This window comes from Pagrus major, chromosome 14 (assembly GCF_040436345.1).
Source record: "Pagrus major chromosome 14, Pma_NU_1.0".
NCBI lineage: Eukaryota > Metazoa > Chordata > Actinopteri > Spariformes > Sparidae > Pagrus > Pagrus major.
In genome coordinates, this window is record NC_133228.1 from 14,616,512 (window position 1) to 14,727,414 (window position 110,903).

The window sequence follows — 110,903 nt, forward strand, 5'->3', positions numbered from 1 at the left end:
AGTATTGGACAGACAAAATGTTTTATCTGATGATGGCGCGACACAAAAATGAATGTGGAGACGTATGTTCGGACATTCCACTCAATCAATTCTATCAAATCAATTGTTTCAACAGTCTACAAGACACAAGACAATAAAACCAAATATGTTAGCCCACTCTGTTAGTGGTGATAGAGCGCTGAGGGTATTTTCGTGAGCATCAACCTGGTTCCCTCGCCAAAAAGCCTGTTGGTTTTCACATTGGATTCTGGATTTTTTCAGAGAATAAGCTCCGTGGTGAAGTTTATGATTCTTACAGCATGATCTTCACAGATGAAACCACTTTTGTGACTTTTGAAGCGTAAATGAAATCGCCAGAAGTAAAAAGCTAACGTTAGGCTATAACAACAACTGTATAACAAAACTTCAACGTCACCACCATTTACCTTCCTTCTACACTATACTACACACAATTATAATAGCTTGTAACTAAAGTCGGCCTGTAAAGACAGATAGTGAGAAAATGAGTCTCCGTGTTCGGTGTGATGACGGTTAATGTCCCCGACAACTTGTTTAGCCTCATTTAGCCACTCGTTAGCAACCGGTTTCTATAAGACACGTTGAAGTGTTCAAACTTCAGGAGCGGGGTACTGATGATCAAAACATGAAAATCTCTTAAGCTTCTGTTAATCAGAGGCCTTATTTCAGGCATCTAACCAAAACCCATTCAAAATACCACTGACTTTGAGATGAGTAAACTGCGAGTGCACAAATGCTAATCCTAATTAATTATTGTGTTATAATGAATATAATGTTGGCAGCTAATATTCTTGCTAACCACTGATATGAACACATTTGTAGCTGTGATACGTACCATGCTGACATTTCTGCAGTACTTATATCATGGTCACATCACATGTTTATGACCTGGCTTTGATATCAGGAGGGTGAGGGGATGGTGGTGGAGTCAGGCAAGACACTAAAACCAGTGTCAGGACAAATCGAGCCATGTTTGTGGCAACAAAACAGACATTTAAAGCCGAAACATGATCTTTTTCTAACCCTACCAAGTGGGTTCTGTGCCTAAACCTAACCAGAGCATAGGCACAGCACTGTCACAACATAAAATTAAAAACTGACCCTAAAGAAACGTAACGTTTCAACATGTCTGTGGTTTGCAGAAATGTACATTGCACATGTTTTTTGTACTGATTGAGGGTCTGTGGACTTCCTGAAGCACTGTGTAAAGGGTAAAGTTAAGGGAGTCAGTAGGGTTTATCCTCTCAGCATCACAAATGTATGTTCATGTTTGCCATCCTCGGAGCTATGCTGCTAGCATGGCTAAAAAACCTGTTAACCTGAGTCCTTGTTTTTGCAACCTCTGAGTGATGAAATTCAGCTTCAACAGGAGCCTGCCTGGCGTTTTTTTGGAAACGATCTCCGCTCACAGTGTGACCTGTGGACGTCCCATTGTGACAACAGAGTGCTGAGTTACACAAATTTTTCCTCAGCATCTCACTAAAACCCATCACAACGAGACGTCTCCTCTCTCCGAGTCCACTTAATGAGAGTGTAGCGTCAGCGTTCTGGCTGCAATTACAGTGCTCAGGACTCTTTAATGATATGTTAATGGCTTGGCTGTATTACCTCTCAGCTGCCCAAACAACATTAAATACCCTGCGGCTGATTAATCCGGCATCCACAAAAACACCCAATTAGAGGGAAAATGTTTGAATCGAGTTCTGCCAACAACTTAAGAGCAAAACAGACATGCAATAAAAGAGACGCCCACAGATATTTTCCACAAAATGAAGTAAATATAGAGATGATAGCCGGAGCTTGTGGATCAATTTGTTCATGTTCAACACTGGAAAACAGAAGACTGTTTGTGATATTTTAAGATGGTGTTCTGCTGCAGCATGACTTCAGAGAAGTTAGGGTTACTTTGCTCAAGGGCACAGTGCCAAAACGCACAGCTGTTGAGGAGTCATGAGGGTCAAAGCGGTGACCTCTCGGTTACATAACGCTCTGTCTAAGCAGCAGGCCGCCCTGCCTACTCACTGCTGCATCAAAGTGAGACACGCAGAGGCTGTTCAGACCTCTCACTCGCACTCATTAAATCATTTTTGTTGTTGTACTTAAAGCCACGGAGAGGATCTCAACATGATCAAATTATCAAAACTTAAAAGAAAACATCATCAAAGCAACAATGTCCTCTACGTTTTCTGAAAAGAAATGACCTGAAATTCAAGGCATCCACTTAAAGAACAACACATCCTTCACTCCTCGCCGCTGCCGTTGTGTCAGACACGATTAATCGCCGACACGTTTCCGACAACTCCCAGCGCAACATCACTCCCGTCGCCGCGTGGTTGCTGTCGACGCAGAAGTCGCAGGGAAATAGCGATTATTAATGTGCAGCATCTGAAGTCGAGCTCACGAGGCGGGGGGAATTCATTTTGTACGCCGAGCAGTGACAAAGCACCGTGGAGTCCGCAGAGAGGAGATCCCAACCCGTCCTGAAAACACACAGGGTACGAACAAGCAAGCGGAGCAGGGAGATGAAGAGGAGAAACAATCGTCAGGTGGTGATAAGCACATTTTGTCCTGTGCTGAGCTCGATCAGAGCTCCGAGCCGCTCACACTTGGGTACACCGCTCGGGTATTTTATGTTCCAGTATGTACAGATGGGCGATAAATGAAAGGAAAAACCAACAAGAAGTGTCTCCGCGAGAGCTTCAAAGTCTCTCAAACTTTGGTGGAGGAATAAAACATCATTCTGCCACAAGATATTCGATGCTGGAGAAACAGTGTGGGTCCAATATCTCCATCTCGCTGCGGCTGAGATCTGGTAACTGCAAAGGCCGTGAGTCACACAGGGCTGGATCACACAGTTGCTTAGTCTTCTCTTTCAGAAACCTCGGTAGTATCTTCAGTAACCACCTCAACTTCTACCACCGTATCTGAAACCGACCGGCTGCACCGGTGACGATTAAGGTGTCATATTAAAGATGGAGAATCATTTGTATCTTGTTTTTGTAAATAATTTAGATCGTGTGGTAGAGATGTCGATGTTCTTTGTTTCAGAAAAGCCACAGTAAATCTACTTTGACTCAAAAACACTAAAACATGAAAACTTTCAGGGTTTTTTTTTCAGACACTGCCTCTAAAACGCAGCACACTATGGAGCGTTCAAGACCAAAAACTAAGCGGTGTTTCCATTCTGGACTACGACTCGGCCCCGGGGAAGTTAGTGTGTGGTACTGTTATAAAACACACGTTTATTCAGGAAAACACTCGTTAAAATTATAGTGGTACAACTACATTTTGACTAGAAATCCCTTTTACAAGATCGTGAGTCAGGACTCGGGTCATATTCCACTTTAACGATGCAAATTCCCCAACAAATTTTTACGAGTAATCGAATTAGCAGCAGTCATAGACACACAGTGAACCTGGGGCTTTTAAGGGAAGTTGCCAGCCTTGTTCACCCAACCTCAGATTCACATCATTTTCATAATCATTTAACCGTTCAGTGACCCGTAAAGACCTCGGAATAGGAGCGTGGTCACCCTGACGGAGATTTCGTCACTCACCTCACCTGTATACATACAGTATGCATGAATCTGGAGGCTGCAGTCAACAGTGACTTTGTAGAATCAAGTTTCATATGAAAAAACATACAATAAACTCAGAAGACAGTACTTATCACGCTTCTTAATTACAGGATGTTTCAGTTAATTAGCCTGTGTTTAGTCTCTGTTGTGGAGCTGTCAATCACACCTAATGATCATCATCAGCCGCGTTTGCCCAGTTTTCCTGGGAATGTTGATTTTCAACTGTGAAAATACTTCTAATATCATCAACATCTTCGCATCTCAAAAGATGTGGCAGCCCAGAACATTTCCAATTGTGGTCTTCCTGCATTTGTGTCAATGAAAGACTTGAGTAAAGGTAGTAGTTGTAGTGTATTATTGGTAGTTGTAGCAGGAGTACCAGAGGTAATAGTCCTAGCACTGATAAAAGTGACAATTTAAATGCAATCATGTCTTGGACTAATAATATTACAACCTGTATGGCTCTTGCGACTTGTAATAGTGCTAACAATCATCATTTTCTCCGCCATGAAAGCCTCTTTCACAGTGTCAGGCAGGTCTGTGCTTTTAGCTCCATCTCGTCTGTCTGTTATCACCTCTCATCAGCAGGGAAGGAGAACGAGGTTGGAAGGGGGGGTGGGGGGGGGTTGCTCATCCGAGGCAAAGAGGAGAGCCAAAAGGAGGCAGCATCCTTATCAAAGGCCTGGGTGCTGAGCCTCGGATAAAAATAGAAACGGAGGGAGATTGGCATCGATTTCTGCAGGCGTTGACGGCCCGATTGACAGCAGCACCGCGGCGTCGGGCTGTTGAGCCATCGAGGGAATCCGCCAGACTGCCTATGATGAGATGAGATGGGAAGATAACTTCTGACAAGCCCTCCACCCGCCACCCATCTCTAATCACCCCCGTCTGCACACACACACACACACACACACACACAAACATGCACACACACAGAGAAAAAGTAATTACCACATGCAAGCACGCGCACACACCCAGAGACACACACACACACACACTTGCTTGCCCCCTGAGCAAGTAATGGGACTTTGGCTGGCTGAGCATCCACCTGTCCGGCGTCTCCTGCCAAGCCAAAGCTCATGTGCTCGCACACATACAAAATACCTCTGGATGTCCCTCCACAGCCACCAGCCGCCGTCCTGAAGGGTTAGCTCACTGAATTATCCCCCGTCAGTAAATAGAGCCTAATATCCATGAGACGTCCCACACGGGGGTGTCAGTGACCTTTATTTTACTGCTGTAAATGAACTCCACTAAGTGATTACTGTTATTACACTGTCTGCTTTACTGCACTTGGATGTTATTCATCTCCCCGAGGTGTTAGCAGTAATTCAGTCAAGCACGCCGGACAGGCTAATATCAGTATGTCTGAGGCGTCTATATGAAAACAAGCTGTCTTAGGTTATCTTACTGCCAGCATCTTTGAGGGAATAGTCGGGGAATTTAGGAAATACTGTCTTGATGGAAAGATGGTTCACTTAGATTAGAATAAAAAGACTGGAGAGAGTTAGCTTAGCATCATGCTCAACGATAAACGTGTTTCCATTGTTTCGTATGTACAAAAAGTGCGAAAACATCTATTTTGCCATTCACAATCAGACAGGTGGATCTGTTTCCCCACCACTTCCAGTCTTTGTGCTAAGCTAAGCTAAGCTAAGCTAAGCGTCCAGCTTCTGGAACAGACAAATACAACAGTGGTATAAACCTTGAGTCAAAGGCAACACACACACCTTCTGTTTTATATCTTTCTGTGGTGCAAGGAATCAAATCCCCTCAAAGATTGAATCCTAATCACAACAGTACCTTCTTGCACACACGTTTCAGCTCTGCATTGACAGATTTATTTAAAAAGGTCGATGCTTCTGTCACAAAGATGTATCTTGTGAAAGTGTGTTCAAGATTGTACTCTGTTTTGCTGGAATGGTATCAATCTCATCTAACTCTAGGCAAGAGAGCGGATGAGCTTTATTCCCAAAATGTCAAACTTTTTCTCTAACGTGAGATGCATACTCCGATGTGAAGGATTTTACAGTCAACTCAGGGAACCAGCAACTTCCCATCTAAGTCAACTAACTACAACAACTGTCTAAAGGTCCGGTGGGTACGATTAAGGTGGGATTTAGGGGGATCTATAGGCAGGAATTATATTATATATATCTTTGTGTTTTCGTTACCTTAGAGTGAGCCTTTTATATCTGCAGAGGAAGCAGGTCCTCTTTGGCGGAGTCCGCCATGTTGAACTGCCGTGTTTTCTACGTCGGATACACCAAACACTGACTCTAGAGAGGGGCGTTTCACATTTTTAGTGGCCACTGTAGGGGAGGGCAAGATGCTTGATGCCACTAAATCCTGTTATTCTAAGTAAATAGTCCATAGTTCTGACGACAAACGTCTTTCCACGGAAATTCTACGGAAACTGTGGGCCTGCAAGATAAAGTGTTTTATATCCCCACAGACTTAAAATGCTATTTGAGAAATACTGATACCCTCAACGTACCCTCAGCATAGCAAAAACCCCAAATCCCCAGAAGAAACACCGAGGACCTGGCCTCAGTGTCTTCAGTGTTAGCTACAGACGGCCCTGTTCACACTTTCCAATAAACTACAACCTCTTAGGAACACAAGTTTTTCTTTTGCTCTGCTTTATTTTGGACATATATATTTACTAATTACACATTAATTTCACAAAATGACTATAATGTAGTATATCTGGTAATATTCAAGCAGTAACGTATACTTTAAAGGTGCAACATATAAGAATTTTAGCTCAAAATGTTCAAAAAAATAATAATAGTTTTCATGTTATATCAAAGACGTCTGTGCATTGTGTTGCAGATATCTACTGAAGTTAGCATGCTAACCAGCTAGCCTCAGCCCATCCTGTCTCATTATACCGCTCAAGAGGGGATAGCATAGTCACTGTTGAATCCACTAGCTGCACAGCTAACTGAGCTAACAGCAGCTACAGTTATCAGCAGTTAGCGGTTACTCTGGTGATACGCTGCCCCCTATTTGTTTGGAGTATGAATTCGACAGGTGGCAAATTCCTACATATTGCACCTTTAACCAGACATTTTACAGGTTATAGATCTTTTTATAGACTCCACTGGAGGCCAGGATATCAACATCAACAACTACAAATGTGTTGTGTTAAAAACTCAAGGATGGAGATCGAGTGGAGATGAAAATGTCATATTCATGAGTGGGACATTTGTCACGCATCGTCCTCTCTCACCCCCCTTTCTCTGTCGATCGTGAAATTATCCAATAAAGCCAAAATAATCATCATTAAAAGCCCAAAGTTTGACTTTTACTCATAATTAGGTGATTTGCAGCAATCTGCCACAAGGACTCTGTCAATCTGTCAGTGTGATCCTCCTCCTGTTAGAACCGCCTCAGAGACAATTACTCTGGGCTCCTCCTAATTAGAAACTCATTGAAATTTATGAGTGCCTGTTATGAATTATTGAGCTCTGTTTCCTGGGAGGGATGCCATTAGGGAAGTTCAAGCAAGTGATTTTCTTGCAGGTCCCTTCACCGGTGTTTTTGTCCATATTAGGCGGGGATATGACAAGGTATGTGTCTCCCTCTGGTGGTGGACAGGAGACACTGGACATTTGAAGTAGTGACAGCAGAAGATGCAGTTAAAGGTGACATCTGTCAGGCTGCGTGACAAAAAACGAACACCGAAACTAAAAGAGAGAAGCTGTTTTCATAGTCTATTATGATTTTTAAATGCGCTTCTACAATAGAAGAGATGCTCTCCACTCTCACCTGCCATCCCAGCTTCTTCAGAGCTGAGACAGTGAGAGGTGACAGCACACTCTCCTGCAGCCGAGAAACGGATGGTGCAGCTTTATTGGAAGTGTCGTCAGTCTCTCCATCATCGTCCTCACAGCTGTCTCCTACAGTGCAGTTGTTTCCTCGCTTCAAGTCTACTGTTCTTTTTTGCTTTGCAGTGATTTTTCTCTCCTGTTACCTTTTGTACAATTAATTTTATCTTGACGTGCCAGTGAGGTTTGCTTACATGTAAGTGTGGACAGGATGGTGTCAGACATGGGGAATCGTCCTGATGTAACAAAGAACACATCAGGATGCAGAGCAAAGTGAATTTCTTCGATAACCCTGGGAGGATCCTCAAAAAGCCTTCGTGAAAAAAGTAATTGTGGAATGATGACTCAACAGTTGAGGGTTTAATAATGGTTATAGTGCAGCACTGGGTTTGGTCTTTTTGGTATAGATCAAGTCATTATGTCTCTGACAGAGTACAAATGCAGATATTTGTAGGCAAGAGGAAAGAAGACAGAATGACTGTCATGTTATAGTCATTTATTTATGTCACTAAAGGTCAATCTCTTCTTTCTTGTAGTTGTCATAGAGCCTGGAAACGAATTTCACTGGACAAATGGACAGCCAACGCAACTGCACCAATGTGAGCAGTAATACAGCACCTGAATTTCTTCCTTACCCATTTCTGTGCAAAACTATCTACCACCATATTAAAATCCAGGGCTCTGGCCATATCGCTAGTTGCAGCTATCTAAAAAAGGTTTTCCTTTTTGGGACTCTTAACATTTTCCGCCCTTCACTTAGGTGATTCCTGCAGTTTGTGGCACAAAAAGAAATGCTGGTGATAATCCAAAACCCAACATGTTTATTATATGAGGTTATATGGACAGACCTCAAATTTATATATCGATTAGGCCTTTTAAAATAAAGAGTGCTGAGTCAATATTCAATTTAAGTGATGCAAACACAGCTTTGAACTGTTCAAACCTATTCTGTCCCATATATCAGAGTACAGGCTCCACACTGAAACCATCACTCTGAAGATGTTTTCGCTTCTCTCGTCTTTCTGTGAGTTCGCATATGTGACTTCAGGTTGCCTGCCAACTTAAATCTTTTGTCGCAGACGACACACTTAAAATTTTTTTCTCCGGCGTGAATAACTTTGTGTCTCCCAAACTCCGAGGGGTAACGGAAAGACTTCCCACACTGGTCGCAGGTAAATGGACGCTCAACTGTGTGAAGTCCTTGATGGACTTTAAGTCTATGCAGCGTGACGTATCTTTTCCCACACTCCTTACACTGATACGGTCTTTCACCCGTGTGCATCCGTGTGTGGATGAGAAAAGCACTCGAGCTGGGGAAGGCTTTTCCACATTCACTGCACAGGAACGGTTTGTCCCCTTTGTGCAATCTCATGTGGTGCGTCAGCGTGGACGCCTGGTCGAATTTCTTACCGCAGATCTTACAGCCGTATCGGCGTTCCCCAGTGTGAACTCGCATGTGAGTTTTCAGCACTTTCGGACACGGGAGCCCTTTGCCGCAATAGGAGCAAATGTACGGCTTCACTGTAGCGTGAGCTTGGTGGTGCTGCTCCAGACGACGCTTCGTCTGGAAAGTCTTGTCGCATTTGTCGCAGCGGTAAACCTGCTCGATTGCTGCGTGTTCAGATTTTTGATGGTGTCTTAACATCATTGGTTTTCTAAAACTCTTGCCACACTCGGGACAGGTCAGGTTTTCAGCTGTGCTGGAACGCAAGTTCGGCTTTAACGCTCCAGCGCTACGGCTCCCCTGGACTGTGGTGCTGTCCGCTGCAGGCTCCTCCAAGATTTCGTCCGAGAGCGTCACTTGTGTCTCGTAAACATCTGGTGGAGAACAACAGGTGCTTTGAGGGACTGAGTCACTGGCATGATTGTTTGTAGTTAGCACTTAACGTTACATTACATCTGACAAATTGTTAAAGAAACCTGGGATTTGTATTTACCACAGGAATGTTGCTTTAAATAGCTTCTCAGCTAAATCTATGCAATATTCATTGAACGTAATATGTGAGATATCTCGTAAATGAGGGATGCTCACGAGTGTCATCCGCCGCACCACCTTCTTCATAAAATGAGGAGGAAGTGAGAGGTGACAGCCTACTCTCCTCCAGCTGCGGGTGTGATGGAGTAGGTTCAATGGAACTGTTGTCAGTCTCTTCATCGCTGCTGTTATCACCGCTTCCATCTCTTGCGTGATCAGCGTGGTCTTCTGATGCCACCGACGTCTGTCTAGATGCAAGTGTGGACAGGATAGTGTCCGACATGAAGGAGAATTCACCTGAAATAGGAAATATTCATGTTAGAGGTCGGAATTTCATGTCAAGAGTGGTGCCGATTGCTGTAAATACTTTTTTTTTTAAAAACTAATCAAAATTTTTGCAGCTACTAAATTTAAGATTTAGTCATCCGTAATTATAACAGATTAGATCAGAAGTAGGTTTCGGTGAAAAGATTAAAGGTGCCCTGTGGAGTTTTCTTGTGAAACAAAGGTTATGTTTACATTCAGCATTACTCAACAAAACACACCGTGTGCATTCCAGATCCCTTTCCTACCTCAAAAAACATTTGCAAAGATGATTTTAAAAGCACAATATGTAATTCCTTCCACTTAGTCACATTCTCCGACGTCCTTCCTCACTTTCTGATGCATTATCTGGTGTTCCCCTGGAAGTTATAGCAACATAGTGTCATACAGTGACCTCTTCCCTGCTTTTGCTCACTTGCTGTTGCATATCTCGGCATGAATAGGTATCTCTTCACCCACGTACTTGAGTGCACGAGACAAGCAAAACTTGGCCACAGGCTACTAGAGGTCAGAAACTCCACAGGGAACGTTTAAATTATGCAGAATTCAGACAAAATCAGTAAGAAGGAGTTTCTCTTCGCATTAACACCACAGCCCTATACAGAGTGCCAAATGTAAACAGGCCTTTACTTTGAGTCAGCTTTTGTCGATACTTTTGATGATGCAGAATCTTCCTCAGGTCATCACGATCAGGGACAAACTCCTCAAACTGGAAGTCGAAGGAGGTCAGGTCAACCATGGTGGATATCTGGAAAGGTGGAAAAGAGCAATGTACAATAACTTAAACATCACTCTTTGAAAATAGTGTAATGCAGTACTGTGTGGACCCGTACAAGATTAATCCATAGTCCTTTTTCGCAAACTGCTTTAACAGTTTTACTTTAAATCAACAAATAACACTATTAGTGCAATTAAAATACTTTTTAAATAGTGCATGAGCTCTGAATAATAAAACCGTCCCAAGGTGACTATACATAACTCAATGCAACTTACTTTTAAGAAACTTGGTACTGGGAAGAGCTCTTCCAGTCGGAGGAAGAACTCCCACACCAGGATCTGCAGCACTGTATCATAACGGGTTCCATACAGCTCTGGGAACACCTCCTTGGACAGGAAAAATAGAAGAAATACATCCTTAGAAAAGAAAATACAGTAAACACGTGAAGCAGATAAGAAATAGTTTCAATAGAGATCACAAAAATGGAACAGAACTCACCTTGAGAAATTTATCCTTCTCACATCTGTCATTGAGTAATGTCTGAACCAGCTCCACAAATGCGGACCTTGATGTCTCCACATCTCCATCTTGATCCTGCCATGAAGCCCAGGAGAGGTTTAATTTTCAGAACCAAATCAAACCCTGTGGTATATTAACTTTGCATCTCTGTCTGACAGTAAAAACATATTCTATTCAAACATTTCCTACCTCTTCCCCATTGCACTTTATTGAACTATTCTGGAAAAGGCTGATTTGTTCCTGGATCGCATCCGAGTCAACAGGATCCACCTTCCCAAGAAATTCCAAAATCATCTGAAAAACACAAAATTTGAATTATGTTCAGTAATAACCGATGCACCTTTGCGCCATGTGAGGATACAAAGTACAGTAAAATGCTAATACTTATGTTTAAGTAGGATCATGAATACATTATGTTACACTTTTGTGTTTCTTGGCTGAAATTATGACTCACTTTTCTCCACAGATATACATAAACCAAGACATTTTCTTCCATTTACTCACCCGAGCTCTCAGTCCCAGGATGAGCTGAGCCCTCTGCTTATAGTTCATAAGCTCTGGGACCATCTCTGTCACTAATGTGATGAATTCAACCAGTTTGCCATACTGGTCGACATTTCGCTCCTGGACCACCTGCCACATACAGGCTGACATCAGCCTCAGTGGAGGGACCATGAGGTGTACGGATGACATAGGGAGATAAGGATCTGGCAGGAGGTGCAAGCAAGGAGAAGTAAGAAAAAAAAAACTTCAGTTACAACAGTACATTTATAATCTAATGTCTGCTATACACACTCAGTGGCAGCTTTTACTGACATTCAACAGTGTATTGATTATAAACAACTAGCAACAAGACATCTCAATGTCAAGCACTATATGACCTGTAAGTAGCCTTTAAATGACCAACAGGACAGGCTGGTTGGTTGGAAACAGCCTGCTAAGGTGTTAGCTAACATTTTGAGAGCCTGTAGCAGAAATAGTGAAAATACCAGCTATTTACTAAGTAATGTTATAAAGCTATTCACATTAATGTCATATAAGAGAAAGCACCCAGAGTCAAATACAGACCTCGATATCTAGCCATGCTAGGAGCGCAGATAGTTAGCTAGCTTAAGTACTGCAGCCGTACGTCGCTAACGTTATTTGCAGCGTTTAAAGATCCCTCCTAACAGTTCGTTTTATTGTTGGAGAGAGTACTAATGCATTGGTAGATAAAATGTTATACTTTTCCCAGTGCAGACATTGTTTGAGGAAAGTGTAGCCTAGCTAGCTAGTCTTAAAAAAAACAGGAACAGCAACAAGGGTGACACTTTCTGTAAACAGCCTTCAAAATAAAAGTGCCCTCTTAACAAAATTTTAATTAGGCATGTATCACATGTCAAAATTCTCCTCCTGGCCTGTGCCAACTGTCTTTACCATACGGTAATTTGTGCTGTCTTTTCAAATGTGACCACCACATTAATGTTGTTTGTATTTTTAAACGTTAGTCAACTTGCTCTATTTTTATTCTGAAGGCGTGAGACGATTAACGGAAGTCCTGGTTGCTGTGGAAATGCAGATGTTGCCAGTTCCAAAATTAAATTTTAGCTCAAAAAGCTCAGATCAAAGTGTAAACAAGTATTATTTCTGTCTTTCTGCAAGACAGTAACATTTAAAAGGTGTGTTGAACTCACAGTAGCCCTACTTTAATATATGGGACATAAAGAACATGAATAATAGCCTATTTGTGTTGCATGACAGTACAAATACCATGAATTGTCTCATCTGTGTCATATTAAAACCTATTCATTTCCTTAATGCAAGTAAAAATATGTTTTTATTCTTTGGTACACACATTCATTGGGGTCATAGAGGCTACAGTGTAAACCCTGTGGACATATGGTCATCTTAAGTAACATTTGACTTAATATTTCAATACAATCACTGATTTTTACCCTCTTAACTAGAGCCGGACCAATATATTGAGCAGGCCAAGGGACAGAGGGGTTGTTTAGTTTAATGTTACTCGACCAAGCCTCTGAAAACAACAGAACCAAAAGAGACAGTTTGTCTGTCATGGGTGGGTGAAACAATGGGGTTCATCCCCACAGAGTAAAAAAAAATAACACCTACTGCGTGCATGTCAGCTAATAAATGACAAGAAATTGATGTACATTCAATAGTTTGTCCACCAGCGAGTAGAGACAAGTTTATTTCCGCTGTAAAATGTCCTGCCCAGTACACTTCATGGTCACAATTACCAACACAAACACATTAAGGGACCGTATCCTTAAATTTAAGGAACCTTATCAAAAATGTTCAGACATTTCAAATTGCACAATTTATCATGATAGATTCGTTTTAACTCACACATAGAACAGTACAGTACACATGCCAACAACCTGTCTTTAAAAACAATATGTTAGACATTTTTATGGACTCGGAGATGTATTTTCATGTTGGATTTCTGAGAAAACGTCTTGTGACATGTCAAACACTTGTGGGGTTTCTCTCCTGTGTGCGTCCTCGTGTGTTTCTTCAGTCCTGAGCTACAGTGGAACGATTTGTCACATTCAGAGCACGAGTACGGCCTCTCTCCTGTGTGGAATCTCCGATGTATAGTCAACTGTACAGCCGTGGCGAAACCCTTATCACAGGAATCACACTGGTAAGGCCGCTCCCCTGTGTGAGTCCGTGAATGCACCAGCAAGGCCCCGGAGCTACAAAAGGACATTCCACATGTGCTGCACAGGTAAGGTTTCTCTTTCATATGCATCCTGAGGTGCACAGTGCGCGGATATAACTGTGTGAATGTCTTGTCGCAGAAAGTACAGGCGTACGGGCGCTCACCCGTGTGAATGCGTACATGGGACTTCAAGACTGCATTTGTCAGGAACCTCTTGTCGCAGTACGAGCAGGCGAACGGCCTCTCTCCGCTGTGGCGCCGCAGATGAACTGTAAGCAAAGCCTGAGAACTAAATCTCTTGTCACAAAGGCTGCAAGCAAAAGACAGGACTTTGGGTTTAGAGTGAGTAAGGAAATGTTGATTCAGGTCTTTTTGACTTTTGTAAGACTTGTCGCACTGATTGCACTTGAATGGCCGTACAGAAGAGTGAACGACGTGATGTTTTTTCAGGGAGGAGGGAGATGCAAAAGTCTTGCCGCACTCCAGGCAGGTGTTTTCAGTGGGTCTTTGGGGGTTGTCCCTTAATTGAAGAGAGATGTTGCTCTTTTCTGAAGCCTCCTTGTTTCTACCAAGATCCAGATGTTCCTTCATTCCTTCCAATGAGCTTTGCGAACATCTGGGTGGCTGGAAGGCGGATCCACCAGCTGTTTCTGCCAACAGGAGATAGAAGAGAATAAGTGAGGAATTCACTCAACAGAATCAACGTGCCGAGTGAAGACATTGTTCCAGTTTGACTTCACAGCCAAGCGCACAGCCTGAGTGAATGAGAAGCCAAGTAACCAAGCTTTAAACACGGAACAATTTAAAGTTATTCGTACACGATAAATTGTTAATTTAAAATTACCAGCAATGCAACACTTCACCTTTGCCACCTGCAGCAGCGGCTTCTTCAGAGTGTGGAGAAGAAGTGAGAGGTGACAACCCGTATTCATGCGGCCGAGAGTTTGGATTAGTTTCGATAGAACTGTCGTCTGTGTCTTCATCGTCCTCACAAACGTATTCTACGCTGCAGCCGTCTTCTTGCTTCAGAGTCTTCTGTTCCGACGTTATCTGACTGATTTTTTGATGGTCTTCAGATGCCATCGAAGTCTGTTTAGATGCAAGCGTAGAGAGGATAGTGTCCAAGGTGTTGGTAGATTCACCTGAGAAACACATAAGATTCATTTTAGAGGTCAAATTCCATGTAAAAGACTTCATTTATGTCTTCCATCAACGTGGATTTTCACCCACTTATTATTTAACTTTGAAACAGAACATGTTTTACCCGCATTCCTCATTGAACTGAGCACAATTGGCAAAAGCACATTTCAATACATACATCAGTTACAAAGTTTTCAAGTTGCACCACACCTTGACTGTAACTGGGAGAAATAAGATGCCAAATGCTGACAGATTTTTACTTTTCGTCATCTTTTGCTGCTCCTGTTGGCGCTGGAAAATCCTCTTCAGATCTTCAGGGTTGAACACAAACTGCTCAAACTCATGGTCAAGGGAAGAAATGTCAAACATGGAGGAAACCTGGAAAAGAAGAGTAGGTGGATTTTAAACACAAGATAGCTAATTACCTAGAAATAATCCGTAAGCCAGCATTTGGGGATCAAGTGGATGTTGCCTACCTGTGAAAAACTTGGTACTGGGAGGAACTCTTCCAGTCGGCTGAAGAATTCCCACACAAGGATCTGCAGCGCTGTATCAAAACGGGCTCCATACTGCACTGAGAAGACCTCCTTTGACAGGGAAAACATAAATCACAAAATAAACTTATCATTTTACAGGCAAACGCACAAGATAGATTCGAAAACAACAACATATGTTGGTGTAAAACTCACCTTGAAATATTTCTTTTTCTCAGATTCGTCTGTCAGTAATATTTGAACCAGCTCCATAAAAGCTGACTTTGAAAACTCCACCGCTCCATCTTGATCCTGTCATGAAGCCCAGGAGAAGTTTGTTTACCAAATCCTCAGTTTTCATTTCAAATGTCTCTCTTATTTAAAAATAGCTCAATAATTTCATTTAAATGTCATTGTTTCTGTCATGTAATAAGGATATAGAAATTATCTCTTTCTCTTGTAGATAGCCAGACACACAGATGACATCCCGCCATCAACACTGCCCACCTCTTCATGAATGTTGTTTGTTGTCCACTCTTGGAAACTGTTGAGGTGATCCTCGATAGCTTTTAAGTCAACTGTATCCATCCTCTTTAAGTCTTCAAGGATGAGCTGAAAAACACAAAGTGAAATCTTTATACCTAAATTTCAAAATAAGCGTTTTGACCAGCGAGACAAAAATTATCCAAGTGGTCTTCGTGATCACATTCACTTACCCGAGCTCTCAGTCCCAGGATCAACTGAGTCTTCTGTTTGTAGTTCAGAAGCTCTGGGACAATCTCTGTCACCATTGTGATAAATTCAGCCAGTTTGTCATAGTGGTCTACATTTTGCTCCTGGACCACCTGCCACATACAGGCTGACATCAGCCTCAGTGGAGGAACCAGCAGGGGCAGGGATGATAGAGGGAGGTGAGGCTCTACAATAACAGTATATGCAAGCAGTAAAACAAAATTATACTTATTTGATATACTGTCTAAAAACTATAAAGAGTGCACAACAATCATGACCATTAAGTCTATTAAATGTCAGAAAATCAGGACATACACACATTGTAATTTTCTATAGCCTTCACATTGCTTGTTTTGTCCGCCCTGCCGCTACAAACAAAGATATTTGATTTACAGTGATATAAAACTGAGAGAAGAAGCAAATCCTCATATCTGAGAGGACTGAACCAAAGAATAATTAGTGTTTTTACTGCATTAATGACTTAAATGATGATCAAAATACAGCAGTTTCACGCGGGTTTCCAATCCTGTATCTTCCTGACCAACAGGGGGCGCTTTAGTGCGACAACCCCGCGCAGCTACACTCTGAACTTAGCAGTAGCAAAGAAGAAGAATGATTTTTAGCAGTATATTTCGACTAAATTGAGCTCTACTGAGACCGAGCAGAACTACTAAAAACTGTTTAACATTACTAAATGTTAACTATGATCTCTCTCACAAACGTAGTTACAAGCATAACGTTACCCGGTGTAAATACAGACCTGCAGGACTTGTTGCCATTTCGAGAGCGCGTTAGTTAGCTTAGCTTAGCTTAGCTTAGCTAACCGTTACAGCCAGTTTTTTAGCGAGTAGTAGAGTTGAGAGCTTGTCAGTCAACCTGTACGCTTTATTTATAAAGCTGCCTATACATCCTTCCCAAATGCTCTGCGGATATTGCCGTCCAGGGCCATTAGTTTGCGTTTTAATGGGGGGGAAAAAATAGTCGTTAGCTAGCACTTCCGGTTCCCAGTTTTCAAAATAAGAGGTCAATTCAGTGAGCTCACCACAAGGTAACAGCTTGTTTTGTTGTCTTGAAAAGCATGGAGAGTGAGGGATTGCTTACATTTTGTCACACACAACAACTTTTGTATTTGTACGTGCATGTGTGTGTGTATACACACAGAAAGAATGGGTGACAAGTTAAAGAATAAAAGGAAATACCATGTCAAGATGACTCTTGATTGCTGCTGAGGAAAATTGCACACAACTGATCTGGATTTTATGTCAAATAGATGTATTTTATACACTCATTATATAACACTCAGACGCGCTGCATAACCAGGGCTTACTTGTAATAGAGTATTTAAAAATGGCAGTATTCCTAATTTGCTTGCTTTAAGTAAAATATCTGAATACTACTTTCACCCAATATAGATATCTGTACACATAAACCACTGCTTGGACTGGTCACACCTTTGCAACATAGATAATTGTGCCATCTAGTGTTGTAAAATCTGAATTGCTGGGTTGTTTCAGTCTTCATCAGCCAACCAGGAAAAAGTGTTTACCCGTGATCTGGACTGAGGATAAAAATAAAACATAGTTTACTGCGTTGCGTCATTGGATTATAAATTCAACTGAACATTATCTGTAGATATCACAAGCACTCAGGTCTATTAATAATTATTATTAGACACACAAAGAAAACCCCACACGTTTAATGGACTGTCTCTCCCTTCTTATTTGAAGCTGAAGCGAAGAGCAACCAAAACTTGTTTTTTTCTCCAGAAGCCATTAAACATAGGATGGAAGACAGTCAATGATGACAACTAAACAATGATTATTATGTTAATACATCATATATCACACCATATGCAGTCCTTTTACTTTCACTGAAAGATAAAACAAAACTATTAGTCAAAAAAGAACGTGTTGCTGCAATTATTGTACAGCATTTTTAAACAAAAGTTTACCACTAGAGTTTGTCAAAGGCAAGTTTTATTGGAGATCTATTCAGTTTGCCTGGGACTTGTTCAAATGACCACCTCTGAGTCCTGGGGATTCACTACAATCAGAACCTATCAACATCATTAACAATTAATGATGACTACGGCCGCAGTCACAAACATCCTCGGGCGGTTTCAACATTTCAGAGGCTCAAGGATGTGAAGCGACATCTGAGACATCCCACAAATGTGAGGAAATGTATATAAAATGTGAGAAACCCTACAAAAGTGCATCAGTAAAAAAAAAAAAACACAGCCCCTCCACAATTATATAGTTTGTCTCAGAACAACAACAACCCATTTCACTCTCTCTCTTTTAATCTGGCCGTCTCTCGTTCTCATTTACAGAAAATCCTCCCTGTAAATCTTGGCTTAATATATGTTTGTATGCTTGACGTGCCGGAACAAGTCCCATCCATGACACCCAACAGACACCACAGGACACCCCCAGATCTCCTGTGTCCATGCTTTAATGGCTCACAGCGATCCTCAGTGTGGCCACCCTGGTTCAGACTTGTTTCGGCACGTCCCACAGATACTTGATCAGATCAGGATCTGTGAAATTTGAAGGCAAGGATAACGCCTCGAGCTCTTTGACATGTCCCTCAGGTCATTCCTGAGGAGTTTTGTGGTGTGACAGGGAGCGATGTCCTGCCATTGCCATTGAGGGATGTACTTGGTACTCGACCCAAGGTTTTGTAGGCAGAACATTGCACTCTAAAGGAGATGAACAATGTTCTTCACTACCTGTTAGTCCTTTCATAAGGTTCTGTGTCCAGGATTTAGTGGCACCTACTGGTGAGGTTGCACATTGCAACCAACTGGACACCCCTTGTCTCATCCTTTTCTCAGGTTGCCACTAAAAATGTGAAAAGGCCGTCCCCAGAGACAGTGTTCAGTTTGTCTGTTACGGGCCACTGTAAAAACATGGCAGTAAAAAAAGGCGGCCGCATGCGCTATTTTTTGTGGACTCGGAGATGTATTTTCATGTTGGATTTCTCAGCAAACGTCTTGTGACATGTTAAACACTTGAAAGGTTTCTCTCCCGTGTGTGTCCGAATGTGTTTCTTCAGTCCTGAGCCACAGTGGAACGATTTGGCGCACTCGGAGCAAGAGTACGGCCTCTCTCCTGTGTGGAATCTCCGATGTCTTCTCATTCTTTCACACGTGGTGTAACGATTTCCACAGACGTCACACTGATAAGGCCGCTCCCCTGTGTGAGTCCTTGAATGCACCAGCAAGGCCCCTGAGCTTGGATAGGACATACCACATGTGCTGCACAGGTATGGTTTCTCTTTCTTATGCACCCTGAGGTGCACAGTGTATGTATACGACTGTATGAATGTCTTGTTGCAAAAAGTACAGGTATACGGGCGCTCACCAGTGTGAATGCGCTCGTGGGACCTCAAAACAGAACTCGTCATGAACCTCTTGTCGCAGTACTTGCAGGCATACGGCCTCTCTCCGCTGTGACTTCGCATATGATTTTTGACTATAGTCGGAGAACTAAATTTCTTATCACAAATGTTGCAAGCGTAGGGCATGAGTTTAATGTTAGAGTGAACACGGTAATGTCGCTTCAGGTCATTTCGCCTTTTAAATGGCCTTTGGCACTGAGTGCACTTGAATAGCCGTACAGAAGAGTGAGCATCATGATGTTTTTTCAGAAGGGAGGAATGAGATGCAGGAGTCTTTTCACTTTCCAGCTCCGTCTTTATGATGACATCGGCTCTGCCTCCTGACAACGACTGGTTCATGCTCTCTCCTGATGCCTCCTTGTTCCTACTCAGATCCAGATGTTCCTTCGCTCCTTCCACTGAGCTTAGCAGGCACCTTTGAGGCCGGAGGGCGGCTTCACCAGCTGTTTCTGCAAACAGGAAACAACAGAATAAGTGAATGCACTCAAGTGAAGATTTTGTCCCAGTACGACTTCACAGACAAGCGCATGCCTGAATCCTGCCTGAGTGAATCAGATGCAGAGTAACCGAGCTCACCACTAGATTGAGAATATCGGAACATTTTTTCCAGTTGACTCAGATATCGTGTGAAATACAAGGGATACTCACCATCATCACCTGCAGCATCAGCATCATCGTAACATGAAGAGGACGTGAGAGGTGACAGCCCGTATTCGTTCAGCCGAGAGTCTGGATTCGCTTCAGTGGAACTGTCGTCGGTCTCTTCATCATCCTCGCAAGTGTATTCACCGCTACAGCCGTCTTCATGCTTCATAGTCTTCTGTCCCAACTTGATCTGAATGATTTTTTGATCAACATGATCTTCAGATGCCCCCAAAGTCTGTTTAGAAGCAAGCGTGGAAAGGATGGTGTCCGACATTAAGGTGAATTCACCTGAGAAACAGAAGATTCATGTTAGAGGTGATATTCTATGTTAAAGGCAGTAAAGTGGGGCTGGTTGTCAAGCAGGACTACAATTTATTACAAGTTGGATAGAAGGGATTGGCAAAACCAAATTTGATCAGTGAAAAAAGTGTTTCAGTGCACTGTTACTGCGAGAAATACATTTGAAAAGAATCTCACTTTTAGCCAGCTTATTCCGCTCCTGTTGGTGCTGGAAGATCCTCTTCAGGTCTTCAGGTTCGTAGACGAACTGCTCAAACTCATGGTCAAGGGAAGAAATGTCAAACATGGAGGAAACCTGGAAAAGCAGGCAGAATTTAAACACAAGACGTATCATAAATTTGCAAAAGACTCTGAACTCTGGCTTCTTCTTTCATGATCATTCTTTACTGCGCTGGTCTACCTTTAATGCAGTGATGCTGAAGAAAAAGTCATTTTAGCCCCCGTTCTGTGATAGCAGCCATTACTACACAGTGGGAAAAACGGCAATAGCTAATTACCTAGAAATAATTCGTAAGCCAGCATTTGGGGATCAAGTGGATTCTGCCTACCTGTGAAAAACTTGGTACTGGGAGGAACTCTTCCAGTCGGCTGAAGAATTCCCACACGAGGATCTGCAGCGCTGTATCAAAACGGGCTCCATACTGCACTGAGAAGACCTCCTTTGACGGGAAAAATATAAAATATGTAAATTATTTTACAGACAGACACACAAGGTCAATGCATATATTAATGGCAACCCTTGTGTTGGGGTAAAACTCACCTTGAAATATTTGTTTTTCTCAGATTCGTCTGTCAGCAATGTTTGAACCAGCTCCATGAAAGCTGACTTTGAAAACTCCACCTCCTCATCTTGATCCTGTCATGAAGCCCAGGAGAAGTTTGTTTACATGCACCAATCTTCAGTTTTTATTTTAAATGTCTCTAATACTTGAAATAAACAATATAAGAATTTCTGCAACTACATCCTGACATTAACAATACCCACCTCCTCACGCACGTCATTTGTTGTCCACTCTTGGAAACTGTCAAGATGATCCTGTATGCTTTTATAGTCCACCTTATCTTTCCTCTTTAAGTCTTCAAGAATGAGCTGAAAAACACAAAGTGAACCCTTTATGCTGTTGACTACCTTCTCTCCACGGATAAAATATCGCAAAAAGAGTGCCCACATTCACTCACCCGAGCTCTCAGTCCAAGGATCAGCTGAATCTTCTGTTTGTAGTTCATAAGCTCTGGGACATTGTCCGTCACCATCGCGACAAATTCTGCCAGTTTGTCATAGTGGTCCACGTTTCGCTCCTTGGCCACCTGCCACATACAGGCCGACATCAGCCTCAGCGGAGGAACCACGAGGTGGAGGGACGATCGAGGGATACGAACATCTAACAGGAGACGGCAGTGAAACGAATAAAAATCAAGTTATGAATTGCACAACAAAGAGTCCGAAAGCGTAGCATCAAGAGTGCACAACGATATATTCATCACGCAGTAGCTTCTTTGACAGTCACGTTGCAAAGGACCATGGGTTATAATAACTATATGTTGTAGGGCTGCAATTAGTATAAGACAAGAAGCTTGTCAAGTAGTGCGTGCTGTATAATTTTATTGAATTATATTATACAGGATTAACTGATGGCGTTTGGTCTCTGGTTGACTCTCAAAAGCAGAAGGTGGTAGTAATTATGAATCTTCCATACCAACAGGGGGCGCTGTGTGCTTGAGGGGGGCTAGTGTGTAATAACAACCCTGCTCCAGCCAAGAAGAACTATGAACCAACTACAACATTGAGGGGAAGAACATTATTACTTATTTTGAATTCAAAGAAAAGAAACTATGTACTATAGTCAACCTTTATATTTTATTAGGGAAATTTCACATCCATAAATGTAAATTTCAAAATTCTTCACCATCATTTAAATTGTTTTTGACTGAAGTTGATTATTATTTTAAGTCTCTTAAGTTAATTACAAATAAGAAATGTATATCAATAATGAATATTCACTCAGAAATTTTTAACCAATAATCTGTCACAACAATTATAATTACAATTCTCATGGGATTACGAGTTCTGTCACCAAGAAATTTCTTTCTTTTTTTTTTTTTTTATTGTTAATTTGATTGTTTGCCTCTTATGTTTAACTCTTGTTATGCTATCATATGTATAACTGTATTGTTACTACTGTACGGAAATGTGAGCTGGAATGACTGAATTATTTGTTATTGTTGCATCTTTCAATAAAGTTGAAAAAAACCAAAAACAAACTATGAACCAACTATCATTACTAAATGTATAATATTATCTCTCTACGCACCCTGTGAGGACTTTGATTCCTCCTGGTTGGAGATATCCTGTGATACCCTGGGCACTTTAATGCGTCCCGCTCCGTCATCCTTGAATTGATAAAGAAAAGTGTTGTTATAAATAGTTTCTGCTATGTAATAAATTATCTGCTGTAGCTCCAAGACACACACACCAAACAAAAACAAACGGAAATTATGTCGTGATGCATCTTTGTTACCACTTCCGGTCTTTCTTGCTTACTTCGTTTTGCATGTCACGACTTTGGAAAGAGTTGTTACCAAGTTACTTTACAGTTTGGTCGCTGGTCATTTTATGACAATAAGTAAGAGGGAACACGTGTGCTGCAAGGACACATGAAACAATGTAGGTATAATAGAGGGAACGGAAGTTAAAGAGAGTAACTTAGGCTGTCTAGCTGTGTACTTTAATTACTGTCACGCACCTCAAAGTCGAAACTGTCCGTCTCTCGGTGTCTGGTGAACTGGGCCAGCCACCCCAGCTCCAGCAGGATCGGTGGGGCCACACCGCCCAGGACGCTGCACTTCATGTTGCTCCTTTTTTTCGCCTTCACGAAACGATCCCGGATGTTTTTCCACAGTCTCCGACAAAACGCCTCCTCCTCTCCTAGGTTGTCGGCTATCTCCCTCCACGAGTTTGCGATCATTTCGTTGTCCTTGTGCTCTTTCATCGATGAGTCGTACAGATGTTTGTGCAGGCGGACCTGCGCGGCGACTCTTCTCTGCGCCGAGTCCATGTTGAAGCTACGCTGCGCGCGCTGAAAATCGGGAGTGCGTCGCGGACACTCGCGGAGCCCTCGCGCTGGACGCGTGATTGGACGCAGGAGACGTAAAAGACTTAATTTCTGCTATGCTCACTCTCGCGCCAGGCCACAGCATACAGGAACCACTCACACAGGAGCGTATATATAACGTATATATGTCTATAAACAGAATTAACTCAGTAGTAACGAATGCGGCCCGCGGGAAGGCGGATCTGTTCGCTCCGACCACGCCCCCATCCGGCACGCCATCCATGCTGCGTTCAGGCTAAGTGGGAACTTTGAGTGCTTACCAGTGTCCGAGTAGTACCGGTGTAGTGCCGAGAAGAGACTGCTTGCCGAAAAACGACTGCCCCCGATGGGAACGCGCATCAGTTCAGAGGAAGTGGGCGTAGGTCTACTACGGGTCAGCTGGCAGACGCAGCACCGAGAGAAATGTTTTTTTTTACTGTGCAGTCCTATATTAGTAAGTGCTATCAGAGGTGGGTAATAACGATTTACATTTACTTCATTACATTTACTTAAGTAACTTTTTGGATAACTTGTACTTTTAAGAGCATAATTATGAATACAATAATGCAGTATATATAGAACTGTAGGCTAACTGTAACGGATTGCCTTTGCATTCTGCATAACATTCTCTGTGTTTGCCAGGTGCACGTACAGTGAATTTGGTCAATATCACTCCTTGCAATAAGGACTTACAGGGTGCAGTCACTTTCCGGCAGGCCCTGCCGAAAAGTGACTGCACCCTGTAACTCTGGATTGGGAGGGGTTACATTCTCTGTCTTTTCAGCATTAATAGTAGAGGAAACCAGGTGCATGTACAGTGAATTTGGTCAATATCACTCCTTGCAATAAGGACTTACAGGGTGCAGTCACTTTTTGGCAGGGCCTGCCGAAAAGTGACTGCACCCTGTAACTCTGGATTGGGAGGGGTTACATTCTCTGTCTTTTCAGCATTAATAGTAGAGGAAGCCAGGTACATGTACAGTGAATTTGGTCAATATCACTCCTTGCAATCCAGAGTTACAGGGTGCAGTCACTTTTTGGCAGGCCCTGCCGAAAAGTGACTGCACCCTGTAACTCTGGATTGGGAGGGGTTACATTCTCTGTCTTTTCAGCATTAATAGTAGAGGAAACCAGGTGCATGTACAGTGAATTTGGTCAATATCACTCCTTGCAATCCAGAGTTACAGGGTGCAGTCACTTTTCGGCAGGCCCTGCCGAAAAGTGACTGCACCCTGTAACTCTGGATTGGGAGGGGTTACATTCTCTGTCTTTTCAGCATTAATAGTAGAGGAAACCAGGTGCATGTACAGTGAATGTGGTCAATATCACTCCTTGCAATAAGGACTTACAGGGTGCAGTCACTTTTCGGCAGGCCCTGCCGAAAAGTGACTGCACCCTGTAACTCTGGATTGGAAGGTGTTACATTCTCTGTCTTTTCAGCATTAATAGTAGAGGAAACCAGGTGCATGTACAGTGAATTTGGTCAATATCACTCCTTGCAATCCAGAGTTACAGGGTGCAGTCACTTTTTGGCAGGGCCTGCCGAAAAGTGACTGCACCCTGTAACTCTGGATTGGGAGGGGTTACATTCTCTGTCTTTTCAGCATTAATAGTAGAGGAAACCAGGTGCATGTACAGTGAATTTGGTCAATATCACTCCTTGCAATAAGGACTTACAGGGTGCAGTCACTTTCCGGCAGGCCCTGCCGAAAAGTGACTGCACCCTGTAACTCTGGATTGGGAGGGGTTACATTCTCTGTCTTTTCAGCATTAATAGTAGAGGAAACCAGGTGCATGTACAGTGAATTTGGTCAATATCACTCCTTGCAATAAGGACTTACAGGGTGCAGTCACTTTTCGGCAGGCCCTGCCGAAAAGTGACTGCACCCTGTAACTCTGGATTGGGAGGGGTTACATTCTCTGTCTTTTCAGCATTAATAGTAGAGGAAACCAGGTGCATGTACAGTGAATTTGGTCAATATCACTCCTTGCAATAAGGACTTACAGGGTGCAGTCACTTTCCGGCAGGCCCTGCCGAAAAGTGACTGCACCCTGTAACTCTGGATTGGGAGGGGTTACATTCTCTGTCTTTTCAGCATTAATAGTAGAGGAAACCAGGTGCATGTACAGTGAATTTGGTCAATATCACTCCTTGCAATAAGGACTTACAGGGTGCAGTCACTTTTCGGCAGGCCCTGCCGAAAAGTGACTGCACCCTGTAACTCTGGATTGGGAGGGGTTACATTCTCTGTCTTTTCAGCATTAATAGTAGAGGAAACCAGGTGCATGTACAGTGAATTTGGTCAATATCACTCCTTGCAATAAGGACTTACAGGGTGCAGTCACTTTTTGGCAGGGCCTGCCGAAAAGTGACTGCACCCTGTAACTCTGGATTGGGAGGGGTTACATTCTCTGTCTTTTCAGCATTAATAGTAGAGGAAACCAGGTGCATGTACAGTGAATGTGGTCAATATCACTCCTTGCAATAAGGACTTACAGGGTGCAGTCACTTTTCGGCAGGCCCTGCCGAAAAGTGACTGCACCCTGTAACTCTGGATTGGAAGGTGTTACATTCTCTGTCTTTTCAGCATTAATAGTAGAGGAAACCAGGTGCATGTACAGTGAATTTGGTCAATATCACTCCTTGCAATCCAGAGTTACAGGGTGCAGTCACTTTTTGGCAGGGCCTGCCGAAAAGTGACTGCACCCTGTAACTCTGGATTGGGAGGGGTTACATTCTCTGTCTTTTCAGCATTAATAGTAGAGGAAACCAGGTACATGTACAGTGAATTTGGTCAATATCACTCCTTGCAATCCAGAGTTACAGGGTGCAGTCACTTTTTGGCAGGCCCTGCCGAAAAGTGACTGCACCCTGTAACTCTGGATTGGGAGGGGTTACATTCTCTGTCTTTTCAGCATTAATAGTAGAGGAAACCAGGTGCATGTACAGTGAATTTGGTCAATATCACTCCTTGCAATCCAGAGTTACAGGGTGCAGTCACTTTTCGGCAGGCCCTGCCGAAAAGTGACTGCACCCTGTAACTCTGGATTGGGAGGGGTTACATTCTCTGTCTTTTCAGCATTAATAGTAGAGGAAACCAGGTGCATGTACAGTGAATTTGGTCAATATCACTCCTTGCAATAAGGACTTACAGGGTGCAGTCACTTTCCGGCAGGCCCTGCCGAAAAGTGACTGCACCCTGTAACTCTGGATTGGGAGGTGTTACATTCTCTGTCTTTTCAGCATTAATAGTAGAGGAAACCAGGTGCATGTACAGTGAATTTGGTCAATATCACTCCTTGCAATAAGGACTTACAGGGTGCAGTCACTTTTCGGCAGGCCCTGCCGAAAAGTGACTGCACCCTGTAACTCTGGATTGGGAGGGGTTACATTCTCTGTCTTTTCAGCATTAATAGTAGAGGAAACCAGGTGCATGTACAGTGAATTTGGTCAATATCACTCCTTGCAATAAGGACTTACAGGGTGCAGTCACTTTCCGGCAGGCCCTGCCGAAAAGTGACTGCACCCTGTAACTCTGGATTGGGAGGGGTTACATTCTCTGTCTTTTCAGCATTAATAGTAGAGGAAACCAGGTGCATGTACAGTGAATTTGGTCAATATCACTCCTTGCAATAAGGACTTACAGGGTGCAGTCACTTTTCGGCAGGCCCTGCCGAAAAGTGACTGCACCCTGTAACTCTGGATTGGGAGGGGTTACATTCTCTGTCTTTTCAGCATTAATAGTAGAGGAAACCAGGTGCATGTACAGTGAATTTGGTCAATATCACTCCTTGCAATAAGGACTTACAGGGTGCAGTCACTTTTTGGCAGGGCCTGCCGAAAAGTGACTGCACCCTGTAACTCTGGATTGGGAGGGGTTACATTCTCTGTCTTTTCAGCATTAATAGTAGAGGAAACCAGGTGCATGTACAGTGAATGTGGTCAATATCACTCCTTGCAATAAGGACTTACAGGGTGCAGTCACTTTTCGGCAGGCCCTGCCGAAAAGTGACTGCACCCTGTAACTCTGGATTGGAAGGTGTTACATTCTCTGTCTTTTCAGCATTAATAGTAGAGGAAACCAGGTGCATGTACAGTGAATTTGGTCAATATCACTCCTTGCAATCCAGAGTTACAGGGTGCAGTCACTTTTTGGCAGGGCCTGCCGAAAAGTGACTGCACCCTGTAACTCTGGATTGGGAGGGGTTACATTCTCTGTCTTTTCAGCATTAATAGTAGAGGAAACCAGGTACATGTACAGTGAATTTGGTCAATATCACTCCTTGCAATCCAGAGTTACAGGGTGCAGTCACTTTTTGGCAGGCCCTGCCGAAAAGTGACTGCACCCTGTAACTCTGGATTGGGAGGTGTTACATTCTCTGTCTTTTCAGCATTAATAGTAGAGGAAACCAGGTGCATGTACAGTGAATTTGGTCAATATCACTCCTTGCAATCCAGAGTTACAGGGCACAGTGACACAGTGATATTGACCAAATTCACTGTACATGCACCTGGCAAACACAGAGAATGTTATGCAGAATGTAAAGGCAATCCGTTACAGTTAGCCTACAGTTCTATATATACTGCATTATTGTATTCATAATTATGCTCTTAAAAGTACAAGTTATCCAAAAAGTTACTTAAGTAAATGTAATGAAGTAAATGTAAATCGTTATTACCCACCTCTGATAGCACTTACTAATTTCTCAGTATGTGTTATATGATTGCTATCTAATGTGACGTGAAACACTCCTGCATTCTTTTCTGCATTGATTTCCTAATCCTCGTTATAAAATCACTGAAACAGGGATATTGAATTATGACTTTATTTATAGATCAAAGCGGTGTAAAATCACATTGCAACAACGATAACAACAACAACAACAACAATAAAAGTGGCAAGGTAAAGCATCTACCCTCATCAATTGTTGACAACTAGCCCACATTATGGAAACATCAGGTTACTTTTTTTATCTGCGCCGTTCTTTTTCCGTAGCCTCTTCACTTGGGCTACAGGACTGCACAGTAAAAAAAACATCTCTCTCGGTGCTGCGTCTGCCAGCTGACCCGTAGTAGACCTACACCCACCTCCTCTGAACTGATGCGCGTTCCCGTCGGGGGCAGTCGTTTTTCGGCAGGCAGTCTCTTCTCGGCACTACACCGGCTTTCAGCGTCCAAACTCCTGACATGACACACATGACCCTGAGGTCACTGCAAAGAAATGACATCCTCCTCATTTTGATAACTTCATATAAGTTTATGAATAAACAATGTATGCCATTAAATATACACAAACATGGGGAAATATAAGTAATGTACATAAGCCACTTTCTGTGGTATATGCACTTAATACTTTTACTCATTTACATTTATCTGACAGCTCTAGTTTCATGTTAGGTTAGGGTTTTCACCATGGCCAACCCACAAGACATGATCTATTAAAGGATACGTTGACTGAAACATGAAAATTCATGTCACTGTCTACTCACCCTCATGCCGATGCAAAGTTGGGTGACATTTTGTAGTCCGCAAAGCATTTCTGGAGCTTCACAGACAAACAGCGTTGCAGCATGCTCCTTTAAAACACAGAGAAGTAGATGGGGACTTCTTTTAAAATGTAGAAAAACAACTGAAAGAAAAAAACAAATGGCTCTGTTCATCTTTCCGACGTAATCCAAGTCTCTGCAATCCCTGAGATCCCAAAATAATCTGAGATTTAGATTATTATTTACACTTTTTTAAAATCTGAAATCTTCACTGTATAGATGCTTAGATGTAAGAATTTGCACATAGGGTAAAAATACTGTCCTTTCAAATCATTTAGGGTTTACAGAGACTTGGATTACGGTGGACGAGATTTATTTAACCACTATATGTTTGCTTTTTAAAACAAATCCCCATCTACTTCAGTTGTTTCGGTGAATGCTGCTGCGCTGTTTTGCTGTGGAGCTCCACAAATGTTTTGCGGACTACGAAACAGACCAGACTTTCCATCAGCATGAGGCCGAAGAGCTGATGAGTGAATTTTCGATTTCATAATTTCCTTTTAAATCTACAGCAACATAAAACATAGCTGAAGGCTCGATCTCCTCCAGCTACAACATGAATGAATCAACAACCCTAATCCAATAATATTACTTTTTTTCTACTTTATTGATAAATAAACGACCCTAACCCTCTTGATTTGTAGTTTTGTGCTTATGTATTTGCACTTGAGTTAAATTAATGTAATGCAGTAAAATATTTTCACCACAGTGTACAAATCCACAGTCAACCTGCTAAATAAGAGGACAACGGCGCCATCTAGTGTCGTGAAAGCTGCACTGCCCGGTTGATCCGGTCTTCGTCAGCCAACCAGGAAAGAGGGCTTGACGTGATCTGGACTGAGGCGGATGGGACCAGAAACCTTTGTTCTGTCTCTGCTCCCGATGCGAGAATAAAAAAAAAAACTAAAAAAAAAACAAGAGCCCGTTAATGCCTCCTTCAGCACTGCGCTCGCACTGTGAGGGGCTGGCGACCGCCGATGGATGCTTTATTAATCAGAAAATAGCGGTGTTTATTTTATTCTGCTTTCTCGATCGGTTCCCTGATCGCTACAGCCCGAGGGGGAGACATCTGGACGGTGCTTTTTTCTCTGTCAGCTGCTAAATGGAAATAAAATTCGGGACTGAAAGCGGAAGCAGTCGAGGTGCGTGTAATGAAAAAATTCAGTTTTCCTTTCAGTATCGATCAGAAGGATTATTGTATGTTTTCCCTGCAGCTTGCTGTGTAGCCACACTGTCACATATTCAATAAGGCTGCTCGGTTGTAAATGCGAGTTTGTTTTGAGTTTGATGGATGCTGCTGGCTGTCAGTGCACCTGAGAGCAGCACCGTCGGTGTCGTCTCAGCCCGGCACTTTGTCTCCGCAAATCAAGTTGAGCGTGTCCGTGTCAGGTGGATGTTGTTGCTGATAAATCATGCCGTGTGTAGGTAAAGTGTTCAGGTTGAATGCCACTGAAGTGAGTCAATTCGGGAGCATTTGTTCCAACTACACCAGCCTGTGTCTCCGCAGTCAGACCTTTCAACCTGAGCCCACACACACATCAGAAAATCTAGAGATTAATAGTCAGAATAATGACAATCTGATGCACAATACATTATAAAAAAAAGCAGATCCACATGTCCACTTCCAAATCTGAAAGCTTATTATCACGTTAGTCAGGTTAAAATCCTCTGTCGCAATTTTATTTTGCAGTATAATAATATATTGTGATATTGTACACAGTTCTGAGGTTTGTGGAAGACTTTTTATTTTTTTATTTTTTTAAATGCAGTTTTATATCATTTTGGACCAATGATGTCACCATATGTGTGTGCAAAAAGTTGGAAAAGCAGATAATAAACACCCAATAAGCTTCATGGTAACACATGCTAAGTAAGTCCACTGGTGCTTTGGTCCTCTCAACACTGACTCGACATTGTTTTGGTCCCAGAATGGCTCAGCTGCTGCGCCTAAACCTTCTAACTGTCAGGAAAACCAGGGCTCTGCAATAGACTTTTTTACACTGGTTTCACTAGTGCGCCTAACTTTTTCATTTAGGTGCCCCAGGGCTAGGGTTAGGGTTAAAACCGTAGCTGCTGGAAGCTAGTAAGCTCAGTTGACCGTGCTGCTGGCGAGCAATCCTATTGGCTAACTTTGCTCTGACAGAGAGCTCAGAGCGCTGGTGTTGTTTACTTTTGGACTATGGTAGCTGTGGCTCGCTGGTTAGCATGCTAACTTCAACAGATCTCTGCAACCCAATACATTCATGCCTTTGACATAACGTCAACACTTATTTCTTCACATTCTGTTGATGCTTGTAGTTCATTTTTAATGTTTTAAACACAAATCTTACATATTGCGTCTTTAAAAATCACAGCACATGCAGCAAAAGATTGAAATAATCTCAACTGTTTAAGAAGTTAATGTTAGAAAACAGATCAAATCAACCTCAACTCTTAATGGGCTATTGTAAAAAGCATTCATTAGTATAAAAGGTTACAATTTAATCAACAGAAAATATGTCAGTAGGCTGATATTTGTTCAAATGTAACTGTATACACACTCAACTGGTATATGTTAAAAAATATTATTACATTTTTTAATCAGGCCTGCTGAATATCCGGCACACCGACGCGACCAATGAAAATGTTGAGTCACACTTTAGAGAATTTTGCGTGCATGTGTGACTAAAATAGTCACAGGAGCCCTGGAAGAGCCCTGGTATGTTTCTGGATAATGTCTGACAAAACAGTCACGCCACAAGGTCTTTATAGGGCTTTTGAGCTTATCTCACAGTCTTCCTCACACAGATGGCGTTTCATGTATGAGCAGTGTGAGAAATGGTTAATGCACACCGTAAATTAACCCGGGGATCATGTCTGGTTTTTGTTTGCCTGCCTTTTCCCTGACAAAAGCTTGTCATCACACTAATGCAAAAAACTACGCTGAAATCCAATATTTGCAGTCCTGCGTATTGATTTGCATTAATTGCCTCTCAAAGGTCAAATTCAACCAGACATATTCAAAGGAATGCTATAAATTGTGCTGCCTAATCAATAGAAAATATGTTAATGTATATCATCATATTCCCAGACTCTAAAGGGAAAAGACAATGATATCTCAACCACAGAGATGTGTGCAGGTGTTTCATGTTACCTGTCTTCAGCTGTTAACTCCTGCTCTTGTTTTCTATCAGCTTGTATGTGATTTGAAATAAAGTTGGCTGCTGATCCTCAGTAATTCTCTCTACACATCAGGATGGATTAAAAAAACCCAAAACTTTTTAATTGTCACGTACATGAAATAATAAAACATTTTTTTGTCTTCAGGTAATGATCTTCCAGTCCGCTATCTGCGCCTCCTGGCCCCGCCCTTGCAGCTCTTATCAGCTGCAGTGTGGCAAGTAGTGCAGCAGGGACTTGTGGACCACTATGGGATGCTGGAGGAGTTTGTTACCATGGTGACGGAGCTGGTCCCAGAGCTGATGAGCTACAGTCAGAGGGCTCAGCTCATCCTGGGACTCAGGGCCCGGGTGAGTAATAATCGCTGCTTGAGGTCACGATTCAGCTTTTAGGTGTCTGTTAAGTTAAAGAGGCAACATTTGAAATCAATAAACAATCTTTTGAGCTGTGAATTCAGTGTTTCATTTTCAGTGCTGTTTTTATGTTTGTGATGTAAGTGTTGTCTCTCACTTACATCTTTATTTATTTCATTTCTTCCCCTGTAAATCAGGTGGGCAGAGTAGCAACCGGTCAGACATTGAAGAAAAAGTTAAAACGTCATTTCATTTACATCCCGGCGTTAGACAGAAAGGCTTATCCTCCAGGGCTGTTTAAATGTGACGCGATATGATTGATTGTATGTGTGTTTACATTCAGCTGGTTCTGGAGATGTGTCGAGGCGAGCACCCAGCGGACATGCAGACCATTCAGCCACATCTGGACAGAATTAAAGCTCCCGTCAGCACTGCCAAGGATCACCATGTAAGCAACCTTGTCACCGTGTTTCTCTCTGGAGGGAAGTTTACTACTTTGTCTAATAATGATTGATTGAGTCACAAGACGGTCGGGTTGTTTACAGTTGTTTACAGTTGTTTACAGTGTATAGAGTCAAGAATACACAGTTGTTTTTTTCTTCAATAAAAGAGATAATACAGAGGTTATTATACTGTAGCCTACCATAAATTGTGGACTGCAAAACAGCTGCAGGTGTGATCAAGTGACCGGTTTTCTTTCCCTTGATTTAGCATTTTGTGTTCACATTGTGTCTGTGTGTAACAGGTGACCATCAACCAGGTGGAGGAGTCTGAGGTGAACTTTGTGGAGCTGGTGCATTCTTTACTGGAGGATCCATCTGAAAGAAAATACTTCTTCCAGGTGAGATGGCTCTCTACCTTTCTTTGAGCTCAGCGGGGTCCATATAATATTTCATAATGCAACGAAAATAAGTTGTTTTGGATGAAAATTTTCTAAATATTATGAATACTACCATAGGCACTGTTTATACTTGGTATTAACACGCGTCTTGAGTGATCCAATAACGAGTGGACAGCTCTAAGCGCAGGTATGAATGAACCCTACACACAATGAGGACACATTCAGAGTTGCATGTGACAAAGTTCTTTTAGCAGTTGTGCCCTGGGCCACATTTAAGGACTGCCTACTCAAGTGCCTTCCTCTACAGACTGTCTGATGTCCACGTGGTTCACTGTAATGCAAATAATGTGTTTGGCCTCTCTTACCTGCCAAGATAAGCAGCAGATGTTTGTGAACACACCGTCTGTTTGAACTGATTTCACAACTCAACTAGTGACTGCAATATCCCCAGACTCCCTTAGAAAAACCCAGCAATTTTGTTGAGCCGTTGAAAGAGGAGAAACTTGAATCTCTTTGCAAAACAGCCATGGCATATTCCAAATCATTTGAGCCTTTTTGTAAACTTGGCAGTTATTGCAATACTTTAAATTGTTTCTTTCCGTGTAAAAAAAACATTGTGTTAGTTTGTCGAAGCATCGCTATATCCTACCAGCCTGTCAGCCACTCCATGTCTAAAGTGTATCTAACCTGCTCATATTCATGGCAGTTGTTTGAATGCACTGTTTCAACTGATTTTACCAGTTACACTAAATTGTGAATGAAGACAACTTTTTATTGACGGTAAATAGACCAGACTCCCTTTAAAAATCATGCAATTTTGTAAGTTGTTGAGTTCAGAGGAACTTTATAAACTTGGTGAAATGCTGTCTAGGACAAATTCTTAATTATTTGGGCCTTCTTGTGCCAATAAATCTTATACATTAAGTTACTTCTTTCTTTGTGTTAAAAGCCCCATTTGTCCGAGCGATGTATGTGTTTATTTATTTATAAAGTGGGGAAGTGATATCTGATCACAAGAGGTCAGTCGAGGCGCATGTGGAGACACTCTAATGCCATTACATTTTATATCTGTTTGAATCCATCAGCACTCAGACTGACCTGACTGCATCATTTACTCTATTATATACTGTACCATCAGTACAAAACGGCACAGGACACTTCAGTATCCAAAAAGATTTCCCTGATCTGATTAGCTCTCCATGTGAAGCCAGTTTTCATGATGTGATTGTGGTCGGGTGTTCTCTGTCTGACACAGAGGGGCTGATATTTGATTACAGAACAAAGTGCAAAAACATTATTTTGAGTAATTGGTGTAGTTATGATTCTAACAGGAATGACTGCAACCGAACAGGCCTGTCGCTCTTAACCATTATATCTTTCACTAGAGATGGTGGTTTAATCGAATGCAGGTGTGACAGAATTACAGCCGCAGTAACAAACATCCTCAGGCAGTTGGACCATTTCCGAAGTTCAATGTTTTGAAGCGTCTGTGCCAAGCACACCATCTGAGACACATACTAGTACATCTCTTAATCTGTCTGTCTGTCTGTCTCTCTCTCTCTCTCATTTGCAGGAAATCTTCCCTGTATACTTTGGCTCAAAGTACGAGGCAGCGCTTGAGATGCTGGTGTGGGAGTTCATATCAAGACTGGAGGAGCTGCTGCCAGTTCCAGACTTCACACAGGTGCCATGTTTCTTTGAACTCTAGCCTTGGCAGAGTAGGGATTTCTGGCACAGCATCACCTGCTCCCAGGGTGCACAGAGAAAAGAAGAAGACTGAAGAGGTCGAAACTTTAGCAACACTTACAGTATAGAGATCAACTCTGGCTTGTGGCGTTCAGCAGGTTCACGAAGGTGAAAACGCGTTGGTCTGACAATAGAAGTGTTTCCATCAACGTCAAGTATCGCATGAGAAAAGATTGATGGAAACTTCAAATAAACGTCGTGAATTTCACAAAAACGTTTTAATGCTCGCTTGAGGTGGTTTACTCCTCCTAGAAAGAGTTAATATGCTTAAATAAGAGATAGAAACACCTTTTCAAGATAAGTTTGTACATAATGACCGTTTAACTCACATAGTGCTCAGCTGTTTCCACTCAAAGATAAGAAGAGGAAGAAGCTGTTTCAGCTGTTAGCGTCTTCCCAGATATTGCCCTATAATCCCATTCGATGAATCCTATGTAGATAGCCTAGGCAACTGGCTTTATGTCATCAACATCTCTGATACACTCATATTGCTGACCCTGTGAGCTTTCTCTGCTGCTGCTATCAAGGCATTCTCAAATGACCATGGCCACACTGCTGCACACATCCATGCTTATGTAACAGGTCATATTCTTTCCTTATTTTGTTACCTGCTCACTGCAGTGTTGATGTGAACTGAACCTGCCTCCTGGGGAGGTTAACAGGCCCTGTGGGAGGTCTGATCTACTTGTTTTGCCTCTACCTTGTATCTCACCATCAGCGTAGACCAAATGCAACGCAGACAAGTGTATCGCCGGGAGATAGCTGTGGCGTTATTCCAGAGTGATTCACTTTTTTCTGGCTGATTTTGGACCATAGTCCAGCTCATTGCAGGGGCTCATCTGTCTGTACTACTGACCCAGGGGCAGATATGGAGGAGGGTTAACTGGGCACAGGTGCAACACGGTGTCCCAGTGGGCTGCTTCCTCCTCCCTTTCTTTTCTGTACCAAGCTGTGCAGAAAAACAAAATAATGAAATCAGATTATCACATAGTTTAAAAATAAAAATGCTCATTAGGACAGAAAGATTTCATTTTCTTACGCAGCTGTAGTTTCATTCTTGTGGGTCGGCGAGCCTGCATGACGTTCCTCAAATTTAGTGGCAATAACACAGAGTAATGAGCATGACCCCTCATCAAATTAACTTATTTGTCCTTTGTATTCACTCACTAAAGCCAGTAACTGGATCTCTCTTCTCAGTTGGCAGCTTTGCTCGGAGACGCTCCGTCATTCCTGGACGACTGTTTACAATCATTTTTCCCTCCAGAGGACATGAAGGCTGTACTTGAACACCACAGAAACCTCGGACATTTTGAGGAGAAAGGTACAGTAGACCTATGGGCAAATATTTTGGCATTTATAGCATTTTTATTTAGTCTTTTACCCTTAATTTCCCTTTTTTTCAAATTAAAGATTGATTGATTGATAGATTATTTATTGTAGGTTATTTCATCACACAGAACAGGCAGACAATGAAGCTCTTTGTGTACAACGTTTCAAAGAGAGAGACACATTTTTGTCTTTACAGTTCACTTAATTTAAGTACTAATTAACTAGATAGGCCAGTGTTAAGCATCTTCTTTCTCATTTGCAGATCCTCGATTATTACCAATGGATGACTGCATCCTCTCCTCCCTGTCTCTACCTCCTGGCACTAAACCCGTCATGAACACCACCTCCTGCTCACCTGCTCTCAATGAATCAAACCCTCCAGAGTACAAAGGATGCCTCGACGATCCCTTCAGCGCGAGCAGCCTGGAGAGGGCGAGTAGGAGGAGCTCAGAGACAGCGAGACAAAGACCGAAGGAGGCGAGAGACTCTTGGCAGCTGCAGGTTAGAGGTGGGAACATTTCTCAGGAGAGGAAAGCACCAAGCGCAATTAGTGCACGGCCATGTGATGAAACCATAGACCTCACTGCGTCTAATGAGACTGCGGACACAGATTCAACAGCTGATGACAACAGCCAAAGCGTGATTGGAGGGCGGGTTCTCAGGAAGAGGAAGCTGAGCGGAGGTGTGGACGTTCCCTCTAAACAGCCTGCGGAGGCCACAGCTTTCTTGTAAGATCACAACAAATGTCTCACTCATGGTTCCATTTGCATTTGAGCCATATTAGCAGCGAGGTTTTTGATACTTCGCTGTCAGTCTTTTGGTTCAGCACCTCAGTCTTGATGGATTTGCACAAAGTTTTCTATAGATATTCATTGTTCCGAGGCAATTAAACCTAACCTGTGTTGGGTTAACTCTAGAGCTACCACGAGGCTAACATTTCTGGTTTTGACTGAAATGTCTTGATAGCTGTTTGATGGACTGTCATCAAATTTGTACCCACATTCACATCCCTTCAAGATGAGTTGTTGATTGATGACGTTGGTGGTCATCAGATCAGGTCAGGTCAGGTTTTGGGGGAAACGGTAACAATCAGTAAGTGATTGGGCTACGTAAAAGGTGTGTGAGCCTATCTGTCAGTTTTATTCATTGTGTGTTTTTCCACCATCGCAGGGATTCATCAGCGGATGGTGAGAATTCAGGTGAATCTCCTCTAATCTCGATATGGGGAGAATATACAGGTTTGTACAGTTCACTTATGGATCAGTTGATACTATATCAGTCAAAGCTTTTTCTAAAAACTCTTTAATAACTCTTCTGGTTTATTTCAGACTCTCAGGAACGTTCTTTCCCAGCTGTAACGGACACAAAAGTTCCCTGGTCGGACGAGGAGACACTCAATCTGCTCGACATCTGGGGGAAGGACTCGATGCAGCGGGCTTTGAAGGGCTGCTTGAAGAACCGTCACATATTCACGCAGATCGCACAGAAGATGGCAGAGAGAGGCTACATGAGAACAGTGGAACAATGCCAGACCAGGATCAAACGACTGAAGAAATGCTTTCGCCAGAATATCAGGTGGGTATAAAATGATGTCCTTTCTGCTTGTTTTTCTGTCCAATCACTGCAATCTGTCTGATAACTAGTATTTCCCTCAGACCGATGATGTCATAGCTGTAGAGAAAAAAGGAATTGAAACAAAATACCTGTTTCCTTTTCCCGGTCCGACACCAGAGGGAACTCCAGGATGGAGTGTAAATTCTACGAGCAGCTGCAGCGAGTACTCGGCTCCTCGGCTTCCTCGGCCCTTCCCGAGATCACCTACGATGTTGAAGAGATCATCGATGAGGACGAGTCCCAAGACGGAGACGAGGACTTGCAGTTTGTCGGCCAAACGAGCCGACTGGAAATCGGTACAATGTCGCATTTTTGTACTTCAATAAAATACTTCTGCATCGGAGGTGTTAGATGTTTGAGAAATTGGTGTCGTATATCAAAATAAACCAAACAATGTTTTCATATTTTTATTTAAGGAACTAAAAGTGTTCCATGGACAGACTTTGAGACGTTGGCCCTCATCAACACCTGGGGGGAAGACAAGCTGCACCATGAGCTGAGAGGCGTGCACAGAACCGGACACATTTTCTCCACCATATCCAACAAGATGGCCGCCCAGGGCTTCTCCCGAACACCAGAGCAGTGCCAAACGAGGCTGAAAAGGGTGAAATCGAGTTTCAGGCAATGCTACGAAAACAAGTACGTGTGCTTACAGCGAGAAAAAGGTTAATGGAAGAGTTCAGGATGGTGTGTATTTACAGTATCCGTCTGCTGTCTTCTTACTAGCATGAAGGGACTGGAGCAAGTTGAGTGCAAGTTTTACAATGAACTGGGAAGAATTCTAGTGAAGGACTTCCCCTCAGTGTCGCAGCTGGATGAACCACCAGGAGAGCCTGAAGACAACGACTTCACCTCCTTCTCCCATCAGGATATGGGTACCCTGACACCTAATCATTGTCTAAACATCACATGGAAATATATATAACAAACCTATGTTTACAGTCACACTCAAGATATAGGTGGAGCCCTTAATGAAAAACTGGTTTTAGACAGATTCGGTGTTTATAAGGAAATGTGAATTTAACACAAATAACACAGCTTCAGATTCCACAGAATGCACTCCTTTGGACCTGTATTTTGAGGTTTTTCCCTCAAGGAGGCGCTATAACACCCAAAGTGATCAATAAATAGATGATGCTATAATTAGCGCAGTAAAGTTGACAAATGAAATGTTCTCTTTTCTATTTGTATCTCTTCAGAGCCTGCTGTGGGCGTTCTGGAAGAGAGGAAGAAAGTCCCCTGGTCGGACAAAGAGACCATCATCCTTCTGGAGATCTGGGGAGACCCGCAGGTAGGAGTTGCAGGCTTTTAAACTCTGTGTGGGAGTCAATGCAGTACTGAGTTCCCTCGCCAGACAGCTTAATGACCATTCACACCTGGGCTCACCTAGCCTTAGCAACCCAAATGAAGGCCGGTTGGATCAACGACCCACAAGAGGCCCTAACGACTCTGAAACTCAGAGCTCACACGTGTCCTTTAACAACTCTTAGTTAAGTTAGAACTGAGGAAGCCTCTTCAAGAAACTGAAACAAGTCCAGCTGCCTTCGATACAGCACTTAGACTTACCATGACCTGAATGAAAGAGCCTTCATCAACATGTTCAGATTAGTTAAAGAGGAATATCTCATATGGAGGCATGACATCATCATTAGTCTGATTGTTTAAAGACATTGCAAATATATACACTGTTTATTTTTACTAAGGATTTCTCCTGCATTTAGGTCCAGCACGGTATGAGACGTTACCCACACAACGGTCACATTTTCACTGAAATATCAGAAAAGCTCAGCGCCAACGGCTTCTCCCGCAGCCCAGATCAGTGCCACACCAGGATCAAACGGCTGAAAGCCAGCTATCGGCAGTGTCAGGAAAACATGAGGTAGAGGCCGCTCATGAATATTTAGTTTGTATACTGTGATGTTGGCAGGATGTGTGTGTGTGATAATACCGGTGCCTTTACTGTCTTTAGCTCCTCCGGGACCGACAGAGTCGACTTTAAATTCTACGACCTGCTGGAACAAATCCTGGACAAGCAGCCGTCAACATCCTCCACTGTGGTGACGGACTCCATCGAGATATCGGAAGACTCTAATGGCGAATCGGTGCCTGAAACAGGTAAATGTCACCTTAACTCACTGATAGAAGGGCAACATTAATCTAGAATACACAATTTACTGATTGGAGTTACAATCATACACGAGTGTTGCATTCAAACCAAAACCAATATAGACAGTGACAGGTGCTGTGTTTTTCTGCTGTTAGATGGAGAAGTCGGCATGTTGACAGAAAAAACAGGACCAAGCTCATGGTCAGATGAGGAGACCTTTGCGCTTATCGAGATCTGGGGCGACGAAGACGTCCAGAGGTCGCTGAGGGGTTTCGTCCACAACGGACACGTTTACGCAGAGATTTCGGAAAGAATGCAAGACCTCGGCTACTCGAAAACCTCGGAGCAGTGCCGCTGGAAGGTCAAGTCGCTGAGGAACAACTTTCGACAGTGCTACGACAAGAAGAAGTGAGATCAAGCTTCCCATCAGTCTGTCCGTTATTTGTTTGTGTGATGGTGATGTTTCATCTACGTCTTTTCACACCTTCTAGATGTGGAAGAAGAGTAGACTATAGATTCTACAAGCAGCTGGAACAAATACTTGGACACGAGGCAGTTTCTATTGATGAGTATGATGAAAAAGACGAACAAGCAGACCCAGATCCAGGTACGGTCATTTTTTTATCCGTTCACACAGCGGTAAAAGAAATACATTCAGCAGTCTTTACAGCGACTTCATCCATCTGAAGTAGGTGCAGAGGGTGTGAACACAGCATGGACGGAGCAGGAGACAGTCGCTCTCGTCGAGGTGTGGGCGGCAGACGACATGCAGCACAGCCTGAAAACCTGCATCCGCAACAGCCACATATTCGCCGAGATATCGGAGAAAATGGCCTCCATTGGATACCTGAGGACGTCGGAGCAGTGCCACAACCGGATCAAAAGGTTGAAGAAGACTTACAGGCGTTACTGCAACAACCGGAGGTAAATAACATGGTTGAGTAATGAATTTGTAAACTTTTCCACCCCGGCAGTTTCCCAGCATGCGTTTTGATTTTCATTTTCCAGAAGTGGAGGGCGGCCCGCGGCGTACCGATACTTCGACCTCCTGGCTCCGGTGCTCGGTGATAACTCTGTGTACGCTGATGTTGACATTAGTGCTTCAGAGGCCACCGTGCAACCTCTCATGGGCAATGATCCTGACATGTGTAGGTTTGAATATGTTGATATAATCGTACACAGTGTTGTTGTAAATTCCAAAGATTTACAACAAAATAATAAATCTGTTGCTCCTCCACTCAGACGAGCAGCCCTCAGCCAGCCACCTCCTGGCCGAAATGAGCAGAAAGATGCCCTGGTCGGACCAGGAGACTCGCACCCTGCTGGAGGTCTGGGGTGAAGACAGCGTCCAGCTCAACCTGAGGGGCTGCCTGAAGAACCGCCACGTGTTTGAGTACATCTCTGAGAAGATGAACGACCAAGGGTTCATAAGGACCACGGAGCAGTGCTACTCCCGCATCAAGCGCCTTAAATACGGCTTCCTCCATGAAAAGTCAGTGATGACGAAACTATGACTCTTTTTCTCCTAAACGCATGTTGTTTGGCATTTGAATGGGGCTACAGGCTACACATTCAAATGTGGGGATCTGTCTGGAGGTAACTTGTCCAATGTTCTTTCTTCTCCTTTGAATTCAGGGAGGATTTCAAATTTTTCAGCGAGATGGATGAAATCTTCAGGAAGGAGCTGAAAGCGGACAAATCCGTCCCGGACACGTCGGTTACCGATGAGTCAGATGACTACACACTAGTGCCTGCTCAAAACAAAGGTGAGCTTCACCTTACAAATCTAGGTTATTTTCTTTTTTAAAAGTGAAGAGACACTATTGGAGTTATGTAATCATATGACATTCATTATGTAATCTAAGATGTCCTCTCTACTAGTTGCCTCAGGTACGCAGTGGATGGCTGACAGCTCTAAGCAGACCTGGGGCGACGGGGAGACAGAGGCCCTCCTGGCCATATGGGGGAGCGAGGAGATCCAGGAGAACTTAAAGAGCTGCACCAAGAACAGACACATCTACATCCAGATCTCTGAGGTTATGGCCAGCCAGGGCTACCTGCGCACTCCTGAACAGTGTCAGACCAGGATCAAGAGGCTGAGGGCCAACTTCCGACACTTCCTCGAGGGCAGAAAGTAAATACCTCTGTTTATTTGAAGGGAATGATCGAGCAACAAGGCTCTTAAAACAAGCTCTGATATTCTGTTTCCTGTTTCCAGAGGAGAGAAACAAGAATGCAAGTATTTTGACCAGTTGGTGCAGATATTTGGCAGCAAGTATGTGATAAACTCTGACCCCCTGGCCGACGATGTAGCCGATGGCGTAGGTAAGAAGTCACACTCACTGTCGCACTGTTAGCTTCATCAATTGGATAATGCCTGATTTATAATAGATTCTCGTATTCTTGCTTTTGGTTTCTTTCAAGACAACAAACAATATATATTTTGTTAATTACTGAGCCTTAGAGATGCTGTGCGGTGGATTTCGTAACTTTTGGATAGAGCCAGACTAGCTGTTTTCCCTCTGTGTCTAGTTTTTATGTTAAGCTAAGCTAAACACATTAATCGCACATTTAACAGATTTAACAGATGTCCTTTATCTGATTCAGAGACCTGAAACTGTCCATCATCTCAGAGTGAAGTCACGAGGACGCAGCAGCTGCAGACTGACGGAGGAACAAACAAGGACAAATTAATGAAACTGTTACACTAGCGGCGCAGTAATTTACAGCTGACAGAAGAGGACCTCTCCAGGCTCGCTCAACTCTTTGCCTCTGTATATACTTCAAATACTTCTACATTCTTCATATACACAGACCGACTGGAGGCTGTAGTGTGTGTGTGTGTGTGTGTACGTGTGTGTGTGTGTGTGTATGTGTGTGTTTCATCCCTCCACCAGAGTGTCTTTGTCATTATTTACAATAGAGCCATGAGACTAAAACCAGGACACTCAGGGCCCGAGGGACAAACACGGATCTCTGATCTTGACCTGGTGGGAGTCGCACAAAATGCTGTTCTCCTCCAAAAAATATGTTGGTTTTTTTTAACGTGTATTTAATTATTTTGTACTTGAACTAAAACAGAGTGATTCAAAGCACATGCAAAAAGAAATACACACAAGGCCTCTAACTGTAACCACAGCACACATTTGCTTTTTCGTCTTAACTCTCGCTTGTTAAAAGTGTCCGGTTTTGCGCTTGCGTGAGATGTTTGAAATCTGAGGTGTGAACGATCCACTCAAAAAGTTTATTCTTATTTTTTACACTGAATGATTGAATCTTGTCCAGAATTTTTATTTATTTAATTTATTGTTTACATGTGTATTTAACAATTTGCTTTAATATTTTAAAAGCACATTTTTTTCTCCCACAAAGATGTTGAGGTCACATCCATTAAAAGAAACTTGAAATGTGCGATTCAGAATTAATTTAGTTTGTTGTGTTTATTTATTTACTTACTTGCCTGAAAAGTGTTCAAGACTGTGAAGTGTACACTGAAGCCACGATAAAGACCACAGAAGCAGACCAATGTGCCATATGATCATCCTGGCATGACAGTTGAGACGTGCAAATCTGCAAGAAAATCCTAAAAATTATGAAAAAAATAAAAATATTGAATCTCTGAGGTAATATAAGAAGTGAGGTAAAACCGAAGCAATACAGCAACTGGCACAATCCATTGAAAAGTGTCCCATCTGCTTCCTTACAGTCATGGTGCTCTGACAGAACAGTAGTGAGCATCTCATACAGTGCTGGAAAGTAACTCAGTACATTCACTACAAGTGAACTTCCGAGGTACTTGGACCAACATTTTGTTACTTTGTATTAAATATATTTCTTCTCCACTGCAAATATAGTTTTTACACCACCAGGCTACATTTATCTGACAGTTGGTGCATTACAGGTTATGACTTTACATTCAGAAAAAATACAAAAACAGTGACATATTATTGTGCAATAAAAGAAAAGTGCATAAATTATTCAAAATGACCCCGATCTCGACCAAAACGGTCAAAAAGCTGCTTACACATTGATTCTGGAGACTATCATTTACAACTTCTGCTAAACAGAAGCAACTGATGCCAAAATTGTAGGATAATACAGTTTAAAGTCATGAAAACGGCAAACTGACTCTATAATATCTAATATCTACCTTGACTTTGCTAACATTAGCCACTAGAAGCTACAGATACCACCGGGCCAAGTGAGGCTGTAGCAACAAATGACCGAATGACGGTAATGACTGAATTTTCATTCTTGGGTGAACTGTTCCTTTAAGCCCAATAGTCACTTTCTTTTAGCTCTGTTTTTGGTCTCCACCAACTCCTGAGCTGCGACACGCTCCACTGTGTTCAGTAGCTAATCACTAATTCTGTCCATCTGCTGTTTGGTACTGAGCAGGTAGCGTACGGTGGATATTTCAAGCTACTTTCATTGACAACAGTTGCCCTCTGTGGCTGAAAGCGTCACTATGACTATAGCTGTTTTAAATAGGAATCTGAGAAACTTGAAAATGTGACAAGTGTGGAGAAAGTATGCACAAACTAAGGTGCGTTGTCAAGATAAATCTCCTCACTTACCGGCAGTAACAGACACACTATCTCTGTCTTTCACCCTCACAGACCGGATGGTTTACTGCTGTTTACAATAACTACAGTCAGCCAGAGGATCCTGCCCTGCCTGTATTACATTAGTTGAAGTGTGATGAGGGGAAATCAAACAGTGACTGCTCGGAAACGGCCCCTAAACACACCAGGGTTTCCACTCACGAGGCCATGTTTGTTTGACAGTGTTATTCATTTTGTTGAAGTCCCCCATAATCATTCTGATACTGTACCAGGCACTGAAGGGGCTTTTCATCACATTTATGGCTTCATGGTCTCAGCGCAGAGAGGCAGAGCTGAGCTGGAAAAACAAGAGGAACGTCCTGTCTGTGCAGCGAGTCTCGATGGGAATGGTAGTGTCTCTTTGTCTTCCCACCACTTTGAAATTTGATAGTACAGACAGAGGATGAAGACTTATGGTCGTGCACTGATCCGCCTACCTGCACAGCAAATCAGAGTGATTTCTCTCACCGACAAGCCGATTCTACGTGCTCAATCGGCCAAAAAGCCACCGACAAGAACCGTCTAGTCCGGTGGAAATGGTTGGGAACACACCGACTAGAGCCACCGACACTCACTGACGGCCCTGATAATGTCCAACGGGCTGAAGTCCGCCCGGTGTGTCGGGGCATTTACATGCTCACAATGACAATCTTAGCATGCCGATGTTTGTAAGATAATGTTTAGCGTGATCACCATTTAAGTTTGCTGTGTTAGCATGCTAACATTTGCTGATTAGTACAGCGGAGGCCGACAGTCATTAGTTTTGCGTGTATTTCATCATAAACACAAACAACATTGGTAAAATCAAACACTTCACTTGATACCGAAACCGTCCTCTGCTGTCTATACCATCCGATAGCCAACTTTATCGTGGCACGAGAGAAAAGGCCAGGGGGTCACCAAAGTCATGAGGGTTCATCCTCTGGGAACCGTGAATGTCTGTACAACATCTCATTGAGGTCCAATCCAACAGTAGTTAAGATATTCCTGCAGCTTCCTCAGCTCTTCCTTTTACTTCTAAGACTACACTGTCATCCCTGCCGCTCTCTTTTTCTTCATCGTCGTTCCCGTTTTCTTCCTCCGTTTGGTTATTGTTGTTCTTTCTGAAGAACACCACTGGAACTGTTTCCTCTCCTCCACACGCTTTGTATAAGCAACCGCGCAGGTCATAAAATAGCTTTCCACAGGTCTGAAAACAGGAGGAAAACATTGTTGTCGGATGCTGTCTTAAATGCATTAAGTTCATATTTGACAGTGAATGTAATTTCTGTCTAATTCTACCAACATGTCATTGTACTTATGAAATAACAACATATGGATACACGACCAATGCATACAGCAAACAGATGACAACGGGAGCATCAGCAATGACCATCTGAATAAATTAGAAAACAATGGATGATAGAACACACTAACAAAAAATAAAATGCAACATCATTAGAGAAAGGGCATTGTTATTTTAAAAAAATACCAATTTTCAAGCACCATTTAAAGAAAAAACACACATTTCACCAGTACTGTCAGATAATAAGGCTCGAGAAAGAAAGGACATTCTCCTTCCCCACGTCTTTAATGAAAGATCCAACGAGTGAAATGATCTGCCTAATTATAATGTCACACTTCTTACCCAAGCTATCATGACGGCCCGGAACGCGGAGCTGCGTTTTTCTACAAGGGATAAGACTGTAGAGAGACAAGGCTGCACACACACAAACAAACAGGATGTGTTAATAATACATGGTTTTCATCTTTGTGTGGGTTTTTGTCAATCACTGACACTTAAATAGTTATCTGAGCGTTTAACATTAATAAAAAAGAATATTGGCTGTCTCACTCACTGCTGGTTTATAAGGCTGGGGAATATACTGATTATATTATCGTGATATGAGACTATATGTCTTCTTAGATCATGGATTTTGTTATATTGTGATATAAGTGTTGTCTTTTCCTGGTTTTAAAGGTGCTATTTGTAAGAAAAGTTTATTTTTAACTCGTCAAAAGATGAAGTCGAATGAATTAAAGGACGGGTGGGCCGCCATCCCAAAGCTTGTTGGGAATGAGCAATCAACTTTTCTTAAAAATTACACCTTTAAATGTTGTATTTCAGTAAAGTGATGTAATCTTTTGAACTTACCAGACTGTTGTAGTTGTTCTAATACTTGTTTTTACCTACTTAGCCCTTATATCCACACCCTTATATTAGTAAAGCACCACACAGACTTATCCCCGACCACAAATACACCAGATTGCCCTCGTGTTTCAGCCGGGACGCCACAAAATCCTACAAGAATAAACCTCACTATCATATCAACATGGACAGAACACAACACAGTGGCGATGGCTGGGTATTAAAGCTGAAATCAAATGTCTTGATCAGATTCATAATCTCACTTACATAACAAAACAACATAGTTACTGGTTTTTGTTGTGGTGTATTTGCAATATGTTGTTTATTGTATTTTAACTAATCCGTCTAGTGTTTAATTTTATTTTACTTACACCTTTACACCTTCTTAAGAAAGGTGCTATAGAAACAATTGTGGTAACCATACTTAGGTGGGGGGTCGGGGGTGGCAGTGTAGATAACTAATTATGTTTTTACGTTAACAGATTTTTTTAGAAACAAATACATTTTTACCTTTCATGACAGCTATAACTTCTCACTAAACTTATATGAAATTACAAATATTGCTGCGATGAATGAATGCACCTACATTTATAGCTAAACATTCTATATTTAATCAATAACCCATGTTTTTATACATAAATAAACATTATTATTATTCTACTACTGCTTCATTTCTACCAGATTTGCTTTCCAGATTCATAATCCAGATGACACATTTTTAATTTGCACTGTTACCGCCACAATCACATGGTTGTAATTTTCCTGTTGATTAGTTGCCAGTCATTATGAGAGCTGATCTCATCCAATTGGAGTGAGTAAGAGGCATCATTTCACTGGTTACTCTTTTTTTTTTGATTGATTTGAAGATTTCTTTCGAGCACACTGGGACCTCCATACATTCAGAGACATGTAACTCTTTATGAGCGTCCTTATATGGTCAAATATGGCTCTCCAGGCTGTCACTACCAAGACAAAAGGAAACTGTTGTCATTGTTTTATACTGTAAAGTACAGAATACATAATGTCATGATCGTTAAATATGCATGCAAAAAATCTGGCACCTGAAGTGACATTCTGTCTGTCTGCAATAGTAATAAGTGAAAAGCTTGTGAAGTTTTACCTCCTTGCTGTTCATGCATCCAAAGCTCTGGCTGTTCCGAAAGTGTCCTGATGCTGTTAAGATGAGCAACAGCAAACACCAGATCTGAAAAGGCAACAGAGAGTATGGAAACTTGACTCTTTATTAAGATCAGAGGTGGTGCAAAGTAACTAAGTACATTTAATTAGAAGTGCAGGACTGTATTGGGGTGTTTGTACTCAAATGTGTGCTATACATTAAAGTTTAATTCTCCCTGATGACATTTATTTCTCTGAGATGGACATTGTTTATTACTTTTAACTACATAGAAGCAGCAGAGTTATTAGAATGTAAGCACATTGAATTAATAATTACTAGACTGATAAAGATAGGAAAATGCAAAGCAAATATAAATACCTACCGCATATATAATCACTGTTAATGTTCCAGTCCACGGGCAGTATTTGGGCTTCCTGAAAAATGTTTTTTTGTTGTCACCATTCTCATCCACAGACTTAAAAACATGTGGCACCACCACTTCTTCACAATTCTGGTTCTCCGTCTGCTTCAGGGGGAAAATGACCAGAGATTGACCCTGGACAGATGTTTTGTCGTGACAACAGAGAAGAGGAGGAAGCAGGCTCTCTTCACTCTCAAGACTCCGCCTCTGTATGTATGGAGGAAAAATGATGCCAAGGGAAAGCTCTTGTCCTAAAAAAGGTCATCGAGACACTTCCTATACTCAGTTCAGCTTAAGTGCTAAAAGATGTACAAAAGTGGTAGTCTCATTAAAAAAAATACCCATGTGAGAAAACGATGGTGATAATGGTTCAAAGAAACCAGCGCTGAGCGTCTGTGTAGATAGAACAACAGCTTCATGTGTCAAAGTCCAAACATTTGGTAGATCTCCACCTCTCCACCCTCTTTGTGTCTCTTTTACAACATTACACTTCTTCCTCTTTTGCTCCTGACATTCAAAAGTCATAATTATTTCAGCCACTAGAGGGCTATGTCACTTAAATCTAATCATATTTTACTTTTGGCCTGTTTTTTGTATTTTAAATACACAAAAAATCAAAAAACACACTGTGTCAAATGTGAAATAACGTGAAAAATCTTCTTTTTTTTAAAGTCAACATTAAAATACTTTTTAATTGAAAATGTCACATTCAAGTTGAATACTGTAATTAAATTAAATTAAATTAAATTAGATAGATTAATGTCATAGACCATAGTCACATGGTGGCCATTTTCCTCTGACATCCCTCTCAGGGTGGGATGCTCAAATGTTAAACTGCTGTGTTTCAGGTTGCAATTTCTATGAATGCAGGAAATACGATTTTTTTTTTATAATTTACCTACTTCGTGATTGATTAGCAACTGAAAAGATGATGGATAGTGAAAATCTGGGGGGACATCGAGCCGTACTTACTACCTTTTAATACATGTGGTGGTTGAATGCTTACATTAGCTAGTGGGTTTTAAAATAAGTTGTTTTACCTTAAAATGCAGCGTAATGTCCTTCCAGATTTTCCCTACCCATGGTCCTTTCTCTTGCTGATCAAGTGGGAACCCGATAGAATAGAAACAACTGAAGGAATAATGTCTACGGAAACCCTAAAAGGCCATGCATTCATACATTTTATTTCTTCTGTTTTCCTGTGATAACGAGTTAATTTCATTTGTTTTCTCGAGATCTTGACTTATTATCTCAAAATAACAACTGCTGACCAGCTATGTAGTTAATGACGAGATCTCAAATTAATTATATCGTTATCTCAGGAAAACAAAGTTTCGTTATCTCAAGATCTCGAGAAAATTATCCCGTTATCTCGGGAAACCGGCAGTTGTTATTTCGAGATAATACCTCGAGATCTCGAGAAAACAAATGAAATTAACTCGTTATCACGGGAAAACGGAGGAAATAAAATGCATGAATGCATGGCCCTTTAGGGCTTCTGTAAATGTCAACAACATTGGCCATAGATAATAAATCCAACCTTACCTTTTAATGTTAAGTTAAACTGCCTTGTTGTTTCGATGCTGCATAATTTTTTAAATTGAGATTTCACAAAAGTCATGAGTTAAGTTTAACCAATCATGTCTCAGCTCATCTAATGTATTACATTTTTATTATATGCTGATATTATCCAAGGAACAATCACACTGTACCTGTACATGTTGGAGGTTGTTGCTTATTTTTGGTGTAAGGTCTTGTGCTAAAAAAATGTAATTTGCAGAATCAGCAGCAAAGAATTTTAATTTTAATGTTAACATTTCTTGGTGCAAGCTATATTTTCAAACAAATTATGCTTTTAAAAAGTGGTGGAGACATGTCCCAATATAGCGTCCCCAGGGTAAATGAACAATGAGATCAAGTACAACAATTTACTTATTGACCTACAGAATGAATAACAATGTTTGTTCACAATAACTCACAGCCCTCACATTTTTCTTCATCAAAACATCAACATTAGTCACGTTTGCCCACTTGGTGGCGCCAGTGGATAAACAGTTACTCCACAGTGACTATGATGGTCGTGCTTTAAGTCCTAATTTTAGAAAGAGACACTCACACCAAAATGATTGAATACTTTTAAGAAAAGCTGTTCTCTCTGGAGGTTGTGAACTCTCTCCTTAGGCTGTACATCAGATCCTGTTGTCCATTTGCTATAATGCGTCAATATGCAAGCAGGGAAACTGCAGCAGTGTCACTGACATAAACACACTCCATGTAAAACACACACATATAGAGCACTTAAATAGACGGACACAGAGTCACACACATACACAGCTCTCAAAAGCTAGGACAGTAATTATGTGTCTAAATCTGACAGAGCGTCCAACCGCCAATGTCTGGCTGCCTGCCAGTGTGTGTGTGTGTGTGTGTGTGTGTGTGTGTGTGTGTGTGTGTGTGTGCGTGTGTGTGTGCGTGTGTGTGTGTGACATTGGTGAAGACAGAGACAGGCTGGCTGGAATCTGTTGAGGGAAGGGTTAGCAAGGGTGTTGCTGCACTCAAGAACTCACACACAGGAAGGCCGAGCAGTGCCACATCACCCACCTCACCACTCAGTCCACTTTAGACACGCAAATACTGTATATCATATCACGCGATGATAAGGTCGAGATTCTCTTATACAGTTAATGTAACTCCGGTTATGTTGACTCTTTTGCTTGTATGTTTTGCTAAAATTATTAAATGAAGGGCTGTTAAATGAAGAAATTACAAAAAACAAGAAAGAAAATATGATTTAGCAAATAATGCTGCCAGCTAACATTGACTAAGGTTAAGTTGATGATGTTGTTGTGTTGCAATTTACACAAGAGCAATTTTAAGATGTTTGTATATGATTGTGTATAGTTCTACTTCACTACATTTTTCACGAAAAACTGTACTTTTTACTTTCCGTTGTAGGTTGCAGTCTTGCTTAACTGGATGCAAGACGTGATCGGAGGTGGAAGACGTACCCAGATCCTGTACTTAAACTAACTACAAGTAACTTTCAACTGGTTACGAAAGAGTCTCAGTTTAACGCTGATGCGTCTCTGTGACCTACATAAGCAAACGAGACCATCAGCGAGAAGACTGGCTGTTTCTATAAAGTCATTATAGTCATTCTTAAGGCCTGTAACCGGATCAGATTCCAGCTTATCCGGTTTGACAAAGTCATAAAGTTGTGTGAGGATGAATTGAGGAGTCTCGCGGCCTGAGGAAATAAGCTGCTCTGTAGTCTGGTGGTACATTTCGGGGCTTAAACATAGTTTTCTTTGTTCAACTTTTGTCCACAGGGGGCGCCAGAATCAACACAATTGAAAGTTTCTTTGTAGCGGCTTTAAGTAAAGGTAGCAAAACACAAGGTAGAGATACTCTGTGGTGCATTTATATTTTTATGCGTGTACAAAAGTAAACGTAGTTATTATGCAAATCGGCACATTTCAGAATAATATAGATTCAATTATTTGACTGTAGTTATCAATGCATTGATGTGTTTATCACTTTCAGGTTGAAGCTGATAGACGGTTTGACTGCTCTATAGTTTATATGCTGGGTTAGCTTTTGAATTTCCCCCCTGGGATCAATAATGTTTTGTCTTCTGTATTATCTGAATAGTATCTGAATTATTACATCTTAATCATTTGTTGATTACATTTTGTATTACTAAACTTAATCTTCAAATTAACTTAAATAAATGTAGTGGAGTAAAAAGTACAATATTTGCCTCTAAATTGTGGTGGAGTAGCTTATAGTTGCAGAAAATGGAAATACACCTCAAAACTGCCCTCAAAGGGTAACTCCACCAATTTTACACATTAAAGTGTGTTTACAGGTCTCTGTGAGACTACTGCATATGTGAAAAACGTATAGCAGTATAAAGCCTTCTGTGGCTCCAGAGGAAGCTGCAGGTATCTGATAAATTGCCTCCAGGGATGTCACTCAGTGGCTGGATTGCATTGTGGGTAATGTACTGCAGTTGCCAGGTTTTAAAAAAGGAAGGGTTAGGGATAGGATGTATGGAATAAAAAAGGCTATATCTCTGGTCCAACAGTGTTACAGGAGTGCAACGCAGACCAGTGGACCGCTTTTCAAAACCTGGCACCTACATTACTGACGATGCAACTTAGCCACTGAGGGACATCGCTGGAGGCAATTTATCGGACCTGCAGCCTCCTCTGGAGCCACAAAAGGCTTTGTACCACTTTTTACTTTAAGTTACCCTTTAAGTACAGGGCTTAGGTCATTTCGCTCAGTTGCTTTCCACCACCTGAGATGACGTCGACACTTTCTGAGCTCCAGACCGAAACATTTCCCAATGATTTTCTCATCTAGTTTTAGATATATACGTACAAATTAACGGAATAAACCACACAAATTTTCATAAGAAGACAGAACATTAGTTCACCGAGCTTTCTGGAGGGAGGAACACCCTTCTTTCTTGAGATATTCCCTCATTAGGTGTTGGAGATGGAAGACTCATCTCTCCCTTAGGTCTTGCAAATCTCCCATAGGAGTTCAATTAGGTTGATATCTGATCAATGACCCTTTAATTGCCTGTGGATGGGGGTTGTCACATGTCACAGAGCATGGTGGGATGTTAATGTCACATGTATTGGTTATACTTCCTGACTCCTTTATTCTCCTCTTTCTCTGAGTTAATGACTGAATTCTGAAGCTTATAACAGAGGGAGGCATGGCGGGGTTGTGTAACATACCACTGAGTCATTCCTCTAGCCTGAGGGCAGACATTTTCACCCGGCTTCATTACTGCAACAGGCAGGCTCACGTTCTATCTATGTGTGTGTGTGTGTGTGTGTGTGTGTGTGTGTGTGTGTGTGTGTGTGTGTGTGTGGACTCATCCTGCTATGTTCTCAAACATGCAGCTTCATGCTCTTCCCTCTACTGCAGGCAGAACATGACGGAAAGGAAGGAGAGGAAGGGCAGTGAGGAGGAAAGTCAGCGAACAACGTCATGAGGAGAATGATAGTGTGTATGCATTGAGTGTGTGTCTGTGTGTGTGTGTGTGTCTGTGTGTCTGTGTGTGTGTGTAGGGAGCCTCCCTCCCTTGGGGTTGTGTATGGGCTTGTTACAGCAACATTCCTCCACTCAGCTGCTTCTGAGCAGCACATTCCAGAAAGAGAGGGATAGAAAGAGAAAAGAGAGTGAGTTAAAGGTGGGAGAGAAGAAGAGTGGGAGATAAAAGGGGGAGAAAGAAAAGCGAGGGAGTAAGGGAAGGAGACAGAGAGCAGGGAAGGGAGGAGAGGAGGCAAAGGGGACAATAGGAGGGACAGTAGAGGATGGACGGGGCGGGTTGTTATGGTGAAAAGGGGAATATTAATAAGACGTGTAATTGATCCCTGTGGTGTTCAGTGGACCTCCCTGTCTTCTCCACAGAGAGGTCAAAGGTCAGGGTCAGATACAGTACAGAGAAACCAGAACCAGCGCTGAGAAAAGGAAGTGACAGAAAGATGGGGGTGGAAGGCCGCTCTCAAAATATTATTCCCCATACAGCCATAACACACATACACACACACAGACTAAAGTGGACTACTCTTTGGTGTGTGTTCATCTCTTCAGTCTGCTTGACCTGTTTCCACTGAACTGTGGAAGAAAAGAAACAAACCTCCACCACGAACACAGACACGCATAATGATTCTGCCACATGATTACACCCCTCTGTACAGGCACAGCCGATACACAGCGAACATGAAATGAAGATGGAGCTCGTTTGGGGTAATCGGTTAATGAAAGCGGAAAATATCAACTAAAAAATATAACTAGATGTGTGTTTTATTACAGGAGACGGAAAAAGCAACTTAAAATGCATAACTTTTGTGTATCAAACTTGAATAATAAACACTTAAACCTCACATGATCTTCATGTGGAAGTTCATAACACTTTTATTTTTACAGGTCTGTTAATGTCTTGAGAAGTTGGTGGTAATAACCAAGCAAATATTTGACATTTCTTTGAAATTATCCCTTAATTACCAAGATTATTCCCTCAACGTGCTGCAACAAATCACTTACTAGTTTCGTGGAAATGAATTCAAGCTTAACTGCTTTAAAAAAAAAGGCAGAATATTATTATTAAATAGTGTTGGGGTAATTTTCAATAAAGTTTTAGGTAATTATTGTGATATTTTGGGGGGTAATTTTAAGGAAATAATATAATACTTGGTATACCACTTACCATGAAATATGCAGACATGTAAAATGATGTGTTCCCAGAAGTCAATATAAAAAAAACTTATAACTTATGTAATATAATTGGATGGGCAATTTATATAATATACATGTAAAGTCAATGTTTTAGGTATAATTATTCTGCATAAATAACAATATTAAACAATATTTTCAGGCAAATTTTTGTTTTTTTATGTCTGTTAATGTGAGAGTCGACCGAGTATCTTTGAGGTTTGGACTGTAGGTCAGATAAAAACAGACATTTGAATATATATAAACTTAATTTATACATTGCTTTGAAACAGGATTCAAACATGGATAGAGGCAATAAAACAAGCAATGAAAAAAATAAGTGGCATAAAAACTCATAAATGATAAATGGTAAAGGAGATAAGACATGTTGGCAATAAGACGATGTGCTAGATTTAATAAAGAGCTTTTGTGAAAAGATGTATGTCACCTTGGATTTTGGGAAATTGTGATGGACATTTGTACGACATTTAATAGTCCGAATAATTTATCTGTTAGTTGAGAAAATAAACAAATGAATGGATGATATGAAAATGATGGTTAAAGTTAGTTGCAGCCATAATGTACTGAACACAAACAAGCCTACATCCCATTCAGGACATAGTTAAGGGCTTGTTGACAGACTGCATGATGCATTTTATTTTGAAAGAGAGGAGAGGAGAGGAGAGGAGAGGAGAGGAGAGGAGAGGAGAGGAGAGGAGAGGAGAGGAGAGGAGAGGAGAGGAGAGGAGGGACAAAAAAGAGAAAAACAATGACATATGCAGGACTCCGTTATCAGACATGACAATCAACTGTGTCTCTCATGTCTACTAAATAAAGAAGAGGCCCACAGCAGAGAAAGAAGGGGGGAAAGAAAGCAGAGATAACATTAAATATTTACTGAGGATAACAAGCAAATAAGTTTAAAGACTGGAGCAACAAAAAGCAGTTTGTGTGTGAGCGCTTGTTGGCTCGTTGACAGCGTCCCTTCTCCTTCTCCCTCTGCCTCATGCTGAATAGACGGGCTTGTTTGTTGTCTCTGGTAGAACGAAAGGAAAACAAAGTCACTCGATTCCCCTTCTCTCCGTGTGTGTGCTTATCGGAAGACAGTTAATCATGCATAAGTGTCTATTGAGTCCCCCGCCAACTCTCTCCAGAATACCAATTTACCATTTGTTCTTTCCCTCCCTTCCTTTACCCTCTATCTCTGTCTCACCAGATTGTCTGCTACATTAAATTTAAATGAACTGGGTGCTAAAAAGAGCATTATTTAACAAAATTGTGTAACACTCATTTAATCTAACCAGTCCTACTAGCAGCACTAATGCTGTTTCTAGCATGACTGCAGCCTTACATATGTGTTAAGTGGAGATGTTTCATGGTAAATTTGCTTGTTTCTATTCCTGGTTGCATCCTAATCCAGATTATGTATCCGACCCATTAATCTGTTGGCTGTTAGCTGCTTCTTCACTCTGGGTTTCACATAATCCACCTCTCTTCTATCTATCTATCTATCTATCTATCTATCTATCTATCTATCTATCTATCTATCTATCTATCTATCTATCTATCTATCTATCTATCTAGATTAAAATCTGGTGGTATGACTGCATGACGGGATTATTACAACTATTCAGTCTGATTTTAAACCATAGAGAAGATTACTGTAACCTGTTCTCTCCTGTATCCCCTCATATGTGCACACAGTGGACATGCATGTTGGTAGATAGTAGAAAAGGTCACTGGCCTCCATAAGGGATTGTATATGTGTGAGAGCCACAACCATGAAAACAGTTGGAGGGAATTAGACAGCACGCCACCTGGACCTCTTACATAACAGAAATATGAATGCATCAATGATTTAACTGAAAGGGACCACCATTATTTAGCCTGCTCGGCCCAAGCATATCTCAAACTCACAGACATTTATTTCGAAATATTGTCCATATACTATGCTAAATGATAGGTACATTTGTATAAATGATGCAGAAATATCTAGAATCTTAGCCATAAACATATATCATATTTCACTTAAATATTTGAGGAAATATAATGGGATGTGTCACACTGTAGTAGATGCAACTCTCAAACTCATTTGCTGACAAAACATGCAGCAAGATGCAGTCCAGTCCAGTGAGAGGATGGCGGACCCCCCTATTATGAAACCATAAATAATTTCCAAAAGAAGGTCTTGTTTCATGAAAATCTTATATCTTATCTAATATCTTATGTCTTATTTAAGCAATTATTATACAGACAAATTAATCTAGAATACCTGTAGAATAGAGATTACTGTTCATATTCATGTAGAAACACGTAGCCTTATTAAATGGAAATATCCATGTAAATAAAGAATCAATAAACATTCACAAAAGACAACAGAAATGGCACTTTTTTGTTAGGCCTACCACTTGTGTCATCATGTAGTCATTTTATTTTAAAGCTTGATACATTGACACAATGTAGCGCTAACTGGAGGGTACATGCACATTTTATTTTTAAATTTAAATTAATGTATTGGATTAGTAAAGGTGGAATATTGTTTTTATCTATGTGCAGCTGATTATGTAAAAACATTAAATATACATATAAACACAACACATAACAACAAGACTGAAGGTATACATGCTCAAGTTATACAGTAAAATTCAAAAAATGTAAGAAAAACACCTGTAGAAAGAGATTACTGTTAATATTAATGTACAGAAATATCTAATTAAATGATAATATACATTTTTTTAAAAATAATATGGTGTGATAAACAATTTACACTTAAATCACAGCCTTAAATGTGACTGAATCATAAACTACATTGTATTTTTTTTACAGCAAGTTGGTCATTCATGATGATACCAGTGATGATGACTGACCGCGTCAAAACGACGGACACACATTCAATCCAATCAGAGCTGGCTTTTTGGTAGAGCGACATACACGTTAGCCAATAAGATTCCAGCATCTTGTTTCAACTGTCCAATCACAGGCAGCTATGTCGTGGAAGGGGAGGGCCGTTCTGTCCCTTGGCTTAGCCCAGTCCGGATGTTCCCCAGTAGCGAATAACGAGCAGCAGTGTGTGAATGTGGCAACCGAGGTAGACAGGGAGGGGTAGATAGACTGACCAGACTAGGCTTTTTTTTGTCTTTTGTCTTTATTTTTATTTTCTTACAGAACCAAGTGTTTACAGTCTATGTTTCGCCCCGGTGGTGAACTTGTTTGTAGCGCAGAAAACCCGGCCGCCGCTGCTTTTCTTTGGGACTAACCGTTATCGTTGTGAAAACAGCCCAGAAGAAAGAAGGAAAGGGAGAAACAACATGGGGCGATAATAAAAAAAAAAGAAAAGAAGGTGTTGTGAACCGACGATGACTCTCTGGGAGGATCCGTGAAGCTTATTTATTTTTATTTATTCCCCCCTCTTCCCTATCCCTTGTGTCCTTTTTTTGGTTGTTTTATTTCTACATTTTCTACCCTCCTTGCTACTTTGGGAGGTTGTTATTTTTTTTTTTTTTTTAAAACAAAAAGGAAAAGGCAACGGGATACGTTACGAAGATGGACCAAGCCGGCATCCTGAGAAAGTTTATCCAGGGGGTGAAGGCCATGAGCGAGGGGGACGAGGAGAGGGGAGAGGACAACTTCGGCAGCGACTTTATGGTGGGTCAGAAATTTACCTAGCCTCCTTTGCCCTCACATCTGTCTCTTCCCCTTCATAATTTCCACCTTTCCCTCCGTACTGACCCTCCATATTCCCACCCCCTCCCTCCCCGTCTCCTGCTTCCCTGTATCCCCCAGGAGGTGAGGCAGGGGCGGCCACACTGCCCTCTTCCTTTTCCTCCCATTTCCAGGCTTTACATGGCGGCCTAGCATTGTCTCCCAAACCAGCAGAAACACCACCGTGCTCCTGCTTCTTTACAATTAAGAGAGACAACAACAAAACAAGACACATTCACGTCACTTTTCCAGCCTTCGGCTATTTTGTCTTACATGGCGTTGCTGGGATAGCTTAGCTTGTAGGTAAAGGCTGGGCTAAAGTGCAGTGTTATGGTGGCTCACTGTCTGTTAACCATGCCTGATTGTGAGGATACAGTGCTATGATTCATTGTCCTCTCTGATACTCAGTAAGCAGTGAATACCCACCAATGGAAATGAGCTTAATTGTGTGTATTATCTCACGTGATTTACATAGTGTTGTTATAGTCTACTGCTAAAAATCTCTATGAAATATTTATAGGATGACTGTAGTTACCTATTTACTAAAAGTCTAGGGGAGGATATGTATTGTAGTGGATGATAAATCCACCCGAAGACAGTAAAACCAATACCTTTATTTGCAAATTACAGTTTTCTAACAAAACTCAGGGTTTTCACTCCCTTATTGATGTAAATAGGGTGGACAAAATAATAGAGATAAAGCCCAACCCGTACTGATCAATATTAGGGAGTAAGAAATTCTGATCAATATCTAGACCGATATGCACACAGTTTTTGGGGTGATCAGTTGTGACAAAGATATGTTACGGAGGCAGGATATTCAACAATTTAACAATAAACTTAACTGTCCAAAATGACACCAGGTAACAACGCCTCGAGCACCTTTTTTTCTGCATCATAATCTCTTTAAATAAAGCTGCCATTAACAACGCATATGGGAGAACACGTAGATTGATAGCAATATATCTGGGATCGGCCAAGTTATAAAGCGGTTTGTCTCAAATTAGAGACAGTATAATGCAGGGACATTCAACAGAACCACAAACTACAGCATTCATAATTATTTTTAGTTTAAACTATATTATGTGTACCTAATAAACGGGCAACTGAGTGTAGATCTTGACCGGTTTTACAGTATTTTGATTCTTCCATGTGGAACGGGTCTTGTGAGTTGTAAAAAAGACATTTATTGTCCAAGTAACATATTTTAATAAGATATTTTGTTTGCCATATGATAACCGCCGCCCTGTAGTCTTAAGTTTGCCCACACTGCATCACTGGATGTTATTGTGTTGCAACTCTGGACTCAAAATAGGACATGGCCCAGGCTTGTGAAATAGCTGAAATAGCCACAACAGGAATGGCACTTCTTTAATAACACTTGTGTCATTATGTGGTCATTTTAGTTTAATAGCTGTGATTAAGATGCATTGAGAAATGCAGCGCTAACTGGAGGATACATACACATTTCATTTGTAAGTTTAATTTAATGTAATGTATGAGCAAAGCCACTTAAATGATCCAGAAGAAATGGGCGTCTGTTACAGTTTGACTTGTTGTAGCAGCAGAAGCTTGGTTTGGGTTTCCTTTATGATTCACATTATGTTTCAGGGAAGTTAAGTGTTTTGTTTAATTGTACAGAGGCTAATCAGCATCAGAGCGGTTAACTTTTTCTCCTTTTGCCCACAGTTACAAACACACACACACTTCTGTCTCCTTACTTCCCTACTTCATGCAAGCTGCTTGCTGGAGCTTGCAACATTCTTTCTGGCCCATTTCATAACATTTTGTCCTGGCTTTAAAGCTGCAGCTTTATCAACTCCTGGGCACACTTTGGATAAAAGCTACATAATTTGAAAGGCCTCCCTCACTGAAATAACAAATTCTGAATTAAGGACAACTCGGTGTATGTGTCCACCTGTGTGTTGACGACTTGGCCTGTCCTGTCCTTCGAGTGTGTGTTTCAGAAAACAAGGAGGCAGCGGATATTGCGCAAAATCCAGACTAGAAGGGGCGTTGGGCCGTGTTAGAAGCATTTAGGAAGTGCTTTATGGATGAGAGAGCCAAAGGAGCTGGGACTAGTATTTTTTGGGCTTAATAACAGGCCATTCATTTCATAATGCACCTGATCAGAAATAAAATGTCAGACTTATTGTCAAGTATAATTTCTACGTTTTTAAAACATTTTGTTATGAGCTTCTGTTCCTCTTAACCTTAGATTCTCTACGTAGAGTAGACTAAATATAGGTTCTTCTTTTAGCACCACCACACTTCTCATTCATAACTTTACACACGTCCACGCCTTGTTAAACTGCCTACTACAACCACTGTCCACTGCTGATTCATATTGGTAGGATCTGTAGGCGAGGTGGTCTCAAAAGCTTGTTGTTGAGGTAAAAGAGTGTTCCTTTTATCAATTTTCCTGATGAACCATCCCTCCAGAAATGCAGAAATCCCCTTTTCAAACTTTCAGGACACTACTTCTTGCTCGTTGTGCATGAATTCTTGATTCTTTAAGTGTTTCCTTTCAAATCAACTTAATTGGCGTGAAAGACAATTACTTGTCTCTACTGCGGAATAAATTTCCTGTTACCCTTTTGGCTATCATGCTTCTCTCCAGACAGTAACTTGACTATTAACCAGCCCACATAAACGTCAGAGTTCTTGTATTTGATGTCTTAAACCCAGTTACTCACAATAATCATGCAAACTTGCTGAATATCTGCTTTGTGGCATTCATGTAAATGGGGCTTCAAGCTAAATTTACTGGCAACATCCAGACAGTGAATTAAGAGTTTCATCTAAATTATTCAGCAGACACACCAGCTTGCAGACCAGAAAACTTGTTCAGATTGAGCACAGGTGGGCTGCGTGCCAGTGTACCCACCGAGCACAATTAAGACTCATCAGCCACAGCTAACGTAAGTAAATGCTTCAGCTGGTTGCTGCTGGTCTTCAGTCACACCGGTTCCGAGCCTCTCGTGAAGCTTTCAGTTGCTGGAGTCAAACCACAAGCGCATGGGGTGTGCTCCTTTGCACTCTGAGTCACCAGGACACCCTGACATAACCCCCACTTTAACTGCCTATTGTTGTTTATATATAGAATGTGTTTCATAAGCATAATTACAGTGCTCTGGCAGGGCAACGAGTCAGCGATTATATGCTTTGTTTAGTTCTCCTTTTCAGCTTTTTGATGGAACGGGAGAATTAAACATTTTTTTACCACATGTGAGAAATGTCTCGATCTTGTCAGGTCTGAACCCATCAGAAAAAATTTAGGGGGCCCCTTTTAGCTGTCAGAATAAGTAAAAGGCATTGATAATTTGAGGAATTTCATTTAGTGCCATTCGTATGGAAACACAACAACAACAACTGATCTAATTACATGGCATAAGCTGGTGCATATGGTATGAGTGCATCAAGGCCTTCCATGAACTGCAAGGAGACAGACCAAACAGCCCCCAGTCTGTAGTTAAAGGTGTAAATTGAGAGCATTTTTTATCATAATCCCTGTGCTATAGTAATCTGAGAGCTAGATTACATGCTGCTATAAACTCCTACAAACACATAGAGTTATAGCCAGTATATGCATGTAATTTATCTCCGCCTTCATATATGAAAGAGTATGTTTAAAAATTGAACTTAACAGCTTTGCATGTTGGTGGATCAAAACAGCAGTGAGAACTCAGTAAAAATGCACACAGTATGATCATTTTAACCAATCTGGTCTGTTGATGGCTTAATTCAGAGGGATACAAATGGGTTGAAAGGTAAAATATGTACTGTGGGGTCCTTGGATCTGTCATATGATGCAGGATCTGCAAATTTGGGGCATCTGTGCAGTCACTGGTTCCACAAAAAACAAACAATGGCAATCTTACTTGTTTCACAAGGGTGGTTATCAACTGGCTCTGTCAACCCACGACTTTCCAAACCAGCTATTAGAGCGCTTATGTAAGAGAGCCAGGGTTTTTTAACAAATAGCCAGTTACAGAGGCAACATTATAGACACATCCGGAGAAGATTTCAAAGAAGACAAAACATTTGGGTAAAATGTGATCATCTTAGTGTCAGATGTTATATGATTGATTAGATAGAAAGAAACAGTATAAACACAAAACTAGAATATGAAGACCAGAAAAATAAGTCAATTATATCAGTAAAAGGAAGAACAAAAGGGTTGCATTTACCTAAATTTATTGTTTATCAATATAAAAGAACCCATGGTTCATAACCAAACAAAGAATATGATAAAATTTGAACCTAATACTTGAAAAATGCTCGATTCTCATCATAATCTGGTGTTTGATCTACACAGTCACTCATGTTAACCACAAACATTTAAATTTATGAAATAAAACAATCCTGTCGCCATATTGGTTTGTTTTCTCAAAATTAGCAAGAATTTAATCATCAAAATCAAAACATACAATAGTGTTAGATAAGAACAGCGTGTAAAATAAAGTGACAATTTACTTTGATTGTTGTGGATATTAAAGAATTCTGGTAACTTTATTTCTTGCAATTGAAAGTAACAATATAGATTTGATGATTAAAGTTTCAAGATCTGGCTAGCAACTAGACTCCTTTCCCAAAAAAAAAAACACATTTAAGAGCACACAGTGACATCCTTAGAGTCCTGCATCATGACTGACTACAAACCACCCAGCAAGACACTGGCAACTGTTAGAAAAGAAATCAGCTGAAGGGATAGCTTCTTTCATATTCGATCCTACAGAGTGCGATGGTGTGAATTTGCTTGCGTGAAGTTCGTCAAGTTGAGCTAGAGGTAGAAGCTCAGCGTGGGCGTTATTTCCTGCCATAAACGAATTGTCTGATCTTGACAGTTACGTTCAAATTAACTGGACGAGGTGCAAATATTTGCTGTCATCATTTTTTGGTTTTGAACAGACCTTTCTAAAGTTAAACTGCTGACTCACAAATCTGGCATTGCATTGTATGGGCGGAGCACTGACTGTCTGCTGTCTTGGACCGAGACAGTATTTGGCACTTTAGTTCTGATGTGTCACTTCCTGTGGGCAGAGAACAGTGTCTGTGTTCGACAAAGACTTTCATTTGGGCAAAGAGAGAGAAGAGCACAGAGTTTGTAGAGAGACGCTCTGCTTTTATGCAGACTCACCCCGATCTGATTAAGACTTCTGATTTTTACATATAAAGCTTATACTTTGATAGTATTGGGGTGACAGTTGCACTCGTAGTAAATTGAGCAAGGTGTTGAGTTTAGCTCAAGGTCAGGTTGATTGAACACACAGCTGTTGATGGACATACAAGCTTCAGAGATTGATCTTATGACCTCTGTGTAATGAGAAACCTTCTGTAACTACTGTGCTAGGTTCACCACACAGCTTGGTGGAAACATTACAGAAGACTTAAACCCAAATTGCCTCATAGTGTTGTACACATGTGAATTTAACTTATGTACAATCTAACTTGTTGGAACTGGGAACAAATTTCTTTAAACACATTGCAATTTTGGCGTCTGTTCACATGCCAGGTGCCCCAATACGGCAAATGAACAGACGTCTGTATACGAACAGATGCCTGGATATATTTCGGATCATGTATGAGATAGGACGAGACACTTAAGGTGTGTTTTATAGAGGTGTAAAAAGCATTTCACAGGTTCAGCAAATTTAGCTACGAAGTATTTTGAGCTGGAAAATTAGGGGAGGTGTAAAAGGAGCACGGTGTGAAGACAGGAAATAAACCACACGGCTGGAAACAAGAAGAAAGATCTGTGTGATCAGTTACATCACCTGTGTCATCACACCAACTTTCATACCGTTTCCGTACCTGCTTTTGGGAACACCGGACTCAGCATTGTAGTCTAGACAGGGTTTAGACATGGGAGATCAGCCTCTGTGTGTGTGATGTGTGTGTCTGTGCGAGTGTGCTCCTGCCCCACCTTTGCAAGCAGATAACTCCCAAGCTGCACATCAAAGAAAGCGAAAAAGTGCAAACACACATGCTTCTCTAAACATGTGTCCTGTCGGGCAGACATAAAACACTCACAGGGGAGGCAAGCAAATGAGATGCGACAATGCCTAACATGCTAGTGTGTGTGTGTGTGTATTTGTGTTCTTGTGAGGTTGTGTTTGTTTGCAGTAACAATTTCCACTGACACCAGGGGCTTTCCCTTCTCCTTTCTGAGTTTCGTGTGTGTCTATGTGTGCATGTTTAGTGCCTGCACACACACATCCGAGCCTGCAGCACACGATCTGGAAGCCTTTATGCCCCATGTATTACAAGCCCACACACACACACACATACACACACACACACACACACACACACACACTAACACCTCACTGGTCACGGATGCAAGGACCCCATTTGTGCCTAACAGCATGGCAGGCTGGTGCCAGCACATAGTGTGTTTTCAAGAGGAGGTTGGACTTGTCAGAAATTGTTCTGAGCTGTCTCAGATTAACTCGGCTAAGACAGTCACACTGACTGAAGGGCAGGGAAATTGTGACCAGATAAATTATGTGCATAATTGTAAAAATGATGAAAGGACAGTCCAGGTTTTAAGACAGAGTATATTGATGTGCACAGAGTGAGGTGTATTTTCTGAACAACCAGTGCTGCCACATTGTTAAAATGTGTTTTAAAAAAGATTAAAGCTTTCCTCTCTGGTGATCAGTGTGGAAGTGAGCACTTTATGTTATCTCTCAATACATAAAATAATGCACCACCTCTTCTCTTTTTTACAACTCACCATCAGTCAGTCAGTGTGTTGAAGAATAGCCCGAGGGGCTCAGAGAAGCTCAGCCCAGATCATTTATTCGGCAGGCTCTGAAGTCTAGGGCTTTAGGTTTCAGGAAATGTATCTAAGAAAATGATGCACCTAATCATTTGAGCATCAACAGAGGGGAGTGATTCGTACAGTTTGTCCTTTTTTGTGTTGTCATTGGACTAAACTACTGACACATACTGGCTGTTGGGCTTGCTGCGGTAGTTGGTATTACTGATGTTACACAGTGTTGGGCAAACACGATTACATTACCTGCCCCAACTGCCATTTTGCTTTTTTTTTCTCTTTCAAAAATCAAAACCTTGTTGGACGGCGGACGGTATAAAGGACGCTTTATATTCCTATAAAGAAGAGCTGACCGACAAGACAATGGATTTGTGGTCAAAGCAAAAAGGATCTGTTCATCTAAGAGCTTAACAGAGGTTGCTCCTACTGGCTCCATTACTCTCTGAAATATCTCAAACTGATCCCCTGTTAAAAAAAACAACGAAAATGACTGTTTTTTGTAGACAAATACTCGAACCCTGGGCCGCTGTAGCGAAGACAAGGCCTCTGTACAAGGGAAGCCTGCTCTACCAACTGAGCTAGTGGGCGCCAAGAATTTTGGCAAGTACTTTACTCACTCACAAACACATTGTACTTCCGATGACTATCTCGTGATAACCACCAACATGTGTTTCAGAGGCTGAATGCTTTTAATTTTAACTTAAAGCTGAAGTTGCATTGGGAGTATCTTAATACAGTGCGTCTACTATACAGAAAGTGTCTTTTCTGGTAAAATGTCCGTGTCCAGTGTTGTTAGATGTTTATTAACTGGTGGGGAAAATTTCTCACCGTGGCGATCCTACTAACCATTTTCTCAATGAAATGCAGGGATCATGTGTCGTTTTTTATAGTGATTTTGTTGTCCTGTTTTCAATCTAAGATGCACATATTCCAAAGAAAAAAATCTGAGTGGTTGACTTTGGTATTAAAGTGTTGAACTAATATGTCAACAACCACTAAAAATAAGTGATAGACAGAAGCTGATAGCTGGTAAAATCTGCCTTGATGGTTTCCTTCTCCGCCATCTTCCATCGCCGGCCAAAAAATGAGAAGCCTGATGTGTGTTTGTGCGGCTGTGTGCTTTTATTAGCCTGTTTGTGTTCGTGGGTGCAGGGGGGTACACGGCAGGGGTCGGCTGCTGTTTTTGCAAGTGTGTGTGGCAACCACTGTGCACCCGTCTCATGTTACTGTAACAAGACTTCCCAATTTCTTTTAGTGTCACAGGCCTCCTTCTTTCTCACCCGCCCCCTCCCACGGCTTAACCCAGAAACCAGCCTCCTGCCCCTAAGCCGGGTATTTCTCAGAAGAGACGCAACATAATATTTCCGCTCTGAAGTTACTATGTGTGACTGTGTGTGTGTGTGTGTGTGTGTGTGTGTGTGTGTGTGTGTGTGTGTGTAGACTTCAAATGATGAAAGCTAGTTGACATACCAACAAGGCTGAATAACTTTATTGATCAAGATAAGGAGACCACACACTCAAACACTCAGGAAATTATGCAGTAATGCCCCTGTGTGTGTAATGTGTGACTTAGGTGAAAGGAAATGGCTACATGGAGGAGTCATCTTGGCCTTGGCGGCTCACACACGCATAAACACACACACACACAAACCTGTTAGCAGCATCCACCCGGCTGAAGTGTCCTTGAGGTGGACAGGACACCTGTAGTGTATTAAATTATTATATCAGTAAACAAACACAAAAATGTCATATTAGGGGTCGAGTTAGAGTGTATAACACCACATAGGTCACCAGTTTGACCCTACATACGAGCTGTGAATATCTGAGCAGGGAAGTTATTAGTTTTCAGACACACACACTAAACACACAATGAGCTCCTGTCCCGGGTGATTGGGATTATATGCAGTTTTTGTCCACATCTGCTTCCTGCAGCAGGCCTCCATCCAGAGCGGGAAATTACCACCAGGCAAATACCGGTAAATGTTAACTATGTTTGCTTAGAACAGCAGCGAAGTCAATAATTTTAACTGAAATTCAAACATATCAAAGTTCTTCAGCCATGTGTCTGGGCTGCAGAAATGAGCCCGACTCGCAGTGCTTTTGGTAACAATTTCTCATTGATGATGCCCATAGATTTTGGAACTTATGCAGTAGATTCAAGAGGGTGTTTATTATTTGAAGCTTATTTCAATGATGCAAATGATAGAGAGGAAAGAGGGGAAGTCATGCTGTGAAAATGATGTCATTTGGGTCTTCACAGGGAGAGTCACATTGTGGTCAGCCGCAGAATAGCACTACCGAGGTTGAGGGCCTCAAGGACACCTCTCAAACCTGAGTGAAACTAATAGCTCAGTATACAGTAATTGTGTCATTGTATCTTCTTTCCTTCTCGCACATTTTTTAAAAAATCTTCACGAGCTCTTCTTTTCTGACTGCCTAGTCCCTTAGATCGACCAGTGCATTGTAATTGTTTTTAGGGTCTATTAATGTAATTGTGTCATGCTAGTTTAAATATCATACAATGTAATATACTGTTTTGTTTTCTTACTTTGAAAGATAATGCCATCTGAAAAAAGTCAAATTTCATCAACTAATCAATGGTCAGTTTGTCATCTAAAAATGTGGCGTGCGGGGTGGAAGTTTCGACTCTATTGTCACAGATAAATGAGCAAACCTCAACAGATATAAGACTGAAGACTGTCGTCTGGTTATGGTCTATTTTTGTCCACATCTCAGAGTTCGACTCAACTCTCATCTGTTTCTTCTTACTATCCCCCAATCTCTTTCCCCACTACATCCTTTCCCCTGCTTTTATTTTTCTCTATCCGCTTTGTTTTGTCTGCTGTAAAAGGGCAAACACTGACTCACTGTTAAAGGAAGCTGTATGAGCAGCTTCTTCTGTGCGTGTCAGCATACTGTACGGTTCTATTTACTATACATGCAAGGCTGAGATTTTTTTGGTGACAAAGGAAGTGGGAACCCAGAAGTGATGGTGGTTTAAAACGGCTGGTTGAAGCGGGTGCTCTCAGCCCAGGCCAGGTGTTTCCTGGGGTCAGCGGGACCGCATCGGCCACCACATACACAAAAAGATGCGTGTGCAGCCACAAAAACATAGACGCAGACTTTATACATATTTTTTCTGTTTGTGTTAGGTTGTAGTTGAATTAAAAAAGATCTTTCTAGGATTCCAGCGCGTCATTGTTGATTATGAGGTCGTTTTAGTTTCTTTCGGGGATTCCTATTTTTAACATCACATTCTGCTTTTCAGTCATAATATGATGAACTACTTGCATAACAGAATAATTGTGTTAGGTGGTTTAAGAGTGACAGATAGACAAAGAGAAGCCTGATAGCTAATAACGGGAAAGCACGTTCTGCTTTGTGCCAGTGAATGATGCGCTGTTACACCCCTACATGTGTGTAGTGAGTGAGTGTTCATGCCACTCATGCTATCAGTGCTCCACTGACCTATATTAGCCAGTAGCCATAAAGTGGAAATGACTGCACAATGCATGAGTGTGTACATGTTTGCATGAGCGTATACAGCCTGGCGACTGATGCTAATCGTCGGACATTATCTTTGTCAGGATCTTGAGCTAATGAGAAGGTGACACACACACACACGCACACACACCAGTCCGGACCCCTGACTCATGCTAGTGGTCAGGGTGGGGTTTCATACCATTTCCTTAGTGATCAGGCTTCATTAGCTAGCTCTTATAAACTAACAGGATACACCTGACATGCTGATGGGTTCCCTGAAAAACACTGATATTTTTTCTCAACGAAACAATCAATGAAGAAGTACGGCATTTTGAGAATTATGCTTATTTTCTTTCTTGTAGAGGGTAAGATGAAAAGATCACGTCTGCACGGGTTGGGCATCGTTAAAAAAAAATTGTTACCAATATTGATGCTTTGACTTCAATAACTGTTCCTGAACGATATTTATTTCGGTACCAATATTATGGAATCTGTTTTAACACTAAACCCCCCTCTCTGGGTGTAATCTAGTGTTTTTCCTGCATGCCTCGAGACAGCCAATCACCAGCACTGTTAGGTCTTGGCACAACAAACATGCTGCATGCTTATTGGCTCACTGACGCTGATGAAATTTACTCCTTAGGTATTGAAATTTGGTACTACTGAGACATTTTTAGATACTAGATGGTATTGAGGCAATTCGATCGGTGCCATAAATATATCACAGTTGGACACTCAGCCCTACATGTCTGTACAGTAAATATGAAGCTAATGCCAGTAGCTGCTTAGCACATCTCGCTTGTTTGATTTTTACAAAAAGAAGTACAAAAACGTCAATCCTAGTTGTACGGGTGGTCAACTGCCAGACTATTTTCTGCCAACTTCCTGGAGTCTCTGTTGGTTTAGTCTTTATGCTAAACTAAGCCAATTGGCAAGTTGCCCTCGCCAAAATATTAAGGGCATAGACATGAAAGTGGTATCAATCTTCTCATTCAACTATTGGGAAGAAGGCGAATAAGTACTGTAAACAACATTTTTCAATGAATTCCTGTTATTGTGCTGTTTATATCATAACCCCTTCAATTCACAATTTCACAGTTCTTCATTCAGATAATCAATAATGCATTCAAAATGTTTGGTGCAGTCACAATTTTCTTTAGAACAAAATATGACTTTGCACCTTTTTTTTTTTTTGCTGATTTGGGACTCTAATGCCACACAGAGAGAAATGAAGGAGGCGAGAACATCAATCAGGCTTATTGAATCGAGAATCAGAAGCAAAGCGACACACTCCCACAGACCCTTTTAGTCGCTGTGCTGTAGCAGCGCATCTTTTCTCCCCGCATGCTCGCAGCGCGGGACATGGATTTCTCTGAGAGCATTGTACGAGATGACCTATTTTAGCTTGCGTGTGTCTGCATGGAAGGTGACCGTCAGTACAGCCTCTCTGCCACTAGCTCTCGACACCCATCACACTTCCTGGCCACACACACATAAACCTTTTTTCCCCCACCACTTCTGCAGGAAGAGCATATTTTCTGCCAATCACTTCTTGCTGCTGAGTTCAAGAAAGAGAATGTGTTTCTCTCTGTGTGTGTGTTTGTGTGTGTGAATTATTTAGCGTGCCAGGGAAGTACAGCGATGCTGACTTATTCAGCCAGGAGACAGAAAGTAGGTTAGACCCACTAACAAGTACATCTTTCTCTACCCATGTCTACCTCTCCGGTGCTTTTTCTACCTCTGCTGGCATTTTTAATCTCTTGTCTTCTGCCTTTCTAATCTTTTTCATTGTCTCTCCATCTGTCTCTCTCTCCCTCTGCCCAGTAACTGCCCTGGCATCGTCGAGTCATTTTAGGCCAAGTTAAGTCATTGTGAAGAAATGTGTCTGGGAGCGCACATGACTCGGTCGCACCCTGAAGGGGGTCTGTGAAGTCGGCACTGGGCTTTTCGGGGGCAACGCCCTGTGTGTGTGTGTGTGTTTGTGTGGCAGTGGAAGTCGAGCGTTCACAGGAAACTGGCCAGCTCAGTCATGCTGCTTTGCTCTCCTGACTGATAGGAAGTAAGAAACCAAAGGGAATAGAGAGGTAGAAAGTGTGTGGAAGGAGTGGGAGCAATAATTATTTGTGCATGCAATTCTGAGGGCAAAAGACAGTTAAAAGCGCTGGAGTGTGGTACTGTAAAGTGGCATTTGTAATACATCAACAATAGATTAAACCCAGTGTAATCAATAAAACTAGTGTGGGTAGATGACCGAGCTTGGTGCATGAAAACACTACAACTAAATCTGTCCGGAAAGTTGAAACTAGTTGACCCTTTGACAGAAGTTCAAGTGAGCATCATCTACTAACAGTTGTTCATGTTGAGTATCAAAAACATGGCATTCCTGAAATGTTAGCCCATGTTTTGTAGACAGATGTTTTAGCATACTGCTGGTGTTTGCACCCGTACTTAAAATTATCATTTTACAACCATTACAACTACCACTGTTGCCATCTTTCATGAAATTAAGCTTTTGACTGTTTCTTCCTCTCTGCCATGACTCTTTCTTATTGTAAGTTTCCAGTTTAATGTCATTGTTTTGCAATTGCACTACTGACAGACAAATATGTTTGCATTGATAAAATGTATTGATAAGTTTAGAGGCACACGATTCTGAAGGATCGGACCATTTGGAACCGGTTCTCTTCTCGATTCCCATCCTGTGCTTCACACATTTTGCAGACGTGACCACAACAGTGCTGCGTAGGTGGTTTCAGTGAGTTCTTGTCTTCAAATGTGTGAAAACCAAAGAAAACCTTCTGAGAGTTTTCTAGTGTTGTAGTCACTTCCCTTTCCTGTGAAGAGGAGTGTTTCCTGTGATGTTCGGTACCTGAACTTCTGCGTGTAACATACTTCGAAAGTTACAAATGAAGGGGATTCAAAAAACAAATGACCTGGGCTTGTATTTTTATAATTAGTTGTTTTAAAAAGTACAAATTTACTCCACCCTTTCTTTAAAGCCAGCTTAGCTGAAGCAGTTTTGATAACTAATACATATGAAGGAAAAGTGAAGGACATTAAAAAATAGTTTATTGAAGACCTTTTTAAAATAATTTGTTTAGCGGTTAAGCTGTAAATTCATAATTTTAAGCAAAAATGCAAAACTTTTTTCCAGGACTAAAAGTAACTACTTTTTTCATTGTAATGCAATTTCATTGGTTGAAAATATTTTTAAAAATCCCTGTCAAAATTTTCCGGTGCTTAAGGTCATGTATTTAAATAGCTTGTTTTATGCGACAAACTATCTCAAAGTCAAAGATATTCAGTTTATTGTCACACATGATGAAGAAAAATATCAAAACTACGTATCTATAAAGCTACAACAACCAAATATTTGGTAGTTTTGCTTGTAAAAATGACTTAAATGTTGAATTACCATGAAAATGATTTATCCACTTGTCTTTCTTTTTGAGATATCGATACACTACTGACTGTTGTGTATCAAATAAGAATTGAATAGAGGAGTATACACTCGAGCAGTGATAGAAACAAGCATGTTTACTTTTCTTTGCCCTCTTTTCCTCCTCCATTAAGGACAGAAGCTAGTGCGAAGCGACAGAGTGTGTAAAAGGAGCGTGTGAATGAACGACAGAAACAAGGAATAAAAGAACCCATTAGCTTAGTTACCAAGAGCCTCTTAAAAGCCTTGGCTCTCCCTCTTTCCTGAACTCCCCCTTTCTCTCTCCCTCTCCCCCCTGTTCACCTCCCCTTTTGCTTTTTTCCCCTCTTTCTCCAAACACCCACATCTCCTCTCTTCCTCCTCTTTTTCTTGTTTTCTCTTTACACTGCACCTCTCCCGTTGGTTTGTTTAGTAGAGCAGGCGAGGACTCTCTCCCTCTGCTTTCTTGCTTTTGCATCCTCCAGGCTCAACCCAGCATTTGTGAGAGTGCACACACATGCTTGTATGTGTCTTTGTGTGTGTGTGTCTTTGTGTGTTTTACGTAACAGGGGAAGTAAGAGTAATTAGAAACAGGGTCTGTCTCTGGAACAATGGAAAGTAAAGAGAAAAAGGGGCGACACAGACAGTAGCTCGGTCTCCATCCAAGATTTTTCTTATTTGTAACGAGGTATCAAACTATAAAAACTGAAATTTTGAATACAATGACAGCTTGTATTGTATTTTTATCAGCCTGTTGAGTGATTGAATTTGACTATAAATGTTAGGTCAAGAGTGTTTATGGACATTTTTAACTGCTGTCTGTAAAACATCTGTTCACTACAGCCTCTCAGAAGTGTTACATCCACATTTCTACTATTACAGTGTATGACAGACCACTTGACCTAATTCAGCCTCAGCGAGGGAAACATACACCCAATCCACATTTAATTATTCAGTGCTTTAAATGGAATGCTTAAAATGTTTGCACACAGCTCACTTGGATGGAAATTGATAGTTCGAAAATAGTACGACAGCGTAGCCTTTAAAATTTACTCTAACCACAGGGTTGTACTGCTGCACTTATCTTTTGTCGGCTGATTTAATATGCATTTTTATGCTGTACAAATGTAAGTATCAAACACACCAAGATTTTCACAATTTTAGTTTTTAAGCAGTCATTGCACTCCATATCTGTTGTTAATTTGGACAGTTATGCTTCTTATATAAGGAAAACACATTTGTTTAAAGAGTCAATGTGTAAAATATGGCCAGAATGTATTTTTTATATACAAATTACACTTGCAATTTGACCTGATAATTATACAAGCTGTGCTGTTGTAAAAACGTAAAATCTTTCCCTAACCAGCAGCTGACATAGTCTATCTTGTATAGATTAAAACTGGCGATAGAGGGACAAAACAAATATTGATTAGGTGCTACAACTTATATAGGCTTTATTGGAAGAATCTGAAAGTCCTTACTTCCCCAGTTTGCTGTAAATGAGGTGAAATGGGATACGAATAGACAAAACGTATCCTCATTACAGTGTTAGAGGGCACAGTTGTGTGCATGTTTGTCTCAACATAATGTGTTTTGTGGGTTGGGGGAATCAAAAACCATCACAAATCACTATTCCCTGCCTTCTGTGCTCATTGTGTGTCTACGTGTGTGTATATGTGTTTGTGTGTGTGTTTGTGTTTGTGTTTGTGTGTGTGTTTCTTCCTGGGCTCGGGCCCAGCACAGAAGCAGACCTCTGTTGGAAATGTAATTCACATGAGGCCAGAGGAGCTCTAATGCTATTACCACACGCACACACAGACAGACACAAATGAACACACACAAGCACAGCTGTGTTGCCGCCCACAGTCTCTGCATGTACCTCCCTTTCTCTCCCTTGTTTCCTCTCCCTCGGTTTCTGTCTCGTTGTGGTTTACAAAGATCAGTGATGCAAAATGAAAGGTGAAAAACTCATTATGTCTTTTAGGGTGCATCTGTGAGCTAGTCTAAACTGTTTATACGTGCGTGTCCGTTGTGTATTCAGCGAGTACAGCGGGCAGCTCATCGGTTTGTTAAACTACTGGAGGCCTGCATCAAATAGACACCCTTCAGTCATTGTAAATGTCGCCACAGTAGCACAGAAGTGATGTTATGACAAGAGTGAAAAGAGAAACAGGTACAGGAAGAAAAGTCTGGAGGTTTGAGCGTCTCAGGAAATCAGGATGTACAGTATGTGTCCTTGTCACAGCAGCACGAGGAAAGCCTGCAGTCAGTGCCAGAGAGAAGAGGTGGGACCATTTTTCACACGAGGCTCCAGCAGCCCGAACGCCCACGCTGACTTTCTCAGAGTCAGAGAGAGAGAGAGAGAGAAAGGGGGGAGTGAGTGAGGAGAAGCAGAAAAAGTGGAGTGATGCCTAATTTCCTCACAGTCTCGGCAAAAGAGAGGAAAGTGATTGAACCAACTGAGAGAATAAAAAAAAAAGAGGCCCTCGAGAGCGATATCATGTGAGTGCTATCAGAGTCAAGCAGCAGGAGTTTTTTATGGTACCAAAGTCTGGCTGTGCTTTTGAAGTTTCCTCAAAAGTTTCACTGTGACTCTCAAGGCCACAGTGAAGTTGAGAATGAAAAGGATGAAATTCACAGGAAGTTTCAGAAAGCCCCTGAGTTTTTTGTAGTTGTCCTCCTACTCTCACACCAGCCAGTGTCTTTTTTGATACTTACCTTTTATTTTAGTAGAAAGTCAATAGATATAAAGCATTTTACATCGCACATTTTTGGGTGTTACTTTATAACTGATGCTCTTTTACTTGAAATCTGGTTTATATGAGTGGATAAACTCAGTCATACTTTCCAACATTTATCAAATATGTCTGCCTCTGGTCTCAAAGCAAAAGTTAGTTTTTCCATTACAAAAAATGTCTTGACCCGTCTAATGATTTAGAAGAATGGAGTATCCTGCTGCACAACTTTTTTTTAAATTGTAAAGTAACTTTTAGTTTTGTATACTGTAAATGGTATTTGGCAACAAAGCTATGATCAGTGGCTGTAGCTGACTTGGCTACAAGTCAGCTACAGCCAGGCTTGTGAAGTTGAAATAAAACCAATGATTTCCATTGAATGGTATGAACCCAACTGAAAGCAAATACAATAGAAGTCTGTAGCACACAAACAACTGTTTGAATTTTTTCCTAAACACAATATGAACAAAAAACAAAATATAAAGGAAAAGGAGTTGCTGATCTCTAGAAATCACTCCTTAAACTCTCACATTTGAAATAACAGTCATTGAGTTCTGTAACTGATGTCAAACAGAGGTCAATGTAACATTTGGTGGGAATGTTTTTGTTTCCTGGTATTTGTAATTGTATATCATAGTTGCAAATCTTTGGAAGTTTTCTGGAAATTCAGTTGAGACAAAACAAAGAAACTATCAGACAGAATATTACCTTTTTCTGGTCTTGAATAAGTTCTTAATTGCACACAACACACTTCATCACATAGATGCAGAAATCCTGCAGGATATTCCCTTTTTGCCTTAATCTTTTAGCACTTAGGTGCTATATAAATAAAAATGTAACTTAAAAGAACAGTTTGTAAGATATATGACTTTTGAGTCTCATTCCTTGGTCGTCATATACCGAAACTTTTGGGTTGGTGACCAGCATAGTGTCAGTTTTTAACAACCTATGATAATCAACAATCAACTATCTTACAAATTGCTCCTTTTTAAACCTCATGATCCAAGACAACCAGAGGTATTAAATAGATATCTGCTGGTTTAAAAACGGTATACTAAAATCTATACTGATTAACAAATTTCTTATGTCTCTTTGTGAATCAGCCTATTGATCCCTGATGGTTCTCCTTATAACTAAACTAAAACCTCACCTGTACGGCCTATAAAGTGCTTCTTTTCTGACCCAAAGTGTCTGAGGACTGCTAACTGAGTTAGCGTCAGCCTGCTATCAAACAAGAGAAATTGTAATGGTTTCCTTCCCATTAACTGAATGTGTGTTCATCAGTGTCAGCAGCTATTAGATTTGGCCACACTTAACTTCTTGCACTGTCACGCACAGAGGAACAGTCAGCGGGTAGGGCGTAGTGGTGTGAATTTCTAAGGATGGGTAATGTGTGTCCTGACAGAAGAGTTTAGCTCACTGTTATCTGTGTGTATGCAAGTCCATTTTGAAAAATTACTGGGTTGCTTTTCCTTTTGATAGTAGTTCATTGATATTTACAAAACCTTCTCCTGTCTTGTTGTTTATTCCAGAGGTTACGGCGGTTATCAACGAAATACCGGACGGAGAAGATCTACCCCACCAACGTAGGAGAGAGGGAGGAGAATGTCAAGAAGAACAGATATAAAGATATACTGCCATGTAAGTCCTTCTGGCACATAAACAACACACACGTTCACATTGCATAGATGAATGGTTTCCTCATAGCAGACATTTTGATCTGCCAAACACAGGTGTATCCAGTGACATAAATGAGGGCTGCACCGTCATCATCACACATTGTTTTTTCTTTAGACTACATGGTTAAATAAAGGAAAATGGAAAAAGAATGGCTTAAAGAGGAGGATGTTGGGTAGACACAGACATAAAGTATGCACACACACACAATTAGAACAAAAACAGATATCCAGTACGTTGTAAGAGGACATGTAATGGTTTCTGTCTCACATACACAAACACTCTCGCTGCACTTAATGACCTCCAGAGGAGCTTCCATGACCCAACATCTGTCCTACTTTTTTTTATACCTTTATCCTCTTTTTCTCTTCTGTCCACCCATGCATTCATTCATTCATTAAGGCTTTTAGTGAATGAGCTGCTGATAAGGCAAAGGAGGAACCAGTTCATCCGTAACAGATGTGCACTCACACACATATACTACAGGAGGAGGATACAGCTGTGTGTCCATTAACCTCTTTACATACCATTTTCCTGTAGTTTGTCCTCGCTTGCCCTCTCATTGTCTTTCCATCCACTTTTTTCTTTTTGTCTTTTGTCGTCTATTTATTCATATTTCTGAAAATATTTCGAATGCATCAAAGTATATTGTTAACTCTCTTTTTTTCTCCCCAGTTGATCACACCAGGGTGAAGCTGGCGTTAAAAACGACCAATCAGGACACAGATTACGTCAATGCTAACTTCATTAAGGTAAAAAGGCGCTGAAATTCCCTTGCTTTGTTATCTGACATTATGTGGTTTGATTATATTTACTATGATAAGCGACCTTTTATGTATTTGCGACATTTATCAGTTCGGATTGTTAGATTTCATTAAGAGAAACCTCATCTCAAAAGTTAATGACACTGTTTGTGTTGGTGTTCGACGAAAGTCTAATTTTCCTTCATGTACTTTGTACTTTGTCTTAAATTTAATTTGTTGAAACCTCCAGATAACCTTTTTTAGTGTTAGGAAACTTAACGTGGTAAAAAGGTGCTATATGAATCACAGTAACATCCATTGTGGAGACTTTTGAAGTGCCTTTACAGAACATATATTGTTAAAAACGGTGGATTTGAAATCTTGCTTTATCTCTCTTTCTACCAATCTCTTTTTTCAGGGTATGGATGGCCCAGAGGCCTATATTGCAACTCAGGGCCCATTGCCGAACACTGTCATCGACTTCTGGAGGATGAACTGGGAGTACAACGTAGCTGTGAGTACCTACAGCTCATTGGATGTTGTAAAATAAGGAGAGATGGATTGATAGAGGGAGGGGAGTAAAAGAGATAGACTGCAGCTTCCCTTTGTGTCAACTTGGATGTTTACTGAAAATGAACAGAAAGCTGTTACTTACTGCGTTTTTTGTACGAAAGTGGATGCAATAATTAACGTAATTGTAATAAATATTTGATATGGTTGTGAGGAATTACGAGGCAGATGGGGAGTGCTTATGCTTGAACCAGATGGACAGATATGAAGGGGAGGGAGAGACGGAGCTGAGATTAGGTTTAACTAGCGCTCTGAAAAGCTGGAGGTTGCAGATTTGATTATTACTCCTGTAGGATCTCAGAGAATGATGTGAGGTATCGATGGGAGACTGAAATGTGTTATCAAAAATGATCTGAGCCATTCTCGGCTCAAGTTTTTGGTAGTCTGCTGGGTCTCCAGACCTCACTCTGGTAACTGAAGTGTTACATAAATAGAGCATATAGGAATGAATCTATTTGCAATTTCAGATTTAGCTGTGAGTGTAAATATTGATTGTACTCCTTCCTGTTTGTGTCTCTGCAGGTTATTGTAATGGCTTGTCGAGAGTTTGAGATGGGAAGGGTAAGGCTGTGATATTTAATCCCCTCGTGTATGTTTGTGTGTCCGTGTCAGTGCATGCCAGTGTACATAAGTGTATGTTCACACATCTGTGTTGTATTATCCCCACCAAGGTTACAGCATGTTCTCAGGCCCATCTTTTAATTTTTTAACTTCAAAATTTTGAAAAGTGTTTGAATTTTGCCCTTAATAACCTGTACGAACCCTGAAAGTAACAAATTTAGAGGATTGTATAGGCTTGCTGGTGGCATTTAAAGCATTTTATGTATTTTGTGTGCTTGCCTATTAGTGTTTATGAGAAGATTGAGAGGCTGTTAAAGGTAGTCCCCAAAGCCTCAGCTAACTTGCACATGCTTCTGTATGTGTGTTTTTTATTGAGTAGTATCTTTCTTTTTCTGTAAATATCACTGTCAGTGTCCTACATGTCACATTTACTGCTTATTTCAAGCCAGAAAGTGTGTGTGTGTGTGTGTGCAGGAAGCTGTGGTATTTGTCTGGTATTTTGTTCTCAGCCAAAGCTAACTCCTCTTCTTCTCTGTGTAGAAAAAGTGTGAGCGGTATTTCCCGCTGCTTGGGGAGGATCCCATGAGTTTTGGCCCTTTCAGAATCTCCTGTGTAAGTAGACAAATCTCTAATATCACAGCTGTGTGTGTGTAAGGAGAGGGGGGGTTCTTGTTTTTCGGACTCCTGCGTTTCTCACATTCTGTTCTAATGACCGTTTTAGTCAAGGATAGTGTAAATGTTCTCCCTGTGTCTTGTTTTCTAGGAATCCGAGCAGGCCAGAACAGACTACTTTATCAGGGCTTTGACGGTGGAGTATGAGAATGTGAGTTCTCTGATTTCTTTTATCGAGAAAAGCAGTGGCCATGTGTTTTTGATTATCTACGAATCAAAAATCAATATTGGTATTTTTCTGATATTGATATATCTCACGCAATGGCTATTCCACCACGTGTCTCCCTGCAGGAAACTCGGAGGATAACACAGTTCCATTATATGAACTGGCCGGATCACGACGTGCCCTCATCGTTTGACTCCATACTGGATATGATCGGACTAATGAGAGAGTACCAAGAGAATGACGACGTCCCCATATGTGTGCACTGCAGGTAGGTACAGTATAGAGACTTTGCAGAGACGCCAACACAAAACCGCCTGTGTATGCACATACAGTAACCAAGGCAACATTTAAAAAAAGGTTGAAGACGAGAAGATTAAGCCATGAAATGGTACAGAGAGTTCATGCGTATGAATCAGATCTTTTTTAGTTAGCTCTCGAACGAGACATGTGAGTGCGAGTGGTTTTCTGTGTGGAGGCAGTAAGAATGTGCAACAGGTGGCCAGCATGGGTTTGTGTGTTTTGAAATCAAGTTTCAACACCGCAGAGAAATGTTGCAGCAGTGGCTAAACATACACATACAAACACATAACTATTCTTGGCAAAGCTAGATTTTCTGTTTTTAATCCAGCTTTTATAAACTGCAGATGTGTTTTATTTGACATTTCATTGTTTCACTTGACTAGAAAATTGATAAAACAGGATAATTAACCACCTAAGACATGGCCATGTGAGCCCAGCATGTCTGTTTCTCCTTTAAACACCGCCACCAATCAGACATTAACAGACTAAGACAGGACCTGAGTACCAGAGTACTGCAGAAGTGACACATTTTTGTAGGTCAAACCACAAGTTCGCATCACCACAAAAAGTCAATGGGATTTTTCTTTTGAATTTGGATTCTTGCTGAAACTAAGCTCTGCAACAAACAAAAGTTTATGACAATGTTGACAAATGAGCACCAATGTCATGATTTTTGAAGTATAAATGCGATCACCAGAAGAAAAAGCTAATGGTTGGCTACAAACGAACTGCACTATGGTCGGATGACTTCATAGTCAACACGACAAAGCTTATTACTACACAATACTATAGACTTGGGATGGGACAATCAAAGATTCTATAGCAGATCGCAATAAAAAATCCTCGACAGTGAGACGAGGTTACCACCATTTATTTATCCTTTATTTGTGCAGCAAGACCTATTGATTTATGATTACTTATTTAAGATTTCTTGATTGATTGTTTTTCATTAAAAACGTGTCCTCTCTGTGATGCAATAAAAATATTTGTTTCCTAACAAAATGTCAGGTTAAATTAATTCTAGTACGTTTTATTGCAATTGCAGTTTAAGTTTTAAGAATAATTGTGACATGAAATCTTCATATCGTCCCATGCCTACTAAACACACTTGACTCTAAATTGATCTGCAATTTAAAGGGGTTGAGTTACAGTAGTTAAAAGTAAAGTGAGTAGATGAGTCTCCGTGTTCGTTGTAATGATGTAGTTTGATGTCCCTTACAACCTCTGTATTCTGTGTTAACCACAGACCTTATTTCAGACTTCTAATTAAAACCATTTAAAAAACCAACTGACATCAAGACACTGAACCAGAAGTGCAAAAATTCTACTCAATTCTAAGTTTTAGGATTCCTGTAGCACTCTGTATACATAACACATCTTATTACAGCTGTAGTGATTAGATAAGATTGCCTTAGGCTGACAATCTAAAACTTATTTGTCTCAGAGATGACTGCACCATTTCCAAGACTTAAAATGCAGAAGTATTTAACCAAAAAACAAACAACGCACTGATTCATGAAGCTCTGGATTCAGTTCCTCTGCTGTACACATGTGTGGGTATACAAACAACACACACACACACACACACACACACACACACACACACACACACACACACACACACGCACACACACACGCTGTCTCCATGTGTGTGTGATCAAGTATAATGAGCAGCCGGAGGACATTTCCTGGTTCCTCTGTTACACAGCAGGACTTAAAGCTGCGTCTCTGCATCTGTAAAGATGCCTTGTGTGGGTCGATGTGCACTGTGCTGTATGTGTGTGGAGGAACTGTGCTTGTTAGAGCAGCAGAGGCCCTGAGACAGCATGAGATAAAGTTTTATGATTTGATGTGTCAGACGTGATGCCACATAATCTCAGCGTATGTGCAGCTACTGTCTCCATCCTGTCTGGACGAGGTGAACGAATGTTTGTCCCCTCAATAATTGTTACTTGTGAGGTGTGTGCTTTTTAAACGTGCGTGCTCCTGTTGAATCTAATCTGTATGACTGTGACTGTACAGTGCAGGCTGTGGGAGGACGGGTGCTATCTGTGCTATCGACTACACATGGAACCTCCTCAAAGCTGGGGTATGTGAACACACACACTCCCACACATGCCTAAAACGTACAATACACACACTTTTTATACACTGAACGTCAAGATTTAAGTGAGAGTTAACACCTTTGTTCTGTTTTGTTGCTTTTAAAGAAAATACCAGAAGATTTTAATGTTTTTCGGTTGATCCAAGAGATGAGGACGCAACGACACTCTGCCGTTCAGACCAAGGTTTGTTTTCAGTTTTAATTTGTCTTTTCTTGTGCACATATATACTGCCCACTGCTCTTAGGTCTATTTAAGCTAACTGAAATAGAACATTTAATGCAAAGCTTCTGGACTAATATACAGATGATAGGAAAATTGCTAATCAATCATCATGAGGAACCTGGGAGCTGAGGTCAACATAGAGATATATTTGACTGGTTGTCGGATGAAAAGACTTCCACCAGCTGGAAGTGTCTCAACTGGTTGTTTTTCAAATTGTTTAAAAAAAAAAAAAAAGAGCAATACGTTCCTCCCCCCAGAGGTTGCAGATCTGGTTTTTGGAAATGAAGTAAGTAGGTTTAAGCAATGCCATAGCTGTAGGGACATTTCATGCAAACACTTGAAAGGCATTTTTGCAAGAAGCTGCATCGTGCAGAACAAGTCATCTAATATATATGTCACTCACAGCTTTTAAAAATATTCAGAATGCTTTGGACTATGCTGTGTACCATTGTGACACCTGTAGTTCAGGTTGATTTGGTCCAGACAGAGAAAAAATTGTGCAGTGAAACAAAACCAATCAGGTCAGGTGTGAAAGCACTTGTTGCTTGTAAAAAGGTAACCCAGTAAGGTTTTAATTCAGAATTTGTCTGAAGGTTATTCTGTTGTTGCAGCGTTTTGTCCATCGCGCAGCCTGTCGCGTCTCTTCATTCTTTTCTTAGTTTCTTTCCACACACCTGGTTTGAAAATGGACCACAGCCTGTTTAGCAGAGGTTGACACATTCCCGCTGTTATTCGTAAGTGGTTGAGGTTGTTTTGCCACAGTTTTGACATGGGTGTGTGTTTGCATGTTTCTTGTGGAGTTCTCCGAACTCGGCAGAAGATTCATAGCTGAATATGACAACGAAATTAGTTTTTTTAAGTAGCATAGATTCAATATAGTGGAAGCATTCTCAGCTTAACAAAGCACCCGGTTTGCTGTGTCATTTTGCACCTTATTCATGGTGTTCTTTCCCGTACACATGTCCTGGCATTGAGGGAGAAAATGAGCCCTGACACAGAGCCTTGATCCAAACGGACAAAGGCTTGAATTTAATGTCTCACATCAGATTTCCGCTGGAAGCGAGTAACAGTAATGTCATTTCTGAAAATGTGGTGCAACACATTTGCTGCCTTACTGGGAAGGTAATGAGATTAAATTAGTGTGCATTGGTCAAGGTCCTTTTATTTGTTTCCAACAGGTTGTACATAGATGTTTTTGAGTCAAGAAATGAGAGTATTCTGCTTTTCTCACCTCTCTGTCTTTGTGTCCCTCTCTTTAGGAGCAGTATGAGTTGGTTCATAAAGCAATCGCTCAGCTCTTTGAGAAACAACTACAGCTACTGGAGAGCCCCACCAACACGCAGATACACGATGGCATGGTATGTCGCTCACACACACACATACACACATTGTGAATGCAGTCTGGTGTTAAAGAAAGACAGGATGTCGCTGAGTAACACAGTGGGAAAAAAAACACAAATAATTAGTCACAGGGGAGGGAGTTGGTAGGAGTAGAGGAGAGGGGAAGAGGGGCCTTCAGAAAACCCTCCTCTTTACACCGACAGTTACAGAGTTTGAGCCAAAAAGAGAGAGATCTCTCGTCTACAGGGTCGTCTCAGAGGACTGCACACAGTTAGACCTATTTAAGAGGGCTAGAAAAAAAGCTTTGCTCTGTCAGTCACCACTGTCCTCATTCTTATTTACTCCACACTGTCCTCCATTACCCCCAAACACTCACACACCAACAAACACACCATGAAGTGTCCTTAATTGTCCCTGTTCCTCCTTCCATTGAACTACAAGTTCAACCAAATCACATATTAAGAAATTCAAAAAGTGAGTGCAGCGCTTCCCTGGGCAAATAAATGTAATGATTTATGTTATTTTTTTCCAATCTGGTGTTGGAACATTGCAGTTATTTTTGTGTCAGGATTAAGACATAATTAATGAGATAGTGGAGAAAGGGAAGGATTAAATATGTGTGTACTTTCTATAGCCTTTATTTGAATGTTTCCTTTTGTTTTACATTTTTTAGAAATTAGATATTTTAATCAATCAATCAATTATGTAGCAGTCTTAGAGAAGCTACTCTGAGCAAAATGTCAGTAATATCTTCGCTTTTTAATCCTAAAGAAAAAATAAAATAGCACAGTGAAGCATTTGGTTCCAATACCTGGCTATTGACTGCAAATGGCAAATCGTTATGGTTTCAGTGGGAAATGAAAATCATGATGTGAAAATGATTTTTCACACTAATCATGAATCATATCGAAATTACAATATCTGTCAAAAATAACCGCAATACGATTTTTTTTACCATATCATGCAGCCCTAGCCAGAAACAACCTAGAATTTACTCCCCATAGCTGCTATGTCGATCTGTGAAGACAAAAATAAATGATGTCAGAAGAAACAGGGATCAATGAGACAGTGTGCAACACTGACAAGACCTAAAGACACAGAGGACACAGAGAGACGATGAGAGAGTGCTTTGGCAGCGATCCAGGAGTTGACTTCCTGCGTAGGAAGCTCCGGTGACATCACCCCCTCTCCCATAATGTACTTTGAGGCTCAGAATAGACATCCGTTGGGAAAGGGAGACCCTTGCAAGAGACGGCCACTCGAACACACGTAACCATGTTTACATTAGAAAAGACTGACACACTTTCTAAACTGTTAACTCAAATCCTAATATTCAGTATCTGAGTGGGAACACTCTAGTCAACTGTACTGTACTGTACTTTACTACACTTTTAGAAACTATTAATCATTTGTTAAACGTAGGCGTGGCGTTTACGGAGGAAGACGACAACTCCAAGTTTGTTGCTACTGATTATCTTCTAAAGTTACAAGTCCAAGAGTGCACGGCACTCACACACACACACTTGTCAGCGAAACATTATCAGTGTGCTGTACTGACTCAGTCCATACACACATTGACTCATGTCCAGTCAGCCATTGTTAGTGACTAAAACACCCACATAGGTGCTCTCAATGGCAGTACGAACAATAAGCCTACACATGCACACATCCCACACACGTTTTTCAGCTCGCACGCAGGGCGCCATTGTTAGCAGGAAGTATTTCTACTCAGCTGATTCTCGCAACACACATGAACACATGTATACAGCCCAAACGAGATGTAATCGGAAACCCTTTGGCTTCACTATATGTACATCCAATGCGCTCAAGTTCAGAGCTGAAGTGACTTGATTTGCCCCCCCCCGTCATTGAGTTTATGACGGCTGAATTCGTCCCGTCATCTTCTCATTATCAGAGTTGAGAGGGAGTCAAATTAATGAGTCACGGGGGAAGAGAGGAGAGGAGCAGGAAGACGAGAGCTGAGAGGAAGACAGAGACAGTAGTCGGGAGGAGGAGAGCTCCTTTCAGAAACGGGTTTGATCCTTCAGTGAGGCAATTTTGTAGCAACTTTCTACCTCTGTTACAGAAACATGTAGGAGAGAAGAGAGTCAGTGGAGGGTAGTTAGAGAGAGCGAGGTGCTTTACATTTCTGCGGTAATTATAAAAGCTGCTGTTAGGATGAGTGCTGAAATTGGCTTGAGGGTAATACAGTCTCATGAAACAGTCTAGCTGAACTAAATATGTACAGTGAAGTGATATAAATAGAGACGCATACAGTAAAATTTCTGTGCAGGCGGTATATGAAAAACAGAATGACATTTGAAAGGCTGTCTGACTGAAAGTAGCAGTAAACTCACTGAAGCAGAGGTTTCTTCGTTTAAGATATCTGTGCTTAATGGACGTGGTTCTGAGGCTGACTGGGAGCAGGCTAAAAAAGATCCTTAAAACATCAGCAAGTAAACACAGAATTAAAGAAGTATTGTTTGGTGAACGCTTCAGAGCAGCCAGATGTGAGGCGACTTTTGGGTAATAAAAAAGCCATTTTAAACATGAAAACATGCCAAACTCGATTTCATTTGGTGTTTCCAGATGATTTTGTACATTTTAATTGCTTCAGAGTGCTCAAGAGTTCAATTAGACCAAATCTGATAAGAGAAAATGCATGGTCTTTACATCAAGAAGTAGTAGTATTTTTATTCAGTCTTCACACATAATACAATAAATATAAACAGTATAGACAGTATAAACAAGTCAACATTCCATGTATTTAAGGAGTGATTTAACAGGCTTACATATGCCTGTGCTACATTCTTATCAATTTAAGCTGCCCTCCAGAAACATTCACACTTGTAAGCCTCAGAAACAGCTTTGTAAAGCCTTAATATGAAAACCAAAAGTGAATGACACACGACATTTCTTATTGGCTATTATTATTATTATTATTATTATTATTATTATTATTATTAGAAATACATCTCATTTTCCAGAAAAAGAGAAACAAATACCTCCATGATCATATTTGCTCTCCTGTGTTGACTGCTGTACACAGTCTGGGAGTGACTTTGATTAGGCTCTGAACAATATTTGCATTATTTTATAATAATAATGATAGTAGACACATTATTTCCCTTTTGAGTCCCTATCATTTGTTTATTAAAGCAGTGCAGCAGTTAGACATTGAAGTGTGTGCATATTTTTATGTCTGTGGTTTTATTTACAGATAAACCCTTTAAAATATTTTGAAAAAGATATCCTACCATCAAAAATTGATATATTACTCACTTTTGCAAGGGGCTGTATGTAAAAATTTGTTGCAATTTACACATATTAACCACTTTTTTATTGCCCGTATGTGAGCAAATTGTAATACAACGTCAGAAATGAGACCTTCCCCGTCTCTCTCGGTTGCCTATACAAGCCTGTGGATGATTTGTTTAAGTTATTTAATGCTGCTGGACTGTGGATGTCTTTGTGAAGGACTCGGGTCGGATTTTCGTAACTTTTATGATGAAAAACTGTCTGGAATATGTAAAATCAAGTTTAAAATGAAAATTCCTCACTAAACTTGTCTTGTGTGTTAACTGGGCAGGATGAAAGAAGTCCAGATAAAGCAGGCCACCAGTCAGATGATGAGAGATGGGACACACCACCTCCAAAACCTCCCCGCATACGCAGGTAAGACGTTGTTTTATGTTTGGATGCTTTGACCTTTTTCAGATTTTTTTTTTAGCTCATTGGTGCATACGGTCATCTGTTCTCACCCGCTTTAATTAAGGTTCGCCAAATGCTCGCAATGTGGATGTGGCTGAAGAAAAAAACAAAAAACTCATCCTCCACACGGATGAATGAACAGGCTCACGCAGAAGTGAGCAGTAGGTGTGAAGTGGCCCATCACTGAACACAGTGGGTGTTGTGTTTTGGAGGAGGGACGCCAGAAAAAAAAGAAAAAAATCCCAGCACAACAGTTTGTACGAAGCGCACAATGAAAACATATTAAACTGACCAAACAGGAGCAGCAGGCGTCGTTTTCACCTCGAACGAACTGCAGCGTTCTGACACATTAGCTCCCCGTCGGCCCACAGATGCACCCGGCCTCCACTTTACTGAAGTTAACTTCTGTTTGGCTGTTAACAACTGTCGTGGCCTGAGGAGGAGCTGTATTTATAGATCATTTTGCAACACTTACCAATACTCTGCAACAGTACGCCGTGTTGCATGTACCACAACCCTAGGGTGAGTTTAAGTAGAACAGCTATATCTTTCATCTCCCCCGTCTTTGAGAACAAATACAGGCTTTTTCACACTTGCAGGCATTTGGTTTCAAACACACACACGACATTGTATTTGTCATATGCATACTGTAAGTACACCCTATCTTTTCCTTGTATTGGGTGATTTTTCATTTCGTTCTCAGCCCTCATCTTCTTCCCTCTGCTCCCTCTCCTCTTATTTTTGAGTTTGCTGCCCAGCAGGGGTTGTGTTCCACTTTCTCTCAGCCAGTTTATCTTCTGTCCCTCGTCTTCTGATTTATCCATAGAAGGCTGTTAGTGCGGCGATACATACAACTTTTTAAACAAGCCAACAAGATAGAGGCTCAGAGAGTTGCCTCGGTGCTGTTGCTTTAATGTCACAGAGGACGTTCTGTTGCCAGGAGACTGTTTCACTTAATTACCTGTTGCTAGAAGCATTGTCTAATAACATCCAGTTTAACAGCATTCTGTGCGTCTGTGTGAATCATTCGCTCTGTGCTAATCCGTGTGATTTAATTTAAAAATTTTAGTTCTTCACTCTGAACCCATCTTCATATTCTTATCACCAGAAAAATAATCCAACGTGACCTTTGTTTTGTTCTCTTCCTGCTAAAATAACCCTGCTCTTCTTGCTGTGCTTAAATTGTCGACTGCACCAGCTGGTTTGATGGGAAAGCAAACATTTTTCAGAGAGCCTAATTTTGGGATGTAGCTGCAAATGATTTGTTTACTGAAAAGTTTCTTTCCTCCTCTAAGTAAAACATCCAAATTTGATCAGATGCCAAAATAGGAAGCTTTCCTGGAAGTGGGACAGAGCACGGCTGTCAGGAATATGTGTGCTTCTCTCTCTGCTTGACTCCTAAATCTTGCACTCAGTATGTGTCTTTCTCTCTTTGTGTCATCCCTCAGTTTCGTAATGAAAAAAATGTCGAGGTCTAGTTTAAGCTTGAGAGTATTCTGGCGATGGTGGAAGCTATTTTTACCAACATAGTCCACATTCTGCCGGCCACACTCCCCCTGGGTCACTTCAGGAGTGTCAGTGTGCGTATGGGAATTTTTTGTCAAGTGTGTGTTAGAGAAAAATACTGCAGGAACTCTGAGGCTGGCATCAAGGTCCCACATACTGAGTCATGGCTTTTACATACTGTACATACACCCGTATTCACAGCCACGCCCTGAAAGACTCGTATCAATCAGTAGCACCAAAAAGTGGCATTGAATTGTTAGATTTTTAGACTTGTGCAGTATATGTTGATCACATTTTTCCCATTACTTATTTTGTAGAGCTGCAGCTGCTTTAAAATCAGATTTTGACTTAAGAGGACATTTTCATCTTTACTTGATTTTTTGCCTTGAATTAAACACTTTGTAGTTGTTGATGTTGATATTCAGGCCCTTTGTGATGTCTACAAAAAGATCTATAACCTATAAAATGTTGGGTTAAAGGTGCAGTATGTAAGAGGTGGCCATCTGTTACATTCATACCTCAAACAAATAGGAGGCAACAAATCACCTGGGTAATCTCTAACTGTTGATATGTTTTTATTTCTCGTACTAAGGTTTTAAACATTATCGCTCCGTAATATGTACAGAACATCCGGGGTCATGTTGCCACAAATATGGTGAATTTTGGTTCAGACACACCTATCTCTACCCTCCAACATATGTTAATCAAGAATATCAAGGTCTGTCTTCATCTACGGCACCAATTCAGGCGAATCCATCCTGATGTAGAAAAACACAAGGTCCAAGGTTGATTTTATTCATCTAAGAAAAATCGTGGGAGTTACAGCACTCCCATCTTAATCAACCAACATGTATCATGGAACATGAAGGAAATAAATACACGAAAAAATAAAACCACACTTGCAACACTTAACAACAAGTAATTCAACAATAAAATCATGTTGGAAATGTTTGAAAAAGGATTCATTCAAACAACACAATGAAAAATGGAGTTGTAAATGCTAAAATTAGACTTTGCTTATAAATGCCTGTGACAGGTTGTGTTTACAATAAGTCAGTCCATACTTACTCAATGCAGTAGATGTCCTTTAACCTCTATAATCCTACAAAATGTCATAGAGCTCAGAAATACTTTTATTGATGTAAGATTATTCTTCTTATTCATAAATTCCTATTTCACAGTATCTTTTGAGAGATTCTGTGCTGAGGAGATTAAACTCTCCAAAAGAGCCACCTCAGGCCTCATTGTTGGAACTGGTACATGTCTCCTTTGCTTGTTAGCATTTCAGGTCGCTAGTTCTTATCACTTGCAAACAGTCAAATTGATGATCATCTAATCCGGGATGCTGACACCCGCATTTGTTTAATCAGTGATCTAAATCTGTGTGGTCTGAGTGTATGTGTGTGTGTGTGGTTAGAGACTTTTCCTAATCGTCTGTATGCATCTCTCCTCTTAACAACCTGAAACAGGAAGTGTCTCTTTAAGCTTTATCACTTTCTGTCACATCCCGCCGCTGTGAACCAACACTCTGATTAAAAATGCAGCATCTTCCCTCTGGAGTACAGACGTGTGGAGGGCACAGTGCTCTCGCTGTGTGTCTGTGTTTGTGCATGCATGTGAGTGTGGGTGGTGTTAGTGCATAAATCTCAAGTTCTTGTGAGGGCGTGCATCTGTGTGCATTCGTGTGTGCATGTACATGATGTTTGTGTGGCCAAGGTTAGCTCTTTACGCTGTCCCCAGCATGCCAAAGCAGTATGGATGATTATAGTGTTTTTATGCTTCAGGGCAAACGTGGAAAGATTCGAAGTGCATGGTTAGTTGTGTATGATGCCGTTTGAAGCTTGTTTAAGAGTTTCAGAGTAGTTGCAGAGATTCTGCAGAAGCTTTTCACAAATTTCAGAATAAATCTGACTCAAAATGTTGGGTGTTTATACATCCATCTATCTTTATCTACAGTAGAGCTGCAATGATTAGCTGATTAATCTGTTCATGATTGAAAGAAAATTAGTTACAACCATTTTGGTTTTTCTTTTGCTGCTTCCAGCTTCTTAAATGTTAAGAATTTGTTGCTTTTTGTGTCATTTAGGAAAGTGAAAGAGTTTTTGGTTTTTGGACTGTTGGTTGGACAAAAGAACCAAATGGAAAAATAATTATTGTGAATGATAATAAATAATCCGCAGCTTAATCAATAATGTAAATGATTGTTAGTTGCAGCTCTATAGTATATTCATAGACAGGTAGTATTCATCAATGTATATTATTTTTCAAGATGTAAAATGTCTACTAAAATGACATATTTGATATTATTTCAACTGTTATTCATTATATTGCTATTCCTTTACTGTTTATATAGCAGCCTCCACTATGGGTGCCCACAGGACTTGTTAAAGTTGTTTACGAATACATTAATAAACACAAACATCTGCTTACAACTACAGCAGAAGTGCAGAAAGAATTTTTTACCTCCGGCGAAGCAAAAACTAACAAACATTTTACAGCTCTAAAATAGATGTGACTAAAACATTCATTTATTTTTTAGAACATCTGTTCATGCATCACAAGTCGAGGGAATCCGCTCCAAAACGTTAACATGATTCTAACGAGGCGGGTAACCTTGTTGAAGAGGTTAATGGTGTTTTGGTGAAAGCCACACTAGCACCATTCAACTAAATCAAGGAAAATAAGGAAAAGGTAGCTATAAAACAAGGTCGACTATGAACATCCAGGTCTTGGTACAGTGGTTGTTTTGCAGGGTCGCTGATGTTTCTGGTAAAATTGAAAGAAAGGTGAACGTAAGTGTTGTTTGGCCGCTGATGTACATATGTAGAAACACTGATTTTCCACAGATTATCCGCACATTCAACATAACATTCACTGAAGTTTCATAATTTTCTACAGATAAACAGATTTGTTTTGATGTTAGTGAAAGCTCTACTGCTTCTTTTATCCGTTTGATGTAAACCCACATAATATTTTGATACATACTCGCATTTTTCACGGATGTCCTCGATTTCATTCATCCCGTTGCTTCTGCTTATTTGTTTTCCTGTAATAGCTCTGCTCCCCCTCAGGGATCATTTATCTCATCTTAGAGGGAGACAGTCGCCACCAGTGGGAATCATCATCTGTGTAATTATTAAAAACAGTATTTTTTTATGCTCGCTCAGGCAATGAAGATTATATAGAAGAAGAAAAATCTCAAAGATAATTCATGTTTTCATTAAAGAAAGCGCCAAAGGAATAATAGTGTTCATGGAGGGAAATATAACCAATAACTGACCCAGAAGAGACAATTTTACATTGTCAGCCAATGATCGCAATGCTGAGGCTTTATGAGGAAGCCTTTTACTGTTTGACTGCAACTCAGAAGTTGATGAAGAAAAGGAAATCCCCCGTTCCTCTAGCCTGCAGCTTCTCTTTGTGTCCTTACAGCATCATGTGCAGTCCTATGTCAGCTCTTGCTTCGGTCATGTGCTCTTCATTTAGCATGTCGCCACATCCTTTCACCGTTTTCCTTCTCGCCCTGTATACATTTGTCTGCATATGTAAATGTATATTCTGTAGAGTGGAAGAATATCATAATAACTTTCCGTTGCTGTGTGGCTCACTTTGCCACAACCTCAGCATCCTGTATATTATTCACACACCCACGCTGTGTTTATCTATAGGTGTCATGATAAGACGCACATTACTAGAGCACACATTTCTGTACATTGGGGCACAATAGTAACAGTTCTATAGAAGTCAGTGGCAGTTAGATGACGTCTTGTACGCTTTTAGAGCTAAAAAGAGAATTGGATATGTCTTTTTACACTTCCTTTTTGCTTTGGACCATGTATGTAAGCTGCTGCACAGGAAAGAATAGATACGAGAGTATAATACTTAAATATCACCTTGGGAAATTTGTAATGCATTCAGTGGTGATTCAGTCTGTTTTTAGTTTAACATCAACACATCATGTCCACCTTAAATCCGCAAAATATGGGCCGCAGCTGTCTGACAGTTACTTCTGAGGACATGTAATTTGTCTCACACATACTATCAGCATGTCATTAGTTCTCTTTAAAATTCTGCCACCTAGTGGTGTAATTCTGAGCTTTACAACATGAACAGAGACTCCCTTTTAGTTTTGCTCAAGTACGAAATAAATTTAGTATAAGTCAGTTTCATCATCTCACTTTCATCAGTTTTTCTAAGACAGAGAATAATTTAAACATGGATGTCCAAATGTCTGGAAGTTGTCTGCCCGATATGATGAAATTCTTGCCTTTTCATCATTTCAACCAAACTTTAAAGGCACGTCTTTTTATCCAAAGCGAATAGTTTTGTACTTCAAGCAACTCGTATTATAGCGTAGAAGCCAGATATGTTGGCGTGTGAATAAGAAGTTTCCCTCACAGTCTGTTTCTCCATGAATGTACAAATCTGGCTTTGAGTTTGGTGTTTTAATTATAGCGTCTCTGTAACATTTTGGTCTCTCTGGGACAGAGATGTCTTATTAAAGCACATTAAAATTCCGTCTCTCAATGTGTAATATCAAGATGGCTCTTTCTTGCTGTTAGCTGACCTCACTTTCTCTCTCTTTCTCTGTCTGTGTTTAGTTCCCAGGCAGAAGGTGATGTAAAGGAGGAAATACTTCAGCCCCCGGAGCCTCACCCTGTACCTCCCATTCTGACCCCGTCTCCCCCTTCAGCCTTCCCCACCGTCACCAACGTACGGCAGGACAACGACCGCTACCACCCCAGACCTGTCATACATGTCATGGCGACTACGCAGGCACAGGTGAGCAACAGAAATCTTCTGTCAGGGACAACATTAAAAGTTTTTTCTCTCTTTAATTGTGAACAATGACTTAAAATATTGTGTGAAAATGTTTTGTATGAGGCTGAATTCTAGAGATTTATAGGTTTTGAAGAAACACATGGAAGATTTCTTCCGTTTTTTAGGATGAATTTTCATCTTTTCTTTCCCTTTTCCTGTCAGAATAAAGACGCAGACAAGCAGCAGAACAAGTCAGAACCCAGTCAAAACAAGCAGACCAGTCCCTCAGAGCAGAAAGACCAAGATCTACAAAGTCAAAAACAGCAGACTCAGGTCTCAAATCTGGATCTCAACGAGAACTACAACAACAAATTGTCTTCAACGTCGACAAAGTCAGAATCAGGCCAAAGCCAGACGCCGTCGTCGCCCCTCTCCCCTTCTGTTGAATGTTCTGGTGTTCCTCGGATTGAGAGGAAACTGAGCATTGAGATTAAAAAGGTGCCGTTACAGGAAGGACCTCGTAGTTTTGACACTTCCTCCTCCATGGGAGTAACCAGCGGAGTCAGCAGCAGTTCAGCTAATAGCGCGGGAGTGCTGCAAAGAAGCCATGCCTTCAAAGCCAGAGCTGGCCAATCCCTGCTGACATCTAGCTCCTCGCTGTCAGAGGACTCGGGCACTGAAGGAGGAGGAGCAGGCGGATGTGGGGAGAGTCCAGCAGATGGAGGCGGAGTTCTCACCAGACCGAACCACCTCCCTGTGAAGAGCGAGAAGGGGGAGACACCGGGAGGGGAGAAAGCGGAGATGAAGGCCGGTCACGCAGCGTGGGCTCAGGCCTGCAACAGCCCAGATAAACAGTTCCCCAAAACCTCCTCCTCCTCTTCCTCCTCAGAGCGTGTCGCACCATCCTCCTCCTCCTCCTCCCACCTCTCCTCCTCCTCTTCCTCCTCATCGTCCACTCCCGTTAGGACTGCCCTGAGTTTCACCAACCCCCTGCACTCCGACAACTCGGACGAGGAGGGGGACGGAGAGATGTCCGGAGGAAAGGAGGGTTGTCGTACTAATGTGTCCACGGCGACGGCCATGGTAACTGCATCCCCTCAGCATGGAGATCAGCAGCCAGTCCGGAAGGTGTTGCCAATGTCGATCGCAGGGCGGAGCTCTCCGTCACCCTCTGCAAACACAGCAAGTATGTCAATCAGCTGCTTTTATTTAATGAGTGAATCTAATTCCTTTAACTAACTGGCTGCTTTCCTGACACAAGCAATTAACAACGATTAAGGAAGTCAGATAAATAGACATCCGGATTAGATAATGAGTCAGGTCAGACATTACTTAAATAACTCAATTAAACACTGAGGGTCCATTCAGGTCATTTCTGAGGAGTTAAAGTTCCCATGAAATCAAAACAGATTTTTAAGCTTTTTTATCACACATGATCGTTTACTATATGCCAGTATCTGGCCTAACAATGACAAAAAGGTTGTTTTGTAAGAATTTTACAGTTTGTTATTTCCTGGAAAATCTTAAAAAACAATGTTGATGATTAATTGTACACTTGGACAAAATGCTTTTGCATCCAATGAAACACATTTTTATGATGCCACTGGAGTGGAATCTTTTCTTGTACAAAAGGAACTAACTTTATTCACTGATTTGGTTGAAACTGGATTAAAGCTGCAAGGATTAATCGATAAATTGAGTAATCAATTAGTTGTCAACTATTTAAATAATTGCCAACTATTTTGAGAATCAATCAAGCAGTTGGAGGTTGTTTTTTTTAAGATAAAAAATAAAAATTCACTAAATCCAGCTTTTTTAAATTTATTTTGGTTTCTTTACTCCTCTATGATAGACAAAATGAATATGTTTTAGTTGTGGACAAAACAAGACATTTGAGGATGTTCTTTTGAGCTTTGGAAACACTGATTGACATTTTTCACCATTTTCTGACATTTATAACGCAAATAACTAATCAACTAATTGAAAAATAATCTACAGTTGTTGCCCTAAACTTTCATTATCTGGCTTTTCCTTTTAAATGTCCTCTGCCTCAACTCTTGATAGATTGCTTTACTTGTTGCTAAAGTAACTGCTCACAGCTGCTAATTGTAGTTGCCATTAGCTAGTTAGCTTGGTTAGCCAGGCAGCTAACAGTCCTATTAGCTTATTCTGCCCCATGTTGCCAAGAGCCAAACCTGGCAAGAAAGTCACGTTACTGTATTTCCTGTCATTAAACTGGTCAAATGCCAATCAATATTCACAACATTCCCTTCCTAGCTTCCTGTTTTTATAGGAAAAAACACAAATATACAGAATCAAACAGCATCCTGCCAGCAGTTTTCATGGGAAATTTAATTTCTTCTCACTGAAAAGCCTGTAAACACAGAGCTTAACTCTGACAACCTGTCTTTATGATCCACTCACACATCTGCTCAGGGTAGAGTCAGTCGAGGGTCGGTAAGGAGACAGGTCGAGGACAGTCAGACCACATGCTAATGACACGTTGTATCTGTCACCACACACACACACACTGTGCTGTACTGTTCTTACTGCTATAAAGACAAAAGCAGAGAGAGAAAAACATGAGACATGGAAGAAAGAAAGAAAGAACAAGAAGCAAACAGACAGAGTGAGATAGCTCCAGTCTCATATGAAGCATGGCTGTATGACTAATTGGTTGGTTTGCGAGGAATGCTGCAAATGTTAACAGGCAAACATCTGTCAAAACAACTCCACTCTTTTTCTTACAGCTTGTGTGTGTTTGTATAAGTGAGTGAATTCACGAACGGGAGGGAGAGCAAAATAAGTTTTTGTGTGTTTTTATGTGTGTGTGTGCAGAGAACTGTGTGTGCATGATGGATGGTGAAGGATCAACACTGCATGTTGCTGATAAATACACATTCGCCAACTCTGTGTGCACGTTGGGTTGAAGAGAGCAGTGTCACACTGTCTGTGCATCGGTATGGCCTCACTGTCATGACTGCAGCGATTTAGATGTGGTTTGATTCTTCTGGGGACCGAGATCGCTCCTTTTCCTGTGTTGATTTCAAAATCATGAGATTCTGAAATCTGATCCTTGCTGTGATTGGCGCTGACATGGAATGTGGAATGGTTTGAAGTGGACTTTGGTTTGGAATGGTTTGATCTTGAATGGGTTCAAAGCTTGATTAAAATAAGACTTAACTGCATTTATATTAAATATTTGGAATAACCTGTGAAGGTGCATGATGTCAATCAAAAGAGACAGGAGCTAAAACAGAGCGTTTCAGAACACAGTGCTGCAGGCACTGGACAGTAAAGATAACTGATGTGTTGTTGTAGCATTAAAACATGTAAACCTATTCTAGTAGTAACCCAAAATAAAATTATGAACCTGAAAAACTGTTTTTCACATTAACAAAACATGCTTCTGCTAAATAACCCAACTAAATTCAAATGTTATGGTACCATTTTAAATGTCAGGTATCATACATCATGCACTCCTCAGGTATTTCCAATATTTAAAACTAAATGCAGAGATATTTGCCTCACAGTCCTGAAGTGGACTGTTTATGGTCTGCTTGGCTTTCTGGCTCATTATTATTAATTTGGGCTGCGGTGGCGCTTTGTGATCAGATATGAAACGCTGATGGCTGCTGTTTGATTGGTTGCAAGAATCTAACGACTGCTTGTTGATGACTTTCACTGAGCAAATTGCTGCTTTTTTGGTTGGTTACGAGGAAGCTGGTGGCTGCTTTTTTTTCTCTCCATTGAATCAGTCAAACTTTATTTTTATTGTACATTTCATATAGGTTCAAGAAATACAAACAGTTAAAAAATGGGTAACCAATGCATGGAAAGGTTTAATTAAATATGTAAACCATTATAAATATACAAAGATTGCAAATGAAAATGTGAAATGAAATCTGGAAATTGAATAAAGAGAAGGTAAGAATACAAAATAAACACAACAATGAAATAGGCAATGAAAATTTCAATCAAAGGATAGAGTTAGCAGTCAGCGTAATTCATTTTTAATATTCAGTATTCAATAAAATTACAACAAAAGCAGGTGAACTCTATTTCAACAGTTACTGACTCCCTTCTGTTGGTAGCAGCGGCACTAAGTGATGATTAGCTTTCTTATTCTTTTATCTTTGCCTTTGAAGCTAGAGTTTGTAATTGCACTGTTAACAGCACTTAAGTTAAATGAGGAAAAGCAGTCACGTCGTCCACATTGGCTCTTGCTCTCATCACTTATGGTGACATTAACCTGCTTTACAATCACCTAATGTTCTCCTGAAAGTGGTGCAAAGCTAGATGAGCCATGGTCTAACTCCAGCCTTCATTAGGACTAATTTTACACTAATCTGGGCTGATTTATGGGCCTTCCTTGGGCACTCTTAAATGCAGCAGGAAGTACTCTCAGCTTCAAATGATTAATTCCCAGCAGTCTTCTTTAGTCACGGAGTTAAAAATGGTTTTATTAAAAGGGGGGCCGCCATTGTGGAAGAAAACGTCTGAATCTTTAGAAATACGAGTTGGTAGTTCAGTTAAAACCATAAAACAAGTTCAAGTTCTTTATTTGTCACTCTAATAAGACACAACTGACATACATCAAAATATTGTTATACACAGCTAACAAGACACCATAAACCACCATAAAGTCACTAAAAGAAAACGTCAAAAGTCGCTAGACATATATAAAAAACTGACCTGTAAACAATTATGAGTAATAAAAAATGATAAATGGTAATAAACTAGACACAGTGATGGTTAGATGAAGCCAAGTCAAACACTGGTGATAAACAATATGCTGCCAGTTTATTAGGTACACTTTATCAAAGCTAATGCAGTTTAATACAACAGTCCTGCAATAAATTGTACGTTCATGAAGACTATAATGAAATTTTAGTTTTTATTGAAACCTTTTAAGAGGTATTCATTCAACATTAATTATCATTTAAGGCTGCTGTTTGTGGTGCTGTGTAACCTCATTTATATCACTGAATGTAGGTTACATAACACCAACACCTCTCTGTAAAAAGCAGCAAAAACTGACCATAATAACCTTGATGGTGGGATTTTTGCAGGACTTTTATTAGGCTGCCTTAGTTGTAGCAAGGTGTAGCTCTTGGATATTTTCCTTGAATTAAAAAGAGCCATGTTTATTTTAGTTGGACAGTGGACGAAAAGTAGCTTTTCATCAAGGAGATCAGGTACCATAAAGATTCTGGTGTTAGTGCTGTGTTGGGCAGAGATAAATGAAAGCAGTCATTTAATTCTTTCAGGTGAATTAGTCAATTCCCTCATATTCCCGTTGCATAATTATAGTCTGAGATGGATATTGTTAAATAATGCTCAATTTGAAGAGCGTAAGATCAAGAGAATGCAACGAAATATAATCACGACAACTCTAGAGCACGTCACTGATTTTAGCTGCAACTTAACTGGACTGACAGCCTGCACATTTATCTACAAATTCCAGAAAACGATGCCAAATTTGTATTAGCACTGCTTGGGGAGTGTGTGGGGCAAGGCTGCCCAATGTGAATGACTATTTATGGCGATTTCCTTTCACAGCGGTAACATGTCAGATATAGTCCTGAAACTAACCGACGTAAACCACTGCCATTTGTGGCATCAGCATCAGCGTCTGTTACAGACACCATGACTGATACTTTAAGTACATGTGGTTACGAGGTGTAATGAACTTTTTCCACTGTGAAAACACGTACTGTATCTGTGGCTCCTTGCACAATCAATTAATAGGGTGCCTTATAGATGAGTGCTTGTAAAATTCAAACTCAAAGGGCTGCCAAAGCAATGAATACTGACCTGACCTTAGCTTAGGATATATTCAGAACATTGTTAATGGATAAAAAGAGGGTAAATATCACAGTTTATGTGTGTCATATTTAATAAGTCCTAAAATTGTTTAAGACTTGACTGCATCACCAATTTTAACTTGTTGAAAACAGCATGAATTTGATATAAAAAGAAAAAAATCAACATAACATCATTTAGTTTTGTGTGTGTGACTCACCAAAGAACAAAAATAACAACAATAGTAGTAATAAGAAGAATGCAACAAAGAAATCAGTAAATAAATGTTTTTAGCAAGAAGACATAAGAATACAACTTACTCTTTGATTATGTACTACTGACAGATTTATAAAATACACTAAGTAAGTACTTCAATTAGTACCACCATGCATTGGCTAATCCAATTAATGAGGTGCTCTGTACCTGGATGCATCCTCATATAAAGTCATCGTAGACGACAGAATACAGTCAGGTATCTCTCCAGTTATTAACGTTGCTTCTCATTTGACCTCTGACCTTTTTAACCCAGACTGCTGGGACAGCGATGACTCCCCTCCCCCCCTCCCTGCGAGAACCCCCGAGTCCTTCATACTGGCCACAGGTGCGTTTGCATTGGTCAAGATTCACAGGTGTGTTTCCAGTTGCTGGATCACCTCCGGGATACATCCTCTGGTGTGTTTTTATGGCTGGTCAAGAAGGTGGATGGAATCGGTGAATATGAGCAATGGGTAATGGGTAGTTGTGTGATTGAGACCAACAGCAGCAGCTGTTTGCTACACTCAGTCTCTGATGGGAGCTGAGAAGGCAGGAATATGATTTTCTGTTCCCATTTTATCTGGTACCTTACATTGTATGAACAGGTAGGGCCTCAGTCTCTCATCCTCACTTCAAACGGACAGATGGACACACATATTGCAGGCATCAGGCCTCTTTTCACAGGATGGTCTCTGAAACAACTCGGCCACCCTGCTGCCTTCTGCTGCTTCCCTTTCTTCCTGTGCAGTGCTCTGATATTAGAAAAGGAGAGCTTTAAGATAGACTAAATTAGAGCACACGAGATGAAGAGGAAAAACACATTTGGTGTTCTGTCAGAAAGGGTTATTTGTTCTGTGAGAGGCTTTATCAGTGCTACAACACTAGGGGGCACCGTTGACAGTGTATCAGACCTGCAGTGCTCTTTGAAAGAGAGGGTGGTCAGTCACAAGCTGTGTCCCAGACCATACTCCATACATAGAATCAACAAAATAAAGTAAAAACAGCCAGTATTCATGCCCAAAGCAAAAGCTTCATTTTAGAGTGTTATTGATGGACACTATTTTCCCACAATGCACAGAAGTAACAAGTCAAATCAGCTTTATTTATACAGCACAAAATCACAAATCGCATTGCCACAGCAGGCTTTACAATCTATACATTAAATTACATCCTCTGTCCTAAGACCCTCTGTTTTGGCAAGAAACCTCAGAAAAAGAGCCACAGAGGATGGATCCCACACCCAGGAAACTGAGCTGCTCACAGCACAAAAAAAAAAAACACCTCAGAAACTAATTTTTAGAGCTGCAACAATGTCGAACTTTTGCTGGTTTCAACTTTGTAAATGTAAGAATTTGCTGCTTTTCTTTGTTATTTGTGATAGTAAATATCACAAATAACAAATGTCTCCTTATTAGAGTTGTAAGGATTAGTCAATCAAAAGAAAATTGATCATTTCATCAGTCATTTCTCAACAAAAATGTGAAACATCTGCTGTTTTCAGTTTCTTTAATGTGATGATTTGGTGCTTTTCTTTGACATTAATGATAATACATGAAGAGTTTGCACCTCAGGCTCTTCAGGTGTTTTTCAAAATTTTTTGACATCTTATACAGTAGATTAAGCGATTAATTGATTCATTGTGAAACTATTCGACAGATTACTCGACAATGAAAACAACCGTTAGATGCAGCTCTTGCATTTTTCCTATCTTGTCAGTGAAAGTGAGATTCTAAAGTCGCCGTTTGACATCCAGCGTTGCATGGATTGCATCATTTAACAGTTTCACAGTTGGTGTGTAGTGTGGAAATGGGACACAGCATTAGTTTTTGCTCTTGTAGTGGTTTAGAAACTGATGCACACAGATCGGGAAATGTATTAAGGGCGCTGCGACACAGTAGGAACTGAGAGTGGCGTCTTGAGGTTTTTCATTGTCATCATCTGCTGCTTATGATCAAAGAAGGATCTAGCTCTCACTTGTGAGGTGAGCAAAAGGCCTTAGTGCACCTTTTGCCCTGAGTGTCTCCACTGTGAGGCTGAAGTACGGAGGGAAAGGGTGGTTTAATGAAGGCGAGTGCCTGAGGAAGAAAAATGGAGAGATATTGTGAAGGATAATGAGTTTGGAAGTGTGTGAATGTGAGTGGATTTGTGCTGAATGTCTGAATGATTTTCTTGATTTGCAATCAGTTGTCACTTCTTTCGTCAACTCACTCTTGCTCTCTCTCTCTGTCAGACCCTCTGGAGGTGAAATCGCCCGCCTCAGCTGAATGGAGCGGTTCACATAAAGGTATGAACACACACATCCTGACCGCCTGTTTCTGTTTATCAGCCTGCAGAGGAGTCTCTGTCCGTTTTTTTCCCCGTGTGTCTGTGTTTATGGCTCTTCACAGTCGTTAGTCAGCAGAGCAGAGCAGGAAACAGACCTTCAGTGTTTTACAAATTAGCCCGCGCACGATAAGACTGACAGCATTTGTCAAAAGGGCAGCTGGGAGAGCGAGTAATAACGAGAATGAAAGAGATACAGAAAGAGAGAGAAAAGGGGGAAAAAATAGATAAAAACGTGTCTGTAGAGAGGTGAAATGAAAAATGTGAGCGTGTACTGATCCGTGCTGAGTGATGATGGTTACTGCCAATTTAATGCTTCAGCAGTTTCAGTGCGTGTGTGTGTGTGTGTGTGACAGAGAGTCGAAGGGGAATAGCTGTTTAGCCTGAATTCTGTAATGATTTTTTTGCTTGCTATGAATATAACTCAATAGGAGCGTTATAAGGAGTGAAAAGGCTGTGGTTTTATTTAAGTTCCTGCTGATAGACAGCCTTTAAATGTCATGAATGATGAACATGCAAGTGGAAGTTTCTTGGAAGGAGTTCACGCATATTAATGTGTATATTCCTCTTACATGTGGGTGTCATGAGGCTGGTATAGCCTGAGGTCTACATGCGTTACAGTTTTTCTCAGTTGCCTACACGCAAAACCTGAAACTATGCAAACAAGTCTGAGAACTAGAAGCTCACGTATCATAAACAAAACTCCAGTGAGCCAAACTTTAAACACAAAGAGACAAACGGTCAGAGTATAAAAGAGGCCTTCAGGTGTAGAAGTTTACAGTCTTACTCGTGGAAGCTCAGTTGTGAGTTTAGCCCAATTTCATATCATTGGATAAACAATCTGTTTTAATACAATTATTGTGTCAATGCAATATTTATATCATATACCCACAGTATTGTATTACAGTACTGTACTGTACAATATGGCAACAGTCTCTATACTGTATGTATACTAAACTAAATGTTACCCAAAAAAAAGGAGAAAAAGTTTATATTTTTACATATAGATTTATACATCATTTTTTGAGTATTGGCACTTTACCAAAATAATAACACAGTGAGGATTTTTTATAAATAGTCATCACAAATGTAGATATAATGATTAAGTGGGTAAAGACAAGTATAAGAACAAGTGCAACAGTCTGGTTAGTTTAGAAAATGACATCACTTTACTACAATGCAGCCTTTAAAACCAGGAAAAGACAACACTTATGCCATATTGTGACATAACAATATCCAGAATCTAAGATGATATTATCTAATATCATGATAACGATACAATAATTAGCATTACGTTTTATTATTACAAACTAGATTGAAGTCAAATACCAATAATATATCTGTTGGTAATAATTATAATTTTTAACAAATATATGACCTTCAGTAAAACTACTGCAGTTTAAATAGGTCTTACATCACTGCAACTGTTATACAACACCACTGATATCCACACAATGCTCCCACCCCATTAATCTTTGTGTGTGTTTGCCTATGTGTAGATGTGTCAGAGTGCGTTAAGAAGACATCTCCAGCTGACCCTGCATCTGCTGGCACCAAGGCAACAGACAGCAAGGCAGACCTGGGTGGGTAAGTCTGCTGTCGTCCTCACTCTCAAACATGTTTCTGTGGCCGGAGGCTGTCTGTCCGGTTTCAACCAGACAACAAATACTATTCGCACAAGTAATGATTTTTCTTTCTTTCTTTTTTTTTTTGAGTGTTTGTGCAAAAAACTTTGCTGACAAACATGGTTTCTATTAATGTCATCATTTTTGAAGTGTGTGGCATTGCTTTTGCTGATTGGAAACCTAGCTTTGGGCTACATGGGCAGAAAATGTTTGATGGTTTTTGAAACCAGGCAAGAATTGAAAGCACGCTTTCCTCCAGGTGGAAGACATTTCTCGATGTGTTTTAAAGCAAAGCAGCTAAGAACTTCTTTTCCTCCTTTTCTGCCAGGGTTCGGTAACCGCTGCATTCAGCCCAAAGGCCCTCGGGAACCCCCCCTGGAGTGGACATGATGGAACGGTCCGTCTGCCCGTCCACCAACAGTGACGCCAGGAGATGGACTCTACCGATCTCACCTGACTGGTCCCAAAAAAAAAAAAACAAGTTGATAGATGCTACACAGACCGACAACAGCACAATTTTACATAGAAACACCTTCTGTGTAACTCTGTGCCAACACCTTCTCCAGACTGAGCCCCTCCTCCTCCTCATCCTCCTCCTCCTCCTGCTCCTCAGTCCTTCCCTCAAAGTGCCACTGTGCAAAAGCAGACGAACACTCGCCCGTCAAGTGGCTTGTCCATTTTAGAACAAAGCCCATGTTTTTTTCCTGCTCAGCTTGCTGATGTTAGAGGTTTTGACTTCTCTAGACGCTGACCTGGGATCAGTCTGGTTGTTTTCCTGTTAATGGTTAAAGGATAATTCCTGTTTTTCTCCTCTTGTTAGTGACTTGAGAGTTTTTCTCTCTGAGCTGTAGACACATCATGGATATTTGTCCATTCTAAGACTAAACAAAGAGGGATGTAGGTGTACATGTTAATTAAAAAGTGTTAAATTAACAGGAAGTTTCTTTCAAACCAAATGAGAAAGTTTTTTGTCATAAATCAGGAATTATCTTTAATCAAAAAAAGCTACTGTGGGAAGCTGCTTCCTGAGGTTTAACTCAACTCCCAGAAGGTGTCTGCTTCCTCCTACTGAATGAACAACAATCTTCAAAGCTAGATAATCTGTTACCCATGATGCAACCTTTTCTGTTGGGTATGTACAGGTTGCCAGGGTGCTCTCTCTCTCTGTTTCTCTGTGTGTGTGTCTCTCTCTCTCTCTCTCTCCCTCTCTCTTTTCTTCTTTCTGTGTGCTGGTGCTACATTACAAAGGATCAATGGAGAAACAGAAGGACTCGAGCTGACTGGTAGCTGCTGTAATGTCAGCTCTAGTGCTTCATGTTTCTATGCTGACCTCCCTGTTTACCAGAGTCATAGGTTTGTATAGTTTGGTCATTGCAGTGGTCATTGAGAGTCCTGCTCTGTGGATGATAGAGAGCATATTGTTCGACATTTTTGGAGATAAGCTAATCCACTTTCCTCCTGAGAGTTAGCTGAGAAGTTTCATATCTATAAGATTGTAGCGCTGCAGCAAATTGACACTCTATTGCTATGTTTTAACTGTTCAAAGATGCTATTCGAGAGCTTGTCGATGCCTCGCACACGTCCTAAAGATATCAGTCAGGCTAAATATCTTGTTGTGTCGGGACCAGTGAGAGCACACATAAGCTGGGATAGGGGAGTTAAGAAGGAGAGATGGAGGAGTCCATATTCTTTTCTTTTTCTTCCTTGTTTTTTCCCAGCAAATCATCCTCAAACAACTGCTCGTTTCTGTTGACATCCATTATGGAAGAAAACAATCCTGTCCCGCACATCATATCGCATCATTTCCATGTCACCTCTCGGGCGTGTTTTGAAGGCAAAATGTAGTTTTGAGACCAGACAGACTCATGAGTTATTCGTAAGCGATCTGACAACTTTGAAAGTCATTCAGTGTGACCAAGTCTTTAGCTTAGCTTAGCTTAGTGTAAGGACTGGAAATGTAACAGAATTGCTCCCAAGCACATCTAATGCTAGTTTCATCTTATTTGTTTAAACTGCACAACTACTGAAAGAGTTACTACGGCTAGTATTGGTTTGACAGTGGACTGCTGGACTATTTCTTGAGGGGGTGCAGTGACTACCTCCAGAAATGGATCGACACATAACTCCACTTCCTCTTTTTTTGTACACTTCTGTTTATGGACTGATCAAACAAATGAGATGTAAACTGCTAATTAGCCAGTTGTAGAGATGTGGGAAGGTGGACTTCATTAGCTTATAACACAGCTGGGCAAGCTGTTTCCCTCTATTTCCAGTCTTTATGCTAAGCTAAGCTAAATGCGCTGCTTGCAGTACCATCACATTTACTGTACAGACTTGAGTGGGTATCAGTTTTCTGACAAAACTCTCAGCAAGAAAACAAACAAGCCTATTTCCCAAAATGTCGAAGTATTCCTGTGAAATCTGGTCATTCTGTTGCAGTGGACATTAACCAATCATCTTGACATCTTAGTTTGGCGATTGAAAGTAAAGCTGAATGCAAAGATAATTAAAATCACTCACTTTTTGACCTTTTTGGTTCGGATGTGTGTATACACCAAACCACCTAAATCGCAATCCTAAAAGATAAGCTATTGTGACTTTGCACAGTTTGCATATGTCTGTGATTTGCCCAAAGAGCGATGTTCCCTTCTCAAGTATTTCACAATAAAAGCAAAGAAAGAAGAAGCAAAGAAAAAAAAGCTGAAATTTTGTCAGACACCTGTATCATACAATGTTAAAAGCCAGATCCCCAACTGTGTGCCCAAGAATTGTGCTGTTTCGTGGGTTAAATGACCTGAAAACACATCAGTCTGTCAGTAATGACCAAACTGATCATCTCTGTGACTCTGGTGGCTCTCACTGCTGGGACCATGAGTCTGCCTTAGTCTGCCTCTCAGAGAAGACAGCCAATGACAGTCCTCCATAATCTGGCTCCTGTCTTCAGTTCATTTCTCGCTCTCTTTCTCTCTGTGTGTATTTGGCTTCTCGTGATCTTTACTTGGGACTCAAATTCGCTGTTTATCTCTTTTGTATTTTTTCTGTTGTTGTTGCTTTCTGTTCTCATTCTCCTCCTTCTGAGGCCCTGAGATGAACGACCATGCAAGTCAATTTACTCACAATGAACCTCAGTGTTACACATCACCTGAAACTCTTACAGGATTTTACAGATTACAACACCCCTTCTCTCTACAAATCAGACTTGTATGGTTTCTCATCTGACGGCCATGTTTAACAGTCACCTGCTTCTGTTTGTGTGAGACAAAGATCCAATAAGACCACAGCAGCTAGGGACCCAGGACTACTGTTTTCTCCTGATTTGTATCGTTCTCTGCTAACTCCTCCTCCATTAGCTACCATAACTATACAGTATATGCATTGTTTTATAAAGATAAAGAACTGTACAGGGCAGTTTAGGTATATAATATTTCAGATTTTTCTTTTTGTTATCTCTTAAATATTCTTATTAACAGAAGATGTAAGAAAGTCAGTGCATGATGATGATGATAATGATGATGATGATTCCTCCCCTCCACCATGTTTCCCTACAAACTGTAAATTATTCTGCTGCCCTTTTGTTTTTGCTTCGGGCAAATATTTCAGGGTTTTTATTTTTATGTTGGAATTATATGCTTAAAAAGATTTTCTCTTTTTGTTTTGTTTTAATTGATCGGCAGAGGAAACGGATCGAGCGAACCAAGCCCCCCCTTCCCCCCCCCTTTCAGATAGCTACAACGGGCTTCGAATAAGATTGTAATAATAATATTAATGATGATAATAATAATAATGGTCGTTTTTTTGTAAATGGTATTTTAAAAGTTATTTTTGTATACGCGGTTGTTTGTTGCGTCACAAGTCCACTGCTCCCCCACTTCTCTCTCCTCTTTTCATCCATTTGTCTTTACACTTTTCGATTTCTTCCCGTCTCTCAGCTTGCTCATTTAATGTAAAACATGCAGCAGAGATGGATCTCCTGCTCTGGACAAGGAGCATCTCATTATTTTTCTCTTCTCGCTTCCTCCGTACTTCCCCTGCTGTTTTTCTCTCTTTTATCCCCCTCCCTCCCTCGCCTCTGCCTTTTTTTAAAAGCCTGTCGTTCTCAACACATCCGTCTGACAGCAGATCGGATCACTTTAGCAAAGCATCTCGAACTTGTCGATGGTTCAGAGCAACAAAAGTCGGACTCTTGGAAGTGTTCAGAAGCAGTCTTTTAAACTTTTCTTATCATTTTCTTTCTGTTTCTCCAGCACATCTACTTGCCTATCCCCCTTCACGTGCACACAAGCCTCGATCTCAGAAAAAGAGCCCACCTGTGCCTTTAAGTGAGAGCCCGCCCTCCCCCTCCCTCCCCCCTTTCTCCTCCGATCATCATTAGCGGCGTGAGCGTAAGCGATGTGATTCGCTGCTGCTTGCTCATTGCCTCCTGTGGGCCTCTCGTTCAGCGCCTCCCCCTCGTCTACCACCGTAAACACACACACACACACACCCCAAAATGTTTGTATGTTGCAGAAATCAATCAGTAAAAATGAACATTAAGTAAAGACGCGACTCGTTGTGTTTATTCCTTTAAGATGATGTCATGAAAAAGTGTGTGTGCAGGTTGTGTTTGACGCTTTAACTTGCACTATAGAGCAGTTAAGTGGTTAATAAATCACTTTGACTTGTCTCAAAAAATAAAATAATTTAATTGGGTCTCCTCTCTGCACATATAATCCAATCATGTCAGTCATCCTGTGTGTGTGTGTCACAGCAGGAGATCCCCCCTCACACCTGGAAGATCTGCCTGAGACGAATGTACGCACACACACGCACTAATATGGCGATTAATTAATCGCGGCAGGTGGTATAAACACAGGCGCTCGCTGCCTTACACAGAGACCTTGAGGGTTTCACATTTGTATTCACCTTACACACACACAGGCGCAGCAGGTGGGAAGACATACTGTGATTATTTGCTCCTGCTCACATGTAGCCACTGCTCATTTTAGATTAATTATACAGCTCATCACAGTATGATATATCTGTAAAAGTAACCGATACAAGCACCTGTTGCAGAAATCGCATCTTCTGACCTGTTTTACCTGGATTATTAGATTATTCTAAGAGTGGGAAAGGTCACTTGAAGCCTTGATGGAATAGTACATTTAAGTTTCCATGGATTTCTTTTAGGAAAATGTTGTCATCAAGTAGATCTCTTTAAATTATTTCAGGGTTACGGGACTAAACATTGTTACAAGACGTGGGGAAGGAGGTAAGAGGGTCAGTCTATTTTTTATATCGGTCAAAAAATGGAAGAGGTTTCATACTCTAAACCAGGCCCTGGGCCGCTGCAGCGAGGGCGAAAAAAAGAAGAACCAAAATACTCTGTAAGACTGCTTTATAATACTCATATAAATAAATCAATGAATATAAATAACTGTCACTAAAAATACATACATTGCATCATAAGGCAGGATCCAGTACATTCATTACACAGGCCTTCAGCACTTCCTCGTCTTTATGTTACTCCTTGCTTTTTCTTACTTTCCCACCTGATAATTTCACACACTCTCTCTCTGTGTTGTATAAATTAAGCCAGGTTGCTATCTTAACTGGGTCACCTCAGTTTTCCCATGGAGCAGTTTAACATGTTATGTAATGGCTTATAAATATAGCCAATCAGTGTTCAGTGTATGTGAGCAGTAGCAGCAGGCAGCGCTGCCATCTGAAGAAAGTGAAAACTGTGTCGGCACTGTTTTAAAGCCTGGAATATGTACAGTATAATGTATTCGACCTGATTATTTTTAGGCATATTAGTCACATACAGTAGCAGCTGGAAGAACTTGACTTGCTCACACTTGCACTCACTTCATGGTGGACTGTTTGTATGGAGCATCGAAAGTGCCAAAATCAAAAATAAATACATCAATGAGTCATTAAAAAAAATAATGTCATTAAATGCACCAGAAATAATCCAAAAAAAAAAAAATACATGTGGGCATTAATTATTTTTTTTAAATGTGATATAAATTAATTCATGTTTTATTTTCTTCTGTATTTATTTACATTTGTATCAGTTCCTTTATTTTACTGTCGTATTTAATTTTCCATTTTATTTATTAAATTTTAAAAGTATTTATTTATGGTTTTTTTTTTCTTGTAAACCTGAGGCTGTCTTCAATGACACCGGTTTGGGAGCAGTAGTTGATCTACGCATTTTGATGTCGATCAACCAACAAGAGAAAAGTTGACTCCATAACATGCTATTAATTACAGCCTCTTCATTTGCATGATGAAGCAGAAATAGACAAGAAACAAGAATGAAAAAGGAAAAAAAGAGGAAATAAATAAGTTTGGGGAAGATGCAAAGGGAAAATAATACATATATAAATAAGTAAAATACATTTATTTATGTATTTTTTGTTTTGGCAGTTTCGATCCTCCACAGTAAGGCCGCACACATACATCAGATTTGCGCTTCGCCTTGCATCATACGATAATCTTGTCGCAATGTTTATGGCCGGTTGTAACTTTACAACCCGCCTCGTGCAGCCGCTAATCATGTTTAGTATTCACGCTTGGCTGTCACAGGCTGACAGGTCTCGCACTGAGAGCCCCGCCAATCAGCCTGAGTGAAGAAAATGTTTTCATCTCAATAAATCAAAGTGTAAACAGCGCCGGAGGATCACGGCACTCTATAATGATGTGTTCTGTGTGTGATAAACTCAGCCAGTTGTGGAGATTAGACGAGAGAGGGCAAGTTTATTCCCTTGATGAGAACATTTACATTTGAACAAACACACATCACCTCCTTTCTCTACACGTTCTATCAATCAGTTGAGGGCAGCGTGCTGTCTTTTAGGTTTCGTGTTCTGTAGAGAGAAATGCCAGAGCAGATTAAAGAAACAGCTGAAAGTAGGTGTCCCTTTAGACTGGACACCCTGGAGGAAAACAGCAGTGGGGAGGACAAGAACTAATGTGTGATGTCCACCCCCGTACACCACCTCTCACCATGTGAGGTTAATGCACTTCAAGACCATTTGCAGCCTCAACTGAAGCCCTGCAGGCACTCTTTGGACAGCACAGCACGGGTGTGTAGTCTCAGATGTAAAACTGAAGTAATACTGCATATTTCTTTCAGTATTTTGTAACAGGATAGAAACCACCATTAGTGTGGGTGTCATCAGCTCAAATTTTGATTAATTATAGGTGGTGAATCACAGAGATGTGTTATATATAAGTAAACAAAAATCAATTATGTGTTTATTACAGGTTTTATCTTAAGTTTTATGTTTTTATTTCAGCCCTAGAGTAGACATGTGGTGTGAGTGTCTACACTTGTATATAGATGGCTACGATTGATTGACATGCCTAGGTAAATACTTAATAGACACGAAGTCATAAACTCAATGAAACTTTTTGGTGTGTTGAGTTTTCCCTATTTCACTTTTTACACATTTGAATGCACATCATCCACAACTTTTAATGTATTTGGGGCTAGTGCCGACACTTGTAACAGAATGGCTTTTTTAATAGTCAATTGTCAACCAAACACTGGTTTTAGCCTCTCAAATGTAAGGGTTATGAATTCTGTCTGTTTTAAATTGTTAAAAGATGACATTTCAGGGGTTACTCAGCTTAAACAAGCAATGCGAAGGAATTACTGTGGGATCTGAGAGAGTGTGGCAGGCATTTTGAACATGACATGCTGTAGACAAAAACAATAATAAAAATAATAATTACACATTCATTGATATTAAAAAAAGATTTAGTTGCATTACTAATTAAAGGACCAGCGTGAAGGATTTAGTGGCATCTAGCGGCGAGGATGCAGATTCTAACCAACTGAACA

At 40.9% G+C, this 110,903-nt stretch overlaps 5 protein-coding genes across 11 annotated transcripts; 2 read left to right on the plus strand and 3 right to left on the minus strand.

Annotated features, from left to right (window-relative positions):
• Positions 1–7,908: 7,908 nt before the first annotated feature.
• Positions 7,909–12,224, minus strand: LOC141008119 (uncharacterized). Of its 2 annotated transcripts, none has more exons than XM_073480347.1 (8): positions 12,034–12,224; positions 11,470–11,672; positions 11,155–11,259; positions 10,945–11,040; positions 10,722–10,829; positions 10,359–10,476; positions 9,462–9,701; positions 7,909–9,247 (listed from the first exon to the last, which is right to left on the minus strand). In XM_073480347.1, exons 1-8 carry the CDS (start codon positions 12,047–12,049, stop codon positions 8,418–8,420), a joined length of 1,716 nt encoding a protein of 571 aa, XP_073336448.1. In that variant the 5' UTR covers positions 12,050–12,224; the 3' UTR covers positions 7,909–8,417. The 2 variants fall into 2 exon arrangements, with proteins under 2 accessions (XP_073336448.1, XP_073336446.1); XM_073480345.1 differs by having other exon boundaries at positions 10,722–10,832.
• A 914-nt stretch (positions 12,225–13,138) lies between these two features.
• LOC141008118 (uncharacterized) lies at positions 13,139–16,931 on the minus strand. 2 transcript variants are annotated; one of them, XM_073480344.1, is made up of 8 exons: positions 16,736–16,931; positions 15,960–16,162; positions 15,751–15,855; positions 15,460–15,555; positions 15,247–15,357; positions 15,031–15,148; positions 14,494–14,772; positions 13,139–14,274 (listed from the first exon to the last, which is right to left on the minus strand). In XM_073480344.1, the coding sequence occupies exons 1-8, from the start codon at positions 16,752–16,754 to the stop codon at positions 13,367–13,369; spliced, it is 1,839 nt and encodes a 612-aa protein (XP_073336445.1). In that variant the 5' UTR covers positions 16,755–16,931; the 3' UTR covers positions 13,139–13,366. The 2 variants fall into 2 exon arrangements, with proteins under 2 accessions (XP_073336445.1, XP_073336444.1); XM_073480343.1 differs by having other exon boundaries at positions 13,139–14,280.
• On the plus strand, positions 13,676–43,531 carry LOC141008115 (uncharacterized). Of its 4 annotated transcripts, none has more exons than XM_073480340.1 (24): positions 13,676–13,696; positions 32,268–32,470; positions 32,817–32,921; positions 33,219–33,314; positions 34,888–34,998; positions 36,258–36,381; positions 36,652–37,117; positions 37,560–37,627; positions 37,718–37,964; positions 38,121–38,299; positions 38,420–38,642; positions 38,730–38,878; positions 39,203–39,294; positions 39,725–39,882; positions 39,973–40,118; positions 40,266–40,518; positions 40,602–40,717; positions 40,800–41,034; positions 41,119–41,258; positions 41,353–41,602; positions 41,746–41,876; positions 41,992–42,244; positions 42,329–42,435; positions 42,718–43,531. In XM_073480340.1, the coding sequence occupies exons 1-24, from the start codon at positions 13,684–13,686 to the stop codon at positions 42,723–42,725; spliced, it is 3,873 nt and encodes a 1,290-aa protein (XP_073336441.1). In that variant the 5' UTR covers positions 13,676–13,683; the 3' UTR covers positions 42,726–43,531. The 4 variants fall into 4 exon arrangements, with proteins under 4 accessions (XP_073336441.1, XP_073336442.1, XP_073336439.1 ...); XM_073480341.1 differs by lacking the exon at positions 13,676–13,696 and adding an exon at positions 22,892–22,987; XM_073480338.1 differs by lacking the exon at positions 13,676–13,696 and adding an exon at positions 29,817–30,103.
• LOC141008117 (uncharacterized) lies at positions 17,934–23,566 on the minus strand. The gene is made up of 9 exons (XM_073480342.1): positions 23,067–23,566; positions 22,635–22,713; positions 21,502–21,704; positions 21,308–21,412; positions 21,083–21,178; positions 20,871–20,981; positions 20,500–20,617; positions 20,026–20,310; positions 17,934–19,826 (listed from the first exon to the last, which is right to left on the minus strand). The coding sequence occupies exons 1-9, from the start codon at positions 23,376–23,378 to the stop codon at positions 18,916–18,918; spliced, it is 2,220 nt and encodes a 739-aa protein (XP_073336443.1). The 5' UTR covers positions 23,379–23,566; the 3' UTR covers positions 17,934–18,915.
• A 14,146-nt stretch (positions 43,532–57,677) lies between the features above and the next one.
• ptpn12 (protein tyrosine phosphatase non-receptor type 12) lies at positions 57,678–103,549 on the plus strand. 2 transcript variants are annotated; one of them, XM_073480625.1, is made up of 17 exons: positions 57,678–58,259; positions 76,266–76,374; positions 77,086–77,162; positions 77,572–77,667; positions 78,246–78,284; positions 78,825–78,896; positions 79,048–79,107; positions 79,248–79,390; positions 81,445–81,511; positions 81,633–81,710; positions 83,009–83,107; positions 86,680–86,765; positions 92,909–93,089; positions 93,291–94,254; positions 101,359–101,412; positions 102,950–103,037; positions 103,404–103,538. In XM_073480625.1, exons 1-17 carry the CDS (start codon positions 58,158–58,160, stop codon positions 103,411–103,413), a joined length of 2,325 nt encoding a protein of 774 aa, XP_073336726.1. In that variant the 5' UTR covers positions 57,678–58,157; the 3' UTR covers positions 103,414–103,538. The 2 variants fall into 2 exon arrangements, with proteins under 2 accessions (XP_073336726.1, XP_073336725.1); XM_073480624.1 differs by having other exon boundaries at positions 58,070–58,259; positions 102,950–103,033; positions 103,404–103,549.
• Positions 103,550–110,903: the final 7,354 nt, after the last annotated feature.

Bases quoted from the DNA above. Each gene is read 5' to 3' on its own strand.
- LOC141008119 (XM_073480345.1), bottom strand. The intron at 11,260-11,469 runs GTGAGTAAATGG...TGTGTTTTTCAG, and splicing joins TCCTGGGACTGAGAGCTCGG to ATGATTTTGGAATTTCTTGG. The intron at 10,477-10,721 runs GTAAGTTGCATT...CCACCTTTCCAG, and splicing joins CAGTACCAAGTTTCTTAAAA to ATATCCACCATGGTTGACCT.
- LOC141008118 (XM_073480343.1), bottom strand. The intron at 15,149-15,246 runs GTAGGCAACATC...CTTCTTTTCCAG, and splicing joins CAGTACCAAGTTTTTCACAG to GTTTCCTCCATGTTTGACAT. The intron at 14,773-15,030 runs GTAAAAATCTGT...TGTGTTTCTCAG, and splicing joins GCAGCAAAAGATGACGAAAA to GTGAATCTACCAACACCTTG.
- LOC141008117 (XM_073480342.1), bottom strand. From the start codon at position 23,378: ATGGACTCGGCGCAGAGAAGAGTCGCCGCGCAGGTCCGCCTGCACAAA. The intron at 20,982-21,082 runs GTGAGTTTTACC...TTCCCGTCAAAG, and splicing joins AGAAAAACAAATATTTCAAG to GAGGTCTTCTCAGTGCAGTA. The intron at 20,311-20,499 runs GTGAGATTCTTT...TCTGTTTCTCAG, and splicing joins GCGGAATAAGCTGGCTAAAA to GTGAATTCACCTTAATGTCG.
- LOC141008115 (XM_073480338.1), top strand. From the start codon at position 30,064: ATGGAAATAAAATTCGGGACTGAAAGCGGAAGCAGTCGAG. The intron at 41,259-41,352 runs GTAGGTTTGAAT...TCCTCCACTCAG, and splicing joins GGGCAATGATCCTGACATGT to ACGAGCAGCCCTCAGCCAGC. The intron at 41,877-41,991 runs GTGAGCTTCACC...CCTCTCTACTAG, and splicing joins AGTGCCTGCTCAAAACAAAG to TTGCCTCAGGTACGCAGTGG.
- ptpn12 (XM_073480624.1), top strand. From the start codon at position 58,158: ATGGACCAAGCCGGCATCCTGAGAAAGTTTATCCAGGGGGTGAAGGCC. The intron at 76,375-77,085 runs GTAAGTCCTTCT...TTTTCTCCCCAG, and splicing joins ATATAAAGATATACTGCCAT to TTGATCACACCAGGGTGAAG. The intron at 81,711-83,008 runs GTTTGTTTTCAG...CCCTCTCTTTAG, and splicing joins ACTCTGCCGTTCAGACCAAG to GAGCAGTATGAGTTGGTTCA.